Source organism: Microcaecilia unicolor, chromosome 4, assembly GCF_901765095.1.
Source record: "Microcaecilia unicolor chromosome 4, aMicUni1.1, whole genome shotgun sequence".
Taxonomy (NCBI): domain Eukaryota; kingdom Metazoa; phylum Chordata; class Amphibia; order Gymnophiona; family Siphonopidae; genus Microcaecilia; species Microcaecilia unicolor.
This window is the reverse complement of record NC_044034.1, coordinates 331,740,432-331,884,610: the sequence shown is the minus strand read 5'-3', so window position 1 is coordinate 331,884,610 and position 144,179 is coordinate 331,740,432. Positions and strand designations below refer to the sequence as shown.

Below are 144,179 nucleotides of genomic sequence, written 5' to 3'. Positions count from 1 at the left end.
CTGACGGCAGCAACAGCATGACAGTCTGCCTTCGGCCAGCCCTTGGGTCTTCTTTCTGCTGCGTCCCACCCATAGGAAATGGGACATGGCAAGGCAAAGGGAAGACCCAGATTGTCATCTGCTGCTGCCAGTGACCAATGTACACTTTACAGGACTACGGGGATGTGAGAGAGATGAGGGGGAAAGCACTGGACCTGTGGGGCAGGGGAGGGGGAGAAGGGGAGAGAGACCAGATCTGGGGGAGGGGGGTACCAAAAGGCTTAACCCAGTGATTCCCAAACCTGGTCCTGGAGGCACTTCAGCCAGTCAGTTTTTCAGGATATTCACAATGAATATTCATGAGGCAGATTTGCATGCAGATATCTCTCATGAATATTCATTGTGGATATCCTGAAAACCTGGGGTGCCTCCAGGACCAGGTTTGGGAATCATTGGCTTAACCTGTACACCAGGTGAGGTCAGAGGCTGGCTATTCTGGCGCCCTTAATCACTGGCTCCGTGAGCCAGAGACTCACCTGGTCCAATGGTTAAGCCGGCCCTGTTCTGTCATGTGAATGGCTGATATAAGTAGGTGTGCCTAACTGCACCATGCACAACTGATAGTATTCCATAAGTTATGCATGTCGCTTGGTGACCCACTCATGCTCCGCCCCCTGGAAGTGGTGTGCTAAGCAATTTACATGCTCCAGTTACAGAACGGCACCTAACACTTTTGCATGTAACTTTCAATAACTGGAGTTAATCATGCATGTAAGCATTAGTGTTCTGTAACATGTAGATGCCAGCTTATAGAATTTATTTATTTATTTGTTGCATTTGTATCCCACATTATCCCACCTATTTGCAGGCTCAATGTGGCTTACATAGACTTGTTATGGCATAGCCATTCCAGGCTAACAGATACAATTGGTGATACAGAAAGATGAATGATGAGAAAAAAGGTCTAAGTAGATATTATAGAGAGATGACTATCAAAACTGGGGTGGGTTAGCAATGTGGTGTAGTTAAGCTATGGGTTTTCTTTATAGGCCTTGTTGAAGACCTTTTAAGTGGGCACCTGAGGCAATGGCAGGTACAATGACTTGCCCAAGGTAAATCAGTAAAAGAAGCAGAATTTGAACCCTGCCTCTCTTGGATTCTCAGTATAGTCCTCTATTACTCTGGCGCCCATCCAGGTACAGTTCTCACTCATTGCACAGCCCTCCCAGTCACCTGTCACTACATAGCTCTTCCTCTCTCTCACTCAGCGCTGCTTCCAGGAGACTCAGGAGCCCATAATTATTGTGAGTTAAAGTTATTGTAAGGCAGCAAACCCTACGAACATCTTCAAAATATTGCAAAGGAGACTATGCTCAAGAGATCACAAGATGGGGTGAGGGACAGGTGGGGGTCAACCAGCACAAAGAGGAGTGTTAAAAGGAAAGAACTCTTTCAATGGGTATTATTTAGATCTGTCTGTACGTGTGAGGCTGAGCTCAATAGTGGATGGGTTCCAGGCTCTACTCAGGGGTCCTTGTCTCAACCACCACCTCATCACTTCCTGGTGCTTGAGCCAAGAGAATTACTATCCACCCACAGATAGAGGAACACAATACATATAGGCCATGCAAGATAACTCAGAGGTCTCCTGGGAACTGTAGAATCTCATGGAGATATCCAAAGTAACAGGATCCTGATACACACAGTCAGCAACTGTGTGCTCTGGCACAAAAACGATGCATGATTTCTGTGACAGGAGAGTACAAGGCATACACAATGTCATTATTACAATTGATAGTGTGTGTGGAGGGGGGATGGGGTTGTATACTTTGCAAACCACCTTGGGTTGAACTGTAGTTTAAGAAAAGCAGTGTATATGTTGAACATAAGACAAAATAACACGTGCATTTCACTTGTGAATATTTGTGTTAATGTGTGTGATTCTGCACTGTGGGGACATTTCTGTAACTAGGAGCTTCCAATTAGGCACCCGGGGGGGGGGGGGGGTGATAGGAGCCACAGGATCTGGGCACCTAGGATCTGTTATAAAATACTAGTATAACCAGCTATCAACAAATCTGGCATAAGTGTGCACACTTAAGTACATCAGGAACACGTGTAACTTACAGTATTCTATGGTATGCATGTAAGTGGAAGCCCCGCCTACATCTTGCCTATATTCTGCTCCTGTGTACACCCCCTTTGCAGCTATGCACTATGTAAGTTAAGGGAGTATTTGCAGAATAGCCCTTAGTACCATACTACCACTTATACATGTAAGTGTGCACACATTTGCATAAATGCTGGGTATTCTAAACATGTACACATGTAACACATGTGTAAATGTGAGTGCCTAGACTATAGAATTGCACAGCACTGAACTTCTTCCTATCCAGCTCAGAGATATGAAACTGATATTAAAAGGTTTGTGTTCAAAGCTGCCCCTATACCACTGACTCAACTCACAGGGCATTGTCTCAGGGAAGCTGCCCCTACATCACTCACCAGACGAGCTAATCACAGTACTATCTCAGGCTTACTCCCTCAATGTGCAATCATAGCTCCACTAACAGTACATTTTCTCAGAACTGCTCGTATACCACTCATAATCACAGATAATCATGGCTCTGCTGCCCACAGGGTACTGCCATAAGAAAAGTGTTGGTACACCATTGACCCTACATGCAATCACAGCTCCAGTCACAGGGCATTATCTCAAACTCACTTGTATTCTATTGACTGTACCCATGGTCAGTCACAGTTCTGCCCACAGGGCATTACATGGCTATATATGCAGCCAATCACAACAGCACTCACAGGGCACCAGGGGTAGACTGGCATTGATCTGGGCCCCTGGGCAATAAGGATCATGGGCCCCTAATCACTTATCAAAAGTGACGAAAATAAATGGACACTAGGGAGGGTGGGGCCCCCTACTGCTGTTGGCCTTCAGGCACTGCCCTATTGTCCCAATGGCCAGTCTGCCCCTGAAGGGCATAATCTCAGAATTGACCACGTATCACTAACCATACCCACTGCCGGTCACAGCTCTGTCCACAGGGCATTACTGCGTATCACAACCACCTAAAGACAGCCATGTCATTGTGAATTGACTGTCTAAAGGAAGGGTAGCAAATTTTAAATGAATCAGATAAAATATTTCTTCACTCAACGAGTAATTAAACTGTGGAATTCGTTGCCAGAGAATGTGGTAAAAGCAGTTAGCTTAACAGGGTTTAAAAAAAAGTTTGGATAACTTCCTAAAAGAAAAGTCCATAAGCCATTATTAAGATGGACTTGGGGAAAATCCACTGCATATTCTGCCTGTATGATTCCAACCCTATTCACAGTCAATCACAGTACCACACAGAGGGTATTATCCCAGAAAAAGAGACATCCAAAAGATGTTTCTATGGCCCATGCATGCATAAGAGCTGGATGTGACCTCCTGATGAGAAACGGATGGGAACACAAAAAAGACAGTCTGTGTATGACACTCTGATGAGAGACAGATGGGAGTGAGTAAGGAGAGAGCCTATGTGTGATGGTTCTCTGAAGAGTCCTCCACGGGTAGGAGTAAACAGAAAGAAAGCGTGTGTGACGGCTCCAACTTATATTTGATGGTTTCCTGATGAGAGACCGTTGGGCAGGAGAGGAGCAGCACAAAGGCGCTCTCACTCTATATAATCAGATAGAGATCGATTCCTCCATCTCCTCTCAATAGCAGTTTTGTGAATGGGACTATTAATTAGAGGTGACATTAAAGCAGTGCTCTAATTAGCTGCTGAGTAGGGATTAGATAAAGATCGGATCCGAGCCAGGACTGCTGTGCTCCTGCAGGAGGCAGCCACATCCTCTGCTTCCCATGGGGATCCAGCCAAGGAAGAGAGGTTAAAACAGGTCGGTTGAGCACACAATGGGAGTCCCTCCCCATCGGCCCTGACCTCGGCTAATTCAATTTAAGCCAGTTGCAACTTTACAGTGGCCCAAGTAGCAGCAAAGCCCGCAGCAGGACCCATGAACTAGCATCAGGAGAGAAAGCAGCCTTTTCCTCTGTACCAGATCTAGCTCTTCAATCAGATGTACTGCAGCCTCTCGGCTTTTGCCCAACAACTGAATAAAGGGGGGGGGGGAGGGGAGATAGTACCTGTTTCTCCATAAAACTGGCCTCCGTAAAATGGACTTCAGAAGTGAGACAGGGAATGTGACTACAGGGTCTGGGGCTGGGGGGTGAATCGTCCCTTCTGTCGAAGGGAGGAAAACAGGAGTAATTCCCAGCAAGCCTGTGCAGGAGGGGTGGGGGTAGGGGTGAGGGCAAGGGGACACAGCCTCGCTTTCTTTTTTGACAGCTGTCTCTCGGTCACAGCCACCAAGGCAACAAGCAGAATGGGATTATTATTGTCACCCAGCTCCGAAAACGTGGGTGTGGGGGATCTTTCTTTCCCACTCTCCTCACCCCCCCTATCCTAAGAGTAAACAGATGGGGTAGCGCTTGTGTTAACAGCTTCAATCACACCCCCCCCCCCTTTCCTTCTCTCCCTGTCGCCAGCCCCTCTACAAAGGCCGAGATTCTCCAGAGGACACCCTGAAAAGTGAAGATTTAATATGGTGGGGGGGGGGGGGGGGGGGGGGGGGGGTGGGGGGGGAGGGTTGTTTGAGGCTCTCTCGTTAATACAATCCCCCATCAACTAACTCCACATCCTCAGATTAACTTTCACCGGTTATCACAAAAAGTTCAGTAACCGTAAGCTCTCTTTCTTTCTGTCTTTTTTTTTTTTTCCAGCAACTTTTCCAACTTTTTTTCCCCCCTTTCTTTTGTTTCCAGCAGAATTGCCAACTAGGCAGTGTATGAGAGCCACAGAGGCAGCAGGGCTGAGCAGGAAACTCTAGTCGCGCTGCTCTGTGGCCAGCACTCCTGCCCTGAGATGTCTCTCTCTCTCTCCTCCTCTCTGAAGTTACAGGAAGAACGGGCAAATGTCCCCCCCCCCCCCCTCCCCTCCTTACCAGCTTTGCAGGGATCTTTGTAGTCAATGGGTTCTGTGTCCTCCTCCTCCTCCTCCAAGTCATAGGAATAATCTGTGAAGTCCTGTGCCTGGGCCAGTACCAGCCAGGAGAGCAGCAGAAGGGACCAACTCTCCCCAGTCATGCTTGCGAGTGCCTGGCAGTCTCCTCTTAAAGTGTGGGCAACTCCAGGGCTGGGGAGAGGAATGGAAGGAAGAAGCCGGCAGTCTCTCGCTCTCTCTTTCTCCCCCCCTCTTTTTTTTTTTTTTTTTTTAGGGAAATGAGATCTGGAAGGGGCGGGCTCAGGGAGGAGAGCTCGGCCCCTGCAGTCTAGGAGCTGGCTTGCTTGCAGCCCTGGGAATGTTGCCAGTCCTAGGGGGGAAAAAGAAGCCCCACAGTTTGCCGCTGGGATGGCCACACTTCCCAGCCTCGATCCTCCTCCTTAGAAGTGCCGGGGCAATTTCTCACCAGTAATTGGAAGGAAAGTGACAAACTTCCGATGTGGTGGTTTCACACCAGAGCGGAGTTTTCATTGCTACTTTGGGTGCCCGGCTGCCCTGCCCCAGTCTTGCTGTGTGCCCTCTTCAGGCTGTTTATTTTTCTTATAGATGCCACTGGTTTCTTCTGTAATAACTGTCAGAGCAGGAGTACTCTGCTTAAAACCCACCTCTTCAACGTCGCCTTCGGCACCTAACCTCTACACAGGAAATCTACACTGCCCCAACTTGACATTTCGTTCTTTAGATTGTAAGCTCATTTGAGCAGGGACCGTCCTTCTTTGTTTATTTTGTACAGCGCTGCGTAACCCTAGTAGCGCTCTAGAAATGTTAAGTAGTAGTAGTAGTTGAATCAAATGTCTTTAGTCCCATCCTAAGTCATGGGGGAACTCCTAGAAATTAAATTAATCAGAAAAAAAAATCTGAATTTAGAGGAAAGAGGAAAAGGATTTTATCATTTGTATTTTTTTTTCCTGTATTTGTTATTAAACGGGTTTGTAAAATTCTGCAAAATCACATAACGTCTCATTCATAGAAATCAAAGAACAGAGTAGCATTGAAAAATGAAAACGGATAAATGCAACTATCGCTTTCCACGTAGACCAACAATTGAAAAAAAAAAAAAAGTCGGAGCAAGTATTTCTGATAAGCTTCAGTGGCATCCCTGTCCTACAAAATATTACCACCGAACAAAAAATATATATAATTGCTCTGATACTGCGGCCGAGGTTTCTCAGTCCTCAATAAGGCACATACTGAGAGCATCACCGTCAGCCACGTGGATAGTGAGTCTCAACATCTGTCAGAAGCAGTAAACACCCCCCTTCCTGTTCCTGCTTTTATTAATTTAACGCAATCCTTCTCTCTCTCTCTCTCTCTCTCTCCTGTGATTACTGTTACAGCAACAGCTTCTGGCCACTATGGTGAATCATCGCCAGCACATGATGTGATTTCACTGTTCCTGACTCGGTTTTTGCCCCATAATCTAAGAGCTTAAAATGTTCCAGATGCAGTTCGAGGGCCCAATTTGACTCTCTTTGCCGGTCACCTTCTCTCTCCTAGTACTGTAGTATCTTTTTCAGTCTTTGCCGGGGTGAAGTGAAACGATCCAGGCTTTCGGAGATAGATTAAAGAGTGAAGTCTAGAATACCGTTAGGTCCCTGGGAGCGCCTTCTGGGCAGCTACCAAAATCTGGAGCAGAAGCACCTGAGACAGGCAAGGCTTTTCTTGCTGGCTAGGGGATGGCTGTGAGTTACTAAAAGTCAGTTCTATAACCGGGTGCAAGCTTTGCTTGTAAAAGTTCACAGAAAAATGGCACGTGTGTAATAAGTACATTGTGGGCTAGATTCTATATAAGCAACAAAAAACCAGCACCCAAAAAGTGCTATTCTATAAGCCACACTTAGACGTGATTTATAGAATAGTGCTTATGTCTGGGAATTGCACCTAACTTTAAGCCTGGCCATTTCATTTGCACCAACTGAAATGAGATGCAAATGTACACACTTTACATTAGGTTCGTATCCCTGTTATTCTATAACAAAGCGTGTTAGTTTTAGGAACGTCCCCATTACACCCATGACCCTCCCATTTCTGCGCCCCTTTTTCAGATTGTGCGTAAATTTTAGGCACGGGTCCTGCACCTAAATTTGCACATGTAAATTTCAGTTAAATCTAATTAGTGCCAATAATTGTGTGTTAAAAAGCCAATTATTGGCACTAATTAGCTCATTAATCAATTAAACTGTGTGTATCTATTGGGCGTGTGCCCAAATTTGCATGCACAATTTTTGGTGACTTTTATAGAATTAGGGGGTAAGCACTCAGTAAGCTAGCACATAACTGCAAGGGGGAGTACCTTGGGTCAGAATATGGGAGGGGCACAAGCATGTCTCCAACTTCCATGTCACAGAAGACAAGAAGTAGGGAGAGTTGGCTCTTCTCAAACAATGGAGGAGACGTATTGATGGATAAGTCTTTATTGCAAAATATCAAGATCGACTCGACACAGCAGCCGTGTTTCAGCGCCTGAGCGCCTGCCTCAGGAGTCTTATGATGTATGGCTGATTATGAAAACAGATATTCTTATCAAAACTCTATACATAAAAGATATCAATCTAACCCGAAGTCGGAGAGGAAATCTCAATGAACTGCCAAAACAACTTCAGTTAGATTGATATCTTTTATGTATAGAGTTTTGATAAGAATATCTCTTTTCATAATCAGCCATACATCATAAGACTCCTGAGGCAGAAACACGGCTGCTGTGTCGAGTCGATCTTGATATTTTGCAATAAAGACTCTTATCCATCAATATGTCTCCTCCATTGTTTGAGAAGAGCCAACTCTCCCTACTTCTTGTCTTCTGTGACCTTCACGTAGGGAATCAGCGCACCTCCACCTTTGCGTGTTTTTTTTCCAACTTCCATGTTACATGGAGGTGTATTTTCGAAGTACTTAGCTTACAGGGTTACATGGTAACCTATGGAGCTTTGTAAGTCTATGTGCTTTGGAAATGAGCCCCATAGTAACCTATGTAACTTTGTAAGTCTATGAGCCTCCATATGGTTTTGTAGGTCTGTGCTTTGAAAATGAGCACCATAGTAAGTTACCAGGGATCATCATCCAGATCATTCCCCATCACTTATGGAGTCCCTCAAGGTTCCATCTTGGTGCCAACCCTATTCAATATTTTCATGGCACCACTTCCAACCCTTACTCAGTCCACAGGTCTCATGGGTTTTAAATATGTAGATGGCATTCCAATTCTGACATCCCTAGATCCTGCCAATCTTCAAGACATTCACTCCATCAAAGCCCTGGGATTGGTAGCATGGAATGTTGCTACTATTTGGGTTTCTGCCAGGTACTTGTGACCTGGCTCGGCCACTGTTGGAAACAGGATACTGGGCTAGATGGACCATTGGCCTGACCCAGTATGGCTATTCTTATCTCTATATATAAAAGGCACCACCAACGTTCTAAATGAAGCCTCCAGCCGGAAGTGTGAAGGGGGAGAGATATCCGGTTTCCCCATGAGTGTCTGCCCCGCCCTCGCTCTCTCTGTAACACAAACAGTGAAGGAAAACACAGCAAAGCATGAAATCAAATCGCTCTCTCTGTAACAGTGAAGGACTCAGAGGGGGGAGGGGAGAGAGGGCAGAAACCCTCACTATCTCTGTAACACAAACACACACTGAAGGACTCGACTCCGAGGGGGGAGGGGACAGAGAGCAGAGGGGACACACAGCACAGGGGAAGGGAGAGAGGGCAGAGGGCAGGGACACACACACTCCCACATGCACACAGAAGAAAACCTTGCTAGCCCCCGTTTCATTTGCATCAGAAACGGGGCTTTTTTACTAGTGTCTTATAAGATATGCACATTGCATGGGATGGGACTCTTGGATGCACCCATCTACACCAACCACAAACCTGGCTTAAATGGTTGTGCCTTACTTTAGGAATGCCAATGTGGGTTTATGCTAGTATTCTATAATGTATTTATTTATTAGGATTTATTTACTGCCTTTTTTAAATAATTCACTCAAGGTGGTGTATAGCAAGAATAAGTCAAATATAAGCAATAGACAATTACAGCAGTAAAAATATTCAGACAGTACAAAGTACATGTGGAGGGGCATAATCAAACGGGGCGCCCAAGTTTTCCTGAGGACGTTCTCACAGGACGTCCAGACGAAGGGGCCCCGTATTATTGAAACAAGATGGGCGTCCATCTTTCGTTTCGATAATACGGTTGGGGATGCCCAAATCTGAACATTTAGGTCGACCTTAGAGATGGTCGTCCCCGGTTTTCGCCAATAATGGAAACCGAGGACGCCCATCTCAGAAACAACCAAATTCAAGCCCTTTGGTCATGGGAGGAGCCAGCATTCGTAGTGCACTGGTCCCCCTCACATACCAGGACACCAACTGGGCACCCTAGGGGGCACTGCAGTGGACTTCACAAATTGCTCCCAGGTGCATAGCTCCTTACCTTGGGTGCTGAGCCCCAAAAAACCTACTCCCCACAACTGTACACCACTACCATTGCCCTAAGGGGTGAAGGGGGGCACCTACATGTGGGTACAGTGGGTTTCTGGTGGGTTTTGAAGGGCTCACATTTACCACCACGTGTAACAGGTAGAGGGGGATGGGCCTGGGTCCGCCTGCCTGAAGTTCACTGCACCCACTAAAACTGCTCCAGGGACCTGTATACTGCTGTCAGGGAGCTGGGTATGACATTTGAGGCTGGCAAAAAAAAAATTTGTAAGTGTTTTTTTAAGGGTGGGAGGGGGTAGTGACCACTGGGGGAGTAAGGGGAGGTCATCCCCGATTCCCTCTGGTGGTCATCTGGTCAGTTCAGGCACCTTTTTGAGGCTTGGTTGCAAGAAAAAATGGACCAAGTAAAGTCAGCCAAGTGCTCATCAGTGACGCCCTTCTTTTTTCCATTATCGGTCGAGGACGCCCATGTGTTAAGCATGCCCCAATCCTGCCTTCGCTATGCTTCCAACACGCCCCCGGGAACTTTGGTCGTCCCCGCGATGGAAAGCAGTTGAGGACACCCAAAATCGGCTTTCGATTATGCCGATTTGGGTGACCCTGGGAGAAGGACGCCCATCTCCCGATTTGTGTCAAGAGATGGGCGCCCTTCTCTTTCGAAAATAAGCCTGATAGTATATTACTTACAATGTCTACACAATATGTAATAAAACATTTTAATAGACAGCATAGGGTATAAGCAAAGGTGAAACATATAGATAGGTAAAAGAGTAAGAGGAGTTAGAAAATTAGGGGACTAATTTAAAGAAAGTTGCACATGAGGTCAGAGAGGTGATTAAATATTATCTCAGCTAGGGTAGGAGTGGATAAACATGTCCTACTGCAGCTTATGCAGCCCATGTCACTTCTTGTGTGTGTGTGACTAGCAAGTTAGTTACTTCTTCCATTAAAGCCCTGGTTGAAGATCTAAGCTTTCACCTGCTTCCTGAAGTAAAGATAATGGAACTGGGGCGCCCAGATGCTGTTATACAATAGATGCTTCATGTGCTGCATTGGGGCACCTAAAAGGAGTCACCCAGCTATAAAATTATCCCCTAAGAACTAGATTCTATAAATGTTGCCAAAAAATTGGTGCAGAAAAAAATATGCTTAGTGGCATTCTATAACCTGCGCCTAATGTTACCCAGCAGTAAAAAAAAAAAAAATCCTATCATGCCGGAAATGTCACACGCTAGAGGCGGCACTACCACTGGCTCCTGAAGAAGGCCGGCAGTACTGCTGGATTGGCATGCAACAACACTACAGTAGCTCTACCACAGCATCGTAAAAGGCCCCCTCCATTCCCGTGGGCTTTTTCGCATTCAGCACATGCTAATTCAATTCAATTAATTTCTTGTATACCGCTAATATCCCCTTTCCAGGGTTCAGTGCAGTTTACATTCTAGGTGAGACAAAAAAAACAGATAGTGTTAGTGTGAGGTAGCACCGCTTTGTAAAAGGAACCCTAAATGTTCCAAGCATCACAAACATATAACATCAAAAAACCCTTCTGTCTTTCATCCATCCCCCAAAGGTAAATGTATATATGTAACCCAAAAAGCTTTAATTATAGCAAAATAAATAAGGCACTTGTCTGTGCTGATATCTCTCTGGTCCCACGCCAAGAAATGGGGCTCACAACCCAAACAGAGGCTCAAAAACAAATGTAACTTTCCCTACATAGCATAGTTCTCATGAGCAAGCTGTGTACTCAGAGTCAGATGCACTAAAGTCGTCGGTAATTCCCGTTCCCTACCGATTCCATAGTGAATCGGTAGGGAACGGGAATGCATCAACGATAGGGAATGCAAATGAGCTACTCGTAGTTCACTTGCATTCGCTATTTTCCTCGGTTGCCAGTCGGAGAATCGGGAAGTCCCTTTCGATTATGCACCTCTTCCTGGTCTCTTCAGCCAATCAAAGCGGGTTTAGCTGGCTGTTGTCAGCGAAACGCGCTCTGATTGGCTGAAGAGACCAGGAAGAGGTGCATAATAGAAAGGGACGTCCTGATTCTCCGGCAACCAGGAAAATAGAAAAATTTTGCTGTGGAGGGGTAAGTGGCGCGGCAAAGACAAAATAGAAGGGAGAAAAAACGGCAGAGCGAAAAACGGCAAGAAAAAAAGACGTCTCTCACAAGCGCAGGGAGAGAACTTCCATAAAGGACGCCCCTCACATGCGTTCCCTGCTTTTTTTTTTCTTTTTTACCTTTTTTGGGGGGCCCTTTTCCTTTCCGATTCCCTCACAGGAGCCCTAACGAGAGGTGCAGACCTCCCGTTAGGGTTCCTACGGTAAGGGAATCGGAAAAACGGTAGTGCATCTCATTATAATAGCTTTTGAATAATTTGCATTCCGTTTTCGTTGCCTGCTACCGTGGCAGGGAAAATGCCCTTAGTGCATGCCCCCGGTAAACTACTTGCGTTTTAAAACTGGCTGGAACCAGTTTAAAACGCAAGTTGTGGGCTCGTTAGGTTTAGTGCATCTGGCCCTCAGAGACAAACACAATGCTTTGCCCCTGCTGCTGCTTAAGAACTGCTTATCTATCCCACGTCCTACTGGGTTTCGTTGTTTACCGCATCAAGGATCAGCGTTCTAATGCAGGTGTTGCCACGTTCTGAAAATCTCAGCTCACCAGCTATTCCACAACTTTTAGTTCAAACATTTAACATTCCTCCATCCTGACTCACAAAGTGCAAAAAAAAACAACGGATCAGTCAAACCTAAGACTACAATAGCTAATAATAGAACTGTTCTTCCAAACAGACACCCAACTAGCACTTCCCCCCCCCCCCTCCCCAATTACTGACCAATAACACGTATACCTACCATCTGTTTACTGCAGTTGATGCATATAGGACAGGTCTTCCTAAATCTATCCTGGGAACCCCACAACCAGATATACACAATTAATTTGCATGAGATCAATTTGTATATATTGAAAGTCCACCTTTTGCAAATTTACCCTATGCATACTTATTATGGATTTCTTGAAAACCCACTAGCTATGGGGGTCCCCAGGACAGGTTTGGGAAGCCATGATATAGAATATACTATCTCACTACTTTAATAATATCACAGTGACAAAACAAAAAAGGGCAGCAAAAGAGGAGCATATGGAACCAGTCGATGCTGAGTAAAACTATCAAAGCAAGCAGAAAGAAAAATCAAAACCTTAGTATAACATACATAAGTACATAAGTAATGCCACACTGGGAAAAGACCGAGGGTCCATCGAGCCCAGCATCCTGTCCACGACAGCGGCCAATCCAGGCCAAGGGCACCTGGCAAGCTTCCTAAACGTACAAACGTTCTATACATGTTATTCCTGGAATTGTGGATTTTTCCCAAGTCCATTTAGTAGCGGTTTATGGACTTGTCCTTTAGGAAACCGTCTAACCCCTTTTTAAACTCTGCCAAGCTAACCGCCTTCACCACGTTCTCCGGCAACGAATTCCAGAGTTTAATTATGCGTTGGGTGAAGAAAAAATTTCTCCGATTTGTTTTAAATTTACTACACTGTAGTGGATTAACTATATTTTAAAAAACTCTTTTGATCATATCTCACTCTTTTGGATGATATATTTCCTTGGAATGTATGTACAGTGAGTGTGAACCTTGGACTGATTGAATTCATCAAGTTCACCAAAAAGATGTAACTCCATCTGAATTACGAAGATGGACAATGTCATTCCTAACATGAAGATTCAGCAAGGTATATTTCAGGAAGATTTTGTCATCACTCTTGATTCACTGAGTACTCTTCTTAACTCCTTGGGTTATGGAATTAGCCTTAATCCTGGAGACACTAATGATCCACAGATAACATTGCAGATACTATTTGTAGATGGCTTGAAACTTGACAGCTTCTGTGATTCTCACTTAGCAGAATAACTCTGAGCAGTGAAAAAACTCTCAGGTGATGACAGAATTATATTTGGCCTGAGCAAAAGCGATAAGACAACCTTCTTTAAATAAAAGCTAAGCAAAACATCTATTTGCCTTAGGAGAGCATCACCCTGTTGAAGCTGGAAGTAATCTTGTAGCCAGGACCAGTCCACCAGGGGATGCAATATCCTCTCACACCAAGGATGTGTCTCCAGGAGCTTCTGCCCAGGAGGGAAGGGTTAGGATGGCTGTTATAGTTGATGATTCGATTATTAGGCTGGTGGCTGGTGGACGTGAGGATCACCTGGTGACTTGCCTGCCTGGTGTGAAGATGGTGGACCTCATGCATCACCTAGATAGGATTTTGGATAGTCCTGGGGAGGAGCCAGCTGTCTTGCTACATGAGGGTACCAATGACAGGAAAATGTGGGAGGGAGGTTCTGGAAGCCAAATTTAGGCTCTTAGGTAGAAAGCTCAAATCAAGAACCTCCAGGATAGCATTTTCTGAAGTGCTCCCCATTCCATTTGCAGGGCCCAAGAGACAGGCAAAGCTCCGGAGTCTCAATGCATGGATGAGGCGATGGTTCAGGAAGGAGGGTTTTAGATTTGTAAAGAACTGGGCAACATTCTGGGGAAGGAGGAGCCTATTTCAGAATGATGGGTTCCACCTTAACCAGGGTGGGACCAGGCTGCTGGCATCAACATTTAAAAAGAGATAGAGCAGATTTTAAGCTAGAAACTGGGAGGAGGCCTACAGTCGTTCAAAAATACATGGTTTGGAACAAGGTATCTTTCAAAGATATCACCAAACCAGGGAAGATAGGGTATCCCAATTGTGAGGTTGCAGTAGAGACCATAGTAGACCAGGGGGCTCATTTTCAAAGCACTTAGACTTACAAAGTTCCATAGATTAATATGGAACTTTGTAAGTCTAAGTGCTATGAAAATACGCCTGCAGGTGTCTTTAAATAAAGACCAGACAAAAGATTGTAAATTATTACTCTCAACTGCTGAGCAAGATGTAAATAAGAACAACAAATATAGTTTGAAATATCTATAAGCGAATGCCAGAAGCCTAAGAAATAAGATGGAAGAATTAAAATATATTGCATTAAATTAAAAATTAGATATAATAGGCATCTCTGAGACCTGGTGGAAAGAGGATAACCAGTGGGACACTGTCATACCAGTGTACAAATTATAGCGTAGTGATAGGGTGAATTGAATTGGTGGAAGGGTACCATTGTATGTTAAGTAGGGCCTTGAATCAAATAGATTAAAAATTCTGCAGGAAACAAAACACATCTTGGAATCCCTATGGATTGAAACTCCATGTGTAAAGGGGAAAAGAATTGTGATAGGAGTGTACTACCGTCCACCTGGCCAGGATGAACAGACAGATGTAGAACTGTTATCAGAAATTAGAGAGGCTAACAAACTTGGGAACAAAATAATAATAGGTGATTTCAATTACCCTAATATGTACTGGGTAAATGTAACATCGGGGCATGCTAGGGAGGTAAAATTCCTTTACAAAATCAAGGACTACTTTATGGAGCAGCTGGTACAGGAGCCAACAAAAGGAAGAAAAATTCTAAACCTAATCCTTAGTGGAGACATGATCTGGTGCAGGAGGTAATGGTGCTGGGGCTGCTTGATAATAGTGATCAGAATATGGTCAGATTTGATATCAGCTCTGGAGTAAGTACTCACAGGAAGGGAAATCCAATACATTAGCATTTAACTTTCAAAAAGGAGACTATGATAACATTAGAAGAACGGTGAAAAAAAACTTAGAGGAGCAGCTGCGAAGGTCAAAAATATACATCAGGTGTGGATGCTGTTCAAAAATACCATCCTGGAAGCCCAGACCAGTTATATTCCATGTATTAAAAAAGGAGGAAGGAAAGCCAAGTGACAGAAACTGGAAGAAAGATCCAACTGAAAAAAGTAAGAAAGAACATAAGGAATGGCAAGTCAATTGCAAAACGCTGATAAGGAAAGCACTGAGGGACTTTGTAAAAAAGATTGCATTGGAGGCAAAAACACATAGTAAAAACTTTTTTAGGTATATTAAAAGCAAGAGGCTGACAAAATAATCAGTAGGACCGCTAGATGACTGAGGGGTCAGGAAGGACATGGAGGGGCATAATCGAACGCGAACGCCCATCTCCATGGGCGTCTATGTCTGAAAACGGGTACGTGAAGAAGCGGGACAGACAGTATTTTCGAAAAAAATGGGCGTCCATCTTTTGTTTCAAAAATACGGTTTGAACGGATCAAATGCCCATGGATTTGGTCCTTTCTGAGCTGGGCGGTTTGTTTGTTTTTGCGATAATGAGTGGAGGAGTGGCCTAGTGGTTAGGGTGGTGGACTTTGGTCCTGGGGAACTGAGGAACTGAGTTTGATTCCCACTTCAGGCACAGGCAGCTCCTTGTGACTCTGGGCAAGTCACTCAACCCTCCATTGCCCCATGTAAGCTGCATTGAGCCTGCCATGAGAGGGAAAGCGCGGGGTACAAATGTAACAAAAAAAATGGGAAATAAAAACGCCCAGCTCAGAAACGTCCTAATCCAAGCCATTTGGTCGTGGAAGGGACAAATGTACAACACTGCCATAGCTCATAGGGGTGAAGGGGGCAACTACATGTGGGTACAGTGGGTTTCAGAGGCCTCCCATTTACCACCACAAGTGGTACAGGTGTGGGGGGGGGGGGGGGGGGGGGGGGGAAATGGGCCTGGGTCTGCCTGCCTGAAGTGCACTGCAGTACCCACTAAAAGTGCTCCAGGGACAGGACTTGTTGCTGCTGTATAACCTTGGCACAGCAGTTCACACCTGAAGACTAATCTAGCTGAAAACGTCCTTTATTTGAATAAGCACCTTTACTCACAGTTAACTGCAGATCACAGGTTGTGCCCCACTGGCAACGAGTCTCACTAATACTGAGATTAGCAGTAGGTCCCAGCTGGCAGAATGGTGTACAATGCCCTCTTTCAAATTCAGCAACATTCAAGGTAAGAACTAAGTGCTGTAACGTGGCTAACACATGAAAGGGATCTAAAACTGTCTTACACAAATGGCCACTACCTCATGGACTACTGGAAACAAAACAGGGCACACTCTGACCCAGTAAGCAGAGGGAAAAGCACCATGTGAGTAGAGCCTACCAACTACCAACATCGTGAGCATTTCACACAAGCTAGTGGAATCACAGAGCCCAATACCCTACACCCACCACAATGCATTGCTGATGTGACTCTGCAGTGCCCTTAACAGAAAAGGTGTCACACTCACCCGAGAGCCACATCAGAACCAGGGAAAGGCTGTCAGAGGATTGAACACATTCTGCTGTCATGGAGGTGGATATGGAATTTGAGGCTGGCAAAAAAAAGCTTGTAAAGTGGGTTTCTTTTGGTGGGAGGGGGTTAGTGACCACTGGGGGAGTCATGGCAAGTGATCCCTGATTCCCTCCAGTGGTCATCTGGTCATTTGGGGCACTTTTGTGGGACTTGTTCGTGAAAAAAAGGGTCCAAAAAAAGTGACCCAAAATCGCGGTAAAAACGCCTTGTTTTTTTCGATTATCACCTAAAGACGCCCATCTTTGTTCGGCCAATAACCACACCCCAGTCCCGCCTTCACCACACCTCCGACATGTCCCCATCAACTTTATTCGTTCCCGCGACGGAGTACAGTTGAAGACGCCCAAAATCGGCTTTCGATTATACTGATTTGGGCACCCGCGAGAGAAAGACGTCCATCTCCCAATTTAGGTCGGAATATAGGCGTTTTTCTCTTTCGATTATAAGGTGGATAGCAGGTACCAAACAACTATACTATATAATGTATGGAGATGGAGAAGATCCTCAAGTACCAACAATGCAATCAGAGACCAAGAAAATGTAGTAGAAGATATAAAGTTATCTCAATTGCATTGCACATCAAAGGCTACATTAAAAGGTGGGTTATAAATAATAATAAACTAAACTGTCAAGCACACCTTAACTTGTTGCTCATACATATTACTTCTGAATTCCAGACGAAGGATCTCCTTGGCACAGTGGAGGAGTTAGGGAAAGCAGTAACAGTAAATCTGAGAGATTACGTGTGAAATTTATTCCTGTCACAGTGGGAACAAAACTAACCCACTTGGAGACAGTTCTCTGGGAAGCCCTGCTTGTGAAGGAGAAGTCTGGGCTGCCAAAGTGAGATGCTGGGATACAGGCTACCCTGAGATCCCTGAGAGACTGCTTGTGAAAGAGAAGTCTGGGCTGCCAGTGAGATGCTGGGATACAGGCTAGTCTGAGAACATCTCTGAGAGACTGTATAAGTCAGTATGTACTGGAGACGTTCCACACTGCTAGACAACCTTGCACAGAAAGTTACAGCTCTTCTTTCTGTTTGCTTGTTTGCTGTTTGTGCACATAAATAAGATGATTTCAAAGATTTAACCCTGTTTAATGAGTTTAAAGAGGCTGTTCACCTAACACTACCTCTTAGGCCTCAGACCTGACCAGAATATTGTGGCAGGTAAGGGCTTGGCTATTGCAGTACACCCCTTCTCCACTCCCTTCCCCCAACTTGGTCTCTGATTTCACACTCACGTTCCATCATAAAGGATCTTCTGCATATACCCCATACATTCATGAACTCTCTTACTGAGTTTGCCTCCTTCACTTCAACTGGGATGCCATTTCATACATGCACTACCCTTTCCATGAAGAAATATTTCCTAATGGTACAACTGAGTCTACCATCTTTGAGCCTCATATCATAAACCTTTAATCTAGAATGTTCTTTCTATTGAAAAGTCCTTCTTGTGCATTACTCATAACTGTGAGGTATTTGAATACTATCATGCCTCTCTTTTTCTATGAACTCCTTCTATGGACTCCTTGCAGCCTGTCTATATACTGCTGGAGGTATGTCCTCCAAGACTGGACACAAAACATCAGATGAGCTCTCACAAATTACAGACCAGTAGCCTCAATACCACTCCTGACCAAAACGATGGAAGGTTTAGTAACACAGCAACTAACGGAATACTTTACAAAATTCTCAATTCTTCATAAATCCTAATCAGGTTTCAGACTGCAACACAGCACTGAAATGATCGTAACCACCCTGATAACAAAATTCAGAAGCATAATATGCCAAGGACAAAACATATTACTACTACAATTTGAAATATCAAGTGCATTCGACCTAGTAGACCACACCACACTAATGACACTGCTCGACAACATAGGAATCAGCGGTGCAGTGGCAACATGTTTCAATGGCTTCCTAAAGACCAGATCCTACATTGTAAAGATTACCAACCAAACATCAGCCTCATGGATCTGTGAGTGTGCGGTACCACAGGGATCGACAATATCACCAATACTGTTCAATCTAATGATGGCACCACTCAGAAAAAAAACTAGAATTAATAGGTTTCAACCCATTTATATATGCATATGACGTCACCATCTTCATACTTTTCCAAAACAATATCACAAACATACAGGACAAAATAAAAAAAGGATTGGACCTCATGGAAGAATGGGCAACAACTTTCAAACTCAAACTGAACAAAGACAAAACCAAATTCCTAGTACTATCCAGCCCACACAACCCCACATCCTACCAAAAATTCACAATCAACCAACAAACATATCATATCGAAACACAACTTAAAATACTAGGAATCATTCTCGACAAACACCTAACAGTAGACAATCAAATAACAGCAGTAACATCAAAAAGGTTCAGAACACTATGGAAACTGAGAAGAATAAGAGACTATTTCCCTAGACAATCTTTCTGAATACTGGTCCAATCAATGATACTATTGCAACTAGACTACTGCAATGCAGCATAGGTACAGTGCAAGAAAAACATGCTAAAATCACTGCAAACAATCCAAAACACAGCAGCAAGACTGATTTTCAAGAAATCGAAATATGAAAGAGCAACCCCACTGCTTGAAACACTACATTGGCTACCAGTCAAGGCAAGAATATTTTTCAAAGTGAGCACCCTAATTTCAATATACTATTCCGAATGGCACCCGAATATATGCTTAACTTGATTGAACCATCCTCAAGAAATGCCAACCCAGAAAACAGAAACTACCAACTCCTACATCTACCCAACAGCAGGATTTAGCTACCTGGTTACAAATGGTAGAACTCGATACCAAAAACCATAAGAAGCATCACAAATATCTTCCAACTCATAAAAGAAATGAAAACCTACCTCTTCAAAAAAATTCTACAGCTAATCACAAAGATACTGTTGCCTTCCTTTCAAATCTACCTCTTCAAAAACTATATGAATAAATATCACCAAAATTCTACAACTGAACACAAAAGCTACCACTACCTTTTCCACTTCAAATCTATCTCTTCAGAAACTCTAAGAAAAAAAACCACGAACTATAGATGCTCTCGCCACATTGCACAGCAGTATTGTAATTTCACCAAAATGTAAATTGTAAGCCACTGTGAACCAAAACTTGTTTTTGGATAATAGTGAGATACAAGAATGTATAAATAAATAAATGCAGGTTTTAAAAGGGAGGGGGTGTCATACACAGGAGGAGATACTGGGCCGCAGTTGGGGGAGGGAGAGGGAGAGGAGTTCAGAGAGACGAGTAGTGCGTGTATGCTGGACCCTGAGGCGGAGGGGAAGCAGAGTGAGAAATGTACATGAGGGGCGGGAAGTGCTGGGCTCTCCAACTGCTCTGTGCCCTCGGGCACTGCCCGGTTAACTGAATGATCAGTCCGCCTCTCCTTTCAGGGAAGCGGGAGGGGAACAGAAACCATTAGGAGGTGTCCAGCCTTAATACCTCCAGTGGACAGCTGCCCAATCAGAGCATTTTGTTGAGACCTAGACATAACTGAAACTGGTCTAAACAAGGATGTCCTTTTTATTAGACATGGACGTTTCTTCCCCTTCGTTAATCGGTGTTGGATGTCCAGATTTCTGGCCCAGAACACGCTCCCTTGATACTTGAACATACTGCAATATTGGACATCCCTAGTCTACCTTTGCAAAATTGGGATTGGGATTTGGACATTTTAAGCACATGGATGTCCAATTCGGCCTTTTGAGACGTCTATATGCTTTAAAAATTAGCACCATAGGCACTTATGTCTTTATAAAATAGGCTTACAGTAGGTGCCTATTTGCCCTTCACAGATAGGAGACCTGTTATGAATTACCTTCTGTTAGTCTTAAATCAGATATACAGTCTTTTGAAAACTAAAAGTACGTCAGAAATAGAGGAAGAAGAGAGTACCATTGCTAGTTTTAAATTTGGTTATAGATAAATTAATTAATTTTTTTGGAACCTTCCCTCCCCCCCAACTATCATTTTCAACTTAAGTACATCTGTCTATGAAAGACATCAGTCAGAAGAATAGAAAGAGGTGGAGGGGGGATCCTCTTAGGTTAGGCACTGGGATGGTGCACATTACGCACACATTCTATATCAGCAAATATATGTGTAATTGCTGCTATAGAATACTAATGTAAGTCTGCAGTTGTGCGTTTAACTTCAGGTGTGAACACTTACACTAGCTCAATGGCTGGTGTAAATGCTTGTGTCTGACTGCTGGCAGTTAGGCGCATAACTGGTAGTAAACTAAAACCTGCACGCATAAGTACTGGGCACGTCCCTGACCTGCCCTTGCCTCTCCCAGGTCTATGCCCCTTTTGCAATTGCGTCCTATATATTTTGTATGCTCATGTTGTAGAATGTTGATTAAGGGCAGTGTGATACTGTGAGCGAGGGTTGAGGGCAGAGGTGTAGCCAGACCTTGACTTTGGGGGTGAGGCCTGGGCCCAAAGTTGAGGGGCACATTTTTGCCCCGCCTCCCCACCGCTCTCTGCCTTTGCCACAACCCCACACACCTGGGCTGGTGGGAGTCCCCAAGCCCCACCAGCAGAAGCCTTCCTGTGGCGATACTCGACACTGCGCTGCCTGCCTTGTTTTCCCGCCCTGGCGCACTGACTCTGGTTCTGTCTTTTATAGTTCCTGGTTCCTGTCCTTTCAGCTCCACCCTCCTGTCTCACATCTTCTCTGGGCGGGACTAGGGGTTTTAAGGTGGTTTGAAGTACTTGAGGGACCATTCTTAAGGGAGAGGGGCAGTGTTCTATATACCCCCTCACCCTTATACACATAACTGAAAACTGGTTACAGTTAGCACCAATTATAGTCAATTATTGATCATTAATGCCAATTAGATTCAAATTTAACAATTAAGTTATGCATGTAACTGATAGTATTCTATAACTTGCACGTGCAAATTTGCATGCTAAGCATCAACTGTGCATGTACGTTTATAGAATTAAGGGGAGGAGAGTGTAATGTGTTAATCCAGGACTGTTTCTGATAGCACTTCCCAAGAGCATGAAATACAATTTCAATTTTATCTTTTCTGGAGGAAGTAAATAACCTTGAACATTTATCTTACCACTCTATAATATTAATTTCTTACAAATGATTATATGTATTTGTAACAATGATACAAACATTTACAGTTGCTCTGGAAATAGGCTGTTCACAATCTGGTACTGTGTGGTTATATTTTATCATCCTCACTTTAATATTCCCTTATCTCTTGTTTGTCCTGTTTGTCTGTCCTAATTAGATTGTAAGCTCTGTCGAGCAGGGACTGTCTCTTCATGTTCAAGTGTACAGCACTGCGTACATCTAGTAGCGCTATAGAAATGATAAGTAGTAGTAGTAGTATATCCAAGGGGCTACCTTGAGCCACTGCAACACAATCAGAACTTTACGTGGCTACATTTCCAGTATCCCTTTCATCTCCTGGAATCTCAGTATCCTTCTTAGCAGATAGTGGAGAGATAAAAATGGGTGACTTTTCTTGTTAAGGAAGCACTCTTGTGCAGTGTTGGTGGGACAGTCATCCTAAATACTTCTGGGTATCACACTTCCTACATACAGCATCTTCTGCTCAAGAGAAGTCCAGAGCAGCACCCAGCTAGGCTTTTCCTTAGGGATTTGTAGATAGATGCTAATGAGTCTATATTAACACAAGTATAAAAAGAGCACTCCCACTAACAGGGCAATTCTATAAACTAGGCACTAACATGTATAGGTGTGTTATGTACGTAAATGTTTAGAATACTAGCATATATGCATGTATGTGTACACTTACCAGCATAGATGCCAGTATGCTGTCTATGTGCTACTCTGCAAATACCCATTTAACCCACGTGGATGGGCATAATCGAACGAAAACGCCTATCTCCATGGGCGTTTATCTCCGAGAATGGGTCCGTGATTGGGCGGGCCGAACCGTATTTTTGAAAAAATGGACGTTTTTGAGCTGGGCGTTTTTTGTTTTTTTTTAGCGATAATGGAAATTAAAAATGCCCAGCTCAAAAACGTCCTAATCCGAGCCATTTGGTCGTGGGAGGGGCCATGATTTGTAGTACACTCGCCCCCATGACATGCCAGGACACCAACTGGGCACCCTAGAGGTCAGTGCGGTGGACTTCAGACAACGCTCCCATATGCATAGCTCCCTTACCACGGGTGCTGAGCCCCCAACCCCCTCCCCCAAAACCCACTACCCACAAATGTACAACACTACTATAGCTCTTAGGGGTGAAGGGGGCACCTACATGTGGGTACAGTGGGTTTTGGAGGCCTCCCATTTACCAGCACAAGTGTTACAGGTAGGGGGGGATGGGCCTGGGTCCACCTGGCTGAAGTGCACTGCGGTACCCACTAAAAGTGCTCCAGGGACCTGCATACATGCAGGCCTCTAGGACTTGTTGCTGCTGTATAACATTGGCACACCAGTTGACACCTGAAGACTAATCTCTCCGAAAATGTCCTTTATTGGAATAACTGCGTTTACTCACAGTTAACTGCAGATCAGAGGTTGTGCCCCACTGGCAACGAGTCTCGCTGGTACTGAGATGAGCAGTAGGTCAAAGCTGGCAGAATGCTGTACAATGCCCTCTTTCAGCCACATTCAAGGTAAGAACTAAGTTCTATAACGTGGCTAACACAGGAAAGGGAACTAAAACTGGCTTACAAAAATGGCCACTACCACATGGACTACAACAGGAAACACAACAGGGCACACTCTGGCCCAGTAGGCAGGGGGAAAAGCACCATGGGAGAAGAGCCTACCAACTACCAACATCGTGAGCATTTCACACAAGCTAATGAAATCACGAAGCCCAATACCCTACACCCACCACAATGCAATGCTGATGTGACCCTGTAGTGCACCCGAGAGCCACATCTGACCCAGGGAAAGGCTGTGAGAGGATCGAACACATTCTGCTGTCATGGAGGTGGGTACGGCATTTGAGGCTGGCATACAGGCTGGGAAAAAAGTTTTTAAAGTGGGGTTTTTTTGGTGGGAGGGGGTTCGTGACCACTGGGGAAGTCCAGGGAGGTGATCCCTGATTCCCTCCAGTGGTCATCTGGTCAGTTGGGGCACTTTTATGGGACCTGTTCGTGAAAAAAAGGGTAAAAAAAATGCCCCAAAATCGCAGTAAAAACGCCTTTTTTTTCGATTATCAGCTAAAGACGCCCATCTCTCCTTGGCCAATAACCACGCCCCAGTTCCGCCTTTACCACGCCTCCGACACGCCCCCGTCAACTTTACCCGTTTCCGTGATGGATTGCAGTTGAAAACGCCCAAAATCGGCTTTCGATTATACCGATTTGGGCGCCCAGGGGAGAAAGACGTTCATCTCCCGATTTGCATCGCAATATAGGCGTTTTTCTCTTTCGATTATACAGTGGTGGAAATAAGTATTTGATCCCTTGCTGATTTTGTAAGTTTGCCCACTGACAAAGACATGAGCAGCCCATAATTGAAGGGTAGGTTATTGGTAACAGTGAGAGATAGCACATCACAAATTAAATCCGGAAAATCACATTGTGGAAAGTATATGAATTTATTTGCATTCTGCAGAGGGAAATAAGTATTTGATCCCCCACCAACCAGTAAGAGATCTGGCCCCTACAGACCAGGTAGATGCTCCAAATCAACTCGTTACCTGCATGACAGACAGCTGTCGGCAATGGTCACCTGTATGAAAGACACCTGTCCACAGACTCAGTGAATCAGTCAGACTCTAACCTCTACAAAATGGCCAAGAGCAAGGAGCTGTCTAAGGATGTCAGGGACAAGATCATACACCTGCACAAGGCTGGAATGGGCTACAAAACCATCAGTAAGACGCTGGGCGAGAAGGAGATAACTGTTGGTGCCATAGTAAGAAAATGGAAGAAGTACAAAATGACTGTCAATCGACAAAGATCTGGGGCTCCACGCAAAATCTCACCTCGTGGGGTATCCTTGATCATGAGGAAGGTTAGAAATCATCCTACAACTACAAGGGGGGAACTTGTCAATGATCTCAAGGCAGCTGGGACCACTGTCACCACGAAAACCATTGGTAACACATTACGACATAACGGATTGCAATCCTGCAGTGCCCGCAAGGTCCCCCTGCTCCGGAAGGCACATGTGACGGCCCGTCTGAAGTTTGCCAGTGAACACCTGGATGATGCCGAGAGTGATTGGGAGAAGGTGCTGTGGTCAGATGAGACAAAAATTGAGCTCTTTGGCATGAACTCAACTCGCCGTGTTTGGAGGAAGAGAAATGCTGCCTATGACCCAAAGAACACCGTCCCCACTGTCAAGCATGGAGGTGGAAATGTTATGTTTTGGGGGTGTTTCTCTGCTAAGGGCACAGGACTACTTCACCGCATCAATGGGAGAATGGATGGGGCCATGTACCATACAATTCTGAGTGACAACCTCCTTCCCTCCGCCAGGGCCTTAAAAATGGGTCGTGGCTGGGTCTTCCAGCACGACAATGACCCAAAACATACAGCCAAGGCAACAAAGGAGTGGCTCAGGAAGAAGCACATTAGGGTCATGGAGTGGCCTAGCCAGTCACCAGACCTTAATCCCATTGAAAACTTATGGAGGGAGCTGAAGCTGCGAGTTGCCAAGCGACAGCCCAGAACTCTTAATGATTTAGAGATGATCTGCAAAGAGGAGTGGACCAAAATTCCTCCTGACATGTGTGCAAACCTCATCATCAACTACAGAAGACGTCTGACCGCTGTGCTTGCCAACAAGGGTTTTGCCACCAAGTATTAGGTCTTGTTTGCCAGAGGGATTAAATACTTATTTCCCTCTGCAGAATGCAAATAAATTCATATACTTTCCACAATGTGATTTTCCGGATTTAATTTGTGATGTGCTATCTCTCACTGTTACCAATAACCTACCCTTCAATTATGGGCTGCTCATGTCTTTGTCAGTGGGCAAACTTACAAAATCAGCAAGGGATCAAATACTTATTTCCACCACTGTAAGCTGGATAGTATGTATTTGCAAGGGTGATGCACACAGGAGTGGGGCTCCATTTTCAGCTGTTGTGTGTTCTGAGTGGTGAAGAGCCTCGCTACGCTTATCCTCAGACCTAAGAAATAGCATTAAAGCATTGATAATACCATCCAAGACTCCTGAGGCAGGCCTGTGGCCGAAACACAGTACTGTGTCGAGTCTACAATAAAGTTTGCTCCTTTATATATCACCATAGTCTCTATGTCCTGAAGTCATTGGTCCACTTCTCACTTTGTTTTGTGTATCGTTTACCTTGTTGGATTTAGTGTTCATCCACCCTGTGGAGAGCCTACCCCGAACATTTCTAGCACACAGATGCCCATCTTGCATATTTTCAAACAGGCTGTATTCTGTTCGAAAATACATTTGAGATGGATATCCACTTGGGACATTCTGTCTCGGATGTCCTTTTCAAAAATGCCTCTCCACATAGCTTTATAAAATTGGGCCAAAATAAGGGCCTCTTTTACAAAGGCAAGCAAATGTTTTTAGCACATGCTAAAAATCATGCGCTAAACACTAGAGATTTGCGCTAAAAACCCTACTGCACCTTTGTAAAAGACACCCTAATTGCCTTCTTTCCTGTTAATCCTAGGCTTCCTGTTATAAATTACCCTCTAGCTCCTAAATTCTATAAATGGCACCTAAACTTAGGCATGCAACTGGGCACAGTTATAGAATAGGGCTTGTTACGTACGTAGCATAATTATCTAATTGGCACTAAATTGGCAAATAATTGGTGATACTGACAATTGGCATTAAGAAGCATTAATTAATTTTTAGATTGTAAGCTCTATTGAGCAGGGACTGTCTCTCTGTGTTAGGTGTTCAGCGCTGTGTGCGTCTGGTAGCGCTATACAAATGCTAATAATAATAATAATTAATTGGGGATAATTTTCAGTTGTGCATGTAATAAACTTATGCCCTTATTCTACAAACAATGTGCCTAACTTCTCTCATGTGTGAATGCAAAGGGAGCGTTAATGTGGGAGGGGCATGGGCATGTCAGGGCATTGTAACTATTTTTGCACACTTTATAGAATGGTTACATTTACGCCAGCCATAGACATGCTCTAAGTGGTTGTGTCTAAAGTTTGGTGTATACCTGCGGACTTACGTAAGTATTGTATAATGGATCTGGTGCGCAGCTCTTCCACTCTGTCCAGTTTTTTGGCGCCTATCTTTTAGGGGACCTTTTACTAAGCTGTGGTAAAAAGTGACCTGTGGTAGTCTGGATGAGTGAATTTGGCGCATGCTAGCCTATTTTTTACCTTGGCTGGGGAAAAAGGGCTTTTAGTGAGGCGGTAAATGGCCGTGCACTAAAATTAAAAGTAGCACGCAGCTACTTACTGCCTGAGTCCTTACCACCACCCATTGACCTAGCAGTAAGGGCTCACCTGCTACTTGTGCGGTAAACAGTTAGCAGGCGCTAATGTAGCCACGCTGCTGAATACTGCCAGGAATAGAAATATTTTCCACCATGAGAAATAGCACGCGCCAACTTTGAAATTACTGCTGGTCATCTGTGCTAGGCCAGTTGTAGTATCGATTTGGTGTGCGCTACCCACAGGGTAACCCTACTGCAGCTTAGTAAAAGGGCCCCTTAGTGACCTATATTCAGTGGCGATCTTAGGTCAGCTGCCATCCGGGGCAGATCGCCACTGCGCACCCCCTCTCCCTGGGTGCAGCGGCCTCTGTCCCCCCAGGGTGCAGCACGACCCCCCCCCTGGCGCATCAAGCCCCCCCCCCCCCCGGGTGCATTCTCGGCTGCTGGAGGGTGCAGAGAGCAGTCGCGCGCCTGTCGGCTCCACTGGCTCCCTGCTCCCTCTGCCCCAGAACAGGAAGTAACCTGTTCCGGGACAAAGGGAGCAGGGAACCAGCAGAGCCGACAGGCGCGTGGCTGCTCCCTGCACCCTCCAGCAGCGTGCACCCGGGGCGGACCGCCCCCACCGCCCTGCCCTTCCTACGCCACTGCCTATATTGAATTTACCCCTGTATGACAAACCAGTAAGACAGAGGGGAGATCCTCTGGGCTAAAAGTGCCCCTGTTTTATAAAGATCTCTTCTCTTTGCGGGTGGGTTGTGGGGTGGGCATCTGAGCAGATTCTCAGTACTCAAGAGGAGATGCAAGGCAGTCGTGACTTGCACTGAGAGGCATATGGAATTTACTCCCGGATGGGCTGCGTATAACTCAAGACTACCTCTACTTCAGGAAGCAGGTAAAAGCCTGACTCCTCCCAAGTCTTTAACACAGTGGGTGCATTGGCAGAACTGTTGGGGATGTAGGGTCTCAGTACTGAAATACAGGGCTGGTGCAGGGCAGAAGTGAGGGGCATTGGCTGTGTGTGTGTGAGGGGGGCTCAGTACTAAAATAACTGAGAGTGCTTTGGGAAATGAAATGGCAGAGCTGGAGCAGGGTAGGTACCAATACTAGAATAGAAGGTGGTGTACAGGGCAGAGCAATTGGGGGGGGGGGGGGGGGTCAGTATGGTTATGGTTATACTTTATTTGATTTGCTATACTGAACAAAATTGATGAACAGAGCTAGGCGGTTTACAATGTCTAAAAGAAATACATACATAATAAAATGCAAGAAAGGAACTCCATTTATTAGATAGGATAGGAAGGAACCAATCATACCAAATAGACAGTTAAAAAAGAAAAGAAAAGAAAAGAAAAGAACATAAAAAGGGGGTAAAACGAATACAGATATCAGGTTACATCTGATAAATTCTAAAAGCTTGTGAAAAGTCATGTTTTGATAAGTATTTGAATCTTGTGAGTAATAGCTCTTCTCAAAGAAACCGAGGAGCGTTGTTCCAAGTGGCAGGGGCTAGAAAAAAGAAAGCACGATTTTTTTAGGGCAGGAGTGAGCTACGATGGTGGAACTGTGTGTGAGGGGCACTCAGGAGTGGAATAGCAGGAGGCTGTGCGGGGCAGGAGTGAGGTGTGTTTGTGTGTATGTGTTGAGGGAGTGTCACTATAAGCATAACAGAGGATACTACAGATTGTGTTTGTGAGGGCTCCTGGCTGAACCTCAGATCCAGAAAGGCAAGAGGAGCAGCCAGGATGGAGGTAAACTATAGGGCAGGAATGCACTGAGTCCCAAGCAGGAGGGCCCAGTGAAGGAGGGGACACTCTTTAAGCATTCTCCTATCTTCTGAGGTAGACCCCCCTGCTTTGGGAAGTCTTTTCTCATATTTTGCTTGGGGGCCCTTCATGTGAACTTCTAACACTGGTCTCAAGTCCGAACAGCTGAAGAAATATTTAAAAGGTTTTCAAAGTAGGATACATGAAGGGTCAAAGGATTTGGGAGGAAATGATTTTGGAAGAAAAACTAAATAAATAGAAATAAATGCAAACTCCAAATCCAAGTAGCCAGAAGAGGCTGTGAAAACAAAAAGGAGAAAGATTCAGACAGGGAGATGGGCCTTACTAAGCAGTAGAAAGCCAGGAAGAAAATTTCAGGAAAGCCAAAAGCAGGAAGTGTGGCTAAGAAGGAAAGAATGATGAAAGGAATGAACAAAGGTGAGCTTAGAGAAAGTGCCAGAGATACTTTACTTACTGTGCAAGAGTTTATGGAAAGTTTCTAGAAAGAGTCAGTTAATTGAAAGCAGAGAATGAACTGTTTCCTGAAGAATTTTATCCTAAGACTGTGCAGAAGTTTTACACAAGAAAGTTTCAAAATACAGCCCGATTTTTTGAAGAAAGTGGGGGGAAATGAGGTAAAAAGGGCCATGGGCTGGAACCGGAAGGTAGACAGAGAATGGGTAGCCTCAGTGCAAAACCCGGCATTAGAACAGAGACTCCCAGAAGCATGGAAGAAACACCAGAGATTAAAAAAAAAAAAAAAAAAAAGGAATTCAACCTGGAAATGAGGCCATGGGGGCAGTCTCTGTGTGTCAAGATCGCCCATGGCAGCTTTAAAGAGAGAGGATATTCTGAAGAGTGCAGAGCTACCGGATTTGAAAATATGTCAGTCAGACCTTGATTAAAGGCTTCTGTAAATGCAGCCAGACAAAGTCTATGCTATTCTGTACCCACATGGCCCAGCTATTATGATATAAGCATCTGAACACCCTTTGGCAAAGAGACCAAAAAAATACATAGTGAACAGGATTGATCTAGTGTTCAAGGCATCCCCATTTCCAAACTAAAAACTGGTAATCTGAATGGCATGCATGATGACCAAATTTAGGAGAGAAGTTATCAACCTGGGCTACCATTAACACATCTTATTTAACTGTTAACCCCCAGTTATTAGTAACTAGGTCTCATAGCATAAAATGGGACCTGTGCTAAAATGCACAGGTTAATGGTAAAATAACATCTCTTAACAGTAGCCCACCTTAATAACTTCCTCCCTAAATCATTACTAAGCCACCTAAGGTATGTTGGGACGGTTTCAGAAGTGGAAGATATCAGTGCAGTGTGTTGCTGAGGTACAGTGATAATGTATTGGAATCTGCCAAGCCGTATCTGCATTAGGGGGACTCAACATGGAAGGTGCTTCTGCAAACAGGCAGCCCAGGCTGTATTTGCATATTGACACCACTAGGCGGGAAAGAGTGAGGAGCAGGGGACTTCTCTCTACTACTACTACTACTACTACTTATCATTTCTATAGCGCTACAAGGCATACGCAGCGCTCTTTACTTTTGAAGATCCTGAATATTGTTATCATAACTGAGAGCCTTGGTTCAAGGCCTGAGACTTTGGTTCAGGATCTAAAATGAGAGAAAGCCTTACAGGCCCATGACTAACCTGAACTTCAGTGTGACTGATCTGTTGTGACATTCTGATGCAGCAGAATGAGGAACGGGCGTAAGTGGAAAAACAGAGTAACATCGTTTAGCAACATTGTGATTATAGATGTTTTGGTGAAAAATAGAACAAGATAACTCCTCAGGAAGATGGGATAGTCTTCCAGTAAACGCTAGTCTATTATTAAGCTTTTCCAGTAAATACTAATCAACTCATTACCATAACCAATCAGTGTTAACCATTATATTAGAATATCCAATAGATGGGATTGTTGTCAGATTGTCTATATATGACCTGTTATGTTAATGAGCGTATATAAGTGATTGTACTTCCTGCTTCAATGGAGAGAGACAGCCACAGCTGGTACCTTTGTACAAGCCAGGCTGCTCTCTCACATGAGAAACCAATCAATTGTATCTGAATTGTCAAGTAATCCAACTGCTTTCCCATAAGTAGCCTTGAGTCTTTTATATCTACTAATTGGCTGTGGCTGGTAAAATAAAACATTAGAGACTCAGACCCAGAGAAGACTCAGACCCAGAGAACACCTATGTGTAGCTGTGGTACTATATTCCCATAACCAATTGATTGTACATGTTGCTTATATATTCTTTGGAGTCTCAGATAATAGAAGTAATTTCATGAAGCAATATTCTGTACTCCCAGTGAGATATCACTGATCTGCTAATTGTACAAATACTTGATAAGGTATCTAATAAAGAGCAAACTGATGCAGCCTTGGGTGATTTATTTATTCCTAGATATTTGTGGGTGGACCACTATATTAGGAGTGATAAATACACTCTAAAAAAATACAATCCTATCCAAAGAAGCAGATTGCAGAGAAGTATCTCCCTCCAAGGATACTTTTTCTCCAACATGGTCAAGGGGAGCTTCCATCTGCGTAATGCAATTCACAGTTGCACAGTTAGCTAAGCAGCAGCTCCCATCAGACAGAGAGTCTCTCAGAATAAACAGGCGTGTTTTAGCATGGTGGCATCCTTGGGCAATTACCTACAACCTAATTCAGTTGTGAATCCTTGTGTCACCACAGTTCACTGTGTGAACAGGTAAAGTGCAGTGGGTTTGGTACTTTGGGTCATTCCAGAATGCAGGTACTAAACAGGGCTGGTGTTAGGGGGAATGCAAACAGCACAGATGCCCTGGGCTTCCACGCTACCAGGGCCCCAAGCCTGCCTAAATCTGAAGGAGCTGAATCCTACTGGTGAGCTTTGGGATTCCCTTTAATTTCTATCTTGGTGTTGAACACCAGTCCCCCCCAGGCAGTCCCCCATATTCTATAACTATTGGCACCAAGGGCTAGATTTTATATATGGTGGCCAAAAAAATCAGTGCAGAAAAAAGCGCTATTCTATAAGCCACGCTTAAAGTTAGGCGCGGTTTATAGAATAGCGCTTACGCCCAGAAATCATGCTTTAGGCACAGCCATTTGCACCAACACAGCTGTTATAGAATTGGCACTAATCATGCCCCCACTATGGCACCTAGTTATAGAATTGTCCCATTGTGTTTCACCTGTGTTTCAGGGACTGCCCACATGCTAAGTGCAAGCACATAAAGTTTCTGGAGAACTGCAGGATGGATCAGAGACCTGCACCTCATGTGCTCTAAGGACTGTAAGATCATAAGAATAGCCATACTGGGTTAGACCGATTGTCCATCTAGCCCAGTATCCTGCTTCCAACAATGGCAAATCCAGGTCACAAGTACCTGGCAGAATCCCAGATAGCAGCAAGATTCAATGCTACAAACCCATGGATAAGTAGTGACTTTCCCTATAACTAATTGCAGATTATGGACTTTTCCTCCAGGAACTTGTCCAAATCTTTTTTTAAACCCAGATATGCTAACTGCTGTTACCACATCCTCTGGTAACAATTTCCAGAGCTTAACTATTCATTGAGTGAAAAAATATTTCCTCCTATTCTTTTTTAAAGCATTACATGTAACTTCATTGAGTGTCCCCTAGTCTTTGTACTTTTTGAAAGAGTAAATTCCGCTATATCTTTTTTTCAGGTATGGTGACCAGAATTGCTTACAATACTTAAGGTGAGGTCACGCCCTGGAGTGATACAGAGGCATTGTAATATTCTTTGTCTTATTTTCTATCTCTTTCCTAATAATTCCTAACATTCTGTTTCCCATTTTGGCTGCCACTGCACAACAGGCAGAAGATTTCAGTTTATTGTCCATGGTGACACCTAGATCTTTTTCTTGGGTGGTAACTCCTAATGTGGAATCTAGCATCAAGTAGCTATGATTTGGATTTTTCTTGCCAATGGGCATCTCTTTACATTTGTCCACATTGAATTTCATCTGCCATTTGGATCCCTAATCTTCCTATTTCCTAAGGTCTTCCTTAATACATTTCTTGATTAGCTTTTGAAGGTTGCCCTTCTTCCTCAGATCGGAAATAAGCAAATGTGCTAGCTGACAGTGTGTATAAGTGAAAACATTCAAGCATTACTATGACAGCCTGACAGGGTGGGAGGATGGGGGTGGGTAGGAGGTATGCATGGGGACATCAAAGCATATCATTGATATTCTAACAGGATAGGTGTGGATAGGTGAGGGGAGGGTATAGAATATCAATTATATGCTTTGATGTCCCCATGCATACTTCCTACCCACCCCCATCCTCCCACCCTGTCAGACTGTCATAGTAATGCTTGAATGTTTTCACTTATACACACTGTCAGCTAGCACATTTGCTTATTTCCGATCTGACAAAGAAGGGCAACCTTCGAAAGCTAATCAAGAAATGTATTAAGTTATGTCCAATAAAAAAGGTATCATCTTATTTTCTTTTCCATGTTTTATTTTGTTTGATTTCTATAGATTCTACATGGAATGTTGCTATTCCACTAGCAACATTCCATGTAGAAGTCGGCCCTTGTGGATCACCAATGTGGCCGCGCAGGCTTCTGCTTCTGTGAGTCTGACGTCCTGCACGTACGTGCAGGACGTCAGACTCACAGAAACAGAAGCCTGCGCAGCCTTCTACATGGAATGTTGATAGTGGAATAGCAACATTCCATGTAGAATCTCCAATAGTAGCAACATTCCATGTAGAATCTCCAATGGTATCTATTTTACTGTCATAGTAATGCTTGAATGTTTTCACTTATATACACTGTCAGCTAGCACATTTGCTTATTTCCGATCTGACGAAGAAGGGCAACCTTCGAAAGCTAATCAAGAAATGTATTAAGTCATGTCCAATAAAAAAGGTATCATCTTATTTTCTTTTCCATGTTTTATTTTGTTTGATTTCTATTGATAACCTTAAGAGTGGACTAACACGGCTTCCTGAAATCTTTCACAGTCCGCATATGTTTTAACAACTTTGAATAGATTTGTGTCATCAGCAAATTTAATTACCTCACTCAAGGTTCCCATTTCCAGATCTTTTATAAATATGTTAAATAGCATCAGTCCCAGTACAAATCCCTGGGGCAGTCCACTATTCACCCTCCTCCACTGAGAGAAATGGCCATTTAATCCTACCCTCTGTTTTCAAACTATTAACCAGTTCCCAATCCACATCAGAGCATTACCTCCATTCTCATGGCTTTTTAATTATCTCAAGAGTCTCTCATGAGGAACCTTCTCAAAAGCTTTCTGAAAATCTAGATACAGTAAACCAGCTGGCTCACCTTTATTCATATTTGTTACACACTTCAAAGAAATGAAGCAAATTGGTGAGGCAAGATTTCCCTTGGCTGAGTCCCATTAAACCATGTTTGTCTATGTGTTCAGTAATTGTGGGCCTCTTTTACAAAGCGCCAGTAAGCCCAATGCGGGTTTACTGCTCGCTAAAAAGGAAGTACTGCTGGGCTACAGCCCAGCGGTAGTTCCTACCCCCAGCGTGTCACATCTGGCACTACAAAAATAGTTATTTTTATAGTGCCATTATGTACCCAGATGTAATCAGGCAGTGCTGCACGCTGCCCGGTTACTGCAGGTTTAGTGCGGGAGCCCTTACCGCCACCTCAATGGGTGGCGGTAAGGGCTCCCCCTCAAAATGGCCACGTGGCAAGTGCTTCACTTGTCACACGGCCATTTCTTGAAAAAAAGAAAGACCTACCTTTTACCCATTGCGGTAAAAGGGGGGCCTCGACATGCGTCATAAACACATGCCAATGCCAACGCAGGGCACCTTTTGCCACAGATGGATAAAGGGGGCCCTGTATTCTTTATAATAGTTTCTACTATTTTGCCACCAGTGGAAGCTTTAAAACACTGCAGTGCATCCACCTTCAGTGACTTAAACCTATATACAAGAGCCCAGTCCTGACTCTTTTTTGAAGTCACAATCTGAATATATTCAGTCATGTACCCTCCACTTAAGAATGAAATCCTCATAACGAGGAGGAAGAAAATATGAAATCCCAGCAAGGGAAAGTTCTAGAAAAAAAAGTGACTGTTCTGGTGAAAGAAAGCAGGAACTAGGTGATTAGAAAGAGTCAAAGAGAAACTGGCTCTGAAAGATCAGTTTGGAAGAGAGCAGTTAGAGAGAGCAGATGGATGAAGATGAGGAAGAGAGTGAAGTTCAGCTTGCTTGTATGGTCCAAGAGGCCCTAGGGGGCATGTTGGACATGGAGATGACAAACCCATCTAATAAAAGGACTCAGGATGCTCCTCCCAAAGAGCCACTTGAAGGAAAAGAAAAACAACATCTGTGGAATGTGGGACACATTGAAATGTGTTAAAGACACACAAACAGTAAATATAAAGATGAACATTGGCTAAAGTAGGAGACTATATGCTATGATGAAAACCAGTGGGAGCAAAGAGAATGGAAACTAGTCTAAACTTCTCTTGCAATTAGTGCTCTGGAAAAAAAATGTACAAGATGTTCTACTTATAATGATTAAAATATTTCACGGTGTCTCTGATAAATGCTGTTGGTTATGTGGTGGTAGAGAGGTACTATGACACACGGAAGCTGGCAATGTCCAAAGGTGATGGCTTCAGCGCTTTTTGGAAGTTGATGCGGTAGAAGATTAAGCACAGTACTGGCACTGACATGACATGGAACCTGTGTATATTAATACTGAATTGGCCTCTGTGGTAGAGAACAATTCCTCAACTTTATTTACACATTTTCTGGCAGTTGCAAAGTGTACAATTGCAACTTTATGGGAAAAAACTGCCAGTGCCTGTATGGTGGCACTTAATTTTAGGCACCACAAAGGGTCATGTATCAGAGTAGATTCTGTATATAGCGCCTGAAAAATCAGCGTGGAAAAAAATTACACCTAAGTGTATTCTCTAAAGTTTGCCTAAATTTTATAGAATAGACTTAAATTTCTGCACGGTATATAGAATACGCTGAGCAGCTCGCCATGCAACTAAACTTGGTCATGCCCATTTAAGCTACATTTTACTCGATGTAAAACCTGGTGCCTAAATTAGGCACAGATCGGGTGTATTCTATAATAATGTGCATACATTTTAGAAATGCCCATGCCCTGCCCATGGCCACACCCTCTTTTTAACTACGCGTTCCCAATGGGTGTCAGTTTGGAATTACCGCCTGGCTAAGGCGGTAATTTCATTTTTTACATGCATCCAGTACTCGCAGCGCTAACCGGGTGGTAAAAGGCATTGTACGCGCATAGACCATTACCACCCAGTTAATGCGTGAGACCTTACCACTAAGTCAATGGGTGGCGGTAAGGTCTCAGACCCAAAATGGATGCGCGCCAAGTTTCATTTTGCCGCATGTCCATTTTCGGCAAAAAAAGCAATTTTTTTACAGGTGCGCTGAAAAATGCATCTGCACGCGTTCAAGACATGCGCCTACACTACTGCAGGCCATTTTTCGGTGCACCTTAGTAAAAGGACCCCTTAGAATTTAGGCGCACCAAGTTATGGAATACACAGTGAGTAATGTGAATAAATCTCAATGCCAATTAATGGTGATAATTGCTTGTTAACAACCAATTAACAGTGCTGATTAGCTGGTTAACCAATTAAGTTGCGCGCATTGTTATAGATTATGCTTCAGTTTCCAAGCGGATTTTCAGGCGCCATATGTATAATACGGGGGTTAGTGCCAATTTTGTAAGGGCTTCAGGGTGCACCTAAGAATACGGTCGGGGACGGCCAAATCTCAACATTTAGGTTGACCAAAATGTTGAGATCACCGACCTTAGAGATGGCCAACCTCGGTTTTCGCCTATAATAGAATCCGAGGACGGCCATCTCCAAGCCATTTGGTCATGGGAGGAGCCAGCATTTCTAGTGCACTGGTCTCCTCTCACATGCCAGGACACCAACCGGGCACCCTAGGGGGCACTGCAGTGGACTTCACAAATTGCTCCCAGGTGCATAGCTCCCTTAACTTGGGTGCTGAGCCCCTCAACCCCCCCAAAACCCACTACCCACAACTGTACAACACTACCATAGCCCTTAAAGGGTAACAGGGGGCACCTAGATGTGGGTACAGTGGGTTTCGGGTGGGTTTTGGAGGGCTCCCATTTACCACCACAAGTGTAACAGGTAGGGGGGATGGGCCTGGGTCCGCCTGCCTGAAGTGCACTGCAGTACCCACTAAAAACTGCTCCAGGGACCTGCATACTGCTGTAATGGAGCTGGGTATGACATTTGAGGCTGGCATAGAGGCTGGAAAAAATGTTTTTAATTTGTTTTTTTGGGTGGGAGAGGGTTGGTGACCACTGGAGGAGTAAGGGGAGGTCATCCCCGATTCCCTCCGGTGGTCATCTGGTCAGTTTGGGCACCTTTTTGAGTAAAGTCGGCCAAATGCTCGTTCGGGACGCCCTTCTTTTTTCCATTATCGGCCGAGGACAGCCATCTCTTAACCAAGCCCCCATCCTGCCTTCGGTACACTGCCGACACGCCCCCTTGAACTTTGGTCATCCCCGCAACAGAAAGCAGTTGAGGCCGCCCAAAATCTTATTTCGATTATGCTGATTTGGGCAGCTGTTGCGTTCTCAAGGGCCTTGGCATTCTGTCAGGTCCTCGAGGCAGGACTGGAGTTCGTGAGCCCTTGGGCCACTGCCGAGGAGCGGCAGGCAAGACCACCTCAGGACTGGAAACACAGATGAGCACTACTGGAACTCTGAACTGGAGTAGTACAAGGCAGGCAACTAGAACAGATGAGACAGGAACAGCTTCACCTGCACCTAGCCACCGTTCCTCCGGAGTTGAGCTCCGAAGTGCAGGCGGCCAGCAGGACTTGCAGGATAAGGCAGGAACTGAAGATCCAGAGGACCCACCCTGGGTCTGGGATACACGAGGGCGACAGGGCATGGATCTAGACTCAGACAGTGTGCTGCTGCACAGCCACTAGCAAGACCCAGAAGACAGACCAAGGAACACAAGGCGTACAGAAGCTAGCAGGAGCAAGGACTAGGGCAGCAACACACTAGATTAAATGGGGATCCGGGAATACCCACAGGGTAAACCCTCTAGCTAGGAGGAGACAGGATACAGGAATAATCACCCAGGAAAACACACTAGCCAGACAGATACAGGATTCAGGATATACCCTCGGGATATACAAGCAGGGTAGGCACACAGGCTAGGCAAGGCAGGGTTCAGGGTAAAGAGAGCAAACCAGGAATAACAGGCCAAGGGTCTTGGGCAGGCAGCACAGCAAACAGAGTAACCAGGAAGAACAAGCCAAGGGTCTGAAGCCACAGCCGTTCCACACACTGACTGGGGAACCCACAAAGGCTGAGGCTTCGCATACAGACAGAGAACAAACCCGGACAAAGGCTTCACCCCAACCCAGGGTAAGCCAGGAACAGAGGCTTCACCCCAACACAGGGTAAGCCTGGAGCAGAGGCTTCACCCCAAACACAGGGTAAGCCAGGAACAGAGGCTTCACCCCAAACACAGGGTAAGCCAGGAAGGACCCGCAGTCCACAGTCAGACAGTGGCAGGGAAGACCCCCCCCCCACTGAAGGACAACAGAGACACAGACACAGAAAGAAACTGGGCTGGAACCCAGAGAGAGGCTAAGCAGTAGTGCAGAGACACTTACTAACCTGACCTGGCCTGGCCTAAGAGCATAACACTTATGCAAAGGCCCTGACTGCAAGCACAGCACTTCCTTATGAAGGCTCTCACTGATGAGTCACCAGCGGTAGAATAGAAGCAGGAAGTACACTGACCCCAAAGAGAGGCTTGACACACATAGGAAGTGAGCCCACAGGAAAGACAAGCAGGAGCCATCTTGGAAGCTGGCACAGAGCCGGTGGCAGCCATCTTAGATGCTGGCTCCCTAGAGAGGCATAGCCCACACAGGTGAGGTCTAGTGAAGCAATCAGCACAGAGACTAGAGACAAGACAAACACAAACAGAAGCCAGCAGAGCTGCTGACCCCCAGAAAGAAGGTAAGGCTGAGGGTGGTCACGGCCACAGACGTGACAGCAGCCCTGAGAGAAGGACGCCCATCTCTCGATTTGTGTCGGAAGATGGGCGCCCTTCTTCTTCGAAAATAAGCAGGACAGTCACTTAAAGCATGTGGGCAGGCATAAGTGATCACATATAAGTGTGCCTTGCAATGCGCCCACACTAACACCGCCCATGCAGTTGCCCGTTATACAATTTACATATAGTAAATGATGGCAGATAAAGACCTGAATGGTCCATCCAGTCTGCCCAACAAGATAACTCATTTTACATGGTATGTAATATTTTATATGTATGTCTGAGTTTGATTTGTCCCTGCCTTTCTCAAGGCACAGAACATAGAAGTCCGCCCTGCACCAGTTTTTATTCTCCAAATGCCGGTGTTGCCACCCTTGTCCGCTAAGATTCCATAGATCCATTCCTTCTAAACAGGATTCCTTTGTGTTTATCCCACACATGTTTGAATTCATTTACCATTTTCATCTCCACCACCTCCAGCACCTAGCGCTTGCGCATGATCCTGGTGAACTTGGCAAGGCACTTAACCCTCCATTGCCCTAAGTTAAAAAATAAGTGCCTGTATATAATATGTAAACCACTTTGATTGTAACCACAGAAAGGCAGTATATCAAGCCTCATCCCCTTTCCCTTCCCTTAAATGCCAGGTTAGGACATCATTCACACAGGCGGATGTGCCCATTCTACAAATTACTGTGCACAAATACTTCCTAATTCAGTGCGTCACCAAAACTTCTGTGCGCAAATTTGGGCATGCGCCTAATTTGCATGTGCAATTTAATTGAATAACAAGCTAGTTAGCACCAATAATTGGCTTTTAAACAAGCAATTCTTGGCATTAATTAAAGTTAACTGAATTTTACGCATGATTGATAAAGGGGGCATGGAAATGAATGGGTCACGGGCAGAACGGGGGTGTTCCTAAAATTAACACCCACTGCTATATAATAACAGGGATACGCACCTATTGTAAGTGCGTACCTTTGCACCTCGTTTCAGTTGGTTCAAATGGCCACGCCTAAAGTTTGCCATGATTCCTGGGTGTAAGCACTATTCTGTAAACCACACTTAACTTTAAGTTGGCTTCTAGAATAACGCTTTTATCAGTGCCGATTTTTTTGGTGCCTAAATTTAGACACCCTATATAGAATTGGCCTTCACATGTGCATAGGTAGCTAAACTATGATATATAAAATCCGATCAATATTCAGCCAGTGACTTTGAATATCTGGAGCCATATCGGTGATGCAAATGTCCTCACCCCATCCGATCCCCCTCCTACCCTTCTCAATCCCAATCTCCCTCCTTCCCACTGAAGACAAGTCAAGCCCTCCAAACAGCCCCCACACACACACACATTCCTAGACCTCATCAGGCCTACCTATGATACATCTAGTGGCCTAGAGGGTCTTATGGCAGCAGCAATGCCCACTCGCTCCTGCCCATCATGGCTCTAGGCTTCAGAATCACTGCTATGATCTGTAGTGGCAGTCTTGCGGTACTAGCAAACCCACAAGACTGCCACTAGAGGTCGTAGTGGCCATTTTGAGGCCTGGAGTCATGACAGGCAGGAGTGAGTAGGCATCACTTCTGCCTGTAGAATCCTCTAGACCACCAGTTTTTTTGCTATCCTAACTTTAATTACTTACTCTACCGGTTAGCAAATTGAATATCGCTGCTAACTGGTTAAGTCCCGGCTCTAACCAAGCTTTGCTCACAGACTGCCTTGACTCTAACCAGACAGTGCAGGGGCAGTTTGTGCTGATATTCTGGTTAAGTGCCTGCTGAATATCAGTGGATAGGCATACACAAGTAATTTAACAGGGCAGGAGGCTCTCCTGCCCTATTAATTCACTTTGAATATCAACCCGAATGCAAAAATGTTTACATCTAGGTGGTGGAGTAGACTGAGGAACTTTTATCAAATTTAGAAACATTTTCATCAAATATATGTAATATCTAATCACAATAAGCAACTGATTACATCTCTTGAATTCCCGTTTCTGTGAAACAATGTTAGTTGGATTCAAGTCTTAACAAATACATAACTTATAAAAGAAATGATTTGTAAAGAAATATGCATGCTTCTAACCCAGCTTGACAAGTGATTGTATAGTAAAGGTTAGTAAATATGTTACTTTAAGGCATTAATGCTACACTACAAAGAACATCTGCTAAATTCAGATAAAAACACACAATCAAAGAACTGACTCAGAGTTCTAGTTAATAATTTAAGAATGTATGGTTAATAATATACATGACCCATAAAGACCTCAAAAATGCTTATTCACAAAAGAATTATGTAGCTGCAAACAAGAAAAGATATGTCCATATACAAGAGGCCTTCTCTATGGCACAACCACATCTTGAGTACTGCGTGCAATTCTGGTCACAGCATCTAAAAAAAGATATAGCAGAATTAGAAAAGATACAGACATGGAGTGACTCTCCTATGAGGACAGGCTAAAGTGCTTAGGGCTTTTCAACTTGGAGAAGAGGCAGCTGATGGGAGAAATTATGCCGGTCTATAAAATCCTGAGTTGAATGGAACATCAATCGTTTATTTTTTCAAAAAGTAGAAAACCTAGGGGACATGCAAGAAAATTTCAAAGAAGTGTATTTAGACAAATCAGAGAAAATACTTTTCCACTCAAAGCATAATTGAACTCTGGAAATCAATGAAGGACGGCCTGGCAAATGCTGTTTAGTATAGCAGGGTTTTTAATGGTTTGGACAGGTTCCTGGAGGAAAATTCCATAAACCACGATTAAGGTAGGTTTGGAAAGATCCACTGCTTATCTCTGGGGGTAGGTAGCATGGAATCTTATTACTTTGGGGGATTTTGCCAGGTACTTGTGACCTGGATTGGCAACTGTTGGAAATGGGATATGGGCTAGATAGACTTTGGTCTGACCCAGTACAGCTGTTCTTGTGTTCTTATAAAAACCTTTCTAATGTCAAAAATTGGCTACTTATATGTTTAATTAAATTCTGACTTTTACTTTACTTCTAGTGAGTGTGAGATATATATACACTGGAATGTACAGTACTTAATCCCTCTCCTCCCTCACAGTTCTGTTAAACACACACACTAACACATGTCTGTGTGTTTAACAGAACTGTGAGGGAAGAGAGGGATTAAGTACTGTACATTCCAGTATATTATATTATGTGTTCAGAAAGTTCATACAAGCATACATAAGACAGATCTTATAATGTTAATCAATAGCAACATCTAGAGGACAAATGCTATAATTGCAAGATTCAGTACTTAGGGGAAGCTGTCAGCCAATATGAGGAGTCACTGTTTCCAGGAGGCGAGCACACTAATTTATGCTGCAGATCCTAGAAATGTAGCAGGAGAGTCCCAAGTCTCCAGTGTATGGCATAGATACTAGGAGTGCAGCAGGAGGGTTCCTCATCTACTACTACTACTTAACATTTCTAAAGCGCTACTAGGGTTACGCAGCGCTGTACAATTTAACATAGAGGGACGGTCCCTGCTCAAAGAGCTTAAAATCTAAGAGACAAGTGAACGGTCAGTCTGATAGGGGCGGTCAAATTGGGGCAGTCTGGATTTACTGAACGGTAAGAGTTAGGTGCCGAATGCAGCATTGAAGAGGTGAGTTTTAAGCAAAGACTTGAAAATGGGCAGGGAGGGGGCTTGGCGTAAGGGCTCAGGAAGGTTGTTCCAAGCATAGGGTGAGGCGAATATCCTAGCCCCCAAAAAGCTTTTATAAAATTAATTTTTTTAGGGCCAAGTTCTATAAGTAGCACCGAAAATTCAGCACTGAAAATTTATTGCGCTTTGTGTGACTCTATAAAAGGTATGCGTCCTTTCTAGAATCATCCGTAGGGCCTTATTCTATAAAGGTTATGCTCCTGAGTTTACGCTCCTAAATTTATGCTTCTAAATTATGAGCATTATCTATTTTGGAGTATAGAGTATGCTTGTAATTTAGGAGCATAAATTTAAGAGCATAACCTTTACAGAATAAGGCCGTCGCAAAACTGCACCTAACTGTAAGGCCCTGCAATTAAGCCTGGTTAAATTGAAGCCAGCCAACAACCCCCCCCCCCCCCCCCCCCCCAGATATTCAATGCCAGATATTAGAAATGGCATTGAATATTCAGGTTTAGCGCCGGCTTCAGGCACATGGCATGCTGCCTGGCACCAGCTCAATATCTGCCGGCTAACCTTTCACTGAATCTGTTTTGTTATCAATCAAAAATCTTTCTAGCTGCAAATGGTCATAAAACACATAGGGGCCGATATTCATACCTCAGGATTTAGCCCGGCAAATTCCCACGGTCACCACTAAAACCCAGATATTCAATGCCAGGCCATTTTTGGTGGCCGGCACTGAATATCCGGTTTATTTTTGGCCAGTTAGAAGATAACTGTCTATGTTGATATTCAGATTTAGCCGGTTATCTTCTAACCAGCCAAAGATATCCCACATATTCACAAAGTTAAATATAGCCGTTAAAGTGAGGCTGAAAATCTGTGGATAGCCGGTTATGTCAGCCGATATAACCGGTTATCTGCTAGCAGCTAACTGGTGATATTCAGCGGGAGATAGATGGCTATCCCTCACTGAATATCGCCGGATAGTCAGTTATGGGGCATTTAATTGGCCAGGTGCTGATCCTGGCCGGCTAAATGCTTTTGAATGTTGGGGGGGTTACTGCCCAATATTCAGCCCATGACAGTAAGTGGCATCTGAGCTGCTCACAGCCGCAGGCTGAACTTGCGTATCTCCCGGCATTGAATATCCAAGTATCAGCAGTCAAACTTAACCCAGCACTGGTCAATATTCAGTTAATATTAGTGCATAAAGGGGCCGTTTTACTAAGCTGCATCCCACAGTAGTTTGGGATTGATGCATGCTACCCACGCGCTACAAAATGACATTTATTTTTTAATGCTGGGGGCAGAGATTGAATGTGCTGTGTGCTAATTGGTTAGCATAGCTACATTGCCACACTAAATGATTAGTGTGTGGCTAGCACGTGAGCCCTTACTCCCTATAAAATAGGTGGTGCTAATGGCTATACGCTAATGGGAAAATTAGCATGTTGTCATGATGGTGACTGTTTCCTTGTCTGTGCTCACCTTGCCCTCTGGTGGCCAGAACCGGTGGCTGCTATGGACTGTCTCATGTTCCAGATTTCAGCCCACTCCAGTCCGGATGTGCTGCCAGACTTGCTTTTCTTGTTTGTGCCTGAACAGCACCCTTAGCTGCCTTGTGATTCCTGCAGTGAACTTCAGCTGCTGATGGGCTTTATTAACCACCTGGAAACTTCTGTGTTGACCTTTGCATCGTCTAAGGTCCCTGGTTTGTTGGTGCTTTGTTGCACTTCTGCCTAGTCTGGTTTCTTGTTTGAGTTTCTTGTCCAGTTCTAGTTAGTCTGTGTGTAGTTTAGCTTAGGTTTATTATTGCTTGTCTTGTTTCTGGTCTGTATTCCTGGTCTAGTTTCTGTTTGTCTGTGTCTCTTTCTTAGTGGCTGCATGGCAGCTTTCAGTCCTGACTCTTTTCTGTCAGTGTTTGTACTCTGTTTCAGTGGCTGCTTAGCAGCTTTCAGTTCCTGTCCTTTAGCTTGCCTATTGCCTGCCTTGTGTAGTATTGTCTGTCTGTGAGTCCTAGCCCAGTTTCTTGCCTTGCTGCCCATGTAGATTCCTTTCCCCTCTGACCCTCAGTCCCTGTTTAGCCTAGTTGGTATCCAGTTCCTGCCCTGACCGGTAAGTCCTGCTGGCCGCCTGCACCCAGGGGCTCATCTCCTGGGGAAGGGCGGTCAAGTGCAGGTGAAGTCTAGCTGTTTCTGTCAGAGTTCTGCCTTGTCTCTGGTGTGGGGTGGTTTTGCCTGCCACTGCTGCTCCTCGGCAGTGGTCCAAGGGCTCATGAACCTAGTTTCTGCCTTGAAAGCCTAACACATGTGGCCATTAATACTGGAAATGGAAAAATTGGCCATTTTACCCCTGCAGAAAAAATGGCCTTAGCACGCAGAAATGACCTGTGTAAGGACACGCTAAGGCCACTTTTTACCACAGTTTGGTAAAAGGGTCCTAAAGTTAGAACACCATTTTTGCTATCCTAACTTTATGGGGTTACTTAGGGGCCCTTTTACTAAGGCGCGCCAAAAAATGGCCTGCACTAGTGTAGACGTGTGTTTTGGGCATGCGCAGATCCATTTTTTCTGCAAGCCTGTAAAAAAATGCCTTTTTAAAATTTTTGCCGAAAATGGACGTGTGGCAAAATAAAAATTGGCGCGCATCCATTTTGAGTCTGAGACCTTACCGCCAGCCATTGACTTAGCGGTAAGGTCTCTCACGTTAACCGTGGAGTAATCACCTGCATTCGTCAAATCAGAGTTGCCACCCAATTTTTGCTGCATGCCAGAAAATAAAATATATTTTCTGCCGTGTGGAGCGGATGCGTGTCAAAACTGAAATTACCACGCGGGCCATGCAGTAGCCGGGTGGTAACTCCAAATTGACGCGCGTTGGGCGGGCATAGGCGCCTAAGCGGCTTAGTAAAAGAGCCCCTTAGTTGGTTAGCAGACTGAAAATCACTACCAACCAGCTAAGTAAGCACTCTGCCCCCGGCTCGCCCGTAATCTTATCGGTTAGCAGATGGCTGGGCAGTGGCAATATTCAGCAGAACTAACCAGCTAAGTGGTGCTAAAAGTCATGTGCTGGGTCGCTCAGGAGGTTTAACCAGGCAGGAACCTCTCTTGCCTGGTTAAACTCTGAATATCGGCTGGATGATTTATTTGATGATATGTAACCAGACACAGTACATGGGAACTTCAGAAAAAAAAAAAGAAGTCCCCAATGCAAGTGTCCCACACCCCTTTAGCTGATCAATGAGACCCTAGAACCCCCTCCTAAACCACATGTCCACTGACAGCTACATATGTTGCTGTTAGCCATGAAGAGTGCTAACTGCTAACAAGTTGCTAAAATGACAGTAATACACAGTTATATGGGCCCTAAACCTACTCGGTCTATGCGTGTATCCTGCCCACAATTTGTGTTTGCATGTTTTGTATTGTTTTGAATGCCTGTGGGCTGAGTTGCATAGAGTAGTCTTTACTGTTATAGGCTGAATGCTGCATGTGACCCATTCCCTCATTGAGATACCCCCCCCCCCCCCCCCATATCATGCCCTAGCTCAAGATGTAAGTTTTCACCCAATTGGTCAGTTATCCTTATGGGTAATCCATTGTGCCCCACCCTCTGAAGCAGAGATCTCCATTTTGGACACAGAAAAAAATATACAGTGCTGCTTTTCCTCCATCTCTCTCATTATTTTTATACTAATCCAGAATCAGTGCAGCATTCTTAATTTCAACTATTTACAGTAAGTTCTTGTTTGCATATGGGTGACAAAGCAGTTGCAAATTAAGAATTCAAGTCTTCTTTTATGGATATTAATCTGGTTTAACTTGCTGTACAGTAGTACAGTGAATACATATTACAATGACATAACCAGAGGTTTACTAGAAATAGAAATGTAAAGTGATGAAATTATGAAATAGGTTGGGTTGTTTTTTTTTTGTTTGTTTTTTATTTCACACATAGAGTCAAGGAACAATTTCAAATTCTTTTTTCATTTATTTAGTGCCAGACTGGATGTCAAGATGGTGAAGAATAAGACAATAATTTAACAAGTAAGTGAATTCTTTACAGGAACATTTAAAACACAGCTTTCAGTTAACACACATTGAGTAGAACTCATTAATAAATAATTTTAATTATCAAGCATTTGGCCCCATATCCAAGAGGATTTATGCAGTTGGAAGCATTTGTTGACCACATAAATCCTTTTTTACAAATTTTCTTTCCTATGGAACACTTACATGTTGACTATGTAACTAACTAAGGGGCCCTTACACTAAAAGGTGACCAGTGCTATCACTATAGTGGTGCTTTCCCGTGCTCTGAGGCCACTTTAATGTGACTGTACAATGGCCACATTTCCCACTTCCTCAATTAATGGCCACATGCTAATTTTCCCGTTACTGAGTGGCCATCAGAGGCGTAGCTAGGTGGGGCATCAGGGCGCAACAGCACCTATTTTTCAGATGGTCCGTCGCACCTGTGCAGTGCACACGTTCACCTCTCCGCTCCCCCTGGTGTCACAACCTGGCTATGTTTCTGGTGGCCATTAACCCGGGAGCACTTACTGACACCTATTTTCTAGGTGGTAAAGCTCCCGCGCTAATCACATGCTAATTGATTGGTGAACGGCAATGTAGCTGCGCTGATTAGTGCAGGACACGCCTTCTGTTCACCCCCAAACACACCCTCAGGGCTAAAAATAAAAAAAAGGGTTTTTTAGCATGTGAGAAGCACATGCTGATCCAAAAACTAGCACGGGATGCCTGAGTGTGCCCCGCAGTACTGGTGTTTAACCTGCAGTAAAGCATGCATTAGTGCTTACCACAGCTTAGTAAAAGAGCCCCTTAAAGACCAAACTTTATTTGTGGGGCGGGTTTAAAGGATTTAAGTGTACAGGGATTCAAGTTATTTAGGGTATAGTGAAATTCTGCCACTTTCCACATAATTTATACGGAAAAATGGTAGCGGCCAAATAGCAGCTATAACTTTGTAGAGAAGAGTTATCTGTACCAAATTTATGGGACCCTTTAAGTAAAGGGCATTAAGCCCTAATGCACAGTTAGGGCTCCAAAGACGGTTTACCGCAAAATGTGTTAAAGCATTTTGCAAACATTTGCCTATAAGCGCGCACTAATTGTGCATTTTTTTTGTTATTTTTTCAGGAGGGGGCTTGCTATGGGCAGGTAACGGACGTGGAAGTGTTATCCAGCTAGTGTGTTCCGATTAGCGTGCACTAACTGGACAACACAGACTTAACGTGCAGGCACTAAACACCTCCAGAGGCGCCAAGTGCTCTCGTACTAATTTTTTGCAAGTCCCACATACAAGTGGAAAAGTTAACGCAGGAACTGAAAAATATCTTAAAAACCTTAAAATACCAGTGCCTTAAATATTAATTTATTTGTAGCATTTGTATCCCCCATTTCCCCACACATTAGCAGGCTCAATGTGGCTTACAAGTCACCATATTTGGGAGCTCCAATATGGTCGATATTAAAAAATACAAATAGAATCAGGGTAAGGGAAGGTAGGGTTAAATGGGAACAATCAATGGCAAAGATATAAGAAATAGCCTTGTCTTTTATATCAGTGCAGTGTTGAGGATGCTAATCAGAAACAGCAGGGTAGGCCTTACAAAACAGATAGGTCTTCAAAGTTCGCCTGAATTGTAGATGGTCATGTATCGTTTTCACTGCTTTTGGTAATGCATTTCACATTTGCGTACTTAAATAGGTGAAATTGGACGCGTAGGTCGTCTTATATTTAAGGCCAATGCATTTAGGATAGTGAAGGTTCATATAGGTACGAGATGAGCTGCTACTATTCTTGGCTGGTAGATCAATGAGGCCAGAAAAGTCCCATCTTAAAATGTCCTAAGCCCATATTTAGTGTGCTTTAGTTAAAGGGCCCCTATATGTACATATTCAGTGGCCTCCCTTGTGCATTGAGCACCACTGCAAATATGTATCAGTGGCGTGCCAAGGGGGGGCAGTGGCAGGGCCGGTCTTAGGCCGAGGCGACCGAGGCGGCCGCATAGGGTCCCGCGCTTAGGGGGGCCCCGTGCGGCATGCCTCAGTCAGCCTCTTCCCAGGGCCGGTCCGACGACGGTAAGCATGGCTGGAGGGCGCTGTCGTGCCATGCTTACCGCCACTGTCCGCCCTGGCGCCCTCTTCTTCTCCCCCCCCAACCAAGGATTTTTCTTTTAAATTTACCCTCCATTGCTGGAATCCCACAGCAGCGTCCTGCGTGCGTCACTGAAAGTGCTCCTCACCTCCCGAGTCCCCCCGACGTCTCTAGCAGAACGCAGCTCTTCCTGATTCGTTCATTCCTCGAGGGCGGGACACTGAGAATGAACGAATCAGGAAGAGCTTCTGCGTTCTGCTAGAGACGTCGGGGGGACTCGGTAGGGGAGGAGCGCTTTCAGTGAAGCACGCTGCTGTGGGATGCCGGCGACGGAGGGTAAATTTAAAAGAAAAATCCTTGGTTGGGGGGAGAAGAAAAGGGCGCCAGGGCGGACAGGAAGGCAGTTGAACTTGGGAGCGGGAGGGCAAGGGAGAGAGGACCTGGGCATGGATGGCAGGGCTCAGGGAGAGAGGGGAATTGCTGGATAGGGATGAATGGAGGGGGCAGGGGCCAGAGAGGAGCATGGATGGGAGGGGAGGGCAGGGCTCATGGAGAGAGGGGAATTACTGGATAGGGATGAATGGAGGGGGCAGGGGGCAGGGGCCAGAGAGGAGCATGGATGGGAGGGCAGGGCTCAGGGAGAGAGGGGAATTGCTGGATAGGGATGATGAATGGAGGGGGCAGGGGCCAGAGAGGAGCATGGATGGGAGGGCAGGGCTCAGGGAGAGAGGGGAATTGCTGGATAAGGATGATGAATGGAGGGGGCAGGGGCCAGAGAGGAGCATGGATGGGAGGGGAGGGCAGGGCTCATGGAGAAAGGGGAATTGCTGGATAGGGATGAATGGAGGGGGCAGGGGCCAGAGAGGAGCATGGATGGGAGGGCAGGGCTCAGGGAGAGAGGGGAATTGCTGGATAGGGATGATGAATGGAGGGGGCAGGGGCCAGAGAGGAGCATGGATGGGAGGGGAGGGCAGGGCTCATGGAGAGAGGGGAATTGCTGGATAGGGATGAATGGAGGGGGCAGGGGACAGAGAGGAGCATGGATGGGAGGGCAGGGCTCAGGGAGAGAGGGGGATTGCTGGATAAGGATGATGAATGGAGGGGGCAGGGGCCAGAGAGGAGCATGGATGGGAGGGGAGGGCAGGGCTCATGGAGAGAGGGGAATTGCTGGATAGGGATGAATGGAGGGGGCAGAGGACAGAGGAGCATGGATGGGAGGGCAGGGCTCAGGGAGAGAGGGGAATTGCTGGATAGGGATCAATGGAGGGGGCAGGGGACAGAGGAGCATGGATGGGAGGGCAGGGCCCAGGGAGAGAGGAGAAATTGCTGGACATGGAGGGCAGGGGAGAGAGGAGAAATGTTGGGCAGGAATGGAGGGAAGGAAAGACAAAGGAAGGAGATGCACATGGATGGAGGGGAAGGGATATAGGAGAAATGCTGGACATGGATGTAGGGGAGGGGAGGAAAGTAGATGTACATGGAAGGAGGGGAATGAGGAGAAATGCTGGATATGCATGGAGGGGAAATTGCTGAATTTAAGGGCTGGATCGGAACACTTTGAAGGCAGATGGTGAAACTGGAGAAAGGATAGGGACAGGGCTACAGATGGTAGACAGGACACAGGAGGATGGTGGACATGGTGAGAGAAAAAATATCAAATGGAAAGACACTGCATAAAACAGAAGATACTGGGACCAAAGCAAATAGAAAAAAACAAATGATCAGACAACAAAGGTAGAAAAAAGTATTTTATTCAGAATTTATTAATTGGAATATGTCAGCTTTTGGAAATGTGTATCTGTGATATTTTGCATGTAAGTTTCAATTTTTCTAGTATTGCTGCATGCTGAGTCTGATTTCTTGAGGTAACTTTTCAGTTCCATATTTTGCCTTCATATCTGTTGTGTCATGTGTGATCAAGGTGCAGTATCCTGCTAGCGTGTAGCATTTGCAGCCCTTTTTGTTTTATTTTTTTTCACGAGGTAGTGTATTGGTGTTTTAGAGCCTGGTGTAATTACAGTTCTGCCTTTCCACGCATAAGGTTGTTCTCGTCCTGTCCATGGAATTAGTGCTGTTATGGTTTGGTAAGGTTATGAGTGTGTTTTTGCACAAGTTTGTGTATAGTGTTTTGCAGTGGAGAGATTGTGTGTCCGCACCTCTGACCCCCCCCCCCCCTCGGGGTTATGAGAATTGGAACTAATTGTAGTGGACTTGAACTGAATAATTTCAGGGGGGGGGGGTCATGATAGCATTGTGCTTATTATTTCAATCAGTTTTTCTGTACAAGTTTAGCTTCATTTGTCTTTATTTGAAATTTCATAAATAAAAAATTTTCTAAAAATTGTTAATATTATCAATGGGGTGGAGCTGGAGTGGGGGCGGGGCTAGGATGGGGCGAGACTAGAATGGGGCCCCACCAAATTGGTCTGCATAGGGCCCCGCACTTGCTAAGACCGGCCCTGGGCAGTGGGGGCGGTCCGCCCCGGGTGCACGCCGCTGGGGGGTGCCGCGGCGCGTGCCTGTCGGCTCCGAGTTCGCTAACTTCGCTCGTTCGCTGCAGCTCCCTCTGCCCTGGAACAGGTTACTTCCTGTTCCAGGGCAGAGGGAGCTGCAGCAAACGAGCGAAGTTAGCGAACTCGGAGCCGATAGGCGCGCGCCGTGGCACCCCCCTAGCGGCGTGCACCCGGGGGGGGGGGTCATTTCGCCAGGGGGGAGGTGTCATTTCGCAGGGGGGGGGGGCGCATCGGCGATCCGCCCCGGGTGCCATCCAGGCTAGGAACGCCACTGATATGTATAACTCTGTATGGATAAGTTATCTGGACAAAGTTATATGGCTGACCTGCACTGAAAACTGACCTAATATCAAAGTGCACTTCTATAAGCTGGTGACTAATGTTAGATGCCGAATACGCATGCAGTTGTAGAATATCAGCATGTACATACACATATACTTACTAGAATAATGCTAGACAGTATGGGCCCCTTTTACAAAGTGGCGGTAAGCCCAATGCGGGCTTACTGCTCACTAAAAAGAAAGTACCACTGGGCTACTGCAGCAGCCCAGCAGTAGCTCCTACCCCCAGCACACTGTCATATTTGGCACTACAAAAATATATTAATTTTGTAGCACCAATGTGAACCCAGTGGTAATGGGGAAATACTGCACGCTGCCCAGTTACCACCGGATTAGTGCGGGAGCTCTTCACCTCCACCTCAATGGGTGGAGGTAAGGGCTCCCCCCCACCCCAAAATGGCTTCACCTGCCACACAACCATGTCCTCAAAAAAAAAAAAAAAAAGAAAGCCCTACATAAGAGAGGTGAGGGAGTAGTACCAGACCCACAGGGAGAGGGACAGAGAGGACCATGGAGGAGAGATGCTGGCCCAAGGAAGGGAGAGATGCCGAATCTGCAGGGAGGGGGAGATGCTGAATCTGCAGGGAGGGAAGGAGGAGGTGCCGGAAAAGATGCAATGTGATGCAGTAGTGTGTGTGTGTGTGTGTGGGTGGGGGGGGCGGGTCACTGCCAAAGCAAATTGGCTCAGGGTGCCACTATGTCTTGAGCCAGCCTTGTATACCACTTAGCTCTCCTGTAGTTTAAATTATCCAGTTCTGTTGAGTCCCAAGCCTGTTGTCCTTCTGTTCTGGGCTCTGTTGATGTTTGGACTATTATACTTAAAAAAACTCAATAAAAAGCAAAACTAAACTTTCACTATTTTCCTTTCTGCTGTCTAAGTGTTCTCTGCTATGCCAAGACACCTCATTGTACTTTCCCAGCTATAGAAAATATATATGTAATAAGTTAGTCTAATACAAAGGTCATTTTATAAACAGGCATGTATTTCATAAAATGCATGTGTACCCTGCAACTGCAATGTGTCAATTCATTTGGTCTACAGCTATGCAAAGGTAGGCTACCTGGGCATAATTTTACACAGATATACCAGGACAGTTTTAAAAGTACCTGTTTTGAAATGCTGTTACACATGCAAAAAAGGCTTATGAAATGATCCGCTTTCCTGATTAGCTGAGAGAGTGTACAGAAATAAAGGGTAACAAGAAAAGAATAACAGGGTGATACCTTTTTTTGGACTATACTAACATACTTTTTTTGGCTAGCCTTCGGGAGTTAACACCGCTTCTTTGGAGCAGAAGAGCAGAAGGAAAGATGACAATATTAGTAGTGCTTTTGATGATTCATTTATATTTTCTGGTAATGTTATCCTTTCCTCACGCTATTCTGCCCTAAGGAAGGAGGTGCTAGCTCCCAAAAACTAGACAAAAACATGTGTTAAGTTAGTCCAATAAAAAAAATGTCACCTTGTTAGCTATTAATTATTAACTGTTATTTCCACGCATTGGCAATTTTCCAGAATTTCCAGCTGTTTCCTATGTAATTTGATGGCACACAGTTGGTTTTGTGTTTTTTACATTAATGTCACTTCAGTTTGTCTTTCACACTTTTAGCTAAGCTTTTAAACATCTTGCGGTCCCTCAGAAGTGTTTTGAAAAATTCTCAGGGACTCTCTTTCTGGATGCTGTAGGAGCTGTTTCCTTTCAGTGCTCTCTGTCCCTCTCAACTGTATTATGAGGCCTGGTGGGAAACTTTCTTTTGGTGCCCTCACCCCAACTCTCCCAGAAGATTTCCTCCTTATTTCAGCTTCATACCCTCAGTCATAGAATTTAGAATTGATCTTGCCTTAAAATTGTTCCCTCAGACACGCTCAGGAATTCTAATATCCTCACAGTAGCTTGAATATCTTTTCACGTGCTGCCACCTTGTTCACATAGGAATTTATTTTTTCCAGAAATGCATTTACAGATACCACAGTGGTTCTTTAGTGCTGCCTCCTCACTCAATAGGATTTCTTTTCCTAAAATGATTTTCAGACCCCTCACAGTGGTTTTAGTCCCCCCCCCCCCCCCCCCCCCAGTCTCAGCTTAAAATTAATCCCGGCACTTCCCTTGCTAATTGAACGTATCCAATTTAAAATCTGTTTATTATATTCAGGCTCTTGGATCTCTTTCCAAGTTTTTTTTTCAATGCGTGTAGGAATTCTTGGCCGTTTTTTCCTTTTTCCGCCACTTATTTTCTACATCTTTAGAAAACCCTTTCAGTCTCTTAAAGAACCTCTGCAAATCACAGTCTCCCCTTACCCCATCTTACTCTCTCAAATCACAAATAATTCCCTGTCAGCAGGAGTCGATCTCACAGAATCTCCACATTGCCAGGCAACACTGCACAAACCCCCTCCTCTCAGCAGCACTGCCTGGCAATATTACTGAGGCAGCCTGATTTTCATGCTAAAATGTCTCTTTAAATGTCCCCCCAGCAGTTTCCCTGTGCCCCATTTCCTTTCAGTGCCCAGTACCCCCAAAGTATTAACATCACCTTTCTAACTGCCCACAGCTACAGTGAGATCTGTCTCCCTTTTATCCGCTGCTTCTCTGCTTTGGTCACCTCCTTTTCTGCAGATGCCATGGTCAGTGGTGCCATAACCTGGCCACCCACCACCAGGTTTGGCATAAGCCACTTAACTCTGCTCCTACCTCCACCTCACTTGTCCACCTTCCAGAGGCTTCCAGACCCATTCTGTCCAGCTGGTAGTGATGCTATGACCTGACTCACTTCCAGTTTGTGTGCAGTAGTCAGTTATGTACCTCCATATTGCATGTTTTCAGTGGGGGCTATTTTAGCTCCATTTTATAAAGACAAAAATGGCCAAATCCAAGCCATTTGGTCATAGGAGGAGCCAGCATTTGTAGTGCAGGACACCAACCGGGCACCCTAGGGGGCACTGCAGTGGACTTCAGAAAAAGGTCCCCGGTGCATAGCTTCCTTACCTTGGGTGCTGAGCCCCCCAACCTCCCCCCCCAGGTCCTGCCGACCCCCCCTCCCCATGAACTTTGGTCATCCCTGCAACAGAAAGCCATCGAGGGTGTCAAAAAATCGGCTTTCGATTATGGCCATTTGGGCGGCCTTGCGAGAAGGACGCCTATCTCCTGATTTGTGTTAAAAGATGGGCGCCCTTCTCTTTCGAAAATGAGCTGTTTGGTCTGTGATGGTCCATTTTAAATTATGATCACATTTGGTATTATTTTATCTAATAGCCTAAAATTGATGCATTGATATGTTTTACTGTGGGATCATTGATGATTGACTGTATATATTTTCCCTCAATTTTGTACTGAGTTTTGTTCTTCTCTTGTATTTGATTTTCTATTTTTGCCATTTGCAGGACCCAGACTGTAGAAATCTGTCCAGCATTGGTCTCACGTCCCAGCCTCTGGAGCTGTGGTCAAAGCTTACTCCAGCTATGAGGTCATGAATTCCATCCTTATTCTATATCGTGTTCCTCTGTGTTTATCCCACAGATGCTTGAATTCCGTCACCGTTTTTGTCTTCACAACCTCCCGCAGAAGAACATTCCAGGCATCCACCACTCTTTCTGTGAAAAAGTATTTCCTGAAGTTGCTCCTAAGTCTCCTACCCTCAAACTCAACTCATGACCTCTAATTTTACTGCTTCCCTGTCTCTGAACAAAGATTAGTTAGCAGATTAATATTGGGTTACCATATTTGCGGAGGCAAAAAAAGAGGACAGAAAAAATAAAAATGGTTGCTACCTTTGCTAAAGAAATATTTAATCATAGCCTTTAGTTAATGAACACACATCAAACAGTGACTTACAGTACAGCAGTAGACAATCTACTTTTCAAGAACTTCGGGATTTGAGTTTGACTGAGTCTGAGCCCAAGAGTACTTATCCCTCAACAACTTTGGCTGGCTTCTGATATAGGTGTGAAAGTCTTTGCATGACATATGCTTAAAGCGGTGCTGCACAAACAAAATTCATTTGACAGATTCAGCCAGCAGGGGAACAGAGAGAGGATCAGCAATGTCTCTTTAGCTCCCCCATTGACTAATAGGCCAGATGTGGATAGGTGTGTTGGTCATAGGCACATAAAAGAAAAAGAGGATATTTCCCTCAACATTAAAAATCCTGGAGGACATAACTGAAGAAGTCCAAAAAGAGGACATGTCCTCTTAAAAGAGGACATATGGTAACCCTACATTAATACCTTTCAAATACATTAACATCTGTAAATATCCCCCTTCCCTCCTTTCTTCTAGCTTAAGTGGCAGGAATCATGCCTACATTGCAGCCAGGGACATTTACACCCGCCTGCACATATAGGGTAGATTCTATATATGGTGCCATAAACATGCTATTCTATTCCTTTTCTAGTCAGCAAATTGTGGAATTCTACACCTACACAAGTTTGTGTGCTTTCTAGTTATCTACAGTTTCATAAAGGATTGAAAACTTATCTTTTCAAATAAGTATTTAGATGAATAATGTTGTAAGGCTTTTTTTTAGTATATGTTTTGAACTTATGTAAGCTGCTTAGATTCTGTACTGATCAGGGGCGTAGCTATGTGGGGCCATGGGGGCATGGGCCCCTGTAGATTTGGCCCTGCCCCCCCCCCCCGCCGCCAACCCCTTCGACCCCCCTCCCGCCGCCAACCCGCCACCGCCGTCGGATACCTTTGCTGGTGGGGGTCCCCAACCCCCGCCAGCCAAAGTCCTCTTCTCCGGCATGGCCGCATTGCTGATCTGCAAGGTTTCTGTTTCTGTGAGTCTAACGTCCGCAGGACTTCAGACTCACAGAAACAGAAGCCTTACAGATCAGCAACGCAGCCGCACCAGAGAAGAGGACTTCGGCTGGCAGGGGTTGGGGACCCCAGCCAGCAAGGGTACCCGATGGCGGCGGCGGGGGAGGGTTGGCGGTGGGTCAAAAATGGTGGGGGGGGGGGGGTTGCTGGCACCGGGGGGGGGGCTAAGATGTGCCCCCTCACCTCGGGCTCTGGACCCCCCTCCCGCTGAAGTCTGGCTATGCCCCTGGTACTGATATTATTCATTTGGATTTTGCTCACACCTTTTCTATAGTAGTTGAAGTTGAGTTACATTCAGGTACACTGGGTATTTCCCTGCCCCTGGAGGGCTCACAATCTAATTATGTGCTGGAGGCAATGGGGGGTTAGGTGCCTTTTTATAGAGATCTGTTTGCCCGTCCATCGGAAATGGGGCTGCTGAGCCATTTATACCTCGAGAACATCAGTGTGTCCAGACTTTCACAGCTGGAATTAGATCGCTTTAATGAGCCGATCGTTGAGGAATAGGTGTCGTTAGTGATAGCTCGGAGTCCGTTGGCAAAAGTGCCAGGGCCAGATGGTCTGCGAGCTGAATTTTATAAAATGCTGAGTGAGGCTATCGTATCCGATCTTACAGCTTTTTTGAATGCGCTGATAGACTCAAAATCTTTGCCCTCAGCACTCAACCGGGCGCAAATCATTGTTATGCTTAAACCCGGGAAAGACCCCTCAGAGCCAACCTCGTATCGCCCCATTTCTCTTTTGAACTATGATGCTAAGTTATTGGCGAAGGTTCTTGCTAACAGACTGGCGCGAGTGCTACCGAGGCTGGTACATGAGTCCCAGGTGGGTTTTGTGGGCGGCAGATCGGTGACGAAGAACTTACAGAAGATATTGACCACCCTTGAATTGGGCCACCAAGATGGGTTACCGTCGTTGTTAGTAAGTTTCGACGCAGAAAAGGCCTTTGATCGGGTGCACTGGGATTTCCTTTATGCCATGTTGGAGAGCTACGGGTTTTCGGGAAGATTTATTTCAGCTATTCGAATCCCAGTGCGACGATTTTGGTTAATGGTTAATTTGGTTAAGAGGAACACGACAAGGATGTCCCGTTTTGCCGCTCCTTTTTATTCTGTCTCTGGACCCTTTCAATAGAGGCTTGGATAGTTTTAAGGTGGCAGCATTTGCGGATGACCTGTTGGTACACCTTACGGACCTCCTGGAAGCGTTTCGCGAATATGGAGACTATGCAGGCTTTCATCTCAACTTGGCTAAATCAGAAGCACTGGCCTCATCATCAGCCTCTGGTATTGCTTGGGGCCCAGACTTCCCTCTGCGATGGGCAAATACCTCTTTCAAATACTTGGGTATCTGGCTTACAATGAAAACCTCTTCCCTGTATCGCCTTAATGTTTCGGCCCTGTTAGAGGATACAAAAAAACAACTGGATGGCTGGATGGGCCTCCCTTTGAGGTTGGGGGGCAGGGTAAATTTAATTAAGATGGTCATATTCCCTAGATGGCTTTATGTCCTACAGACGCTACCCCTTCGGCTACTGCAGAAGGATTTGAAGTTGGTGAACAGGCTGTTTAGTCGTTTCTGCTAGGCCAGCAAAAAGCCAAAAATCGCTCAAGAGATAATGAAAGGCAGCTGGAATCAGGGGGGGTGGGGTGGTGGTTTGGGTTTCCCAACTTGCTTCTTTATAACCAGGCATGTCTTCTCAAGTTATAAGTGCTAGGACTCTTTGAGACAAGTTGATGTTGACTTTTGGGGGGGGTCCAATTTTGTAACTGTTTATTATGTGGGGAAGAGGCTGTTTTAGTATTTGGATCGAAATTTGTTGTGATCTAGGGGAATGGAGAGGGGAGCGGTGAAAATGGGGAAATTTTTTTTTTAGGCGGATATATCTATTACTGTATTATCGTTTCCTTTGTTGGGATTTACTGGCTGTATATGGAGACTGTTGATTATTAAGCCTGTTGAATCTTCAATAAAACAGTTGAAACATAAAGAAAGGTACACATGAGGTCAGAGAGATGGTTAACATATAGATAGGTAAGAGAGTAAGAGGAGTTAGAAAATAAGGTGTTTAATTTAAAGAGAGGTGCACATGAGGTCAGAGAGATGGTTAAAAATGATCTCAGCTAGGGTAAGGGTAGGAGTGGATAAATTTGTCCTGCTGTAGTGTGTGTAGTTTAAACATAACCTGCAAAGCTGATATTCAGCGCTAGCCAGTTAAATTTAAACTGGCCAAAGATATGCTTGCTATTTCAGCTGCCTAATTTGGCTGCCAAACTTAGCCGGCGATATGCTGAATAGAAACATAGAAACATGACGGCAGATAAAGGCCATATGACCCTTCCAGTCTGCCCATCCTCTGTGACCCCTAATTCTTCCTGTTCCTAAGCGATCCCACATGCTTATCCCATGCCTTTTTAAGCTCTGGAACAGTCCTCGACTCCACCACCTCCACCGGGAGGCCATTCCACGCCTCCACCACCCTTTCTGAGAAATAATACTTCCTTAGGTTACTTCTAAGCCTATTGTCTCTTAACTTTATCGTATGCCCCCTCATTCCAGAGCTCTCCTTCATTTGAAAAAAGGCTCTCTTCCTGTACATAAATGCCCTTGAGATATTTAAACGTTTCTATCATGTCTCCTCTCTCCCTCCTCTCTTCCAGCCAGGGGTGTAGCTACGGGTGGGCCTGGGTGGGCCCAGGCCCACCCAATTCCAGCCCAGGCCCGCCCAGCGCCAGCGCCAGCTCCCATTGCCGGCCACTGCTGCTTTTCCTGATGAGCAGCAGGGCCGGCGCCCGGCGCTACAAAAAGAAGAAGCGCTCAGCTGACTGAGCTGAGCGCCAACGCGTCGCTAAGGACAAGAAAAAATGTTTTTAAAAAAATGCGGCACCGCAGGCAGCCTCGAAGCATTGGCTGCTGGCTCTGTGCAGGCTCCTCCCGTCTCTTACATCACTGCCCCTGTAGTGAAGCAGGGGCAGTGACGTAAGAGACGGAAGGAGTCTGCAGAGCCAGCAGCCAATGCTTCGAGGCTGCCTGCAGTGCCGCGTTTTTTTAAAACATTTTTTCTCGTCGGGTTAGCGTTGGCGCTCAGCTCAGTCAGCTGAGCGCTTCTTCTTTTTGTAGCGCCGGCCCTGCTGCTCATCAGGAAAAGCAGCAGTGGCCGGCAATGGGAGCTGGGGCTGGTGGGCCTGAATGGGAGAGGGAAAATGGATGGCAGGATGGGGAGAAAGAGGAAAAATGAAAGGATGGGGAGAGAAAGAGGGAAAACAGATGGGAGGATGGCAGAGAAAGAGGGAAAACGGAAGGATGGGGAGAGAAAGAGGGAAAACAGATGGAAGGATGGGGAGAGAAAGAGGGAAAATGGAAGGATTGGGAGAGAAAGGGAAAACAGATGGAAGGATGGGGAGAGAAAGAGGGAAAACGGAAGGATGGGGAGAGAAAGGGAAAACAGATGGGAGGATGGCAGAGAAAGAGGGAAAATGGAAGGATGGGGAGAGAAAGAGGGAAAACAGATGGGAGGATGGCAGAGAAAGAGGGAAAATGGAAGGATGGGGAGAGAAAGAGGGAAAACAGATGGCAGGATGGGGAGAGAAAGAGGGAAAATGGAAGGATGGGGAGAGAAAGAGGGAAAACAGATGGGAGGATGGCAGAGAAAGAGGGAAAATGGAAGGATGGTAGGATGGGGAGAAAGAGGAAAATGAAAGGATGGGAGAGAAAGAGGGAAAACGGATGGGAGGATGGCAGAGAAAGAGGGAAAACGGAGGATGGGGAGAGAAAGAGGGAAAACAGATGGGAGGATGGCAGAGAAAGAAGGAAAATGGAAGGATGTGGAGAGAGAAGGAACACTGAACAGAAAAGGGTAGAGATAGACACTGGTTAGAAGGAGGGAGAGAGACATTATATGGAAGGATCAGGAGAGAGGGTAGATGGGTGGAAGGATGGGGAGAGAAAGAGGGAAGACGCTGGATGGAAGGGTAGGGAGAAAGAGGTGACACTGGATGGAAGGATGCAGAAAGAAAGAGGGAGAATATTGGAAGGATGGGGAGAGAGAGGGGAGACACTGGAAGGATGGGGAGAGAAAGAGGAGAGCTGCTGCATGGAAAGGGGGAGTAGTGAAAGATTGGAGAATAAGAGGAAGGGGCATGGGGAGAACAAGGGTGAGAAAAAGATGAAAAGCCATAAGTAGATGAAGGAAATTAAAGAATGGATAGTAAGAATGAATTAAATCAGAAAGACAGAGAGAGAGGCAGAAAAATATTGAAGAAAGCAAAGAAAAAGGAGAGAAAAATGACAAATGGCCAGGAAACCCTGGCAGAAGAGTTAAGCGAAAATGAAGGAAAGCAGAATCTAGAGACTGGGAGCAACACAATGAGAAAAAGTAAATGGCTATACAACAAAGGTAAAGAAAATAATTTTATTTTTAATTTAGGATAAAGTAATATGGTGTTAATAAAGTTTCAGAGACCAATACTTCCTTCCTTAGGTCAGGAGAGGATACCGTAACAGCATTATACTGACCTGAGGCAGGAGGTTTTGGCCTCTGAAAGCTCATTGAAAAGGATTAGGCTATTAAATAAATTGTCTGAAATCTGATGCACTGAAAAGCAGCACTTTACCCTGTGTGACAAATGCATCTGAGTGTGACTACATTTTGCTGGGGGGGGGGGGGGGGGGGGGGGGTAGAGAGAAAATTTTGTGCCCACCCACTTTGGGTTCAGGCCCACCCAAAATTGGCAGTCTGGCTACGCCACTGCTTCCAGCGTATACATGTTGAGGTTCATAAGCCTGTCCCTATAATTTTTGCATTCAAGACCGCTTACTAATTTCGTAGCTGCCCTCTGGACCGACTCCATCCTGTTTATATCTTTCCGTAGGTGCGGTCTCCAGAACTGCACGCAGTACTCCAAATGAGGCCTCACCAGAGACTTATACAACGGCACTTTCACCTCCTTTTTCCTGCTGGTCATGCCTCTCTCTATGCACCCAATCATCCTTCTGGTTTTGGCCGTCGCTTTTTCTACCTGTTTGAAAGCTTTAAGGTCATCAGACACAATCACCCCCAAGTCCTGCTCTTCCTTCGCACACTGAAGCACTACACCCCCTATACTGTACCGTTCCCTCGGATTTTTGCGACCCAAGTGCATGACCCTGCATTTTTTGGGGATTAAACCTTAGTTGCCAAATATCGGTCCATTCCTCCAGCTTCGCTAGGTCCTTCCTCATGTCATTCACACCCTCCAGGATGTTGCAGAGTTTAGTATCATCTGCAAAGAGACAAACCTTACCAGACAGCCTTCCGCAGTATCGCTCACAAAGATATTAAAAAGAGCCGGCCCTAGGACCGATCCCTGCGGTACTCCACTGACGACCTCCTTTTCTTCAGAGCAAGCTCCATTTACCACCACCTTCTGTCTCCTACCATTCAACCAATTTTTTACCCAATATTAGTGGATAGCCAGTTATATTGTGAGATAAATCAATCAGAGTATGAAGGGACCGTTCCAGCTCCAGTTTCACTGAATGATTAAGCATATTTTATTTGTAAGAAGCGGGACAATCCTCCAACGTGTCACTCCCAAAGGAGAAGGTCCCAGCTGCTCTTTAAAAACCACTACCCAATTGACCCCTGATGCAGGCGTTGTGCGCCAAAACACAGCCCTTGTCGAGTCATTTAGGAAAGAATTGATGTTCAAGTTGTATGATTAAAGAAATTGTGTCCCGAGTTTGAAGGCTCATGGTGCTTCTTTTCGCTGTTTGGACTTTGTCTGTACTTTGGACCCTCTCTGTGCTGCAATATATTTGTGAGCAACATTGATGGGGCTTGCACCAAAGGATATATGAGAAGAGACTGGAAGACCTGAATATGTATACTCTAAAGGAGAAGAGGGACAGGGGAGATATGATACAGACGTTTAAATACTTGAAAGGTATTAATATAGAAACAAATATTTTCCAGAGGAGGGAAAGTGGTACAACTAGAGGACATGAATTGAGTTTGCGGGGTGGTAGACTTAGGAGTAATCCGAACATATAAAGAGGAATCCAATAAAATTTATATGGAAATATAATGTTTGATTTTAACAAAATATTTCTAAAAAGCAAGGAAAATACCTCAAAACGCCCGACCGCTTACTTTCAGTTTTCAGCGGCTTTAACTGGGGGCGTGGTGTTCATCACTGCTTGGAAAGAATTATTTTAACTTTTAATTTATTTCCAAATAGATTTTAACAATTTTGCTCTTTTCACAAGAAAATATTTTTAAATATATTGACAATATCAATGCTAACTTCAAATTTTCTTTGGTTCATAAAAACCTTCACTGATTCTCATGAAGTGCTCTAAAGCAGCTTTACAAAGATAAAGTAAAGTCGAGCACTTATCTGTTGCCCGACGGTGGCCCCATCCATTTCGCTTGTGGGCTTTTTCAAGGGCTGTGCTTCGAAAGAGAAAGCATTGAGAAAATTTTTTTCCTCTCACTTGATCTGACCATACCTTAGTGCTGCTTTTATTGGATTCCTCTTTATATGTTCAGTGATCTTACATCTTGGAGTCTACTATTGTAGACTTAGGAGTAATGTCAGAAAATTATTTTTCAGGGAGAGGGTGGTCAATGCCTGGAATGACCTCCCGAGGGAAGTGGTGGAAAAAAAAAACTGTGGCAGAATTCAAAAAGGTGTGGGATGAACACAGAGGATCTTTAATTAGAAAATGAATTATATGAAAAACAAAACTTAAAGGGTTGCAAATGTGTTTGCATGTCAAGTGGTGCTTAGATGGCGACTCTGGCTGCATCAGCTAAAGCCGGTGCTGGGCTGGTTTGTACGATCTGAGTCCTACATATAGCAATCTGATTTAGGATGGGCTGCAGAGAACTACGATGGAAACTCCTGCAATTTGGAATGTAAAGGAAAGTGCCAGTAAGACTTTTATGGTCTTTGTCCCACAAATGACAACACGGATTTGGATAGGCTGGAGTGGGCTTTGACGGCCACTCCAGTAGTTGGAACATAAGGACAGAGCTGTGCGGACGTCTATGGTCTATGTCACATTCATTGTTGATTTAAATCTTGAATTGATAACGAATGTGACTGTTGGGCAGACTGGAGGACCATTCAGTAGAGGAGTAGCCTAGTAGTTAGTGCAGTGGACTTTGATCCTGGGGAACTGAGCTCAATTCCCACAGCAGCTCCTTATGATTCTGGGCAAGTCACTTAACTCTCTATTGCCCCTGGTACAAAAATAAGTACCTGAATATATGTAAACCGCTTTGAATGCAGTTGCAAAAACCTCAGAAAGGCGGTATATCAAGTCCCATTTCCCTTTTCCTTATAATTTCCTTATAACATCACAATATCAGAAGTGAGCCAAGTATTGGGCAATCAAGCCATTGTGACATCACTGATGAGGTTGGCTCTTATTGGTGGAATGAGTGGAGGAGTAGCCTAGTGGTTAGTGCAGTGGACTTTGATCCTGGGGAACTGAGTTCAGTTCCCACTGCAGCTCCTTGTGACTCTGGGCAAGTCACTTAACCCTCCATTGCCCCTGGTACAAAAAATAAGTACCTGAATATATGTAAACTGCTTTGAACGTAGTTGCAAAAGCCTCAGAAAGGTGGTATATCAAGTCCCATTTCCCTTTCCCTGTCCCCTTTATCTGCTGTCACTTACTATGTTACTACACGTATCTGCGATTTGGCATCCTGAGTTGATATTGACTCCTGATGCAGGCCTTTTTTTAGCCGAAACATTGTGATCATGTTGGGTCTTTTAAATAAAGGCAATTTTACTCACACACCCTTTAATGTATATTTTTATATCCACCTTCCTTTGTTTTCGGGGGAAGGCACTGAACATGTCTCACCAATAAACCTCCAAGCCATGGGCTAGACATGAACCCAGCACCCTGGACAATACATCACTGACTGTGGAGACTCCCTTTCTCCCAGAACAATGTATATGCCCATATCTTCAAGGGAAACACTTCACATTTTCTTTTGAAAAAAGATACTGGGTTAGTAGCCCATCACATGCTAAACACCTCCTGAGATTCCTTTAGATAAAGAACAGGGACTTCACACTTCCAGAAGTTCTTTTGGGTAAAGAAGAGATGTCTCCTGTCTCCAGCTCCTGATCGTCACAATATCTGTGAAAGCTGCCCAGATTAGGTACCACAGTCAGTAGCCTCTCTCCTTAGAGACGGTACAGAAAAACAAGTTATTTGCAAGTTATGGCCACCAGATGGCGAAGCCTCAACATACAAAGAAACTAGTTTGACATGGCTAAAAGTAAAATCAATAGAACACACATTTTTTTCAGATTTTTTTCCAATTTTGGAGAGGGGGGATTGTGAATATTTGTGTGTGTATGTTCCAATAATGAAAGTCCTTAATTAAAGTCAGTAGATGATGAGGCCACTGACCTGTCTTCTGATCTTCAAACTTGGTTGACAGTGGAAGCCAGCATTGCCTTAGTAGAAAGTCTCACACACATTAGTGGGCTGCAGGTGATAAACAACATCCCAGCACCTTAAAAAGCTATATGTATCAGACCTTTCAGATTATTGGGGCTGAGGGATACCTTCAAAGGCCAGTGTACAAACAATTTAGTTAAGGAATGTGGCCCAAATGCACTCCAATTCTCCTAAAACTTTTCTCACCATGCACACAGACTAATAAAAGTCCCCAAATGGCAGATACTGTTGTGCTAAGTGGTATATTAAGTTAATAAATCAAATCAAATAGATCTTTCACACCTTCTTGCAAACTGAAGGGAAGCAAAATTCCTTACTCTCCTTATAGTGCATGTATCACCCTTGATGTTAGTCACTGTCCCTTCTTCTTTACCAGTTATCATGTGTGAGTCTAGCATTTCACTCCTCTCTCTCTCTCCCTCTCTCTCTCTCTCTCACTGTCTCTCTCTCTCTCTCTCTCTTGCTCAGTGGCCCAGCATTTCACTCCTCTCTCTCACTCTCTGTCTCTCGCTCAGTGGCCCAGCATTTCACTTCTCTCTCTCTCTCTCTCTCTCTCTCTCTCTCTCTTCTCTCTCTCTCTCAGTGGCCCAGCATTTCACTCCTCTCTCTGTCTCTCTCTCTCAGTGGCCCAGCATTTCACTCCTCTGTCTCTCTTTCTCTAATCATACATTGCCCACTCAGAAGGCACCTTGAGCAGGCAGCAGGTGGAAAAGGATTGGTCAGAGAGAAGTGGGGAGGAGAGATGTGATTCTGGGCCATAAGGGAGGAGATTCTGAAGGGAGAAAGTTGGAGATACTGGTCTTGGTGGACTTGAGGAAAAAAAGAGAGTTAAAAAGGAAGAAGGGAGTACCTATTGGAAGAATGGAGAAAATGGGGGAATAAAATTCTGGAGAAAGAGGATGAGAAGTGAAAAACAGTGCTCATAAAGAGAGGGAGGAGGAATGGGAAGGACAGCATGGAGAATAGGAAAAGGGGAAAACATCAAGGGAAGGAGTAGAAGCACACATAGAAAAGGAAAAGTATTCAAATATCTACTGGTGAAAGAAAAAGACAAAGAAGGAAGAGGCAGAGCTGAAACTGTAAAGAAAAAGGAGGAAGATGCCAGAGAGAAAAACAAAAGGAACAGATGAGACCACATTGCAAGAAATGAGAGAGATGCTGCCCTAGGTTTTACCTAAAGAGCAGAAGAGCTGGAGTCTCAGGCTTACAGGGGCAAAAGAAATGACAGGCTTCTGGGTCCTAAAATATCTTTTCACCAGTCCTATGGATGAGAGTTCTTTTGTCTGTTTTATGTGCTGACCAGGTCCCAGGGTTGTTTCTGCTGTGGCTGAGTGTGAACAATAAGAAATGAATCTACCCCATGAGATCCTGCCAGGTGCTTTTGAGCTGGATTGGCCACTCACTGGACCTTTGGCCTGAACCAATATGGCACATCTTATGTTCCTATGAGGAGACACCTTCTTCTGGACCAACTTGATATATTTGGCATGACAATTATTACATGTGGAGCCCTTTTACCATTTATTTTATTTATTTATTTATTGTATTTGTACCCCACATTTTCCCACCTTTTTGCAGGCTCAATGTGGCTTACAGAGTATGGAAATGAAAACGTCGTTATATGATTTGAAGACAAAAAACAAAGACAGTCAATCATAGGCTGAGGTGAAAGAGGAATTCAGATGGAAAGGTGTTAGGTAAGGTCGTGTGAGAGGTGTCTTAGGTGTATTTGGGTAGTTTAAGGAATGATTTGTTTCATTGAGGGTGACTTTTATAGGCTCTGTTGAAGAGATGTGTTTTCAGGGCTTTGCGAAAGCTTGTTAGATTGGTTATGGTTTTCAGCGCCATGGGTAGTGCGTTCCAGGACTGTGTGCTTTTGTACGCAAATGTAGTAGCATAAGCCTGTTTGTATTTCATTCCTTTACAGCTGGGGAAGTTCAGGTTGAGGAATTTGCGGGCCGATCTTTTGGCATTCCTGGGCGGTAAGTCCACTAGGTTTAGCATATAGAGTGGGGCATCTGCATGAATGCTAATGCGCACCTAATGCAGCAAAAATAGCTTAACGTAAGACACACTACAGCGTTCCGTGTTAGTTTTGCCATCTGCATGCGCTAAGCATGCTGTATTTACTCATTTAATTTTTGGAGGAGGCATGGATGCGCTATCCAGCTACCGCACTAATATCACATCACACTAACTAGTTAGCGCATCCATGACGCAGGAGCCCTTAGCTTAGCGCTTCCTGAATAGGAGGAGGTAATTGCTTCTGCGGTAATTTTTTTAAATGGCCACACACTAACGCTAACATTAGCGCATATCCAGAAATAAAACAAATAGGAAAAAGCCCTTTTTGATGGCTGCACTAGAAACAGGCTTAGTGCGCAGGAAAGGCCTGCTAAGCCCATTTCTTATCACAGCTTACTAAGAGGGCCCCTGTTTTCACTGTGTTGGTCATATTTTCTCCTTTTCATATTGATCACGTGGAGGCTGTGGAACTATATGGGCAATATAAAAGTTGCCCTCCACATGATGAACATGAAAAGGGGAAAATGTGACCAACATAGTGAAAACAGTTATGATAAAGGTTACAGAAAAGGCCAGGACAGTTCTGGAGCAGGAAGGACAGGTTATGTTTCCAGCCTGCTGGCAGGTTTTGATCCTATGTTCTAAACATTTAAGCAGGCTTACAAAGACCTCTACCCTATGAAAGGCCAGGAAGCTTTAAAAAAAATTCTACATTTACCATCAAAGCCATCAGTTTGTAACATAAGATCAGAAAGTACAAGGTAAATTGTTAAAACTGTTCCAGATGTTAAATGTACCCAGTGTACCTGAATGTAACTCACCTTGAGCTACTACTGAAAAAAGTGTGAGCAAAGTCTAAAACAAAATAAATACATAAATGAAAATAAAGGTGCACAGGTAACGAGAAAAGAAATGAAAACCTACCTCTTTAAAAAATTCTACATTTCTACAATTAATCTCAAAGATATCATCACCTTCCTTTCAAAACTACTTCAAAAAACTATACAAGATCACCCAAACTCTACAACTGAACAAAAAGCCACCATTTCCTTTTCAAATCTCTCCCTCCAAAACGCTATGGTTAACCACACAAACTATTAGAATGCCCTCTCCACACCGCACAACACTATTGTAACTCCACCAAATGTAAATTGTAAGCCACTTTGAACCGAAATTTGTTCTTGAATAATAGTGGGATACAAGAATGCATAAATAAAATAAAGATGGGTATAACAGACCAGGGGCGTAGCCAGACAACAGATTTTAGGTGGGCCTAGACAAGAAGTGGGTGGGCACCAAGTGTTCGCCCTCCCCCCAACCACCACCAAAACAATATCTCAGCTGGCGGGAAAATGCTTCTTTCTACCTTGGCGGTCTGCAGCAGGCATGCACTGAAAACTGAGAATGCGCAGATGCTGGTATCGTAGACAGTAGTGTTTTCATTACCGTCAGGGGGAAGTCTTCAGCTGGCCGAGCTTGGGATCCCCACCAGCTACCGCTATACATGTGCTACTGTTGGATGGGCCTGAGCCCTAAATGGGTGGGCCCTGGCCCACCCAGGCCCACCTGTGGCTACGCCACTGTAACAGACAACGGATGGCTTGCATTACTTACAAGGTAAAAAACAATTCAGGAACCTCAAGAAGCAAACCAGATGTGGACTCCTATACATCACAAACCTGTCGGAAAAAAACACAACCAAATGTTCCCCCAAAATGGAGTTTCACTTGTCTATGCAGTCCTTTAATGTTTTTAAAAAACATTTCTGTTCATGCAATTTCAAATAACTGGAGCTGCTTCCCACATGGTGGCAACAAAGAACTTCTCTGCCAGGACATTTTCGAGGTGAGAATTTTTGAGCACTTACAAACCCTCAGAACACCCCACCTGCTTAATAAACCAAGCTCAGTAATGGGGGTCTGTTGTGAACCTCGCTGCTTCTGAGATTGTACTAAATACTTGAGGGCCCTTTTACTAAGTGGCGGTAAGCACTAAAGACAGTACCGCGAGACGTGCTCAGGCATCCTGCAGTAGTTCTGGGATCAGTGCGTGCCAATCCCATGCTAAAAAATATAAAGTATTTTTTTTAGTGCGGGTGGGTGTGTTTGGGGGCAGAGAGTAGGCATGCTCTGCGTTAATCGGCAAATCACCGCACGCTGCTTAGCATGGGTTTAGCATGGGAGCCCTTACTGCCTAGTAAATAGGTGGCAGTAAGGGCTCCAGCGCTAATTTGGAAATTAATGTGTGGCCATTAATAGAAGAAAAGAAATTGTGGCCGTTTTACAGCTGCGCTAAAAGTGACCTCAGCATGTGGGAGAACTACACACTAAAAACAGCGCAGACTACTTTTTAGCACGGCTTAGTAAAAGGGCCCCTTGGTCCCTGAAGGCTGTTATTAGCAGGCAAGTCCACCGCTTGTGAATATATGAGCCTCTGCATCCACAACTATTACAACAATGTGGGCTCAATGTTCGAGTAATTCAGGAACAGAAAGTTGGGTATCTGTATATTCTATGCAACACATGGAACACCAGGTCTACTCACTTACAACTAAGTATATACTTTGAGTTTCTGACTCAGCCTCTTCCTCCAATCGCATTCCCATCTCTTCATGCCATTTAGAAATAAAGGACCTTAATTCAAGTTTCCAAATTTCTTTATTTACGTGCTATACCGCCCATCAAGAAGGTTGTCTTGCTCAACATTTCCACTAAGCTTTTACATGAGGTGAAAATGTAATCTAAGTGGTTATGTCCCTCTCTCAAGCAAAACACACCCCTGGAGATACCTGTTCTGAATGCAGGTTAAAGAATGTGTGCTGTTGATCCCCATGAATACTTTTACCCAGGTACAGGGTGTGCAATTTTCCAACAGGCAATTTACCTGGGCAATCAGGCATTTACTTAGGCAAATGACTTTTGAAAATTGTCTTCCTCATGTCTTATTTCAGGTTCGTGAGCTTGAAAGGAAATTAATTGAAGCCATTAGTGATGTGTTTTCCTCATTATCAGGAAACACGCAAGATCTTTCCAAAGGCTTTGGATAAGTTCCTGGAGGAAAGTCCATAAATCCATTACTAAAACACTCTCATTTCTTAAAGAGACTAACAAAGTAGAATGTGTAGTTACAACATCTTGTGTGTTCTCAAGAAAAGCTGTTAAATTCACTAATTATTTCTTCTTTTTGATTTCTTTATTATGTGTAGTGTTGGCCTTCCTTAATAAGGGCTAGTTGGTTATATTTGGAATGTATTAAAATTCTTTTATCTCCCGTAATTCCATTTGGATTTGTTTGAAAACCTAATTTTAAAAAAGTAGACCTGATGTAAGCCACTGCTTATCCCTAAGGGTAAGTAGTATGGAATCTTGCTATTTTGGGGATCCTGCCAGATACTTGTGACCTGATGTGGCCAGTGTTGGAAATAACATATTTGGTTTGATGGACCTTTGGTCTGACCCAATATGGCAGTTCTTATGTTCCTATCTTGAGGCAACAGCCTTACCCCTTCTCAGATAGTAGGGGGGGGGATGTCAAAAGGAATTCTTACACATGCTTGGTTTGGGAATCATTGAGCCATCTCAGAGCGTTCGAGGTATTCCAGTGGTGCTAGTTCACAAGTCTCAATACAGTTTTTATGTTGATTTTCACAAAATGAACTCTCTTAAAGTTTGATGCATACCTGAGGCCTTTTTAGATTTTAGTTTTGTGTGTAAACTGCTCTGCTATACTTTGTAGAGAGGTGTGGTAGCCGTGTTAGTCCACTCTTAAGGTTATCAATAGAAATCAAACAAAATAAAACATGGATACGAAAATAAGATGATACCTTTTTTATTAGACATAACTTAATACATTTCTTGATTAGCTTTCGAAGGTTGCCCTTCTTCGTCAGATCGGAAATAAGCAAATGTGGTAGCAGATAGTATATATAAGTGAAACATCCAAGCATTACTTTGACAGTCTGACAGGGTGGGAGGATGGGGGTAGGGGTGGGTAAGAGGTATGCATGGGGACATCAAAGCATTTCATTGATATTCTAACAGGATGGGTGTGGGTAGGTGAAAGGAGGGTGATAAACAGAGAAATACAATTTTATGGTTTATAATGGGCTAGAAAACCCAGATCCTTGTTAAGTCCTGTCTGTTGGGTGTCAAAATATTCAATCATTCTGACTTCAAAGGTCTTACGTTCCTGTATTGTTTTAAAGTTACCTTTCAGGATTCTAACTATGAAATCACTGGTGCAGTGATCTGGTCTTGTAAAATGCTGGCCCACCGGGGTGGGAACCTGACTGGCACTGGCTATCTTCATGTGATATCTGTGCAGATTGAATCTTGTCTTAAGCATCTGGCCTGTTTCTCCAATATAGCATCCTTCGTTACATTTTTTACACTGAATGATATATATACCACATTGGAAGATGAGCATGTGAAAGATTCCTTTATGTTGAATATTTTTCCTTTGTGAATGACTGTGGGGTTCTGTGAAATGTTTTGGCATAGCTTGCAGCTGGATATATTACAGGGAAATGTGCCCTTAATACTTTGTATTAAGGGCAATATATTAAGCAGCAAATAAACCATAAATTATTAAACAGGATTGGTTAAGAAAAAGTCATCGCAATTATGGATCTCACCAAGCAGCATTCAAAGGTGAAACAGCTTTTCATTTCCATTAAGGTTATTTCACAACTGTGTATCGCCCTTTGGGCTACCTGGAACTCCTGCCCATTTTCAACATAGATTATGCAGCAGTGTCTCTTAACGATGTTGTTACTGACATTGGTAAGTGAGCACAGCACCTAGACAGAGTTGAAGCAGTTCTGAGTTCATTGATGGAGCAAAGCCTCAAAGCTAAAGTAGCACATTAGACACTCAGAAAAGCTGAAACAAATTACTTGAAACATAATTTAGTTAACTGGGAAACAGAGCTAGCGATTTAGGGCTGTGACAATAGTTAATCCCCCCAATCTCTAAAACAAAGAAACAGGATAGGTAATTTCTAGCATTTGCTTGTTACTATAGATAGTTTACACATTTTCTTTCCACTTTTTTCCTGCTCTCTTGAATGATTCAACAAATAAAAACGCATCAGAGGAGAACAATTCTGATATGCAGAACAGTTCGACCACTGTGAGAGATTTCCACAAATTATCCCAGTGCTGCAGGGAACTATTTGTGACTAGACTGGTAGGTGTGAAGATGGGATTGAAAGGTAATATTAAAGGTAAGTGGACAGAGAGCCTGGAAATGATGAAATAGCCATTGACTGTTCTGTAATCATAAACTTTATTCTTCATTGGTAGATAAAGAGAGGAAAAGAACCAGAACTTCGGCATTGATCTTATGTCATAGGAATCGGCTCCATTCATGGTAATCCCCCAACAGATATATTTAACAAATTTACAAATAGCTGTGCGCTATAAAATGATCAATAATTCATCAAAGAAAGAAGTACATAAGCTGAGGACCAAGTGGCTGTCTCTTTTCTAGGAAACTGAAGCAGTTCAGTGAGATCTCTGGTGGAAGGTACACTGAGGATTACAGTTTATGGCTCCACAGGTGGAGGGTTGTGATATTGGGAGGCGCAGCCTGTAAGAGAATAGCATAGTATATGTCAGGCTCAAGAACAAAACATCTGTTTGTTTTTGACATTGTGGAAATGGCATATGCGGTAAAGAGATTTCATTTAATGTGTTCAATATAATTTAAAAATTTACATTCCGTCTCTTCGGGCTAAATAGCCAATGCAAAGTGGATTTCCTAAATTCTGGGGCAGATTCCTGACTCCAGCTTGCACTAGCCTTAGTTGAAAGTGGTTCAGGAAGACAACTGCATCGACTAGATGAACTATGACAGAGTTGGAGAATGAGCTGGGAAAGTGGTGCATTCTTCCCTTTCCCCCCAAAGCTCTGCTCTACGCAGAGGATACCTCCTCCTCGCTGTAACTCCCCTTCTCTGTTTCCCAAAACTCACCAGCACCTTCTAAAGCCAGAAAATGGGAACACTGCCACACAGGATGTTAGCACTAGTGCCCAGCATAGAGTGCTCAGCTGAGAGGTCCTTGCCAGTATCAGCCGCGTTCTCATCCCCCCGTCTAACGGACCCCTGCTAAAACAACAAAAATAAGGAGAAATATTTCCTCTGTTAAAGCAAGAGCAAGCCCGTACCTAGTGCACCTGAAACATAGGGTGTGATAACACTAAATTAAATACATAACCCAAAGTAAGAGTGTGTGGACAATGGGGGGGGGGGGGGGGGGGAGCCTCTGCTGAATACATGTTACCATGAGGTGTCCAGCAAGATAGCTGAGGGGAGAGAGGCATGCAGAATCCCTTGTCATCTCCCATACTTGCCTTGGGATACCAAACGTGATAGCCTGCAGAGTTCCTCCCAGGCTTCTCAGCGATCAAAGAGAAGTTACACGTTCCTCATATGTTAGAGAAGTGGCAGTGCATAATCAGCTTTTAGTAAACTGGAAAACTTTTACTGGACATGTGGAGCTCTGGTTTGGCTGTATGTAGGCATTGTGTGTTTGGCTTTATTCAGGGGACTATAATTTGGCTGTACACAGGGGGCTGATTGATTGGCCGTATATAAAGGGCTATAATTTGTCTATATATGGGGAATGTGAGTTTAGGCTTTTTATAGGACACACAGTAACTATAATTTGGCTGTAGAGAGACTGCTTTAATTTGGTTATTTGGGTGCAGTGTGTCTGTGAGGTGTATTTTAGCAGAGAACACAGTCTAACACTGAAAGTACATTGAGACACTCCCTCCGGTTGCACAACCCATCTCTATATTTGTGGGTCTAAGGTGGCTTTACACAAGAAATCTGAAACATTTGGAACAGCAGCATCAGGAGTAGCCTAATGGTTAATGCAGTGGGCTGAGAACCAAGGGAACGGGGTTTGATTCCAATAGCAGCCCTTTTAATCCTGGATAAGTCACTTAACCCTCTGTTCTCCCAGGTACAAAAACTTAGATTGTAAGCCCACTAGAGACAAAGTACCTGCATATAATATATTTTATTTTATTTGTTGCATTTGTATCCCACATTTTCCCACCTTTTTGCAGGCTCAATGTGGTTTACATAGTACCGTAAACGGCGTTAGCCGATTCCGGTTCCAACAAATACAGGTATGAACAATACAAGGTGAAATTGTGGTAGAATGGGTTACATGTATGGTAAATACAATTGGAGGAACTTAGAGAGGGAGGGGAAGAGTTAAGATATGTCCATTGTGGTCTTTGGTTACGTTGTGTCGCAAGTATCCAGGTTTTTATGTTGGGTCGGTGGGGTATGCTTTTCTGAACAGGTCTGTCTTTAGTACTTTCCGGAAATTTGTGTGGTCGAGCGTAGTTTTTACTACTTTTGGTAGTGCGTTCCATAGTTGTGCGCTTAGGTAGGAAAAGCTAGATGCATAAGTGGATTTGTATTTGAGTCCTTTGATGCTTGGGTAGTGGAGGTTTAGGTATGATCGTGCTGATTTTATGGTGTTTCTGGTTGGCAGGCCGATGAGGTCTGTCATGTACCCCGGTGCTTGGCCATAGATAAGTTTGTGAACTGTCGTGCAGATTTTGAAAGCGATACGTTCCTTAATTGGAAGCCAGTGCAGTTTTTCTCGGAGTGGTTTGGCGCTGTCAAAATGCGTTTTTCCAAATATAAGCCTAGCTGCTGTGTTTTGGGCGGTGTGAAGTTTCTTTATGATTTGATTTTTGCATCCCGCATAGATTCCGTTGCAGTAGTCTGCGTGGCTTAGTACCATTGACTGTATCAGGTTGCGAAATATTTCCCTCGGGAAGAATGGTCTCACGCATTTGAGTTTCCACATTGAGAGAAACATTTTCTGTATGGAGGATTTAGCTTGGGTCTCTAGTGAGAGGTTCCGGTCGATTGTTACTCTGAGGATTTTCAGGCTGTCTGATATAGGGAGGGTGTATTCTGGGGTGTTAATGTTTGTGGGTTTGTATGGGTTGTATTGGGATGAGATGATGAGATATATAAACTGCTTTGTTTGTACTACAGAAAGGCGATATATCAAAACGTATTACCCATTACCCTTTCTCCCCAAAGATCCTCAATACAAAGTTAAAGGATCGTTGCAGTAAAGGCTGTGCCCATATGGAGGCCATTGTCCTCAGCACTGAATCTCTGATCATCTGGCATCGATGGGCAGAAGAAGCAGCCCATTTGTCAAAACACTCACTATCAGTGTGCTAAGGTTGACAGGAAACCAAAATAAATGCTTTAAAGATACACTAAAGGCAAACTTTTTTTTTCTTACATTTGTACCCTGCACTTTCCCACTCAAAGCAGGTTCAATGTGGCTTACATATTATATACAGGTACTTATTTGTACCTGGGGCAATAGAGGATTAAGTGACTTGCCCAGAGACACAAGGAGCTGCCTGTGCCTGCAGTGGGAATCAAACCCAGTCCCCCAGGACCAAAGTCCACCACTCTAACCACTAGGCCACTTCCTCCACAACTTAAGACAGCAGCTCAAGAAAAGGCTTTCTGACAATGTATTACAGATGGCATCAGCTTCATTGCAGAACATCACATTGCCCTGGCTGCAGAATAATGTCAGCGAGGGAAAGCTAGACAAGTGCATAGCAGCTGTGGTTCAACCTTTCCCTCTAGTACCATACGCAACGTCTGTCTGGATGTTTGTGGTTCAAGAACTGGACCTTTCAGTCTCTTCAAAGCACACTTAAAATTCCTTTCTGGAAGGAGATCATATTCACTTGGAAGAATTGCATCACTCTTTCTGTGGACTTGCTTGGGATAATTTTATAAACGTTTTTTCTTTTATGGGTAACAAACTTTTTATGCAAGTCAAAAGGCTTTTAGGAAATTACCCTAAAGGTTACATGTGTAAATGTATGTGCGATAGCAGGAAGGCGTGCAAGCCATGTGTAGGCATGTTTGGGGGTAGGGTTTGGGTGGAGCAAGGGAAGAGTCACAATTTACATGTATTGCTTATAAAATAAGCATTCACACATGTGCTTTACGCATGAACATTTATACCTAGTCTTGAGCAGGCATACATGTTCATGGTTTCAATTGAGGGACAATTTCTGCAGCTTTGGCCTTAGCATTTTATAAAGTTAGGAAGGCCCCTATGGGCTTTTATAATAAGCTTGAAATATGTTCCTAGGTGGTCTCCACACATAAGAGACCCTTTGTATCATTACCCTCACTCACTATGTATAGGCTTTGGATGCTTTGTACATTGTATTTATTTTCAGTATTTATATACTGCCTAGTTCTAAGTGGTTTACAATTTTCTTTTCAGGTACTGGTACTGTCCCTAATGGGCTCACAATCTAGTATTATATTGTACCTGGGCAGTGGAGGGCTAAGTGACTTGCCCAGGGTCACATGAAGCTGCAAAGGGAATTAAACCCAGATCCCCAGCATCTTAACCCACTGCTGTGGCCATTATTTATTTATTTAGATTTTACTCACACCTTTTTCAGTAGTAGCTCAAAGTGAGTTACATTACTACTACTACTACTACTATTTAGCATTTCTATAGCGCTACAAAGCATACGCAGCGCTGCACAAACATAGAAGAAAGACAGTCCCTGCTCAAAGAGCTTACAATCTAATAGACAAAAAATAAATAAAGTAAGCAAATCAAATCAATTAATGTGAACGGGAAGGAAGAGAGGAGGGTAGGTGGAGGCGAGTGGTTACAAGTGGTTACGAGTCAAAAGCAATGTTAAAGAGGTGGGCTTTCAGTCTAGATTTAAAGGTGGCCAAGGATGGGGCAAGACGTAGGGGCTCAGGAAGTTTATTCCAGGCGTAGGGTGCAGCGAGACAAAAGGCGCGAAGTCTGGAGTTGGCAGTAGTGGAGAAGGGAACAGATAAGAAGGATTTATCCATGGAGCGGAGTGCACGGGAAGGGGTGTAGGGAAGGACGAGTGTGGAGAGATACTGGGGAGCAGCAGAGTGAGTACATTTATAGGTTAGTAGAAGAAGTTTGAACAGGATGTGAAAACGGATAGGGAGCCAGTGAAGGGTCTTGAGGAGAGGGGTAGTATGAGTAAAGCGACCCTGGCGGAAGATGAGACGGGCAGCAGAGTTTTGAACCGACTAGAGAGGGGAGAGGTGACTAAGTGGGAGGCCAGCAAGAAGCAGATTGCAGTAGTCTAAACGAGAGGTGACAAGGGTGTGGATGAGGGTTTTGGTAGAGTGCTCGGAAAGAAAGGGGCGGATTTTACGGATGTTGTAAAGAACGAAACGACAGGTCTTGGCAATCTGCTGGCTATGAGCAGAGAAGGAGAGAGAAGAGTCAAAGATGACCCCAAGGTTTCGAGCTGAGGAGACAGGGAGAATGAGAGAGCCATCAACAGAACTAGAAAACGGGGGGAGCGGGGAGGTGGGTTTGGGGGGGGAAATGAGAAGCTCGGTTTTGGTCATATTTAATTTCAGGTGGCGTTGAGACATCCAGACAGCAATGTCAGACAAGCACGCTGAAACTTTGGTTTGGATGCAAGGTGAGATATCAGGGGTAGAAAGGTAGATTTGGGAGTCATCAGCATAGAGATGGTAGGAAAAGCCATGGGATGAGATTAATGAACCAAGGGAAGAAGTGTAGATAGAAAAGAGGAGGGGACCAAGAACAGAACCCTGAGGTACGCCAACAGGCAGAGGGATAGAAGTAGAAGAGGATCCACCAGAGTGAACACTAAGGTGCGGAGGGAGAGGTAGGAAGAGAACCAGGAAAGGACAGAGCCCTGGAATCCAAGTGAGGACAGGGTATCGAGAAGTATGCTGTGATCGACAGTGTCAAAAGCAGCGGAAAGATCAAGAAGAATGAGGATGGAATATTGACGTCTGGATTTAGCCAGTAATAGGTCATTGGAGACTTTAGTAAGCGCAGTTTCGGTTGAGTGGAGAGGGCGAAAACCAGATTGTAGTGGGTCAAGAATAGCATGTGAGGAAAGAAAATCAAGGCAGCGGCGGTGAACAGCACGCTCAAGTAATTTGGAGAGAAAAGGAAGGAGGGAGATGGGTCGGTAATTAGAGGGACAAGTAGGGTCGAGTGAAGGCTTCTTAAGGAGAGGTGTGACCACAGCATGTTTAAAGGCAGCAGGGACAGTCGCAGTGGAAAGTGAGAGGTTGAGAATGTGACAGATAAAAGGAATAAGAGCAGGAGAGATGGCATTAAGAAGGTGGGTGGGAATGGGATCAGAGGAACAGGTGGTACATTTTGAGGAAGAAAGGAGAAGTGTAGTTTCCTCAATAGTAACTTCAGGAAAGGAAATGAGGGGAACAGACTGGTGGAGGGAGAGGTGGCAAGGTAGAGAAAGCAAGGTTTATCTTTTGAACCTTGTTGTGAAAGAATTCAGCATTCAGGTACTCTGGATATTTCTCTGTCCTAGGAAGGCTCACAATCTAAGTTTGTACTTGAGGCAATGGAGGGTTAAGAGACTTGCCCAAGATCACAAAGAGCAGCAGTGGGATTTGAACCGGCCACCTCTGGATTGCAAGACCGGTGCTCTAACCACTAGGCCACTAGGCAGCAGTGGGACTTGAACCCAGTCCCCCAGGTCCACAACCTGCTGACCTAACCGTTAGGCCACTCCAGTGCTCACACTGAGTGATGACAGGAGCTGTGCTCAGATCAGACACATCCCCCCAGATTCTATATAGTGCAACTTGAGTTGTATATGCAAATTTGATCGTATTCTAGATTTGTGTGCACAGCTGAATTAGCTTAACAAGCCAATCAGTCCCAATAATTGAACTTAACAAATAATTATTGAGATTAATTGGCATTAATCAGAATTTATGCACACAAATGTCTAAGCGTGTTGTATAAAGTAATGCATGTAAATTCTAAGATGTGGATCTGAAAATGGGGCGTGGCCATGGGCATGTTGTGGGTGGGTCATGGGCGCTCCTGGAATTTACATGCACTCTTATAGAATATGCCTGATCCGCACATAATTTAGGCGTCGGCATTTACACCAGGTTTTCATTGGTGTAAATGGCGGTGACTAAAAATAGTCGCAGAAACTGGGCGTTGGGCATATTCTATAAACAATGCCAATATTTAGGCATATCTATAAACCGCGCCTAAATTTAGGCACGGTTTATAGAATACACCTAGGCGTGTTTTTTCTCAGCGCCAATTTTTTAGGTGCGATTAGAGAATCTAACCCATCATGTGCAACAGTAAGCTCACCTTACGGTTCTGGAACTCTTTCCTGATAGTGTCCAGAGTAGGAATATTCTCTTTGGCCATTCGGGTAATGTAGCAGACCTGTCCTGGCCAGGGCCGGAAGCAGATCAACAGCTGCAGGTGGAAACAGTAGAAAATGATCCTGCAGCCCTCAATTCAGTCTTTTAATCCTGCTGTACCTGTATTATATTTGCAGTGGTATAGTTTATTTATTTATGCATTTGTATCCCACATTTTCCCACCTATTGGTAGGTTCAACGTGACTTACATGATTCTGGAGTAAACTGATTACAGATTGTGTAGAGCAAGGTTAAAATTTGTATGCGACAATGAGAATCTATAGTAGATTTGTTGAGGTTGAATGGAACTAGGGTATAATTTACCTAGATCCGTGAGGTTAATAGATGTCTTGATTTGACCCTGCTACACCTCTATTACCTCTGCAGTGCCACACATCAGTGCTCTCACCCTGCTATATCTCAAAAAATATATAGTGAAATTAGAAAAGATACAGAAAAGTGACAAAAATGATAAAAGAGGATGGGACGACTTCACTATGAGGAAAGGCTAAAGCGACTAGAGCTCTTCAGCTTGGAGAAGAGACTGCTGAGGGGGAGATATGATAGAGGTATATAAAATACTGAATGGAGTAGAACGGGTAGAAGTGAATCGCTTTTGTACTCTTTCCAAAAATACTAGGACTTGGAATCTTGCAATAAAGCTACTAAGTAGCAAATTTAAAACAAATCGGAGAAAATATTTCTTCACTCAATGTGTAATTAAAATCTTGAATTTGTTGCCAGAGAATGTGGTAAAAGCATTTAGCTTAGCAGGGTTTTTAAAAAGATTTGGATCATTAAAAAAAAAAAAAAAAAAGACCATAAGCCATTGTTAAGACGGACTTGGGAAAATCCACTGCTCATTTCTAGGATAAGCACCATAAAATCTGTTTTACTGTTCTGGGATCTTGCCAGGGTACTTGTGACCTGGATTGACCGCTATTGAAAACAGGATACTGGACTTGATGAACTTTCGGTCTGTACCAGTATGTAGACGCTTATGTTCTTATGTCCCTGTATTACCTCTGCACTCCCTCAGTTTAGTTCCTAGCCCTGTGGTGTCCATATTTACTGCTCCAGCCTCCTCCCTCTTTCTGTTGGCATGCTTAGTTTAGTTTAATCATTTGACATACTGCTTTTGCCTGGAGTAGCAGTCTTCCCCCCCCCCCCCCATTGAAAACATCCTTCAGCCATCTTTATCATTTTCTTTCTAATTACTCTTATCCTTCCCTGAGACTTGCTGTAGATCTTAAGAGATTGCAGGTTACAGCATGTGGAACTTCATGATATATAGCCTGTGGTATGTGAGTGAGTGGTAAGTCTGTGCAGCGATGCCACGGGTTAAGGTGTGGTGGTGGTGTGGTGCTGTGTTGGAGATGTACCTTGTTGTAGTCATACACCACCGTGGCAGATGTGTTTGCTCCCGTGCTGATGTGGAAAATGGCCCCATCTTCCTTCTTGTTCATGGACAAGTGCTGTTCCAGCTCCTCCCCTTCCTGACCACGGATTGTCATCTGGAAAATCTGTCAGCAAAATCAACTAAGGCATGACTGATAATACACATATAGTAACATAGTAACATATAGCAACATAGTACATTACGGCAGATAAAGACCTGTATGGTCCATCCAGTCTGCCCAACAAGATAAAACTCATTTTACTTGGTATGTGATACTTTATATGTATACCCGAGTTTGATTTGTCCTTGCCTTTCTCAGGGCACAGACCGTAGAAGTCTGCCCAGCACTGTTCTTGTACTAAGTTCTGAAGCTAACGTCGAAGCCCTTAAAATTTACATTCCTGCCCATCCCTATCTATTCAGTCACGATCAGGGTGTAGATCGTAAAAGTCTGCCCAGCTCCCGTTTTGTTTCCCAATTATCGGCGTCGCCACCCAATCTCCGCTAAGATTCCACTGAACCATTCCTTCTAAACAGGATTCCTTTGTGTTTATCTCACGCACGTTTGAATTCCATTACCTCCCGCGAGAGGGCATTCCACATATCCACCACCCTCTCTGTGGAAAAAATACTTCCTGACATTAGTCCTGAGTCTGCCCCACTTCAACCTCAATTCATGTCCTCTAGTTCTACCGCCTTCCCGTCTCCGGAAAAAGTGTGTAAAATGTCTCAGTCATGTGCATAACGTGTTAGAATATGTCTAACATATTATGCACATGACTGAGATTAATGCTCTGTCATCATGCACAGTAACGCAGTACGTGATGGCAGATAAAGACCTGCATGGTCTATTCAGTCTGCCCAACACGGCAGTCAGAGCCACACCTGCCACTCAGTGCGGGTTACACTCCTTCGTGATTGAACACTGACATCACAGCTGGGAATTTGTTATATGCCTATCACAAGATTTTACTCTCTAATTTCAACCTTAAGATGTTTCCCCCTCCCCCATACATAAGACCCACATTCATAGCAAGTGATATAAATGTGATATAAAATATGCATACTTGATCCTGCCCTGTCTTTACCATTTTCAGAAGTCTGCCTGACACTGTCTTTACCTGACAAGTACTGAAGTTGCTGTCAAAGTCCATTTCAGCTCATGCCATTTTCAGGACCCAGACTGCAGAAGTCTACTCGACACTGTGTGCTGAAAATGGCAAAAGTCAGATAGGGATGGGCTGGATTCGGGCTTTGATGGTGACGTCAGTAGTTGGGAAGTATTGCATCCTCATGACTGTATTTGATGGGCTTGAACTGTTTCTTGTTATGGCTAGTCCCTGATGTCTGAGGGATGTTTAGCTGATAGAAACATAGGACTCGGGGCTCTCTTAACTCCAGATTTGCCCAGTATTAGCCGAGGGAAGGGATCCCGGCCTGGGGACCCCAGCTGTGTTAAACTGCTACAAACTCCTGCCCGACACATCACTCACCGTCTCTGTGTGCTTCTGTGTCATGTGCAGCCCCAGTAGAAGGACCCCCAGCAGGACAATCACCACCACCACCACACACAGCACTACACACAACAACTTCTTGAAGTTGAGTGGGCAGCAGGGGATCTTCGGGATTGGCAGCGCAGTGTACACCTGCAAGGAGAGAGAGTACATCAGACCCCCACAGGACATTCTGCTGCCCAAGCAGGGACTTTCACCAATCTGGAGAAGATCCTTCCTCTTTTATAAGCTCCTCACATTGAATAAATAAGTGTCCAGGTACAGTAATACTGCCGACACTTTGGGCAGAATATCCTGGAGTCTCACAGCCCACTTAGGACTCTGTTTTCTAAGTCGAGTTATAGGCGCATTAGCGTCTTTAACACGCGTTAACCATGTATGCGCCTACAATATCCCTATAGGTGCCTACATGGTTAACGTGTGCGATAATTGTAGGTGCATTAAAAATGCTAACGCGCCTTAGTAAACAGGGCCTTTAGTCGCAGTGCCTAAAAGCATGGTCAATTTCTATCGAAACATCATTGGCTCTATCCTACATACAGTGATGCCTCAGAACGAAGTAAAAAAAAAAAATGCAAGAACTATATTTGCAATCTATGTGTGGCACAGAAAAATCTGCTCCTGAATCTAACAGTCTGGGCCCCTCCAATTAGTAGCAGAAATAATCTGAAACAGTCAGCAGACTCTTCAGGCAGCTTTACCGGGGAGAGAGACCCTGGTATATAGCAGGAAAAGGGTGTTGTATGTATGTATATATTTTTTTTGGGGGGGGGGGGGGGGTAAATGAGACACCAATATGTAATAGGGGATACCAGTAGGTAATTTAGAAGAAAAAAGAAATAGGGGGAATGGGAGAGAGGAGGGAGAGGAAGCAACAATACCAACAGGTAACAGAAGAAAGGGCACTCACGTAGAGGGAAGAGGGGCATCACCAGGATAATGTGAGGAGCTTCTCACAAAAGGGACAGATTGTGTAATGGAACAAACTCTTGTATACAATTATCCAGGTCTTGTACAGATCATTTATTCTTATGGCTCAGATCCAGCCTGCAGAAGAACCTGAAATGAGCAGTGCAGTGTTATAGGGAGCAGCATTTGGGCTCTCAGAGACTCGTGCAGGGAGACACGGGAGGGATGTAGTGTTATGGGGGAGTAGGTATCAGCTCAGACACGCATGGAGGGGAGATGGGAGGGATGCAATGCTATGGGGGAGAAGGGTATGGGCTTTCAGACACTCAGAAGAAGAGATGGGAGGGATGCAGTGTTATGGGGGAACAGGGTACAAGCTCTCAGACACTCATGAGGGGAGATGGGAGTGATGCAGTGTTATGGGGGAGCAAGGTATGGACACACAGTCACTCCTGAGGGGAGTTGGGTTATAGAGAAGTTGGGTGCAAGCACTCAGCCACTCAAGGAGACAGATGGGTGGGGTGCAGTGTTATAAAGAAGTTGGGTATAAGCTGTCAGAAACTCAGGGAGGCAGATGGGAGGGATGCAGTATTATGGGGGAGCAGAATACAAGTTTTCACACACTCACCGGGGGACCTTCTGTAAAGGATTCCTTGATGCTTGGACCCATCTTTCTGTGAATGCTGAAATCTGCAATTGCCTTGTATTTGTGCTCAGCTGTTTGGCTGTTCCCAGAGCCTCACATGCTTTTTATATAGCAAGCTGCGGGGCTGGTGGGGGTGAGAGGATGGGTGCAGTCTATGACATTTGCTGCTCTCCTGAAGCACCTCTTGACCCATGGCTTCCTTCCCCTAATCTCATATTTAATAAAGACACTCAGAAGCTGACGCATAGTTTTTCAGGTGTTATAATGGCAAAGTGCTCGTGTCTCTTAGAAGAGTCCTTCAGTAGGAAACACCCTGAGTAAAGCATTCCAGAGTGCCCAAACCAGACTCATTCTTCATTGACCACTCTGTGCTTCAAACTGACTTGCAGACTTTTTTCAGAATGTACAAAGCCATAGAGGACACAAAATCCTTCATATAAACCAAAGGGCTTATTCTTTACTGTGCCTAAAATAGTTATTTTCATGCATATATTGATTCTGCTGTTCATGATTGGTTTAGGGGCTTTTGCTTTTTTTTTACTAAACATATTAAGGTTTGCAGTTCACATGCATTATCAGCACAGATTAACTCACAGTAGTTGTAAAACCTCTCTGCAGTAAATGTGAGGAGCATCCCAAGCACTTTAGGAGAGGCAACAGGGTCACTAACCCAAAGCACTGTTAGCCACACCTCTGAAGGTTATATTAACTGTTTAGTGTTATCTGTCAGGATAACAGTTAATACATAATAATAACATCCTCATTAACTTCTTGGTGCACTCCCCACCACCTAATTAGAATTTCCATGTTAGATGTTTAACCCAGCAGTTAATTTGTACTGCAAATGCAGCACATTAACTATTAATATGTGTTGAAACTCAAGTTAAGCTCCTAATGTATCTTAGTAAATAGGCTTCTTACCACAGACTTTTTAAACCACTGGCAACTCACACAACCATTCAGCCATACCTCTCTCAATAAAGGTCAAAGTGAGAATTACCTTCAAATTACATACCTTTATCTTTCAAATCCTAAATGGCACAGCTCCAGACTATATGGTACCATTAATAAACTTACCTTAAAGAAACACTAAATATGATGCAAGAAATTATCTCAGACTACACCTCCCAAATTGCAAAAAAGTGATCTACAAAACTATCCACTCTGCAGACTTCACTTACCTAGAAACCAAATGGTGGAAATCCTTACCACCCAAAATAAGAAATATACAGGAATATACTAGATTCCACAAAATCCTCAAATCGTTCCTATTCAAACAAACCCTCACAAAGAACAACCATATCTCAAAGAATTAATTATTACCTGAATTGCTTAACAAAAATATAGAAAAGGACTATTATGAAACATTTCCTTCAGTAACTAGGCAGCATTATTTAGTGGAGCAGAAGGAAAGGGAATGCATATTAAGCCTCTGGATTTCAATAAAGATTGCCTATCATGACAACCTAAATGAAGAAATTTACATAGAACAGCTACCCAGATTTAAAAATGAGAGAAAACACACACACACACACACACACACACACACACAAACACAAAACAAACAAACAAAAAACATACAACTCAAAATAAACAAAGTGCTCACAAAATAAAATTTCACAAGAAATAAGGCACAACCTTGTCTGTATTAAGGAAAACTGTACAGCAGATGATGATGGCTCAGTGATATGCTTTGAGTGCCAAATGGGGTAAGTTTAGAATAATAATTAAAAGTATTAAAACAAGATTTCAAGACAAAAGACCTCAGAAACATGAGGAACACAGACAGATAAGGGAGAAAAGAGGATGGGAGCTACCATATAGTAGCATAGTAAATGACAGCAGATAAACAGTTACCACCATTTGGAGCATTGTCATGGCAGTTTACAATCAAATATGAGAAGTAGAAGAGTTAATGTATCCTCCAGACCCACCAAGGTACAGCTGTCCCAAAACGCTCCCAGTGTGCTGTATGAGCTATTGCAGAGAGAGAGAGAGAAGTCAATTAAGTCTGTGCCAAAAGCATCAGTAAATAAATATGTTTTAAGACTCTTTTTGAAGGCTTGATAGGAAGATTCCAACTGCAGAAAAGTAGGTATTAATGGAGAACTGACAACACTAAAGAAAGAGTAGGAAATTGTGTCTAGAAGAATATATCTGAAACAGTGGCATGGCCAGACGGCCCATTTTAGGCAGACCGGAGCCCAAATTGAGTGGGCACAGAATTTTCTCTCTGCCCCTACCTGCAGTCCAACATTTCTTCCTCCCCTCTCCCACTGGAAATCCTGCATCTATCCTCAGTGGCGTACCAAGGGGGGGCAGTGGGGGCGGTCCGCCCGAGGTGCACGCTGCTGGGGGGTGCCGCAGCGCGCGCCTGTGGGCTCCGAGTTCGCTACACTAACTTTGCTGGTTTGCTGCAGCTCCCTCCCTCTGCCCCGGAACAGGTTACTTCCTGTTCCGGGGCAGAGGGAGCTGCAGCGAACCAGCGAAGTTAGCTTAGCGAACTCGGAGCCCACAGGCGCGCGCCGCGGCACACCCCCCCAGCGGCATGCACCCGGGAGGGTGTCATTTCGCCAGGGAGGGAGGTGTCATTTTGCAGGGGGGGAGCGCGCTGCACCCGGGGGGGGGGGCGCATCGACGATCCGCCCCGGGTGTCATCGAGGGTAGGAACTCCACTGTCTATCCTGGTCTTTCACCCCCCCAGTGTACTTTATAAAAACTTCACAGTCGGAGGTCACCAACAACCAGTGCATTTTGTCTAGCAATAAAGGTGCCGGTACTCAAATGCCAGGCCACCTTTCAGGGGTGGAGTGATAATTGAGGGACTCACCCCACAATAGACAGGACCCCTGCAACCAGCCATAGAATCTATGACAAGGCAGAATTTGTATGTAGAACCTGAGCTCTTTCATTAAAATACAAGAACCATGGGTCAAGTTTAGCAGATAGTGGAAAAGGTGCCGGTACTCAGTACCCCCTCAAAAAAAGCCCTGCCAACAACAAACAATGACTCACATTGTTTGCACTGGCCCCAGATTCTTCCCTGTGGTACAACTTCCTATTTCAATATAGGGGAGACCACATCAGAGGGAAGACTCTGGAACTGATGTGAGCAGTGTATGTAATTTCCAGCTCACTGCCAGTGATCTCTGGAAGTGAAGTTTTTAAAAGGCACATGTGGGGGAAGGGGTTGAGAAACCAGGAGAGATGCTGGATCACTAGCAGGGGAGAGGAGGGAGAGATGCTGTGAATCTTCATCTGTCAGGGCTTGGGGATCCCCACTAGTCACAGAAAGGATGCACCACTGCTGGGTGGGCCTGAGCCCAAAGTGAGTGGGTCTGTGCCCAACTGGGCCCACCTGTGGCTGTGCCACTGGAAAGAAGGTATCATAAGAAGGTTTTGTTGTATTGACCTGAGTGTTCTAGACGATAAGTAGGGTATTAAAACACAAGAGAGGAAAAGTAGCAATCTTGGGTGAGGAATCTTAAGGACGAATATTAGAATTTTAAGTATATTCCTTTGTGGTCCATCCAGTCTGCCCAATAGGGTAGCCAATTGCACGTGCACCCCTCTGAGAAGGTCATTTGTTTCCCTTGATTCTATCCTCTTTCTGTACAAGGATCCTCTCTTTTTATCCCAGGCATTTTTGAATTCCATCACTGTTTTTGTCCCTACCAGCTCGACTGAGAAATTATTCCAAGCATTCACCACCCTCTCCGTGAAAAGTATTTCCTGATGTTGCACCTCTCTACTACCCTGCATTCTCAATTTTTGTCCTCTAGTTCTACCGCTTTCCTGTCTCTGAAAAAGATTTGTATTATCTTTCACGTATTTTAATGTATGTATCATATCTCTCCTGTTCCTCCTTTCCTCTAGGGTTTATATATTCAGGTTTTCATGTCTTTTCTCATATGTCTTTTGATGCAAACCTCATACTTATTTTTGTTGTCTTCATCTGAACCACTTCAAGTCTTTTTATCTCCTTAATGAAATATAGCCTTCAAAACTAAACACAATACTCCAAGTTGGGCCTCACCAATGACTTTTATAGAGGTGTTAACACCGCTTTTCTTGTCTGGTTATGCCTCTTTCTGTGCAACCTTCGCCACATTAAGATTCTCACACACGGCCATCCCAAGGTCTCCCTCCCTGTCTGTGCCAAAAACAAAAAACAGAAGAAATAAATGAGAGATTCATAAGATGGAAAAATTATGTTCTTACCTGATAATTTTCTTTCCTTTAGTTCTACCAGACCAGTCCAGACAAATGGGTTATATCTATCTACCAGCGGATGGAGTCAGAGAAAAAAAGTAGTTCCAAGCAGTCCATTGTCTCCTGTGGGAGTCTGATGTCGAAATTCCCAGGCAGTGCTAAATTGCCATTGATGATCTGCAGTTCTGTATCTCTGATGGCACTTTGGTGATAGGTGTCTGATCTTTCTTCAGCTGGTTGATAAACTGAAGACACAATGTTGGTGGCAAGAACGGTCATCTCTGGATAGATCTCTGTGTAAGAGTCAGGATCTATAAGCTCAAAGGAGTTTTCCATAGCTGGAGACAAGTAGCCAGGTTTTAGAAGAAAATCTGGTCCTGATAACCACATGGTTCCATTATATGGGATGCTGGTACAGCTCTGCTGGCACAGTCTGCTGGGTTTTAGTTAGTTGGCATGTAATGTCACTGTTCTGGTAATGTTGACTTCCGTATATGCTCAATGTTGTTGCTAATGTACATGTAAAATCTCCTGGTTTGGTTGTAGATGCATCCCAAAATGACTTTACTGTTGGTGTAAAAATTGACTGTGTCTATTTGAATGTCCATTTCATTTAGTATCATTTCTGCTATCTCTACTGCCAGTACTGCTCCACACAATTCTAAGCATGGAATGGTATGATTGGGTTGTAGTGCTAACTTGGCTTTGTCGAAATGAATTACACATGACATAGCCCATTTGTATCTGTAGCTTTCAAGTGGGCCACTGCAGCTATGGCTTTTTCAGAAGCATCTGAGAAGATGCAGATCTCTTTGTGATAGGTAGAACTGAGTGCTGCAGGGATGTAAGTGCATAAGTTGTGCAGTTGTTCAAGAGTAGAGATTCTTTCCATTTCTCCCATTCTTGTAAGGTAAGGTATACACATATGAGTTTATCTTGTTGGGCAGACTGGTTGGACCATGCAGGTCTTTTTCTGCCGTCATCTACTATGTTACTTTGTTACTATGTTTGTTGCATTTCTGGTGATAGTGGGACACCCCACTCATCAGTACTTTAGGAAACTTCCCTGAGTACACATCTTCCTTGAATAGTGACTGGAGCCACAAACCCCAGTGGATTGTACAGACTAACTGTGGACAAGACACCTCTGCACGTACATGGTTTCTCATGGGTGGAGAATTGAAAGGTAAAAACTTCTTTTTTTTAGGTCCCAATGTAATCCAAGGCTTCTGTGGAGGGTGTCTACTCTTGTATCTAAATCATTTAAATCTTTGGCATGATCCTCTGCAGGAAATGTTCCCATTACTTCTGGACTGTTGGAGACAATTTTGTGAAGTCTCAGATTGGCCTCTGCCAACATTGCTTGTATTCTCTTTAACAAGTCAATGGCTTATCCTACGATAGATAAGGACTTCAAACCATCATCAACATAAAAGTCTCTTTCGATAAAGCATCTGGCACCCATGCCATACTCTCTTTCTCCTTCTTGGGTTGTCCTTCTAAGCCACTGCTGGTGATGGACTGCAATAGGGGGAATGCTGGACCACATGGAAAGAGGTGGATGGGGCAATACTATGCCCATCAGGGCCGGTCCTAGGGTCTCTGGTGCCCCCCTGCAGACTATCAGTTGGCTCCCCCCAGCATCTCCTTTCTCTCTTCTCCCATCCTGCCCCTGTCCAGCGATTCTCCTTCGCTCCCATCCCCCTCCCATTTATAGCCACCTGCCCGCCCTCTTCTCCCCCCAACATCCCCCTTTTTCTTCTTGCCACCCTGCGTGGTTTAAGTCTTTTTTAATTTACCTCTGTCCCAGCGGCTGCGTCATTTCAAAGTCCTGCCCGTCTCTAGCCTTCCCTCCCTTCGTGAGTTTGTTCCCTCAGAGTCCCGCCTTCGAGGAAATGATGTCAGAAGGCGGGACTCTGCGGAACAAACTCACGAAGGGAGGGAAGGCTAGAGACGAGCAGGGCTTTGAAATGATGTGGCTGCTGGGACGGAGGTAAATTAAAGATTTAAAACCCCCAAGGGCGGCGCGGTATGGTGGCGCAGCGCCGCAGCGGGGCCCTTGAAGGCAGGCGCCCCCCTGCGGTGCTTACCCCGCTTACCGGGTTTGACCGGCCCTGATGCCCATGCAAATCTTCAATATAGTACCTCTATCCCCATTACTAAAATCGGGGAAAGAAGGTAGCCAAACAGGAAGGAGTCAAGGACAAGCGCCTGAAATCATGCATATCTGTTAACCTTATTCATGATTAGTGAATAGGTCCCATTGCATAAAATAGGACCAGTGGTAAATAATACTCACTAATGCATACTAGTGCACTTTAATAAATCTAGTCCTACATTCTTTAGCATAGTTTCCTTTTTTAACTGCTACTGATTATGCTGCATTTGACTGTATTATGATCACTAGTGCCAAGTAGCCTTATCATCATTGCCCCTCATACCAGGGTTTGCAAATGAATGAGAATAAGATCTAACGTAGCTCCCCCTTATGTTGGTTCCGAATCCAACTGCTCCATGAAATAGTTATTTATGCATCAAAAACTTTATCTCTCTAGCTAGCATGTCCAAATGAAACATCTACCTAATCAATACTGGGGTAATTGAAATCTCGTTTTATTATTATCTTGCCAAGTTTATTAGCTTTTCTAATCTCTGTTAACATTTCCTGGTTTACTTCCTCATCATGGTCAGGCATATGGTAGTATACACTTACGTCTGTATTTTTACCTTTCTGACATGGAGTTTCTGTCTGCAGAGAATTTGGAGCACAGTTTTGAATCCTGCAAGATTTTTATTCTACTCAACTCTGTGCTTTCTTTAAATAATGATACCCCACCCGTAGTTTATATTATCTGTTATACTGATAGATTTTATACTCTGGTATCCCAGTCTCCCACTGGTAGTCTGCTTTCCACCAAGTTTCTGAAATGCCCAGTAAATCTAAATTTTCAGTTACTGCCATACATTCTAATTCCAGTCTTATTACTTAGAATGCTGACACTTGTGCAAGGGTTTGATATTAAAAAAAAAGTTCTTAAATTTATGCACCTTAGGGGCCCTTTAACTAAAGCTTACCATGCACTAATGGTCATTAGAGTGCACTAAGTGACACGTGACTCATAGATATAAAACATGATGTGCAGCATTTAGCGCACGCTAAGTTCTAGTAAAACGGCCCCTTAAGGTACTAAATTTGTGGCCAATTTTCAACCAAACTGTGTCAGGATAGCCTTTACATGTCTTGATTTAACAGCATCCTAGAGTTCAATAAGAGGGGCAGTTATCCACAATGCAAAGCCAGAACTGGATTTGAACTGTGGGCACCCACAGACAACTCAGTGAAGGGGGGGGGGGGGGGGATGAACTTTCCTCCCCTTCATCAACTCTGAACAGATCTGCCCTTCTCCTCACAGCTGAAGACCTGACAAGTCTCTTGCATTGAGCGGGAGACTCCCTCTTTGGCATGTCATCTCTCACCAAAGCGGTAAAGTCTCCCGCTGACAGGAGCGGTCCTAGAATGAGGCACTGAGTCTGCCACACTCCTCCTCCGGCATCATTCCCTTCGCTACCACCATTCCCCTTTCCCCCCCCCCCCCCCGGACCAGCAGCTCCTCTTTTCCTTCTTCCCTCCCTCAACCCTCTTCCCCTGAGTGCTACCTTTAATTTGTTTCAAAACTTGCAGGGCGGTGGCAGTGATTCACAGGCGCTGCCCTGCACCAGCTCGACATTCTCTCTCTACTGCAATGACCCTTCCTCTCTGAGGTAACTTCCTATTTCCGCTGGGGCAGGCTGCGCAGCAGAGAGAGAAGATAGGCCGGCTGCAGGGCCTGTGAATTGTTGCCGCCACCCAGCAAGTTTTGAAACAAATTAAAGGCTCAGGGAAGAGGGTTGAGGGAGAAAGAGGGGAGATGCTGGCCTGCTGGATGGCTGGGGGGAGAGAATGTGAGAGAAGATGGGCTCGGGGCAAAGAGGCTAGATAAAACAGGAGATGGGGTGAGCCTATCTAGCCCATAATATTTTTTACTATTGTTTTTCAATAGCGTTTGTTATTGTTTTGGGTGAACCAGTGTGGTGACAATCTCCACATATACTGGATTCAGCTCATATAATGCACAACGTGCAGGACGTCAGCAAACAAATTGAAGAGCAGGAAGCGACTGAGAAGAAGACGTCGGCTGGCGGGGAGTGGGATCCCCCGCCAGCAAAAGTAAAGGTAGGCTGCAGCGGCGGCGGGTTCGCGGCGGGAGGGGGGGCGGCAATGTCGGCGATGGGGGGGGCGGCGCCGTGGGGAGGGCTAAAATGTGCCCCCTCCCCCCGGGCTCTGGACCCCTCCCCCATGGAAGGCTGGCTACGCCCCTGATCCCCATTATTATTTTGGTCACTCTTCCTTGAACCTTTTCTAATTCTGCTATATTGTTTTTGAGATACGGCGCCCAGAACCGAATGCAATACTCAAGGTGAGGTTGCGCCATACAGTGATACAGAGGCATTATAGTATTCTTGGTCTTATTTACCATCCTTTTCCTAATAATTCCTAGCATTCTGTTTGCCTTTTTGACTGCCGCCACACACTGGACAGAAGATTTCAGCGTACTGTCTACAATGACACCTAGATCTTTTCTTGGGTGCTGACCCCCAAGGTAGACCTTAGCATCAGATAACTATGATTTTGGATTATTGTTCTCAAAGTGCATCACTTTGCATTTGTCTACTGTAAATTTCATCTGCCATTTGGATGCCCAGTCTTCCTGAATAGTTTTGTGTAATTTGCAAATGTAATCACCTCACTTGTTCGAATTTTCAGTTCATATATAAATATGTTAAATAGCACCAGCCATAGTACAGATCCCTGCGGCACTCCACTATTCACCTTTTTCCATCGAGAGAAATGGCCGCATAATCCTACCCTCTGTACTGCTACCCACCACGGGTACTCTGTTCATCGAATGATTTCCAGTTGGTGCTCCCTGGCCCAGCACTGGCTCACTATGAATCCACCTGCCATAGTGCTTCCTTTTTTCTGTGGCACCTGCATCATGGAACAGTCTTCCTTTATCTATTCAGGCTGAGTTGCCTGTTTAAAAGTTTAAATCTGCTATAAAAACGTTTTTGTTTCAATAGGAAATTGGTGAATTGGTTGACTGACATGCTTGGAGCAATCTTCTAGCTTTCATGCTGAGATGGCTCTTTATTGACGCTTTGATTGATTGTAAGGTGCTATATAAATTGGGATCATGTTTTTGTATTTTGCTGCCCTTTCTTGTTTTTGGTGCTATGTGGGTTTCTATGTGAATGGTTTCTGTCCTATCTGAAATTCTTGTTCCTCCACCCCCCCCCCCCCACCTCAACTTAGTCTGTACAACACTTTAGCCTGCCCACCAGTAAAGGCAGAAAGAACAGTATGTACAAATGAACTACAGACTATTAGTAAAACCAGAGTGAAGACACTTGTCAGCCCCATATGCTGGATCACCTAGACTGTAGTCCTTGAAGCACACTTACGGCCACTGGCATTATATATTCCAGTCAGTGACTGTCGCAGGCCCTGTGAACTGAGGGTGTGTTCTTGGACCCAAGTGTCTAAAGTCAAGAGCCAAGTCAATACAGACAGGAGCCAGAACAATTACCTCAATACAAGACTATGTATTTATTTCAGCTCTTGGAAGTTTACCAAATCTTGCACCTTAAATCAGAATGTAGCGTTCTGTCTGGGGACTAGTGTTCCATAGCATTCACCTTATTCTTTGTATTAAAATTGTTAAAAAACAAACAAACATTTTGCTGGTTTCTATGACAATCGTTTTTTAAGTACATAAGAAATGGCACCGTCCACGATCTTAGAGCTCTGATCAGAGTTGCTTAACATAACACATATCTTCTCACCCAAGAGTTTACAGCTGACGGCAGAGAGAGGAGATTTGAAGTGATTTATTGAAAGTGAGAGCTGGTGGTTGAGATGGAATTTTCACCTGGTTCCCCAGCTTTCATTGTTCAAGCTTTAGCTGTAGAACCTGAACTTAAGTACTGACCTCCTTTCACGGCTAAGATGGGAGATGCTTCTGTACAGCGTCCTGTGGTTTCAGTCATCCAAAAGCTATTTTTCTTTCTTTGCCTTGCATCTTGGTGTTCAGGTTTAAGGAAGAGTGTGGGATAATGACTTCTAACCCACATGGAGAGTAATTCAATAAAGGGGCGTTAACAGAAGCCTATTCTATTAGAAAAAGTAGGCACCTACCTTCCCTTTTAGAATAGTAACATAGTAAGTGACGGCAGATAAAGACCTGAATAGTCCATCCAGTCTGCCCGACACAGTCATTATCAATTCAAGATTAAATCAACAATGAATGTGATATTATATACTTGATCATGGTCTTTCTTTGGTGTTTCTGGGACATAGACTGTAGAATTCCGCCTGGCTGTCCTTATGTTCCAACTACTGAAGTTGCCGTCAAAGTCCACTCCAGCCTATCCAAATCCGCCTAGTCATTTGCGGGACACAGACCGTAAAACTCTGCCTGGCACTGTCCACATGTTCCAAATTACTGGAGTTTCCGTTGAAGCGATCTCCGGCTCATCCTATAACCAGATTGCTATATGAAGGACTCAGACTGTACAAGCCAGCCCAGCACCAGCCTTAGTTGATACAGCCAGAGTTGCCATCTAAGCACCACTTGACATGCAAACACATATGCAAAACTTTAAGGGTTTTTTAAAATACCATTATTTTCTAACTAGGAAAAAAGCCCGTTTCTGTGAGAAATGAAACGGGCGCTAGCAAGGTTTTCCTCAGAGTGTATGTGTGTGTGAGAGATGGAGTATGTATGTCAGAGAGAGAATGAGAGAGAGACAGTGTGTGTGTGTGTCTGTGAGACTGAGCCGTGGGGGAGGGGGAAGAGGAAGTCTGCACTTATACCTGAAGCGAGGCGGAAGCAGCTCATCTGAATATGGAAGTAATTGTAAGAAAAGCGTGTGTGACCATGTGTGTGAGCAAAATGCATTCTTTTATGACCGAGAGAGAATAATTGTATGAATCTGTGAATGTATGGATGGGTGACCGAGCATATGAGTGAATTATTTCAGCAGCTCGACAGGGTGAGGCGCATCCCAATTTCCAGACCGGGCTGAGTGCGCATGCGCAGCGTCCTGACAGGAAGACGCGAGGCCGAAGCTGGCCACTGGACACTCACTCACCGACATGCAGGGGCTGGAGCTGGTGGTAGGGGTGGGAGATCGCTGCACCGTTACCAGAGTCATCTAGCTGCTCGGCGTCTTGGTACTTGCATTCTCTATTTCCACTGCCAGTCACGACTCGGAAGCTCCGCGTTCCACCACTGTTGGCCCCGGTGGCAATGAGGACTCTTTCCTCCCTATCCCGCCACCAGCGAGAGATGACGTGGGGGAGGGGCGTCAAGGCTTGGGTGATGCGCCGTGGGGGAGGGGGGGAGGGGCTTGTTGATGCGGCGGGGGGGGGGGGGGCGGCAGTGAGAGCTGCTTCGTAGGCAGGGGGAGTAGGGAAACACGCTCCGCGTGAGTCTACCACCCTGCAACCTCAATTCCTCTCCTCTAGTTTTACCATTTTTCCTTCTTTGGAAAATATTTATTTCTGTATGAATACCTTTCAAATAGAGTTACCATATGTCCGGATTTACCCGGATATGTCCTCTTTTTGAGGGCATGTCCAGGCAACCAGGCGGGTTTTGCCAATCTGCCCATTTGTCCGGATTTCTGGACAAACAGGCAGGCTGGTGGGCGGGCCGACGCCCTGCCTGCCAGCCTGCCCGTTTGTCCAGAAATCCGGACAAATGGGCAGATTGCTAGCCTCCCCTCCCCTAACTTACTAGTGCCCTGGTGGTCTAGTGACCTCTTACACTTTCGGGGCAGGAAAGAGCCCCCTCTTTCCTGCCCGGAGCGCTGCCCTGCATGCATCCTTCCTGTTGCTGATCCTTGGCGCCGATTCACAATGACCGCCGAGAATTGAAGTGACCTCGCGAGACTTCAACTCTCGGCAGCCATTTTGAATCAGTGCCGAGGATCAGCAACAGGAAGGATGCATGCAGGGCAGTGCTCCGGGCAGGAAAGAGGGGGCTCTTTCCTGCCCTGAAGAGGTCACTAGACCACCAGGGCAGTAGTAAGGTAAGGGGAGGGGGGGGGGGTGACGGGATATGTAACAGGGGGGAGGGGAAAATGTGGCAGGGGTGGAGTGAGGGTGTGAAAAGGGGCGAGGTGGGGTGTGAAAGGGGGTGTGGTGGGTGTGTGGTGGGGGGCGGGGCATGTGTCCTCCTTTTTGGGGGACAAAATATGGCAACCCTACTTTCAAGTATTTAAACATCTGTAACATATCTACCCTGTTCCTCCTCTCCTCTATTGAGGTCTTCCAGTCTTCTAGTGTAACTAGAGCCTAACCAATTTTGGTAGTATGCATTTTGCAAAAAAAAAGTCCATAAAATAAATCTATATACCAAAAAGAAATAGCCAACCTTCTCTACTTTTCTTCAGATGTTAAAGCTAGCAACTCCTTATACAGAAAAATATTTTTTATCATTAACACCTTGTTCTCCACCCTCCATACTCTGCCTCTTGAGGTGGCTGGCAGCAGTTGTGACATGAAAGGAGAGGGGCCCGGCTCACTACAAAGATCTAAATGCTCAAAGTGGAGACACCAGAGCGAGGCTTGGAACACAGAAAAGCTCTTGGAGCACCAGAATGGAGTTTAGAATGCACCGAGAAACAGGTAGGGGGGGATGGGCCTGGGTCCGCCTGACTGCTCCAGGGACCTGCATACTGCTGTCAGTGAGCTGGGTATGACATTTGAGGGTGGCATAGAAGCTGGCAAAAAATATTTTTAAAGTTTTTTTTAATGGTGGGAGCGGGTTAGTGACCACTGGGGGAGTAAGGGGAGGCCATCCACGATTCCCTCCGGTGGTCATTTGGTCAGTTTGGGCACCTTTTTGAGGCTTGGTCGCAAGAAAAATGGACCAAGTAAAGTCGGCCAAGTGCTCGTCAGGGACGCCCTTCTTTTTTCCATTATTGGCCGAGGACGCTCATGTGTTAAGCACGCCCCAGTCCTGCCTTCGCTATGCTTCCGACATGCCCCCGTGAACTTTGGTCGTCCCCGCGACGGAAAGTAGTTGAGGACGCCCAAAATCGACTTTCGATTATGACGATTTGGGTGACCCTGGGAGAAGGACGCCCATCTCCCGATTTGTGTTGAAAGATGGGCGCCCTTCTCTTTGTAAAATAAGCCTGATAATGGACTAGATAGGATCACCCCGTCTCCTGTTCTCTTCAACCTCCTTGACTGGAGCACTATAATGGAAGCTTAGAAATGGAATACAGAGAGGCAACTGGAATACCAGACTGAGGCTTGCAATAATAGGGATTAATATTCAAAGTAATTTAACCAATTTCTAGCCATCCTCTAACATTCAGCAGCATTTAAATGTTTGCTGCTGCTGCAGCAGCAGCAGCAGCAGCAGCAGCAGCATATCACCACAGACTGCTAAACTGAGAGCTGGCTATTTTGTGGGTAGTTTGGGGGGGTGGGTCAGCACTTAACTGCCTAAGCTTAGTAAGCAGCTAAACTGGATTGTAAAAGAGTCAGTCCTATCTTTGGGATCCTTTTACAAAGCTGTGTTACCAATTAGCAGCATGCTGAATGTAAAGAAGCCCATGGGGAAAGAATGCAGATCTGCCAAGTCTCTGGCATTCAACAGATGACTCCCGCTTTGGCGGGTCACCTCCCGCACTCCCGCCAAAGCGGGAAAGTCTCCCACTGAGACACAGTGCTAGGCCAGGGGCTCCACTACTGCCACTGCTTCTCCCGATGAGCAGCAGTGGCTGCATTGAAAGAACAAGAAAAGTGCAGGGTTGCAGCAGCCTTCAGGTATGTGCTGTCGGCTCTGTGAGTCCTCTGCCCCCCCCCCCCCCCCCCCCCCGCTGACATCAGCTTCTCATTCTGGGAACAGAGGACTTGAAAGCCGACAGCACATACCTGAAGGCTGCTGCAGCCCTGCACTTGCTTTTCTTGTTCTTTTGCCGCGGCCGCTGCTGCTCATTGGGAGAAGCAGCAGGGGCCAGGAAGGTAAAATTATGTATAATCATACCTGATAATTTTCTTTCCATTAATCATAGCTGATCAATCCATAGACTGGTGGGTTGTGTCCATCTACCAGCAGGTGGAGATAGAGAGCAAACTTTTGCCTCCCTATATGTGGTCATGTGCTGCCGGAAACTCCTCAGTATGTCGATATCAAAGCTCCATCCGCAGGACTCAGCACTTAGAGAATTACACCCACGAAGGGACACTCTGCCCAGCTCACCACCGCCGAAACGGGGGAGGGGAATTAACCCAGCTCATCCCCACACAAGTGGGGGAGGGGAATCCGTCCAGCTCATCCCCGCGGAGCGGGGGAGGGACACCACACCCGCCGATGCGGGGGGATCTGGCTTATCCTGCAACCGCAACCGCGGGAGGAGCTGACTGACCCTAACACCGCCGAAGCGGGAGGGGTACAAAGCTGCCCTACAGCCGCACGAAGCGGGAGGGAGTGCCGGCAGAATTTAAATCTCAATCCAGCCCCGAAAACGGAGGGGAGAGGAATGCAGCAGCTCACTGTAACACAAACTCGTCTTAACTCTTGAAGAATCCAAGTGAAAAAACTTGAACACGAAGTCTTTCTGAAGTAACTGAAGACTAAACTTGAACCTGAAATGCAACCAGAATAAAAACAGTACAGATATCTGGGAGGGGCTATGGATTGATCAGCTATGATTAATGGAAAGAAAATTATCAGGTATGATTATACATAATTTTACCTTCCATATCATCAAGCTGATCAATCCATAGACTGGTGGGATGTACCGAAGCAGTACTCACCCAGGGCGGGACATAGAAATCCCTGACCTCAACACTGAAGCTCCAAACCGGGCCTCCGCCCGTGCAGCCACAGTCAAACGGTAATGCTTGGAGAATGTATGAGCCGAAGCCCAAGTTGCCGCCTTGCATATCTCTTCCAAGGAGACGGATCCGGCCTCTGCCATCGAGGTCGCCTGAGCTCTCGTGGAGTGAGCCTTCAGCTGGATAGGCGGCACCTTCCCTGCGGCCACATAAGCCGCTGCAATGGCTTCCTTGACCCATCTTGCCACTGTAGGCTTAGCAGCCTGCAGACCCTTACGAGGACCTGCAAACAGGACAAACAGATGATCCGATTCCCGGAAATCATTGGTCACTTCCAAGTATCTGATGATGACTCGTCTCACATCCAGATATTTAAGAGCAGAGTACTCCTCTGGGTAGTCCTCCCTACGAAAGGAAGGGAGACATAGCTGCTGATTCACATGGAAGCGAGAAACAATCTTGGGCAGGAAGGAAGGCACTGTGCGAATAGTCACTCCTGCCTCAGTGAACTGTAGAAAAGGCTCTCGACATGAGAGCGCCTGGAGCTCGGAAACTCTTCTGGCTGAAGTGATAGCCACCAAAAAGACTGCTTTCAACGTCAGGTCTTTCAGAGATGCCCTCGACAAGGGTTCAAACGGCGGCTTCTGCAATGCTCTTAGCACCAGGTTGAGATTCCACGCAGGCACCACTGAGTGCAGAGGAGGGCGCAGGTGATTAACCCCCTTGAGAAAGCGCACCACATCTGGCTGCGAAGCCAGGGAAGCACCCTTCAGGCGGCCCCTGAAGCAAGCCAGAGCCGCTACCTGGACCTTAAGGGAACTGAGCGACAGGCCTTTGTCCAGACCTTCTTGCAGGAACGTCAACACTGAAGAAATTGGAGCAGTGAAAGGAGAAAGAGAGCCTGCTTCACACCACGCTGCAAAGATACGCCAAACCCTGGCGTAAGCAGTAGAAGTAGAGCGTTTCCTCGCTCTCAGCATAGTGGCGATGACCTTGTCTGAGAAGCCCTTCTTCCTCAGACGCTGCTGCTCAATAGCCAGGCCGTAAGACCAAAGGGGGAGGGATCCTCCATCACCACGGGACCCTGATGTAACAGGCCCTGCTCCACTGGCAACCGCAGAGGATCGTCGACTGAGAGCCTGATCAAGTCCGCATACCAGGGACGCCTGGGCCAATCCGGACCCACCAGGATTATCCTGCCGGGATGCTTTGCCACCCGGTCTAGTACCCTGCCCAACATGGGCCAGGGCGGGAACACATAGAGAAGCTCTTGTGTCGGCCATTGTTGGAGAAGAGCATCTACTCCCAGGGATCGAGGGTCCCGTCCTCTGCTGAAGAAGCGCGGCACTTGGCAATTGGCCGATGACGCCATCAGATCTAGGCTCGGCTGGCCCCAGCGCTTCGTGATGTCCAAGAACGCCTGAGCAGATAGCTGCCACTCTCCGGGCTCCAAGGTATGGCGACTGAGAAAGTCCGCCTTGACATTCATGACTCCGGCAATGTGGGCCGCTGACAGCTGTTCCAGGTTCGCTTCCGCCCACTGGCATAGACTCATAGCTTCCTTGGCTAGAGGGGCGCTCTTGGTACCTCCCTGGCGGTTGACATAGGCCACAGCCGTGGCATTGTCCGACAGGACCCGTACAGGCTTGAACACCAGTACCGAGATGAACTCCAAAAGCGCCAACCGAATGGCTCTGAGTTCCAGGAGGTTGATAGACCACTTTGCCTCTGCAGGAGACCAGAGCCCCTGCGCTGTCCTTCCCAAGCAGTGGGCTCCCCAGCCCGATAACGAGGCGTCCGTCGTGACGACAATCCACTCTGGGGACACCAGAGGCATTCCCGCAGACAACTTGTCTGTCTGCATCCACCAGCTCAGCGCCTTGCGCACTGCTGGATCCAAGGGAAGACGCACAGCATAATCCTCCGACATCGGAGTCCAGCGCTGCAGCAGAGAGTGTTGTAGTGGTCTCATATGAGCCCTGGCCCAGGGCACCACTTCCATCGTGGCCGTCATAGAGCCCAACAGCTGCACATAGTCCCAAGCCCGAAGAGGAGAGGCTACTAGGAACTGATCCACCTGAGCCTGAAGCTTGACAATTCGATTGTCTGGCAGGAACACTCTGCCCACTTGGGTGTCGAATCGAACTCCCAGATACTCCAGGGACTGAGTCGGGCGCAGCTGGCTCTTCTCCCAGTTGATGATCCATCCCAGGGAGCTCAAAAGAGCAACTACCCGGTCCACAGCTTTGCCGCACTCTACATAAGAGGGGGCTCGGATCAACCAGTCGTCCAGATAAGGATGGACTTGTACTCCTTCCTTTCGCAGGAAGGCCGCTATGACCACCATTACCTTGGAAAAGGTCCGCGGAGCAGTAGCCAACCCGAACGGGAGGGCTCTGAACTGGAAGTGTCGGCCCAGGACTGCAAAACGCAGAAAGCGTTGATGAGGAGGCCAGATGGGAATATGCAGGTACGCTTCCTTGATGTCCAAGGATGCCAGGTACTCCCCTGCCTTCACTGCCGCTATAACAGAGCGGAGAGTCTCCATGCGAAAGTGCCGCACTTTCAAGGCCCGATTGACCCCTTTGAGGTCGAGGATAGGCCGGACAGAACCTCCTTTCTTTGGTACCACAAAGTAAATGGAGTAACGCCCCTTGCCAAGCTGACTTTCTGGCACCGGAACGACCGCACCCAGGCGGATCAGATTGTCCAAAGTCTGCTGCACTGCCACAGCTTTGACCGGAGACTTGCAGGGAGAGAGTACAAACCCGTCTCTTAAAGGTCGGCAGAACTCTAGCTTGTAGCCGTCTCTGATGACTTCCAGCACCCAAGCGTCTGAAGTTATTGTGGTCCACTCGCCCAGAAACGAGGACAGCCGTCCTCCAATCTGCACTGGGGCGTGGACCAATACCCCGTCATTGGGTACGAGACCCTGGGGGAGGACCGGAGGGAGCACCTCCGGGACGGCGGTCTCTGTGAAAGGAATGCTGCTTGGGGGAGAAATTCCTCTTAAAGGAAGAGGGGGCAGAAGCACCCGACTTGCCCGGGCGGTACCGACGGGCTTCCTGAAACCGTCCTCTGGAGGTACCGGGACGAGCACTCGCCCGAGCCCTGACCTCCGGTAACTTCTTGCCCTTAGACGTGCCGAGATCAGTCACGATTTTGTCCAGCTCGACCCCAAAGAGCAGTTTGCCTTTAAAAGGCAATCTAGCCAGGCGGGATTTTGAGGCGTGGTCAGCAGACCAATGTTTCAGCCAAAGCCACCGCCGCGCAGAGACAGTCTGAGCCATGCCTTTCGCTGAGGCTCTCAAGACATCATACAGCAAGTCTGCCAAATAGGCTAAGCCCGATTCCAGGGCTGGCCAATCATTCCTCAAGAAATGATCCGAGGGGGAAGCCCGCTGCACCATAGTCAGGCACGCCCTGGCCACATAGGAGCCGCAAACTGAGGCCTGCAAACTTAAAGCAGCCGCCTCAAAGGACGACCTTAAAGCCGCCTCCAATCTCCTGTCTTGGGCGTCCTTTAGGGCCGTGCCACCTTCCACCGGCAATGCCGTTTTCTTAGTCACCGCAGTGATTAAAGAATCCACGGTAGGCCACAGATAGGCCTCACGTTCACTCACAGCCAAAGGATAGAGGCGGGACATAGCCCTAGCCACTTTAAGGCTCGCTTCTGGGACATCCCATTGAGCCGAAATTAAGGTGTGCATGGCATCATGCACGTGGAAGGTTCTAGGCGGGCGCTTAGTCCCCAGCATAATGGCAGAGCCAACAGGGGCTGAGGGAGAGACGTCCTCCGGAGAGGATATCTTCAAAGTGTCCATGGCCTGTAACAACAGGTTGGGCAAATCCTCCGGGCGAAAAAGCCGCGCTGCAGAGGGGTCATCCGCTCCATCCGAGCGGGGATCCGTCTCCACCAAGGAATCCGCAAAGGACCGTTGGGAGACCTCAGACACGCTGCCCTCATCTACATCGGAGGAGACAAATTCCTCCAAGGCCTGGGAATCAACCCGAGGGCGTTTACCTCTGGGAACCTCAACCTCTTTACCAGAGGAGGGAGCGGGGGCAGCGTTGTGCATGAGGAAGGCCCGATGCAGCAGCAAAACAAACTCGGGGGAGAAACCCCCCAGACTGTGCACCTCCGCAGCCTGGGCAACAGCCCTAGGCGCGCTCTCAACCGGCGCTCGCAATAGCGGGGGAGAGACATGCTGCGCATCCAAAATGGCGTCTGGCGCGAAACTCCGCGAAGGAGCCGCGCGGGAAGAACGGCTCTTAACTTTAGCCGCTTCTGTGCCGTCGCCCAAATTAAGGGCGTTCATGGCATTAATGTCTCCAACCTCAAGGGCGGCCCAAGAAGAAGCCGTCCGAGCCGCGTGGCCGGCCAAGATGGCGGAGGCGAGGAGCGGGGGATGGGCGTTTATGGCGGGAAAAACCGCCACGCCGGAGGAAGGACCGGGACATGCATCGGTCGCGAAACTGTCACCCGCCAAGGGCGAATCCGGCTTGAAGACCCCCGCATCCCCTCTAGAAGCGCTCGAGCGACCCGGGGAGCGACCCTTTGCGCCCTCGCCCTCCGACGCCATGAGCCACGAGGAGAAGAATCGGGGAACCCCCGCCCGCTATAAAAAGGTAAAATTACCTGCTGTCCGCTCCGAGTTGTAACGACCTGGTGTCTCAGTGAGTAGCTGCAATAGACGCTTAAATAAACGTCGAAATAAACGCCTTTAAGGCCGTTCAAAAATTTTTTTTTTTTTTTTTTTTAACGGAGCCAGCGGGAGGGGGGAGAAAAGGAGGGACCTGGCACCACCAGGTTTGCACTTGCTCAAAAGAGCCCTCAACCCCAGGCACTCAACAAAACCTAAAAATTAGGCTTGGAGGCCTAGCCAGAGCTGCTGCTGTGTGTGACCACCACCTGCTGAGATAGAGAACATACTGAGGAGTTTCCGGCAGCACATGACCACATATAGGGAGGCAAAAGTTTGCTCTCTATCTCCACCTGCTGGTAGATGGACACAACCCACCAGTCTATGGATTGATCAGCTTGATGATATGGAAACACTGAGATACTGGGTAGAAGGGGAAGGGGGAAAGGTAATGGAGAGGGATGCAGGAGGTGCTGAATGGAGAAAGCAGAGGGGAGAAAATGGGTGGGGATTCTGGATAGAAGAGGGGTACAGAGAGAAATTGATGAGTGGAAAGATGGGGAAAGAAAGAGGGGACATGGAAAAGGGCAGGAGAGAGAGAAGCTGCTGGGGAGAAGGAAGGGGAGACCCTGGCTGGTCGGCTGGAGAAAGAGGAGAGATGCTGGATGAAAGGAGGGAAAGGGAAAATGCAGGAAGGATGGGGCAGAAAGAGGGAAGACACTGGATGGAAGGGTAGGGGAGAAAGAGGAGAGACACTGGAGGGATGGGGAGAGAGAGGGGACATGCTGAATGGAAAAGGTTAGACACTGGATGGAAGAGAGACAGAGAGAGAGAGAGACTGGATGGAAGGATTGGGAAAGAGAGTAGATGATGGATGGAAGGATGGGGAGAGAAAGAGGGAAGACAGTAGATGGAATTAAATCTGGACAGAGGGAGGCAGAAAAAGGAGAGACAAATGACAAATGGACAGGAAACCCTAGCAAGAAAGTTAAGAGAAGACAAAAAAAAAGCAGAATCAAGAGACTGGGACCAACACAATTAGAAAAAGGAGCGAAAGAGGGAAAATGCAGGAAGGATGGGGCAGAAAGAGGGAAGACACTGGATGGAAGGGTAGGGGAGAAAAAGGGGAGACGCTGGAGGGATGGGGAGAGAGAGGGGACATGCTGAATGGAAAAGGTTAGACACTGGATGGAAGAGAAAGAGAGAGACACTGGATGGAAGGATTGGGAAAGACAGTAGATGATGGATGGAAGGATGGGGAGAGAAAGAGGGAAGACAGTAGATGGAAAGGTAGGGAGAGGGAAGATGCTGGATAAAAGGATGCAGAAAGAGGGAGACCCTGGAAGGATGGTGGGGAGAGAGAGAGGGGACACGGTGAATAGAAAAGGGTAGAGAGAGAGAACTGGCTACAAGGAAGGGGAGAGAGAGACACTGGATGGAAGGATTGGGAGAGGGTAGATATGAAGAAGTATGGAGAGGGAAAGAGGGAAGATGCTGGATGGAAGGGTAAGGAGAGATAGAGGGGAGCTGCTGGATGGGAAAGGGAGATGGTAGAGTTAGTGAAAGACTGGAGAATAAGGGTGAGGAAAGGATGAAAAGTCATAGGTAGATGAAGTACAGGGAAATTAAAGACTGGATAGTAAGAATGAATTAAATCTGGACAGAGGGAGGCAGAAAAAGGAGAGACAAATGACAAATGGACAGGAAACCCTAGCAAGAAAGTTAAGAGAAGACAAAAAAAAGCAGAATCAAGAGACTGGGACCAACACAATTAGAAAAAGTAAATGGCCAGACAACAAAAGTACAGAAAATAATTTTGTTTTTAATTTAGGATAAAATAGCTGTGTTAATAATGATTAATAAATGCAAATAAAACACAAAATAAGGTGATATTTTTATATTGGACTGATTTTAATACATTTTTGATTAGCCTTTAGAGAACAACACTTCCTTCCTCTGGTCAGGAGAGAATACCATAACATGAACTGAAACGTTCCCTGTGAAGAAGCAGTGTGTTTTAAGCCTGTAAAATGTATTGGATATTTCCCTGCCTTAATTATATCCTGAAGTATATTTCTCCTATTTGGCCAGCAGGTGGTATTTCTTTGCTGTAAATCTGTTACAGAGAAATGAATGCTCTTTAGTTTAACAGGAAGCAAGATGCAATATGCAGCACATTTTTGAAATGTTGTGTTCTGGGCCCTGATTGACCTGCAGTTTGAAGCTAACTAGCAGTTAGTGGTTTTGAGTTCAGTCTTAGCCAAGGAGAAAAGAGAGGCAGATCTCTTTGCTAAGGCTTGGTGAATTATATGTCCTGATTTTCCCAGGTACTTTTTAGAAAGTAAACAAATGTTTAGTTAGTGTTATAATTGATCCATACTTCAATTACTTGTTATTGTTCATTGATTGCACATTTTTTATACACTGTTCAATTTTTAAAGACAATAAACAATTTAGTTTATTGTCTCTTTGTCTGGACTGGAATCATGGTGATTTGTGTGTTGGTCCAAGAAAACAGGCAGCCAATTCTCAAGATCCAGCACGGAATAGAAAAAAAGACGCGAATAATGTTCAGAAAAATAATTTATTCACCAGAGGCAGTTGTGACCCAGTTGGTGGGAAGAGGGTGGTAATATTGAGCACAAGCCGAAGGTGCAAGCAGACCTGAGCTGTGCTGGGGATAACCCTCTAAGTGGCCATAGGGATAACCCCTGGTGGGTGGCTTGGCATTTTGTGACACTCCCTCTTACCCATCCCTGCTGTCACTGGTGTAAATAAAATGGCCATGGGACTGCGGTGTGCCGGGCACCATGAGGTATTCGAGTGGGCAGAGCTGGCTGGGGGTGTGTACTAAAACTCGCTCTCTCAAAATTCAGGACCGTCCCCATGGCAGCTCTAAGTTAGAGCCTCTTAACAATGGGTTTCTTGTGCTGCTGGCAGTCAGTAGCGCAACTTTTTAGAAAGCAGCCCTCTATTCAGTTTCTATACTCGTCTGGCATTGAACATCTGAGACTAACGTTCTGCCCCATAGCGAATAATGCTCCAAACCCGCATACACTGCAAGAAAAGACGACCAAAAAACACAACGCAAAAAATTTTCCCTGCAGTTAGGTATTCAAAAACGATCTAATCTGAAGCAGCGCAGGCCAGGCAGGCACTGGTGGTGATGATGACGTTGGTGTGGTCTTGCCTTGCGCCTTGACAAACACCCCGCCTACGTCACTAACTGCGCATGTGCATATCCCCCGACGCCAGTGGATTGGACGCAGGTCGATCTTGGCAATTTTTGAGTTTTCAGAAAACTCCGCCCACTGCACCAGCATCCGCCGCCGCTGGAACCTGCCGGCAAGCTGCAGGGATATGGCTAGACTTAGATTGCTGTTAGGGTGAGACCACAGCCAATGACAGAGAGATGAAATGAGCACATGACCGAGTACCTGCGGCACGGGGCGGCATTCTTAATCGTTGCTAGGGTAACACACTTTAGTGCGGCCAATGAATGAAGGAAGTAAAGAGCGCGTGACTATACCTACCGACTCCGAGTGCCGAGGTGACGGTCCTAACGCTGCCTGCGGAAAACAAACGCGTGAGGTCCGGTGGGTGACACAATAGAGATACCGCTGGGCGAGAGGCGACAAGATATTCCGTTTAGTCCTTTGGCAAAGAGAATGTGGAGGAAGCCGTCCAGGACATAGGGACATTCTGTGATAAGGGCAAGTAAAGAAGAGAGTAACTACTTGGTGACAAGTTACGTGTCCCTCAAGGTAAGGGCGAAGTGAGAGAGAGGCATCGCGCGGCCCCATACCAACTCTCTCCCAGCATAAAGGCGAAAGAACGTCGATCCAGGCCACTATGGTTTCCTGGATGATCTCCCGTATTTTGGTGTAAGTATGGCCAAGCAGCAGCACAAGGGTATCTATTGTTTCCGGACCATGGTTTCAGCCCCCTAACAAGTGTCTTTTACCCTTCTTCCTCTTAGGGTTTTGAGGGAGCAGGGTGGTTCTCACTTAGATGGGCATTTCTAGGGCTTTGGTGAGACTTACTTCTCGATTGGCCCATTGGTACAGATTTTTAAATGAGCCAAAGTGCTGTTAATTGGATTGAAAAGGTAAGGGGGTGTTGAAAGGGAAATGCTGGGTCTTAGCGTATGGTGGCAGGCCAATAAAGAATAAGCCACTGTGATGACCCATGGCTTTAAACCCTTTTCAGGAATTGGGTCAAAGAACAGAGGTCGGACTATGATGAAAAATAGTAGGAAATCAGAGTCAAGTTAAGGTGTATGATGGTGACCTTGGGGCTTTTGACTTTTTTCAGAGGATGTTTATACAGTAAACATGATTGCATGGCTAGAAGGCTGAGCTGTTTAGAGTTAGGCTTGTCTACTGTATGTGCTGGCTGTTTATGCCATTGACTAAATAGGTGCCAACTTGTATATATATTTTCCTATGATGATCTGTGGCAAGATTTAAGCCAGTCACAAAGATTTGTTCTGGGGCTGGATCTGGCCAATGTAGCCATCATTGACATTACAAAGGGGTTTAGAAAGAAGGTCTATCTTTATTTTATTTTGCAGATGATACTGAGATCTGTAGCATAGCATACATTTCTGATTGAATAGGCAGAATGAGAAATAATCTAGGAATGCTCAAAGAATGGCAATTAAGTTTCAGCATAAAAATTTGCAGTCTTGTATTTAGTATGTAGAAATCCAAGGAAGTAGTATATGATGGGGGAGTGAGATGCTAAGACTTTGGGGTGATTGTCAGATTTCATGATGGCAAAATAGTGTTGTGATAAGTTAGTGGCCAGAGTGGGAGGCTTGGGTAATAACTGTAAACGAACATTTTCAGTAGCTTAATTTGGTAGAGGCGGGTTATGACTGAGCTGGAAGCTGAAAGGAACAAGAGGAAACTACTAGATAAAAACCACCGAAAACGAATGGGTAATGTTTGTTCTGTATAGAAGCATTTATTCACTGATAGCCATGTGAAGTCAATATTGTAACATACCACAGTATTTGTTTGTCAATAGGTGATAGTCACCTGTCTCCAAAATGTCAGCCTTGTTGGTGTGTGACTGTACCAAAGTCTTCAGTATCTCTGTCTTAACATTTTATATCTCTCTAGTTGTACAAGTGATGACACAAAGCGCATATCATGGAAGTCAAGGCACCTGAAAATTATGATGTCTGCCTTCCTATCACCGTTTTATTCTTTTTAAATTTGTAAAGTTTTGTCCATATGTTATCAAAAGAACGGTACATCTAAAACTGGATAAGGATTTTATTTTCATGCTTTGTGGTTTGATAGACAGGACAGTTACAAATTCTTAGACTTGATAAAATGTTGGACTTGCACTTGGGGAGTATCTGTTATTGAGCTCTGGTTGATGAGATCAAAAGTATTGTCAGATAAGACATTCTTTAGTCCTCCTGTCAGAGCCAGTGCATGGGTAGTGGACCCCCCCCCCCCCCAACATTTACTTTAGGCCCCTAGCCTATAGCTCCCTCCTCCTCTAGACTTTGATAATTAAACCCAACAATCATGATCATCAAATAAAAATCAATTAGAAATGCAGCTTAAAGTATGTGTTAGTGGTTCTTTGAGTTTGTGTGGTTGTTAGAACCTATTGTTTTGCTTTTATTGCTGTTGCTTTTTCCTGTCCAAAGAAGCTGCTGGCCTAGGTATCCACTTGGTTTTGCCTAATGGTTGGGCAGGACCTGCTCCCATAAATTTTCTTCTTAGGAAGAGGCATGGGCAACAATTTCAAGCCTTCAGTGTGGGAACACAAACCTTTCCTATGCTCATTTGTGGGGCTTGGTGATGCTCGTGGCTTAGCATATCAAAGGAGGACTGCGCATGTGCCCTAAAAATGGCAAGGACAAATCAAACTCGGGTATATATAAAATATATATATATCGCATACCGTTTAAAATGAGTTTATCTTGTTGGGCAGACTGGATGGACCGTACAGGTCTTTATCTGATGTCATTTACTATGTTAGGTCCTTTATAGACCTTGGAAGTTCAAGAATGTTGCAGCACAGAGTCTAGACGTCTGGTGTTTGCTTTTCCTTCTGCAGAAGAGACCCTTCGCAAAGGTCCTGCTTCGGAATGTTCTCCAGTCATGTTATTCCAGACCTCCAATTACATTGTAAACATAGAAGTGGCTTGTTATTAGCTCTCCTTCATAACTTGTAATGCAAAATGAATGAGAGAATAGATTATAGAGACAGTATAGGGTGGGTCTTTCCAGTCAGGACTTGACTCTAGAATACTTGTTCTGCTGGGAAAGAGTGTGATATTGTTGTATATATGCCCCATACCTGGTTAGAACAGACACTGTGTATGCTTTATATTTTATCGAGTTTTTCTCAGAGTGGATTGAATTGGGTTTAAATCAAACCCATTAACATCATGATTTAAATCAATAGCCCAAGAAGTAATAAAAATGAAACTGATAAATCTACCTGTTTCATTTTAACTGCATTTTACAGTCCCTATCAGACACAGTTTATCTCTGGTTCCAATACTACTTACACAACCAATCCTATTATGTTTACCATTGAAATACGTCTTCAGACTATATTACAAATTAGACTGCAGTTTTCCTAAAGTGGCCCCCACTCTCTTTTTTTTAATAGTTTCATGGCTCCACTTCGCACTGTTATTCAATCCCTTGGTTTATCTGCCTACATATATTGCCAGATTATTGCCTCACTAGACAATGAAGGCCCAGCAGCCCATGCTGATCTGATCTTAACTCCAAACTTTTGACCATAGCTAACTGACTGACTTTCAACTGCAGAATTAAAACTTAACCCTGAGAAAATGTGAGCCGTATTACTCTCTTGAACGGGCTCCCTTAATTCGCCACCCCTAGTCTGTATCGCAGGCTCTGCTGTTACGTTTCCCTCGAAATTCTTGGAGTTATTTTTGATTCAACACTCTCTAATCATCTACATATATCCACAGTACTACAACATTGCTTCTATAAACTTAAACTAATCTTTTATATTCGGTATCTTTTTACAAAACAAGCGTTTAGAGTATTCACTCATAATTACAAACCTAGATTCTTGCAATAGCCTCTATCACGGACTGAAACATACTGAATTGAGATGACTACAACTGGTACAAAATACTGCTGTGAAACTATAACATAAGAAATTTGATCATGTCATTCCTCTCTTTCAAGATGAATACTGGCTTCCAGTCGCTCATTGAATCGCATTTAAAACTCTTACCTTAATTCACAAAGTTCACAACTCTGGCACACCATTATATCTTTCTCATTACCTAATTCCCTGTAGCCCATCTAGAGCACTACAGTCATTTCAATCAAATCTGTTAAATATTCCATCACTCTGGCAATTATATTTTGATTCTATCTGCTCTAAATCATTTAGTATTATGGGCCCAACTCTTGGAACGCAGAACACTCTTAACTATGAGCTATGAGCTCTTCTACAGATTTTTGCTCAGCCCTTAAAACCTTCTTCCGAGATGCCTACAACTTAAACTGCTAGCAGCCTCAACATTATAGCATTGTCTAGGTCCTGCTTGAAAAGCCCTGCATACTTCAGAATTATAATCCTCTTACCCTAATAATGACCTTTTCTCGCTGTCCTATTTGAATGGAGTTCCTTCTCTTCCCTCCCCTTCCCTCCTTTCTTTACTCATTGCTTTATTGGGTGGTATATCACATTTTTAATAAACCTGAAAACTGGATTAAAAATGATTGAACAAAAATATACTGGTTGATACTCAAAAGATTTAACCAGCCAGAAATGGCCACTGGCCAGTTAAGTTGCTTGTTCGGGGCTAGCTGATAATTTTCAGCAGCAATTATCCAGTTATCACGGCTGAAAATTAGCGGTTAGCACCTAAGTGAAAGCCAGCTTTTTGGGTGGCATTCCGGGGATGGAGTCATCACTTGGCCGGTTAAATGAGCACTTAACTGGGTAGGGTAACTGCATAAAAGTGTCCTATCTTCTTATTTGGCAACCCATGGCTGGTTAAGTTCTGAATATCGACTTAACCGGCCATATGTTTGCTGGTACCGCATAAACTGGATATTCAGTGCCAAAGGCCTGGCATTGAATATCCATGAACAACGCAAGCAGTGGTCAGCAACATTCTTTTACCTCATAGTTGTTAACGTTATGGTAATAACATGAGAGTTCAAATAAATTTGGAGTTGGCTTCTTCATTTACTATGGCCGAAGAACATGCACAGCCCTTAAGGGAAAAAAAACACCAGTATGTCATATTTTGTAGCCTGAAGAAACATGTCTGAATACATATGATCTTCAGTATCCTCAAAAAGCAGGTGCAGTTCTCATGTTTCCTTTGGTCAGTGAAGTCTTGCACTTTTTTGTCAGGCTGTTGTTTTATGGAGTAGTCTCTTTCAGCCTACTGTTATGTTAGGTTTTTCCTTCTACATATTTCTTAGTAGATCTCGAAAATTGATGGAGGGTATGTTCAGAGTCGGAAAGTGCAGGAATATATTTGATCATTTTCTGTTTCACTTTTATTCCTCTCCCTTGTCGAAATGTACTCTGTCCTCCAGTATTCTCTATAAATGGCCCTTCATTGTTTTGACTGTGTGTACATGCATATACACTACCAGCCACATGTTACCCCATGAATAAAAAGAACTGGGACAAAGTTAGACCTTGCCCTCGTATGGAAGGCTGACCCTAGCAGTAGTTCTATACTACCAGGGATCAGTGGGTGTCATTTTGCACCCAGAGCCATATAAGGTGGGTAGACTGCTCCTGCCCCCTACCATTACACCACTAGGGATGTTCCGGGGGGGGGGGGGGGGGGGTTAGGGTGGGTGGAGGGGCACAGAGATTACCTTGATGAGCTGAGGATTGGGGAGGAGTGCTGGAGAATCAGACACCCCCCTTATACAGGGCTTGGTCAATATTCAGCTGGGACCCATGTGTAGCCATATCAATATATTCAATGCTGGTTCGTGGACATGGTGCAGCATTGAATATCTGGGTTTAATTTAGCTGGCATCAGTCAATGTTTAAAAAACACTGAGCATTGATGGATGAATGAATATTGACCACATTGTTCTTAAAGAAATAAGAAAGGTTTGTCATTCTACTATCTTCTCCCAGAAGACATTGTGACCCATGCTGACAGCCTAACAGTCTTTTTCCCTACTGGAATTAAGGAACATTCCTGTTTTGGATAGACGTGTATGTTTGATAAAGGGTATCTTGGCCTTCACTGTATTGTGAATACATACAATGGGGAGATATCCTGTGTGACAGTTTGTCATTTGCTGCTGCCTATTCCTTCCACCACTTTTTTTAAAATAAAAATATTAAATAGTATTGGTCCTTTGCAGGAAGGAGAGAGGGACTTGCTCTTTTCTCTGCTGTTGATCCACCTCTTGTGTGCTTTTCTTTCAGGATGGTGTTTGGTTTATTATATCCAGCCTATGCATCATATAAGGCCATGAAAACAAAGAATGTGCGAGAATATGTGAGTATGGAACTCTATTGGGTTTTTTCACCCTTGTCCTAGATTCAGTTAACTTTATGTACATGACATTTTTTTAATTTTGTTTTTTACATATGTTGTCGAGGTGATCATACAGTGGTTAAAATAAAAGGGAAGACCATGTATATATCAATCGATGTCTTGGTGGGAGGGCTGGGAAGTCAGTCTATTGTTTTTTTTTTTTTGTGGTGCTTTTCTTGGATAGTGTATTAAGAAGTAGTAACAAGTGGTACATGAATTTTAGGATGGGAATATCTTTACCTTAATCATCCCAATGAATGCACTTAATATGGAATTAAAAGTTCAACAAGTTCCAAAATGTGGGATAAAACAAGGGACCAGAATTATAGTAGTAGTGATGCAAGCATGAAGTTGTGCTTGATAATATTGTAGGTAGAAGTACCCTTTTCTTTGTGTTTTAAAATGGGACCAGAAGAAGCCCAAGATAGGAGCTTCTGTAACTGGAGGGAGGTTATTTCAAAGGTATGGTGCAAGGAAAAGCAATAACCTGAACCACTGGCATAACCTGTCCTGCAGGATGTATGGAGCACTTGCTGCTGGATTCCTGTGTGTTTATTTGTTAAAAGCAGGAAAGGGTGGAGAGCCTGTTTGGTAAGTGAGCCTCTGAAGCATCTCAGGATGAATCTTGTGATACTGGTTTTTCCAGAATGCTGGATTTCAGCCGGGTGATGTGATGGGGAGGCTTTGTGCCCTATGCACGTGGCAGAAAGCAATTCAGAGGTTCTGACTGCCCAGATAAGTCATCTTCCTCTGAGTTTTCACTGCATGAGGTGTCTATTACTGTGCATGATGATGTGGCAGCAAATTAGATAATCCTTTTTTTTTCTCTCCTTAAGGGACATCCATTGGAGAAAATTAGGTTTGGGAATTCCATTTCTCTGAGGACATACAGGCCAGTTGTATTCTCACAGCTGGATGACGTCATCTGACAGAGCCCAGTGTGGACACTAACTAGCGAGATTAATGCAGAATTTTCTAGCAGCATCCCATTGCTCATGTGCTGGTGCCTTCCCACCCGACATGAGCATGGGTCCCTTAGTCTTCGTTTTTCTACAGAGCAGGGAGGATGTGTCGTTGTTCTCCTCGCCATGCTTTTTTTTTTTTTTCTCTGATTCTCAATGCATTCCCTTGTGGGTATTTTTGTCCTTACTCTTAAATTTTTGTATTGATTTTCTGCTTTTCAAGTTTCCTTTCTTTTTCGCGAGTTGTTAGTCCAGTGCACTGACCTCAGTTTAAACGGTGCCCCATTGTTTTTGTTTTTTACAGCTCCCAATTGAGGAGTTTTAATTTGGTCGCGATTCTTTTCTCGATGTCCAAGAAGACCCTGTGGCAAAACGGGGTTTTCAAGCCTGTGAATTGTAATAATATTTTCATGCAGTGTATTTCTGTTGTTTGGCCAGCAGGTGGTGTTCTGTATTTTAAGGCTGTTGCAGAAAAGACTTGTTTCTTTTTAACTTAATCCCTGAGGAAAAAGTATCCTGCCCTGCTATTGACCAGATTCTTTCAAAAGTTAATGCTCTGGGCTCTGATTGGCCCTGGAGTTCAAAATACAGCCAGGAGGGTACTGGATTTTCCCCAGTCTCAGCTAGGGAGTGCAGAGGTTAAACATCTCTGCCCTGAGACCCTGTTCAAAACCTGTGAGCAATTATTTTCCTGAAACTCCCCAGGCGCTACCCAGGTAGTAACAGCGTTTAGATAGCTTTAATAGCGATCCTTATTCAGTTACATGTCAGTGCTTGTTGTTTTTTCACCTATTTTATGTCATTCACTGTTCTATTTTTCTGATAAACCCATTAGTTTATTAGCTGTGTTGTCCTGGACTAAGAATCCTAGTGGTTTGTGTTTTGGGTCTGTGGGTGCTCCCTAGGAACTGTGGGACCCCTGAGAGTATGGCACCAGTGTCCTTTTAGAAATCACCGGGGAATAACTTGAGAGTGAGAGTCTTGCCCAGAGGCAAGCGGGACCCAGTCAGTGGAAGGAGGGTGCTTGTGTAGAGCACATGCCCAGGCGCAGGTGGGCCTTAATAGTGCTGGGGACAGACCCCAAGTGGCCTCAAAAGGTGCGCCTAGCGTAATCGGCTGATTTCCGTGATGGACTCGCACTCTAGGTGCATCGTCAGCCTTGGTCCTGACTATGAGCCTAACTCTTATTTTCTCTGTTTGCAAATGCAGTTGAGGGCACAGGGTATGGCAGGTCCAGCTGGAGAGACTTTTTTAGCTCCTCAAAGGTCGATCTGTCGACATTGACACGGAAGCATTGACTTTGATGGCTGCTAAGACTTTGACTACCACTGGGAGTGCACCGGCATTGAGGAGGCCTCCACCTCTCTCGACATTGAGTGCTGAAGGTAGGCCCTGGGACTGGTCAGCATCAGAACCAACACCAAGGGCATGTGAACCGCCTCTCAACCATCACCTTAAAGCACAGATCTACACCCATTACTGCTCTGCATCCACCCAATAAGATGTTGCCCCCTCCAACATCCCAGTCCTGAGCTATCTCCACCAGAGCGTGTGCTCCCAATGCCTCGCCTAAATTCTACCCAATCATCAGCTGTCTACTCCGTAGTGTTCATTGCCAGTGCCCCCCTCCACATTTTATCCCTATCATCAGCACAACATCCTACCATCAGCCTAATGCTATCTACCATGAACCTCTCTGTACTAGACTTCTCTCTCGATAAGTTGACCGTGCAAAACCTACCGATCCCTACTCATCAAAGGAAGTCTCCAGAATCCCCTAATCCTTACCTCCACCCAGCAATACAGCGCCCAAAACTTTTAGAGTCTATGCTCCTCAAGACATCACCCCTGTGCATCTGACGGTGAGTACTCTATCACACTGTGGCCAGTCTACTACCCAATCTATAACAGCCCAAAGGGAAACAACACCAAAATGATCACCACCACCAAACTACTCCTACTAATCTACACACTATCCCTAATCCACCAAACACTAACCGCCCCCCTCACGAACACCAACATCATACCCACAATATATAACCTCTGCAGACTACCAAGGTACAACACACATTACCAGAATAATAACAATCAAAACAATGGAAGAACTACCTCACGTGGACAAAATCACTATAACGGAAAGAAAGGGCATAATAAACCTACACAACAAGAGAGCAGACAACTTACGAAAATCAATACAATCACGAACTCTACGAACCCCTCCCAAACAATCCAAGTGGGATACATAAACACCAGATCAGTAGTCAACAAAACAACAATCTCGATCTACTATTCATCAGCGAAACCTGGATCCACAATCACAAAGACTCCATACTTTTAAAACTCTGCCCCCCCAGGCTACAAAATTATCCACTGGACAAGGAAAGGAAAAAGAGGAGGAGGCATAGCACTAATTTACAGATCTCACTTCACCGTAACAACAACTGCCGAGTCTATAACACCAAAACTTGAGCCTGCAAATAGGTGGGAAAATGTGGGGTACAAATGTAACAAATAAATAAAACTTGAAATTGCCTCAGTTAGAATTCACCATACTACCCTGCTTGACCACCAGGGAATTGGCAAGAATGCCAACCCACACTTCATTGATTTCATATCGAATACCTGTGTATCTAATTCCAATCTACTTATAATAGGGGCCATAAACCTACATCTAGAAGACCCTAACGCTACCAACACACGTGAATGCAAGGACTTCCTCCAACTATGGGACCTCAGCTGGCCTAATATGCAAGTTACCCATGTCAAAAGACACACAATAGACCTCATCTCACACAAACTATCCTCAGACTTATTTAAATCATTTATTTATAATTTTTCATTTTACAAGAGTCACTTGCAAACAGTAATACAGAGATGATTGCACATTAATACAATATAAGAAGAAAACAATTCCAACTAGATATATGGATTATATACAATCTTTCTCTTTCTTAGACCACAAAGTGAAGAAAAATAGGGAGCGTGAAATAAGACAAGGAGATCAATTAAACCGTAAACAGAAAAAAGAAAACATGGTATTAACCTGATTATCCCCAGATATTACTCATCTAATACATTATTCCACATTGATCATCTGGTTGGCTTCCTCAAGACCAAATACGGCGTATAGTCAATTCATTTCATTGAGAACATACTTATTGTCCAGGTTTTAGTTAGAAATAATACATCTGATTACATTCTCTCTCTTTTAAAAACCAGAAATTATTTAACAATACATATACTCAAGTCTCTAAAGCAATCCCAGTTTTCACAGGCTTCACTCCTTTCGAAGTAATAATTAAAGAAATATTTCTGAGGAAAACTTTAGGAGTCATACTTGGAACTCTGGGAAAAACAATAATCTCAACATTAATCATCCAAAAACATCCACCTTATTATTCAAAGTTTCTGGTCCATTATCATTTTCAAGATCATAACCACTTCTTGCTTCATCTGTCATATCAATTTTTTCACTCTCAGAGGGTTCAGTCAAATTGTCCATGCAACTCTCTAATAAGATCATATTTGAAACAAAGTTATTTACTACTGCTGTTAGGTCTTGAAGCGCCTTCCAGATGGTATTCAATGTAACCTCCATGGAAGCCAAAAACTCCAAGATGATTTCTCTCGAGGTGTTTAGGAGTGGTTCCGCTGATTTGGGTTCTGCTGTAAACATCCTCCGTTTCAGCATATGCCTCTAACTCACTCCTACACTCCTTTGGACATGGTGGTTGAATAATTCAGGAGCGATGGAGTTGTTTTTCCAGGTCCAAGAGCGTTGACGCTCCTTCACCGGCGCTAATCAAAGGACTCGCCAACCCTTTCATCTGTGGGCAGTTTGATGCGCAGCGGTCCCACACTTGCTGCTCAGGGGACAAAACGCTGGCCATCAGCGGCTGACCGCTTGTTATTCCCTTCCTCTCAGTTAAGGAAAATGCAATTGCAGAGAGGAAATTTACATAAAGAAGACAGAACCTCAGAGGGCAGCTGGGCCATTGGGCATACGAACTCCAGGTTACCATCTCACCACTCTCCCAGTTTGGGACACTCTTTGTCTGGTTTCTCCTCAGAGGCCTGTCTGATATGGGTAGCCCTTCGGCATAGCCCTCTGAGTCATTGAAACACTGAAGCCCTTCCACCACTACAAGGTGGTGTCCCTTCAGAGGTGCTATCCTCAGACTTAAACCTCATACTAACAGATACAAACTGGACAGACATACCATGGTCAGACCACCAGAAATTAAACCTAGTCCTACAGTGGTGGAAAAAAGTCACGTATCTCAAACAAGAACGCACAACCTACAACACGAGAGACAAAATTGACACTGTAATATTCTGGCAGTAGATCAACAAAAATGAATGGCTAGCTCAAACAGACTCCATACATTATCTCCTAAACTGGGACAACAGATGCAGGAGCATATTAGACAAAATTGTGCCATTATAAACAAGAACCACATGAAAATACACCTCGATACCCTGGTTCAACGAAGAACTGGAAAAACTTAAAACACAAGTTAGGAGATTTGAACGAGCATGGTAAAAAATGAAAGACGAATACACACTTGATGCATGGAAACAAATACAAAGAAAATACAAATATACAACAAGACAAACCAAAAGAGCATACTACAAAACCAAAATAGGGCCAGACTACAAAGACACACATAAACTTTACCAACTCGTGAATAAGTTACTAGATACCACACCGGTTACCACAACCAGCACAGACACCCCATCAGCAGACAACCTTGCTAAATACTTTAACGAGAAAATTATAAAACTACGATCCACGCTACCACTCAATACCACCGACCATGAAAAATTCATTGACTGCCTAGACCCAATCCCCAACGAATACCCAGCAGACCGAACATGGACAAACTTCGATCTGTTAACCAAAGAAACCGTCACCCAAGCAATCAACAAATTCGCCATATGTCCCAACAACCTATTAAAACTCACCCCCCCCCCCCCCAAAACGCTTCATAACAGACCTCACGTCACATCTGAACTACATGTTACAACTTGGACTCTTCCCCAATGACAAAGGAAATATACTACTCACCCCCATACCCAAAGACTTAAAGAAAAATACAAATGACACAACCAACTACCGCCCAGTAGCATCCATCCCTCTGGCAATCAAACTAATGGAAAAAATGGTAATCAATGAACTTACTGACTACTTAAACAAATTCTCAATACTACATGAATCTCAGTCAGGATTCCGATCCAACCACAGCAACGAAACAGTACTAATCACTCTCCTAACCCAAATTCAAACAAACAATTGCAACCGGAAATAGTGTACTTCTCCTACAATTTGACATGTCCAGTGCGTTCGACATGGTCAGTCACCAAATTTTATCAAACATCCTGGAGTACTTCGGGATTGGAGGAAACGTACTCAGATGGATTAAAGGCTTCCTAACCGCTAGAACATATCAAGTGATATCAAATTCAAAAACATCATCACCATGGAAACCTGAATGTGGAGTACCTCAAGGATCACCGCTCTCACCAACCCTTTTTAACTTAATGATGACACCGTTAGCCAAATCACTATCCAACCAAGGACTTAACCTGAACATCTACGCAGACGATGTCATGATCTACATCCCATTCAAACACGATTGAACTGAAATCACAAACAAAATCAAACTAAGTCTCCAAACAATGAATTCATGGGTGGATGCATTCCAACTAAAGCTCAACACAGAAAAAAACACAATGTCTCATTCTCTCCTCACAGTATAACACGAACAAACCCACCACCATAAGCACCCCAGACTACACCCTTCCTGTCTCAGACAGCTTGAAAATTCTTGGAGTTACAATTGACCGAAATCTCACACTCGAAAGCCAAGTGAAAAATACAACAAAGAAAATGTTCCACTCAATGTGGAACCTCAAAAGAATAAAACCATTCTTCCTAAGGGAAATATTCTGCAGCCTGATACAATCATTGGTATTAAGCCACTTAGATTACTGCAATGCCATCTATGCTGGATTCAAAGAACAAATCATTAAGAAACTCCAAACTGCCCAAAACTCAGCAGCCAGACTCATATTTGGAAATACGAAAGCGCCAAGCCCCTAAGAGAAAAACTACACTGGCTTCCACTAAAAGAATGAATTGCGTTCAAAGTGTGCACCCTGGTCCACAAAATCGTTCACGGTGAAGCCCCGATCTATATGTCAGATCTCATAGACCTGCCAACTAGGAACACAAAAAGATCAACACGCACATTCTTGAATCTCCACCACCCCAGCTGCAAAGGACTGAAATATAAATCCACATATGCATCCAGCTTCTCCTATACAAGCACGCAACTATGGAACGCACTACCAAAGGCCATAAAGACCTAACAACCTTCCGAAAACTACTGAAAACCAGCTTGTTCAAGAAGGTTTACCACAATTATCCATCCTAAATACTAGATAACCAGTCCCTACATAAACTAGATAAAACCGAACTCTTTTGCACTAGACTGATAACCTTCATTGTTATTAATGAAAGTTACGCAATACGCACATTCATCTCATGCCGATATGAACTTTCTATAGCTGATTAGCTAACTCATTTTATAATGCACTCTACCATTCAGAAACTTCAATGCAATACCACTGTGTTATTCTACTCTACCATTTCTACGCCTTAATGCAACATTACTTGTAATTCTCTATCCGGAACTGGCGATCGCCATTATGGCATAATGTAAGCCACATTGAGCCTGCAAATTGGTGGGAAAATGTGGGATACAAATGCAACAAATAAATAAAAATGGTGGATGGGTTTCACACCCAAGGAACGTGGTCTGCTGAAGAAACAGATTTCCATATCAACCCCCTAGAGCTGAGGGCTATTCTGAATGCTCTAAAGGCTTTCAGAGATCAGCTACAGAACCACATTTATTCTTATTCAAATGGACAACCAGGTTGCAATGTCTATGTGAGCAAGCAGTGTTGGGGGGGGGGGGGGGGGTGGTACGGGTCCTACCCATTGTGTCAGGAGGCAGTGGGGATGTGACAATGGGCCCTCCTTCGTGTAATGTTTCTCCAAGCCACATATCTAGCAGGAAAGGACAAGTCAACTGACTGGCGGATAGATTGAGCAGGGTTTTTCAACCACGTGAGTGGTCTCTCAACTTAGGAGTAGTCCACAAGATCTTCTGAGAGGGGAGCAACAAAGCCCCCCAGATCTATTCAAGGCTCAAATCACACAGCAGACTTGTGTCGGAGGGTCTTCTATAAGTGTATCCTCCAGTACCTCTCATAGAGAAGACTGCTGAAACTCAAGCCAAGACCAGGGAATGATGATCCTAATCACCCCTTATTGGCCAAGGAAGATCTGATTTCCTCTCCGTGGAGATTTGGAATATTTTCCGACCCTCATTGCACAGAACAAGGGACCCCTTCTGCATTCTGCATCCCAGCTTCCAATCCCTGGCCCTCACAGCTTGGATGTTGAGGATATAGAATCTGAACCCTTACCGGAGGGTGTCTCCCGCATCTTGGTGCCAAGACTCCATCAGCAGATGTTACTCATTTAAGTGGAGGAAGTTTGCAGTCTGGTGTGAGGACAAGACCTTAGATCCCCTCACTTGCCTTACATAAAAACTATTTGAATACCTTCTGCACCTCTCCAAGTTTGGTTTAAAAAAAATGCTCTGTAAAGGTTCATCTAACTGTAATTAGTTCTTATCACTGTGTAGGAGGTAAGCCCATTTCTGTACAGCATCTAGTTGTTTGCTTCATGAGAAGTTTGCAATTGACAAAGCCCCCTATCAAACTTCCAGTTGATGAAAACTCCTTTTGAGCCACTTGGTTCCTGTCATCTGTAAAATTCTGTATGGGTGGCAGTCACTTCAGCTCACAAAGTCGGTGAGCTTCAGACCCTAGTAGCTGATCTGCCTTACGCTAAGTTTCACCACAATAGAATAGTTTTCCGCATGCATCCTAAATTTCTTCCTAAGGTATTGTTGGAGTTACATCTTAGTAGTTCTGCCAACATTTTTCCCAAAACATTCCCATCCTGGCAAAGGTGTACTGAATACCTTAGATTGCAAGTGAGCCTTAGCCTTGTATCTGGAGCAGACTGAAGCCCATAGATACTGTAACCAGCTTTTTGTTTCTTTTGACCCAAACAGGATGGGGGTAGCCAACAGCAAATGCACAATCTTTAGTTGGCTAATAGATTGCATTTCCTTCACGTATGCCCAGGCTGGGCTGACTAGAAGGTCATGTCAAGGCTCATAATATCAGAGCCATGGCTACATCGGTAGGCCTACTTGAAGCCACCCTCCATAGAGGAGATTTGCAGATCTGTGACATGGTCATCTGTCCACACTTTCCTCTCATTCCTGCCTTGAGCAGGATACACACCCATGACTGCCAGTTTGGACAGGCAGTCCTGAAAAAATTGTTTGGTGTCTAGAATCCAACTCCAACCCCCTAGGCCCAGTTTTATTCAGTTTCAGGCTGCACCATTGCAACTAGTAGTTTCAGGTTAATTGACTTTGAGGCCTCGATGTTTTGAGACCCTATTATCCTAGCGTCATTGTTTTTGGTGAATCTGTTAGCAAGGGATTCCCAGCTGCGAGAATACTTATCTGCTTGTCCTTGGAGAAAGTGAAGTTACTCACCTGTAGCAGGTGTTTTACGAGGACAGCAGGCCAGGTATTCTCACATACCCTCCCACATCCCCTTGAAGTTGTATTTCTTAAGATATAGTATCCTACTGAGGAACCTGGGCTGGAAGGCACCCGCGTATGTGCGGTGGGACGCTGCTAGAATTTTCTAGTAGTTGTACATGCTAGGCAGTGTCCACACCAGTTCCATCAGATGACATCATCCAGCTGTGAGAATACTTGGCCTGCTGTCCTCTGAGAATACCTGCTGCAGGTGAATACCTTCACTTTATGGTTATATCAGACTGATTAGAAGGCAGGTTACAGTGTTTAGTGATGATAGGACATTCTCAGGCCTATGACTGAGTAGATAGTGCTAGCTGTTCTCTTATAATAAACATTTAAAGAAGGGACTGATAGTAGTGTACATATGTTGGGCTGAATTCAATTGGAGTTCTGTCATTTACTTCCCAGTGGTGAAATAACCATAAGCACTGGGCTATAGAATTGTTGCTCTGTTAATTTTTCTGTTAATTTTTTTTTCTCTCCATGAATTTCATCTCATGGCTATCTCTCTAATGTTAATTCTTTCTGGAGCACAAGTTAAAGCTCTGAGCAAAGACATCTAGGAACTAAGAAGAAGAGAATGGTTGGAGAACTTACTGTGTGAGGGAAGAGATTAGACTAGACCTGTAGGTTGTAAGAAGATGTGTTAACAATGGATTATTTCTTTCCATCTAGGTGCGTTGGATGATGTACTGGATCGTGCTTGCTCTTTTTATGACAATTGAAACCTTCACTGATGTTTTTATTCCTTGGTAAGGAGTAAGAGAAGAGAGATATGTATTTAGACATGGGAGGAGGGTTACGAGGAAGAGAAGGGTAGCCAGGTGAGCCCTTGGGTAACAAGGGAGAAAAAAGTGACTGAATGGGCTCTTTAGTCAAAAAGTAGGAGGGTGGGGTGGGCAAATGAACTTTCACATCACATGGAAGGTGGAATAGACAGACAAAGCAAGTACTCAGTCATGGAGGTGGGAAGGCTGGGAAATAAGCCCAAGGATTACAGAGGAGTAAGGGGAGGAGATGAGCAAGCCCTCTAGAGGGTCATGGGGGTAGGAAGAAACGGCTAAGTAAGCCTTTGAGCCCAGCACTGAGTGGATGAGCGTACACTGACACCAGCTTGATGGGATGGTACAGCTGTACCCTTTAGTGGCTTTTAAACCAGCACTCAGCCAAGCATTTTAACTAATTCAATTTATTTGGCAGTTTGAAATTATATACAGTTACAAAAATCAGAATGAAAATATGGACATATGTTGTAAACTGCCAGTTTTCCCCCACTCAGCTGGATTGCTGCGGCTTCTGTTGGGCTATACATGATGAGCTGTCTTTCACAGCTACTTTGGGTTTTCTCCTTGGCATCCCTCCAGACTATTCTAGATACTTGGGTACTCCTACCAGCAGATGGAGAATGACTGTCTGGCTTCTAACTGATCCTGTAAGTACCCTGTGCAGTCTCCAGCAGATGGTAGAATTGGGCTAACCTATAAAAATCTAGATCTGGTCAAAATAGGCCAGTTAGCTGGAAGGACTGTTTGTTCCCTTTAGGACAGAGAATATCATTTTAGTATTTAAACTTTTTTTTTTTTTTTTTAATTAAAGGAACAACAGATATTCCAAATAAAAGAACATCAATACAGACATTTATAAAGTCCCCTCACCACCATCCTAGAACCTCAGTCTTATCATTCAACCCATCCCAATCTCCCATTAATAGTAAACCAAAACATTGACATGAGGGACTTGGACTCTGATAGTCCCCCATTCAGTTCCAAAGAAGAAACCACATATTGAAGAAATAAAAGAAATTCCACATCTCCCACCCATTCCCCCCTCTATGGACCCATAATTACCCATATCACAAAGAACATATGTCTCTTCCCCCCTCCCCCCAAGGAATTAAGCAGTAGACTGTGCCCTATGAGAGAGATGTATAGAAGCATCCCAGACATGTAAATTCTTTTTTTTGCTTAGCAGAATTGTTTACCCCCTGATGTTCCATCAACGCTAAAGAATGTAATCTATTCCGCTACTCCCAAAAGGATGCTGGTTGTGTCCATGTTCTTAATATACACTTAAGGACCACTAGTCTAGATAACTAACTTAATCCCTTTATCTACTACTCTCAAATCACTCTCCTTACCAAGCACTAGACCTCACCAGTGAATGTCATTTAAAAAAAACTTGAAGTGACTTATAAGGCAGAGGTCCTTGTGACCCAAGCAGTTGCCTTGTGGTACTAAACCCAGCTGGCCAGGTCACTTCTTCCCCCACCCTTTCCCACCTAATTAACCTGCCTGGAGAGAGTTGATGATGGGCAGCGGAGATCTGTGTCTCAGCTTCCCCTCCCCTGTCTTGGGGTGGGGTGGCATCTCGAGTACTTGGCTAGGAGCTGGCAGTAGACAGATTTAAAAAAACAAAAATGTGTCTACGTCCTTTCAATACTGAAGTGATTTTTGGCTTTGGTGTTCTCTCCAACTGGTTCATACATCAGTCAGTTGGGGGGTGAAGGGGGATGGTTTGCCACAGCACTCCTGTGTGGCCTCAAACCTGAGTGCTGTTACTCCTGTACCCAATGCAGGGTGGAAGTGCCTGGAGGTGCCTTTCAAATAGGTGGGTCTAAGCAAGGAGGCAGAGTTTTGACAGCAACGAACAGGGCCCGAGGTGCAACAAAGTGGTGGTGTGAGGACGTAGGCCGGATTTCTGAAAGGGCAGTGATTCCAATTTTGGCAGTAATCGTTTCCATTTTAGACATGGCTTGAGCATCTTAGGCCCTGCCGCACCTGGAAGCTGTAGAGCTACTGCTGGCAAAGAGGCGGCACAGAGAGGGGGAGCCCTGTGGTGAGGTTAGATTTCCTCCAGAATTCATCTTGTCATTGAACAAGGTCTTCTATTTGAGAGAGGCAGGTGACCAAGCAGCTCATATTCAAGAGGAATTTGTGTCTCGCCCGGGTACGTGAAAAAGGGCAGAGGCTGGATTGGGACGCTGTTTGGAGGACAAGGGTTTGGTAAGAGTCTGAGAAGAGCCTGAAGTAGCAGGCAGAGGATTGTTGGGGAGTGGTGTTGCCACCCAGGAAGGACTCTTCAATGGCTCATGTTTTCCATAGAGGGGAGCTGCAGTATCTCAATTCATACCTCAGTCTCTGAGGAGCATAAGGACTGCAAAGTTCAGGCAACAGACCACCTACTTGAGGGCATAAAGAAGCCTTCCTGGTTGTTTCCCATGGACTGAGCCATCAAGGGTATGATTTCTGCTGAATGGGACACCTCGGATCAACCGGGTCATGGTGAGGCTTTATCTGATGCTGGTATAGAACAGGGAAGACATCAGGCCACTGAAACTTTGATTATGGTGGTGTCAGTGGTGATAAGACTAATTCTAGTGGAAGGTAGCACTGTGCTGAAAGACCCCCAGTATAGGCAGATGAAGCTCTCCTGAAGCAGATCTTCATCTCATGCTTAGTCTTGCAGGGGGCCTTATGGCTTTATGGTGAGGATGTGCTTTAGGTGGGCTAGACAGGCCAACCAGTGGGGCCTGTTTTGGGGGCAAGGAGTGTGCAAGATTAAGATGGGTTCCACCTATTTAGCTTTGTATCAAGGTCTTGGTGAAGATGGCTTATGCCCCACAGCATTGTAGGTAGTGGCATGTGGACCCTGTGGTTGCTCAGTTGGTCAGCAGACATGGTGTCATATGATGCTAAGTAAGCTCTCATTTTGAGGAAAATTGTTTGGAGATTTAGGCTGGTTAAGAGTCTGGGAGAATCAAAGGTCCTGTGTCTGACAGAAGATAAGCCAAAGGGCTCTGGTGGAGGTTCTGTAGGAGGGGGCAATTCTGTAAAGGTGCAGCAGAATAGTTTGGCGGGGGGGGGGGGGGGGTTCCAGAGCGGTCACTCTTTCCAAGGATGTCATAGAGATGGCCAAATGCAGGAAACATCAGCCTTGGGGCGATCTGAGGGTTCTCAGTGAAGATGTGGCCCACCTTTCAGTAGCACTTTAGTAGAAACTTCTTAGCTGTCCCCTAAGATGGATCTAGGTCACAATGGACCAGTGAGTGCTTGAGATCATCCATGAAGGGTATATAGCCTGAGTTTGCCTGACCTCTGCTGGACAGATTCCTGGTGTTTCCCCTCCACCTCCCCCCTTTTCACTCCCAAGCAAAGGTAGTGGCAGGATGCTGCAGCTTCAGGCATTAATACCCATACTTCTGAGGGGATGAGGCACAGAAAGGTACTCGTTTTGCTTCTCAAGAAAGAGGGGAACTCGGAACCTTATTTTTGGGATAAAGCAGGTTATAAGTGTTCTGCCCCCCCCCTTGGGCAGCCTTTTACTATTTTTATATAACTCTGAAATATGTTTAATGTTATTCTCACTTAGGATTTTTTAGTGCTGCAGGTACTTCTTGTCATGGTATATGAGCAATGCATTGTGTGTAATGTCCCATATGTACTGTAGCCATCCCTATGTAAGCTTAATTTCTAGTGGTGTTTTTTTTTCTGCAAAGACCTTCTTTCTCTAAGCTGAGCTTGAGTCCTTTGTCTGCCTACTGTTATTTCCTGGTCACCTTTACTATATTTGTTTTAATGGGTCAGCCAGGGCATGATGACCTCTGTGACCTGGTCTCAGGCTCTGCTTCTGTTGATCTCTTCTCCTTGACCCCTGGACTTGTGGGTGCTCTTCTTGTTCCCTTCTGACTCTGCAAGTTGGTCACGTCCATCTTGCCTTAGGAGTATGTGCTCCTCTGCTCCCCTGAAGTGAACTCGTCTTTTTACCTACTACTGCATAACTCAGCATTCCACCTCTGAAACTACTGCCATCGTGTCTATCAATTCTCTCGCCTCTTTCTCTCTGAACTCTACCTTCTCCTCCAGCTGCAGCCTTTAGAACTTCTAAATTTCTTGCCCTAGGGCAGCAACTTCTAAAAATCTACAAACTGTGAGTAAATTAGCTACATTTAAATTTCAGAAAAAGAACAGAGACTTTTTGTGTGTGCTCATGGTCAAGGTTATTTATACTGTGTGGATATTAGAGCATGTGTACATTCTGTGAGGGCCAGGAACAATAAGTGCTCTACATACATAACCTACAGTGGGGGAAATAAGTATTTGATCCCTTGCTGATTTTGTAAGTTTGCCCACTGACAAAGACATGAGCAGCCCATAATTGAAGGGTAGGTTATTGGTAACAGTGAGAGATAGCACATCACAAATTAAATCCGGAAAATCACATTGTGGAAAGTATATGAATTTATTTGCATTCTGCAGAGGGAAATAAGTATTTGATCCCCCACCAACCAGTAAGAGATCTGGCCCCTACAGACCAGGTAGATGCTCCAAATCAACTCGTTACCTGCATGACAGACAGCTGTCGGCAATGGTCACCTGTATGAAAGACACCTGTCCACAGACTCAGTGAATCAGTCAGACTCTAACCTCTACAAAATGGCCAAGAGCAAGGAGCTGTCTAAGGATGTCAGGGACAAGATCATACACCTGCACAAGGCTGGAATGGGCTACAAAACCATCAGTAAGATGCTGGGCGAGAAGGAGACAACTGTTGGTGCCATAGTAAGAAAATGGAAGAAGTACAAAATGACTGTCAATCGACAAAGATCTGGGGCTCCACGCAAAATCTCACCTCGTGGGGTATCCTTGATCATGAGGAAGGTTAGAAATCAGCCTACAACTACAAGGGGGGAACTTGTCAATGATCTCAAGGCAGCTGGGACCACTGTCACCATGAAAACCATTGGTAACACATTACGACATAACGGATTGCAATCCTGCAGTGCCCGCAAGGTCCCCCTGCTCCGGAAGGCACATGTGACGGCCCGTCTGAAGTTTGCCAGTGAACACCTGGATGATGCCGAGAGTGATTGGGAGAAGGTGCTGTGGTCAGATGAGACAAAAATTGAGCTCTTTGGCATGAACTCAACTCGCCATGTTTGGAGGAAGAGAAATGCTGCCTATGACCCAAAGAACACCGTCCCCACTGTCAAGCATGGAGGTGGAAATGTTATGTTTTGGGGGTGTTTCTCTGCTAAGGGCACAGGACTACTTCACCGCATCAATGGGAGAATGGATGGGGCCATGTACCGTACAATTCTGAGTGACAACCTCCTTCCCTCCGCCAGGGCCTTAAAAATGGGTCGTGGCTGGGTCTTCCAGCACGACAATGACCCAAAACATACAGCCAAGGCAACAAAGGAGTGGCTCAGGAAGAAGCACATTAGGGTCATGGAGTGGCCTAGCCAGTCACCAGACCTTAATCCCATTGAAAACTTATGGAGGGAGCTGAAGCTGCGAGTTGCCAAGCGACAGCCCAGAACTCTTAATGATTTAGAGATGATCTGCAAAGAGGAGTGGACCAAAATTCCTCCTGACATGTGTGCAAACCTCATCATCAACTACAGAAGACGTCTGACCGCTGTGCTTGCCAACAAGGGTTTTGCCACCAAGTATTAGGTCTTGTTTGCCAGAGGGATCAAATACTTATTTCCCTCTGCAGAATGCAAATAAATTCATATACTTTCCACAATGTGATTTTCCGGATTTAATTTGTGATGTGCTATCTCTCACTGTTACCAATAACCTACCCTTCAATTATGGGCTGCTCATGTCTTTGTCAGTGGGCAAACTTACAAAATCAGCAAGGGATCAAATACTTATTTCCCCCACTGTACATATTCTAGATCTCAAGCAAGTGAACAGGCCCCAAGTGAAATCTTTTCCAGAGAGCAAATGAGCCACAGGTTGCATGGTGCAGTTCTTAGAGGAGTTGGGCTGGGAAGTCAGTCCAGCCAAGAGCAAGCTGAAGCCCAGTGCAGGTGATTAGAATACTTTGGAGTGTGTTTCATTTTGATACGCTGCAGGGATGAGTATTCCTGAAAGACGAAAGAGCAAAGTAGTAATCGCAGATCCAGAATCTTAGCAAAGGCAGGCCACAGGCCAGAGACGCAGGGCTACTTTCAGGCCATGGAGTCTATGGCAGCAACACTGGAGGTATTTATTTTTTTAAATTTCTACCCTGCCTAGGACTTAGTGGCTTAGAGGTATTTTCGTGGGCCTGGTCTCATTTGCATCCTCTTCAGAGAGTCCTTCTGTCTGATTCTCCCTATATTCAGGATTAAAAGAACCACCTCCCTCTCCAAAGGGAAGTAAGGAATAGTCTGGCATGGTGGCTTTAGAACTCCAAATTAGAAAAGGGCATAAGCCTTGAAACTCTGGGGTGGACAATTGTAATGATGAGCACCAGTCTCAAGAGCCTATTGCCACAAACAGATGACGCAGGATGTTGGAGACAGAGGCACAGTGGTCAATGAACAGATTAGAGACCAGAGCAGTACGTCTAAAGCTGCAAGACATTTAACCATCTATCAGACAGTGCAATGGCAGTGGCCTATTGAATAGTCAAGGTGGCACAAGGAGTTGTCAAATGGCTGTGGGAATGACAAGCCTTATGGTCTTGGGCAGAGACTCATCTGTCAGACTTGTTGGTGGCGCATGTAGTCGGAATAGAAAACATCTAAGCAAACTTTTTAAGCAGAAATTTACTGGACCCGGAAGAATGGAGTTTGGGTCAGGAAGCTGCCTGGAATATCGTCTAGCACTGGGGTTGTCCAGTCATGGATCTGATGGATTTGTTAGCACTTATTGTTCCTGGCCCTCTTAGAAAGTACACATGTTATAATATCCAGGCAGTATAACCTTGCACATCAGCATATACAAGAAGTCTCTGTTCTTTTTCTGAAAGGTGAAAGTCCCCAGATTCCTCAGTCGCAGGGGAGAGAATTGATCAGAAGGGATAGACATGTTGGTGCAGCCATGGCCCCTTTCCACAGTGCTATATGTGTTCCCGCTGTGGACCTTGATAGGTAGGGTCATCCAAAATATTTTACAGCCCCCTTTCTCATTCCCACCCACCTCCCAGCCCTGGGTGCCCTCCTCGAACATACCTCGGTACATCCTATTGGTCTAGTGGCCTCATAGGGACAGGAAAGATCCCTACTCTTTCCTGCCTGCTGCCGCTGTTTCTTTAAAATGACTGCGGAGACTTCGAGCAGTGGCCTCGCAAGACTTCTGCAGAAGTCTCACGGAGGCCACTGCTTGTAATCTCAGCAAATGCAAAAATCATAGTCTGCACTATATGGAAATGCCTTTTAAATAAACTTTCACCATTATGAAGCTGAAATCAGAGTTTGCTGTGCTGCTTATTATAAGAGCCTTTAAGGTATGAATATAGCATGAGGAGCTGAAGGAGACAGCTTAGCTGGAAAAAAAACACAACTATATTAAAATTTAGATATTTTATATCTGAAAAGTGTTTACACGCAATAAATGTGTTCAGAGAAAACTTGAAGTGATAGCTTAGAGGATTGAGTACTGTGTTTTAAGTGGGATGACTTCATGTTACTATGACCTTTCTCTGTCTGAAATCTACAGGTTTCCTTTTTACTATGAGATGAAGATGGCATTTGTTATTTGGCTCTTGTCTCCTTACACCAAAGGAGCTAGTGTGCTGTACAGGAAGTTTATCCACCCTGCTTTATCCCGCAGAGAGAAAGTAAGGATCCTGTCCTAATACTGTGATCTCAGCTGTCTAATTTTTCTATCTCCCCTAATCCTGGCTTGCTGCACTTTGTTGTTATAATACTGAGAACTTCATAGCTATACCAGTGCATCTCGCTCCTGTGATGTAGCACTCCCAGATACCCCAGTAATTGTTGAGAACATTTACTCTGCCTGTTCTTCCACAGTTTGATATGAATAGACATATTATGAAATGTTGAAAGGGACATTAATTTAGCTCCATTTTTCATGTCTTTTCTTTCAGGAGATTGATGCGTACATTGTGCAGGCGAAGGAACGAAGTTATGAGACTATGGTGAATGTTGGGCGAAAAGGTTTAAACATTGCTGCTACTGCTGCAGTGCAGGCAGCTACCAAGGTACTGGGACAGGAATGGGGTTGAGATTTTACTTACTAGGGGGTTATTGGTCCTCTGTAGTCAGTAATGGGAATAAGTAAAGGTTAGGTGACTGGGAAAGTTTGTGGCATTTGTTGAAAGGTATGGTGAATCCTGATCCTATAGGTATTTTCATCTCCTTGATAGAGGCTAGGTGTGTGGGGACGTCAAAGGCTGCAGTGGTGTGAGCTCAAGACAGGTCACTTCATCTTTTGGCGTCTCATCTGGAAGCTTACACTGAGGAGCACATCCAAAACACAGCAGTTTGTAACAAGGAAGGGTCCACCTTAGTCAAACCTTTTGTCTAGGACTAACTTACTGAGGAAGGGATGGAGCTGCCTGAATTGTATTTGCTCATGGCCTCGGAATTTGGACCAGCCATGACCAGTATTTGGGGAGGAGGCTCTGAACTGAGGAAGGATCTCCCATAAGTAATTCCAGCAAGCCTCAGAATTTTAGTCCATAAGGTTCCAGGACTACTTCAAAAGGCTGTTTTGTTTCCTCTTGGAGAGGATGAAACTTCACAACCTGTTTGAGATCGCTATGTCTGCCACCCTACATGAGATTGAGAAGCATGGCTGAAACATTGTGGCCCTGACCAGGCAATATGGAGGATCCAACCAAAGGAGCTGTTAGCATCACTTATTTCCATCTGGAAAGACTCACCAGCTATTAACCCATCTAGAAGCTGTTAGGACTGAAATAGGGATGTTCAAGACCTCTTTCCTGTGCATACTGTTACCTGCAGGAGGGTCACCATACCCTCATCCAGTTTGGTATTAGAGGACTCAATCGTGGAGCTACTTCTCTAAAAAAGAGAGATTATGTAAACCAAGACTCTAATCTTTTCTACCATGGAGGTCCCTGAATGTTATGTAAACCCAGAATTACAGGGAAACAAAAGTCAAACACCCTGGGGCACCTGTCTTTCACCAGGAGAATATAAAACTCATGATCTTGGCTAGTTTTAAGAATCAGTTATATCAGTCTGAAGAGATTCCATCTTCAATTATCAGATGTATCAGGAAGCACTTTGTGGGGAGGGGGAGCCTGTGGTCACCCAGGAATATAGGGTCATCCTACAGATTACTGTCTCATGACCCATCCAAGAATTATCTGGAGACCCAAACCTAAGAAAATAAGGGTCACCAAAACAACCTTCCCACTGAGTTACCTTAGTCTCCCTCTGTCTAAACTGGTTACCTTTCTCTTGCCCCAATCTTTTTTAAGTTTTCAAACTGCAGAAATTTTTCATGCATCACAAGGCTAATCTGGCCTTAAGGGCATGCCTGTAGAGGGGCAGAGAGTCAGTTCTACAAGCTGTTGGCTACCATTTCTTCCCTAGCTAGGAGGACGTGGGGAGCTCTGACATGTATAGCGACCGCACCTTGAGTATTGTGTTCAATTCTGGTCGCCGCATCTCAAGAAAGATATAGTAGAATTGGAAAAGGTGCAGCGAAGGGCGACTAAAATGATAGCGGGGATGGGACGACTTCCCTATGAAGAAAGATTAAGGAGGCTAGGGCTATTCAGCTTGGAGAAGAGACGGCTGAGGGGAGACATGATAGAGGTATATAAAATAATGAGTGGAGTGGAACAGGTGGATGTGAAGCGTCTGTTCACGCTTTCCAAAAATACTAGGACTAGGGGGCATGTGATGAAACTACAGTGTAGTAAATTTAAAACAAATCGGAGAAACATTTTCTTCACCCAACGTATAATTAAACTCTGGAATTCGTTGCTGGAGAAAGTGGTGAAGGCGGTTAGCTTAGCAGAGTTTTAAAAAGGGGTTGGACGGTTTCCTAAAGGACAAGTCCATAAACCGCTACTAAATGGACTTGGGGAAAAATCCACAATTCCAGGAATAACATGTATAGAATGTTTTTACGTTTGGGAAGCTTGCCAGGTGCCCTTGGCCTGGATTGGCCGCTGTCGTGGACAGGATGCTGGGCTCGATGGACCCTTGGTCTTTTCCCAGTATGGCATTACTTACTTATGTACTTATGTATATGACATAATCTGTTGAAATGTTGAACTCTAACTGTGCAGGCTCAGATATGTCTGAAGTTGGATGTGTCTCGCCTTCATGAACTTCCCCATTTGTCTGTCAGAAGGAAAGAGACATAATTGGCCTGACATGCTTTGCTTATGTATTTTTGGTGCAGAGAAGTAATAAAAAGGTTGCTGATCTCATCCATACAGGAGCATTGACCAGGTCTTTCTTCACATGTACCGCACAGGCCACGGCTCAGTCTGGGGAACCTCTCCAGTTTTGCATTCAGCTGATTACTAAGCTTCCACGAATCACACCCTCTTGCCTGCCTGCTTCCAGGCCAGACCAAATGCACCAGCTGGTACACTGACCTGCCATTTCACCTACAGTGTGTCACCTCCCTTTTTCCCAGATACACTGGAAACAAGTAGAGAGAAGGGGGGGGGGGGGGTGGAGATCACGTAACACCCTTTAACTGAGTCTCAATCCTACACAGCAATATTGAGGTCAGGAATAGGTTGCACTGAAGGCTTGCTTTTTCTTTTTTTTTTTGTTCCATGTTAAAAAAAAAAAACCAAAAAAAACTTGCAGAAGATGCAGTACCTTGAGTAGAGGTTGATAATACAGCTGGCCTCTACATCTCGCATTTAGGTGAGCACTGCAGTTTTTCTCATATAGCTGTCTTTGGCAGGTTTTCCAATTCCCTTCTGGAAGTTTTGGTCATGATTAGGCCCTAGCTCCTACTTGGTAAAGGTTCAATAGCAACTGATGTGGTTAAACCTGCTAATTTGCTTTTCTTTAGTCCCTTCAGACTGACCTAGAACCTGCTCATACTGTTATGATCTGACCTTCTGTGTTTTCTGTTATCTCCGTGGCAATTGTTTTGGTGTACTTCCTGAGGGGGTGCTGCCTTATGGATGGAAGTGTTTCTTTTTGTTACAAAAAAAATTTAAGTGGTAGAGCTCTCTTTGTGGAGAGTAGACCACCAAAGAACATTGTACAGCTTGTTTTTTGGCAGTGGATTTCTTTGTGACCAATCTTGCTGTTTGAGGCAGCCGCTTCCTTTGCAGCGCAGTGTTCCTTCACATCGTCTGGGATTTTGAAGCTATGGGAGAGAAGGGTTAGGGGAAATTTGTTGGATCTTGTTCTGTTTGTTAGCTCTTTCTGCATGTTGTGTTCATACTGACTCTGGGACGGACTCCACAGCTAACTTACAAGCTCCACCGGAATTCTGTAGTTATCAGTCTGCACCCACCTGTGGTAGGAATGCATAATCCATCCATCTAGGCCAGTCTGGAGGGACTAAAGGAAAGCAAATTAGCAAGTAAGGTCTAATTTCTCCTTTATTCTCTATTTCCTTCATAATAATTCCCCTGGGACCTTGCATGTGAAACGGAATATTTGAGAATGCCACCCTTGTGGTACTTGATTTCAATTTTTTACCTAAAATCCTAAATTTCACTTTCAAAATCTTCCCCTTGTATGACAATAGCTGGCTTTTCCCCAGTATTCTAAAATCCTGTCTAGTTGAGGTCTGCTGCTGTCACATCAGACTAGCAAGTTACCAACTGACTTCCCACCAATAGCTCATGTGTCATACAGCTTAAGTACAAACATATTGGCAAATGTTAGAGAAATTTCAGCATTTACACAGGGCAAAGTCCTATTCTTAACTGCTGTAACTCCTGAATAAAAGGCACCTGTAAGTAAACAAGAGATAATGTCTGTCAGTGCTTTATGCTGTGGGTATAGTTAGAGGAGGGTCTTTTCTGGCAGCCTTGAGGCAAAAACGTTGGGAAGGGAACAGGGCCAGATGACCTTGGGCTAGAGAGGGGCAATGCTTCATGGTCTTGAGGTGGAGAAAGGAGCATCACTGTGTGGCGAAGGGCCAGCAGTTTTATTTTTAAAGCTTTTATAGCCTGCCAAATGTCTACCATGGGTCAAAGCAGGGTATACGCAGACATTCACAATAAACAAAAATATAATGCATAAACTCTGAAGAAACAGATGGAAGATAACAAAAGACTGACAAAAATAAGCACTTCTAAATATAGACCTTTAAAAACCTAAATCACTACAATCATTTGCATTACACAACACAACTGGTAGCATGTTCCATGTTTTCCTTTTCTCTCAGAGTCAGGGAGCACTGGTTGGGCGCTTGCGTAGTTTCAGCATGCAAGACCTCAGAGCGATTCCAGATGACACACCTATGCATTATGGTGATCCCCTGTACCCTGACACGCAGGAACTGAGGAGGCGACCAATAGGTATGTTGTATGAAGGAATCATGATACTGGAGAGACTGGGACCGCTAATGTCGGCTTTCTAGAAATCTGTTTGACCCTCCCCCACCCACGCACGCACTGGTTAACGAATTTCACACTTTTTACAGGTTACAAAGATTCTGGTGTTACCCCACAGTCTGGACACGAGAGCGACTCTACAGAGGAGCGTTGGTCTGACTCTGAGATTGTAGAAAGCAGGAGCTCAGTTCGTGCCAAGGAGTCACAGCCTTCCAAATCATTGTACAGGAGCCAGAGCCTACGGACACCAAGAAGAAAGCCACAGGTTAAAGAGGTGAGGACACATGATTCACACTAGAAGATAGGTGATAGATACTACCATCTTTGGCCAGCTGTTTACATCTGGGTAAGGGGAGAAAATACTACCAGTCATATTCATGCAGGAATCGGAATCTCAAGTGCCCTAAGCTCATAAAGCACTTAAAATTCCTCCTTTACTCTCTATTTACATTTTCATCCTACCTTCCAATTCCAAAGAATTGCCTGGCTTACAATAGATACAATTCATAAAATACAAATCAAAACTAAATAGTTTAGCTTTGCTGTAAGAGTTGACTGAGATGCAGGGTGATGGTGCTGGTGTTCTACCCCTGCGACTGCTAATATCTTTTTTCCCTACCCCATACACATGCTGCCATCCTGCATGCTTATAACTGGGCAGATGTCAGCTGTGCATATTAAGAACAAGGATTATTTCTTTGTTATACCAGACCAGTCCAGAGTAATGGATTATGTCCATCTACCAGCAGATGGAGACAGAAAAGTTAGTTCTTGTGATTCGCCTCTTAAGGGTGTCATGCAGCCTGGAATGTTCAATATTTTTCTCCACCTCCAAGCAGATGGTTGATGGACAGTGAAGCTCCTCTGTAATGCTTTTCAACGAGCTTGTGCCCCAGTTCCAGCTGGGTGTCGGTTGAGCCAGGGGGTTTTCCTCTTGGAGGATTGTAGCACCTTTCTATCTGCAAATCTTAATGGAGCTGGGTGACACCTGGTGGTGCTGGCTGGGTCCTTCCCCTCCCCCCCCCCCCCCCCCCCTTTCGTTCTTTAGCAGTTCTTATTCAGTTTTCAGGAGGCTTTTGGCTGATATGTCCTTCTGTGCCAGTTACATTTCTGATAATCAACAATTTCTTATTTCAGCTGACTTTTCCTCCATGTTGGTATTTCTGTCAGTCTGTCTGGCTGTTAGGGTGTGAGCGGGGTTTGTCACCTGAATTTCTGACACCCCCCACCCTTCCCAGTCCAACCTGTGATTTCTTTATAAGCTGGCTTACACACAGGGATCTTGTTAGAACTGTTTGTTTCCCTCACCACCACCTTTTTAGCAGATTGAGAGTTTAGGGGCTTCTTGCAGTTTGTTTGTTTTTTTTTTCTTTCTGTTGTCTTTGGCAAAACTTCCTGCTAAATTCCCCTAGTTGCAGCACATCTTTACTATGCAGAGCATGAGTACCTGTCTTTCCGGGGCTTTGCATGAGAACATGTTGGCTCTCATCCAATTGCTGAATCCCTGTCTGGAGTTGGGCTTGGTGGCAGCTGCCTCGTTGACCTTGTTACTCATGCGGGTCAGTCAGCATAGTTCATGCTTCCGGAGTGAGTCTGAGCCCGCTTTTTCAAGTTCTGTGGGGCGCTCTACCTCATGTGGGACTTGACTTGTTGGTTTGCCTTTGGGTTGCATGGCTCCGTGAATGGGGACAGCTGGAGTTTCTTAATCCCTGTTCTTGCTGAAATTGGCTTTTCTCAGGTAACTCGTAGGCAGACAGCCCTGTACGGTTGGGTTCCCCTATGCAGTAGTGATGAGTGGCTGCATTCCTGCAGGCAAACTGGGCCCCGTTGTTATCCCTTGGAAGGACCCCACCTTCACACAGCGTGTGGCGGAGAGTCGTTTTCACATCTTCCCTGCCTGTCTTTCTGTTTGTTGGGGCAAGGGTGATTGGCCTTTGTGGTGCCTCATAGCTGCAATTCTCTGCCTCATATATTTCTTTCTGATGGCTTATATCATTGTGCACATGTTGGCAGTATTTAACTGTGGCAATGACTGACAGTTTTTTGTTACAAGGTGAGAAGTCTAGCTCCATATCTCCTTTTGCTTGGCGGTCTTCTACAAACCTAGGTTGCTTGCGTTACAATCTGCAGTCCCTCCCTGCGAATTTAGCTATGCCATACCCTTCTATTGGCGTGGTTGGTCTTTTCTTGGGCTCTTTGGTGTGCTTCCGCTGTCCTTGTCATCACAAGTTGGGAGGCACACCTTTGGCACAGCAGGGGGTCACAGCTCTGGCGCTAATTGTGGAACAGTTAATACATGGTATGGAACTGGACGCAAGTCCTGGCTCCTATGCTGTATGCAGCAAATCTATCCGGCATTGTTTGGGATGTTCTTGCACATAATGCAGGACGGAACTTCGGTGCTGCATGGAGTCGGGCTTCTGTGCCGAAGACAGACCTCTGTTCCTATGCTGAAGGCAGGCCTCAGGTCCTGCTTATAGCTACAGGGTTCAGCTCCTGCACTGCATGCATGATATGGCACTTGTGCTGGATAAAGGACTCAGCTACTGTGCTGGGTGCAGGTCACAGCTCCTGCAATCTTGGGGAACTCAGCTCCCACTCTACCTAATGGGCATGGCTCCTGCACTACATGAAAGACCCAGCTCTATATCTCCATGTGGAGCGCAAGTCTATCTGAAATTGGAGCATGGGTCCATATTGGCCATGGAACACAGCTCCCTCTCTGCATGTGTGGAGCACTAATTGGTACAGAGGGTGGAGCACGGCACTATCTCCGAGCTTTCAATGCAGTGCCATCCTCGCGGATCCAGCACAGCTCCATAGCTACAAATACAGCGTAGTCCCATCGCTAATCCTAGCACTCTGCTCTTTTTCTCTTTCTCTCTGGCTGGAGCGCACATTCCCTCCTTTTGTGCTCTTTGCAGGTCTATCTCTGTTTGTGGGGTCCATACCCATCTCGAAGTATAGAACACTGCCTTATCTCTGCATGGTGTGCATAGCTCTGTCACTGCATACGGGACACAGGTCCAGCTCTTTGGGAGAGCACAAAGCCATTGTTGCATGACGGAGGCACAGCTCTGTGTTTGGAGCATAGTTCCAGCCCAGAAAGGGGAGCACATTTCATCTGTTTTTTCAGAGCGCTCCTGCATCTGGACAATGTGGAGCACAGATCTGTCCCCGCTTGTGGTCCGCCACTCTGTCCCTGATTCTGGCAAGCTGCTTCATCCCTGGATTGTGGAGCACAGTTCCGTCTTGGTCTGGGGAGAAATGGCTCTATCCTGGGATCTGCGGCACTCCTCCACTTCTGGTGGTGTGGTGAGGTGGAGTGCAGCTCTCTGACCAGAACTCTCCTCCACTGCTGCCTTCAGGACTTTGGTTTTAGTCTGTCAGCAGGTAGTTATTCCAGTTCAGGAGTGCTGTCCTATTTTCTTTAGGGACATGTTCCATCTCAGAAAGGAGAGTAACTCTCTGACTGAAGAAAGGGAATCTATCTCAGTCTGTGCAGCCTGGTCCTACTTTAGTTGCACAGAACTATATTGGCGGCATCCTATGGTTCCATCTTTCTCTCTTCAGCATGACTGCTTCTCAAGTTGGTATTCTGCAGTATTCCAGCAGCCAGAGGCTGTGGTATCTGTTCGACAGCGCATTCAGTGTCTCCACTGCCAATGCCTGTTGCCTCTTCCTTCAGCCACTTTGCGCTGCGGTCCAGCAGGAGAACGTTCTTCATCTCTCTCCCAAGTTCGGTGCATGGATTTGTTCATTGGGCCTTCCCTAGTCAGGATTCTGTCTCGGCTTCCTTTTTTGATTGAAGTGGCTTGATCTGCCTGGCATTTCTTGTTCTCCATTCTCTTCTGGCTTCTTGGCAGCCGTTTCCACTCACTTCTCCTCTACTGTTTTCGCTTGCAGGTGGGAGAAGGTTCTGTGGCTCAGGCCTCAGCCCTTCTGCTTTTACGAAGATGCATAGGCTGTACAGCTTGTATCCATACTTTGAGCTTCCCAGCTGTCTCTTCTGGATCTTGAGCCGGGTCAGACAAGTAGGCTTTCTTCACCCTTGAGGTTGGGCCGTTTCTCTTTCTAGTCCCACCCTTTATGGGCACTACTTTGCTACATCCCATTAGTCTGGACTGGTCTGGTATGACAAGGAAGGAAGAATTATGTCTTATTCGATTCTTTTAGTCCTACCAGACTAGTCCAGATGCCTGCCCATTTCTTTCTTTGCTCTTCTTCTGGTCAGCAGAGTTTTCTTGCTAGCGATGTCTGTCTTTTGTGGGATTTTGTTCACTTGATTTTCAGATATTTCTTTTTGTGCTCAGTCTCGCACAGTGAAATGCCTGTATACCAGTGGTGTATATGCCTCCTTTATTGATGGACTCCTTGGCTGAATGTGACAGATGGTCTTGAGTTTTAACTATGACCGGCAATATGGACAGGAGTACCACTGCTTGGCTAATCAAAATACTGAACATGATACCTTTTAAGGGTGAATCACAAGAACTGTTTTTTCTCTGTCTCCATCAGCTGGTAGATGGACAATAACCCATTAGTCTGAACTGATCTGGTAAAATTCAGGTAAGACATCATTTTTCCATCTGTAGCATGGCTTGTCCTGTAGCTAAAAATGAGCCTTATTCTCAAGGGCCTGTCTTCGCACACACAAATAATGAATCTGTATTTGTTATGAAAAATTTAAGAATTGAATAGGAAGCAAATATTAATTTCTCTTCATCTGGCCTGTTTCAGAATTCTTCCAGAACTGGGAAAGTGCGAGTCAAGCGGAAGGTCATTCAGTCAGAACCGGAGAATTAGTGCTGTGTGAAGAGGAAGAAAGAACTGATCAAGGATCCTAGCACTGTGAAGAGCCCATCAGGAGATTCCAGCTGTTGCTTTTCATTTTTAAGCTGATTGCTGTATTGTACATATATTCCAGTTCCTGGATAGGCTGGTTTTCTTCATCTGCAAATGAACAGGTGCTGTGACTACATTTGACACTGGATGTGTGTGTGTGACATCTGACCCTACGATCTTTAGGAGGGGGGAATTGTGACACCAAATCTTGCATTGAGGGGGAGGGGTGTGTGTGTGTGTATATGTGTGTGTGTGTGTGTGTGTGAGACATCTGACCCTGAGATCTGTAGGAGGGGGAATTGTGACACCAAACCTTGCACTTTGTTGGTAATGGGGAGGTCATGTGTTACACCGGACTATGGGATTTCTGCTGGTGGTTTGTGGAAATACTCTGTGATAATGGATCATGGAATATCTGCTGATGCTCTAACTACATTCTTGTGAAAGTGGACATGTATCAACTGCTGCTGAATTATTAGGCTCATGAGATGTTCTACCACACTTCTTTCCTAGTATATGTAACAAATAATATTCTTTCTGGATTCCCTAGAAATCTTAATGAGAACATCATGCTTGTAATAGGCGTGGCCCAACCTTGGAAAGGCTGTTAACTACAACGCCAGGGAATAAGGGAAATGTGGTGCTCCTGTATGGTTCTTGATTCCATGCTTTAACAACTGTCTTGTTAGCTGTGTTGTAACTGGAAAAGGAGTGTTGTCCCACTGTCATAGTGGTCCTCAGAGGGGTTCCCCTCCTTTGTCCACCCATAGTTTTACATGTGTGCTGCTCTGCTCTTCCTGTGGTTGCAGCTGGTCTGTGAAGCCTTTCAGTGCTAAATATAATGTTCTGAAAGGAAGCGGTGTATGTATGTGCACTAATCTCTCCAAGGCATCTTTTGTACATGTGTATTCATGTCCCACAGCTTGGCAGTGTTGAGTGTTCTGATGCTTCTGGATGAGTGTAAACTTGAAATGTACTACTCAGAATGAAGGTTGTGTTTTTTTGTTTTGTACTCTTTCTTTTCTCTCTCCCCCCCCCCACCTCCTCCAGTTGTCTGATATCTTACCACCACCACCACCACCACCTCATTTTTATGTGTTTGGGATTGTTAAAAAGCACCTCCAGCCCTCTTCAGCAGGTCAGATGAAGGCTGGGTGCAAGGACCATGGGAAAGGCAAGCAAGTTTCCTGAGGCCCTTTTTCTTTGTACATGGCTCTCCCTCTCAGAACTCTGTCATTAGTTTGACTGAGTTTAATTGCTGTCTTTACCTCTTCCATAGTGTTTACCAAAGATTTTTTTGATACAAAGTTTTGATAAGTAAAGGGTTTTTTAAAAACTTCTAACTTCTGGGTTTGTTTTTTTTAATACCACATATTAACAGTATCTTTTCTCAAGGATAGACACATATGCCCTCTTTTGTAGTTTGTGAATATTCATGGGTTGTTTCTGTTGTGTGTAGCAAATGGGGGGGGGGGGGGGGACTATAGGAGCCCAAAACAATTACATGTTAAGGAGGGGAGTTCAGCTTTTATTTTGGGAAGCAGAACTGAATTGGGTATACAAGTGGGTGATGTCATTTGGCACTAAAGCAGGTTTGACCTGCTCCCAGGAGCTCAGAACTATGGCCTTCCTGCACATGGTGGTCGTCTCAGTATTTTGTCTTCTTTTTTTCTTCTCTGATGAATCGATTTGAAAATAAAGTTGTTTTTTTTCCCCCAGAATTCTTGAAGTGATTCTTTTTTTATTATGGTAACTCTATTGCCAATTTCTTTCCTTTCTTTCTTTTATTTTCTGTACTAGACTTTGAGCCCGTAAAAACGGGCTATTATAGGAAGGGGGGGGGGGGTTGAAAGGCCCGCCCCCACCGCCAAGTTCGCCGCTGCCCCTCCCCCTCCGAGTTCGCGCCCCCCCCACCGAGCCGTCACCACCCACCTTCCACCCGGCCGGGCCCTCGCTCCGCTATTGAAACAGCGAGGGTCCAGGAACGCAGCACTGAGCTCTGCTGAGCTGCCGACGTCGGCCTTCGTTCTTCTCTGCCTGTCCCGCCCTCGTGTGACGTAACGTCGTCGAGGGCGGGACAGAGGCAGAGAAGAAGAAGGAAGGGCGATGTCGGCAGCTCAGCAGAGCTCAGTGCTGCGTTCCCGGACCCTCGCTGTTTCAATAGTGGAGCGAGGGCCCGACCGGGTAGAAGGTGGGTGGCGGCGGCGACTCGGGTAGGGGAGCGTTAGACGGCGGTGTCCCTCCCTCAGCAATGCGCAGTACAGACCCTCTGTGTTCCGCCCCCCGTCATCACGTATTGACGTGGAGGCGGGGCAGAGAAGGTCTCTACTGCGCATTTGCGAGTGAGTACGGTCACTCGCCGTTTATATGTTTGATTGTAGAGCCATTGTTCAGAGCAGGCCACCATTTCAACCCTACCTGAAAGTAGAAGGGGGGGAGGATTTGCTAGCAGTTGTGCACACAAGATGTGTGCCCTCTGTTTGGCCCTCATCACCAGCAGGAAGACAGTTTTTTTTCCTGGCTCTGCAACAATCTCTGTTGGCTGAAGGACCACTGAAGAGGAGGAGGAAGAGAGACTATTAAAGATGGAGAAAGTCCTCCATGCAGAAATAAGCTGGCTCTTTGCTGTCCATCAGGTCCCCTTCTCTTGATGTTGCCTTTGTCTTCTTATGCAGTTGCCTTAAGAGAGTAGTCATGTGAAAATAGAAGTACTGTGCCTCTTAGGAACAGGCACAGGTTTCTCTGCTAAACTTCTTGACCAAAAGTACAGGGTTTCTTTTTGCAGTAATACTGGCCTGAGCAGGAGCAACAGTCTAAAGCATATGGTTCAAAGGTGCTCCCTAAGCGCCACCACATAAGCACAGTCTTACCTTGTGGCTTAACTCTAAAAACATAAAAATTATTCCATATCATCAAGCTGATCAATCCATAGACTGGTGGGTTGTGTCCATCTACCAGCAGGTGGAGATAGAGAGCAAACTTTTGCCTCCCTATATGTGGTCATGTGCTGCCGGAAACTCCTCAGTATGTTCTCTATCTCAGCAGGTGGTGGTCACACACAGCAGCAGCTCTGGCTAGGCCTCCAAGCCTAATTCTTAGGTTTTGTTGAGTGCCTGGGGTTGAGGGCTCTTTTGAGCAAGTGCAAACCTGGTGGTGCCAGGTCCCTCCTTTTCTCCCCCCCTCCCGCTGGCTCCGTTAAAAAAAAAAAAAAAAATTTTGAACGTCCTTAAGGGCGTTTATTTCGACGTTTATTTAAACGTTCATTGCAGCTACTCACTGGGACACCAGGTCGTTACAGCTCGGAGCGGAAAGCAGGTAATTTTTACCTTTTTATAGCGGGCAGGGGGTTCCCCGATTTATCTCCACGTGGCATATGGCGTCGGAGGACGAGGGCGTAAAGAGTCGCTCCCCGGATCGCTTGGGCGCTTCTAGAGGGGATGCGGGGGTCTTAAAGTCTGATTCGCCCTTGTTGGGTGACAGTTTTGTGACCGATGAGTGTCCC

At 45.0% G+C, this 144,179-nt stretch overlaps 3 protein-coding genes across 7 annotated transcripts in view; 1 reads left to right on the top strand and 2 right to left on the bottom strand.

The window, feature by feature from the left end:
• The window catches only part of BMP1 (bone morphogenetic protein 1), a 232,114-nt gene extending 226,890 nt beyond the window's left edge, over positions 1-5,224 (bottom strand). Inside the window, exon 1 of the mRNA XM_030202005.1 lies at positions 4,984-5,224. Coding sequence (XP_030057865.1) covers positions 4,984-5,125 — 142 coding nt within the window. The 5' untranslated portion in view covers positions 5,126-5,224. The remainder of the gene's footprint in view (positions 1-4,983) is intronic.
• A 66,941-nt stretch (positions 5,225-72,165) lies between these two features.
• Positions 72,166-83,711, bottom strand: SFTPC (surfactant protein C). Of its 4 annotated transcripts, none has more exons than XM_030202001.1 (6): positions 83,607-83,711; positions 82,049-82,201; positions 80,539-80,679; positions 79,101-79,211; positions 72,872-73,006; positions 72,166-72,487 (listed from the first exon to the last, which is right to left on the bottom strand). In XM_030202001.1, exons 1-5 carry the CDS (start codon positions 83,646-83,648, stop codon positions 72,881-72,883), a joined length of 573 nt encoding a protein of 190 aa, XP_030057861.1. In that variant the 5' UTR covers positions 83,649-83,711; the 3' UTR covers positions 72,166-72,487; positions 72,872-72,880. The 4 variants fall into 4 exon arrangements, with proteins under 4 accessions (XP_030057861.1, XP_030057862.1, XP_030057863.1 ...); XM_030202002.1 differs by having other exon boundaries at positions 72,872-73,003; XM_030202003.1 differs by having other exon boundaries at positions 80,539-80,670.
• A 23,001-nt stretch (positions 83,712-106,712) lies between these two features.
• Positions 106,713-141,989, top strand: REEP4 (receptor accessory protein 4). 2 transcript variants are annotated; one of them, XM_030201999.1, is made up of 8 exons: positions 106,713-107,260; positions 112,806-112,878; positions 123,254-123,330; positions 131,011-131,131; positions 131,402-131,515; positions 135,664-135,796; positions 135,937-136,106; positions 140,573-141,989. In XM_030201999.1, exons 1-8 carry the CDS (start codon positions 107,229-107,231, stop codon positions 140,636-140,638), a joined length of 786 nt encoding a protein of 261 aa, XP_030057859.1. In that variant the 5' UTR covers positions 106,713-107,228; the 3' UTR covers positions 140,639-141,989. The 2 variants fall into 2 exon arrangements, with proteins under 2 accessions (XP_030057859.1, XP_030057858.1); XM_030201998.1 differs by having other exon boundaries at positions 106,715-107,260; positions 135,922-136,106.
• Positions 141,990-144,179: the final 2,190 nt, after the last annotated feature.

What these genes read in the sequence shown, in the direction of transcription:
- SFTPC (XM_030202001.1), bottom strand. Translation starts at nt 83,648, where the DNA reads ATGGGTCCAAGCATCAAGGAATCCTTTACAGAAGGTCCCCCG. An exon ending in CACAGAAGCACACAGAGACG is followed by an intron (nt 80,680 to 82,048) that starts GTGAGTGATGTG and finishes TTTTGCTGACAG; the next exon opens with ATTTTCCAGATGACAATCCG. An exon ending in TGGTGTATGACTACAACAAG is followed by an intron (nt 79,212 to 80,538) that starts GTACATCTCCAA and finishes TTCCACCTGCAG; the next exon opens with CTGTTGATCTGCTTCCGGCC.
- REEP4 (XM_030201998.1), top strand. Translation starts at nt 107,229, where the DNA reads ATGGTTTCCTGGATGATCTCCCGTATTTTGGT. An exon ending in CTTTATCCCGCAGAGAGAAA is followed by an intron (nt 131,132 to 131,401) that starts GTAAGGATCCTG and finishes CTTTTCTTTCAG; the next exon opens with GAGATTGATGCGTACATTGT. An exon ending in CAGTGCAGGCAGCTACCAAG is followed by an intron (nt 131,516 to 135,663) that starts GTACTGGGACAG and finishes CTTTTCTCTCAG; the next exon opens with AGTCAGGGAGCACTGGTTGG.